Raw genomic sequence first — 144179 nt, 5'->3', positions numbered from 1 at the left:
TCTTATTAAAAAAACAACAACACATTTTGAGTGCAGTCATAAGAAGCCATAGATTTTCAGAATGAATCCCCTGATCCTTTTCATTCCAAGACTGGAAGAATAGCTAAGGTAGCAGCCTATATTGTCGGCTACCAGCCAGCCAACTTGCAGACTGCAACTTGATTGCAGAAAATATGACTTCTGCAACAGAGTTGTTAATGCTTGGAACTCATTATCTGACTCCATAGTCTCTACTCAAAATCCCAAAATCTTCAACCAAAAACTGTCTACTATTGACCTCACCCCATTCCTAAGAGGACTATAAGGGGCGTGCATAAGAGCACAAAAGTGCCTACCGTTCCTGTCCTATTGTTCTCTTTATTGTATCAAATTAATATAGCTAATGCATATTCTTTACTTATATATATATATATATTCTTCATGATATGTTTTTTTTACTTATGACAATGTTTATGTATACTGTTATGACAAAATTAAATTTAAAAAAAAAGAATAACTAACAAAAGCATATTGTTGAATTATTTGAAAATACCTGTGATATAAACTATGGAGCAATTGTTTCCTATATAATCACTGATATGCCTTTGTCCTAAAGCAGGGGTGTCAAACACAAGGCCCGTAGGCCGCATCTGGCCCGCGATGTGGTCAGATCCGGCCTGTGGGGCCATCCTGGAAAATGTAAGGAGCCAGCCCGGTCTACCCAATACAGTGTCGGCCCAGTCTACCCAATGTAGTTTCGGCCCAGTCTACCCAATGTGAAGAGGAAACATTGGGCCAGTATGGCTTCGGCCTGGTCTACCCAGTGCGAAGAGAAAACATGCCAGTAGTCTGGCCACGCCCACTGAGTTGGCCACACCCACCCAGCCCCCCAAGGTCTACCACAGCCCTGATGAGTTTTTCAATGAAATTGAGTTTGACACCCCTGCCCTAAAGTATATGAATTGAAGTAATATGAAAATTAAAAAATTAGGGTGATCTCCACATTCTTTTCAGTTTTCTCTAGAAAAGCTATGGCAAGCTTACTTAGCTATTTAATCCCAAGCATTTAAATGGCTGCCTAACTCACCCAACTAGTCAGCGTACAATGAAAAGGAGGGTTGAAAAAAAGAACAGCCATGTATATGAAAAGATAACCCAGGTGTGTAAAATGGTGAAGTGAACCAATTAAATGGAAAGACTGCTTGAAATTCAAACAAAGTAAAGATGAATCCATTTATACACTCCAGAAAGCTTGAATTATGGTGAATGGAGATTTGACAAAACCATGTGAAATCCAGAAAGGAACAAAACAGGGCTGTTCTTTGTTCCTTTTGTTATTTATCTTGGTATTGGAACTGCTAGATAGGGACATTAGACAAGAAAACAGAGTAAAAGCAAATTTAAAAACTTCAGTATAAACTTCATGCTTTTGTTGATGGCTTGGGTTTGATTTTGCAAAGCCCACTAGAGAATATTGAATATGCTATGAGGAAGATTAAAATATTTGGAGAAATTGTGGGTTTGAAAATAAATAAACAAAAGACGGCAATACTGACCAAGAATATGAATGTGGATAAGCAGAGGAAATTGGAATGTAAAACTGGATTTAAAGTTATGGGGGGGGGGAACCCATCCTTCCAGCTTCTTTCGACTTGCTCAATATATAACAGAGCAGTGTTTCTCAACTTTGGCAACTTGAAGAGGTGTGGACTTCAATTCCAAGAATTTCCCACCCAAGGACAAGTCCTGTGCTTAGGTGTATTCTATTCTTATCTCCGCCACTTTCTCAACCAAGTTTCCACTGAGGGATCACCACTGTAAATTATTGCCCCTTTCACCCTTATGTTACCTAGGCTGAGAGCATCAATGTTTGCACAGTAGCCAAAGGCTCTAACATGTTCATGGTGTCACCTTAGTATGACTGTCCGCACTTAAGAGGCTTATTAAAGAGAACAACTGAACTACAGAAGTTGAATTAGCCTTAGCCTCCCTTTCTAGCTCTTGAGGCGTCACAGGGTCTTGGCCTATCAAACTTTGCCACCTGCTGCTCACGTGTTGCTTAAATAATGGGCTCATGGAGTTTTACTGGACAGAAATATTCTGAAGGATTAAATATTTTTCCCCTTTAAGCATTCATTTTATTAATCTTGTTTATAAATGAAATTAAATTCATGTGAATTTAGTGTGATGAATACAGTAACATATAAATGAACTAAAAACACACAACCATGCTTAAAATTTAACTATGGGTGTAAACTTTGCCTGAGGGGCCAGGCAACCACTTAATTATCCGGTTCCATAAGAAGCAGAAGTACCAGCAGTGAGTCCAATCCAGGACAGTTCCCTCAAAGCTGGTCTTTATTTTGAGGCCTCTTACCAATATTACATAAATCCAAAATGGTTCCCTCACTTTTTCTGCTGATCAATGATCTGGTGCTTTACACCAGAAATCCACCCTATAGTGTATAATCCAACAGCAGTGTCAGGGTCATGACCAGTTTGCACTGCTGGACTAACCCAAGCAAAAGAAATCCAAAATAAATAAATAAATAACATTCTACTTGTTAAGAGGCAAGACAACACTTGGCTCTCATTATTCAGAACGCTCCTACATAGCCCCACTTAGAGTGGTTGTATTTTGTTTTGTAACTGAAACAAAGCAGCATGTTTTGTTTTGCGTTCAGAACAAGAGCTGAAACATGCACACGTTCTTAGTATTAGACATTTGAAATGTTTTGAGCTTGAAAAGGGAAAAGGGAACGCTATTTATTTTTCTCATTATAGCAGTGAGGCAAGGTCGTGGTCGCTGGAGAAGAAAGGGACGGTACAGTTTCTTTCCTACAATTTTGAAGTATAGAATACAGTGGGATAAGACAGGGTCAGCCATATGTGAGCAAGAGATAAAATTGGGGTTGCCATGCCATTCTGATTATGTTGTATATCAGTCTTTCCCAACCATGACAAGATATAGGGTCTTAAATTCTCCACATGGCTGGGGAATTCTGCGAGTTGACATCCTCACAATTTAAAGTTGACAAGATTGGGAAACATTGCTGTATATCACTGGACAGACTAGACTTCTAATTTGGACATTTTGCAGTAATTAAAGCTCTCAGTGGTTTATTAAGAATACTTCACATCAAGTACCAGCCTTAGCTGAAATGAACTCATTCCACTCCAATAATATAACATGATAAGTTGGGATAAACTTGAAATAATCATGCTTCATCCCACTCAAATAATTATGGTCATTCCAATACCTATGTTTTGGATCTTAAATAACATGTAGAATTCAACGTGATGCTTAAGATTTCTATTTCCTCAGTAAACCAATTGGTTTGGGCTGATAAGCGCACCTGGAATGTTGAGATGGTGTCATGAACACTCATGCAAAATGTTTAATATTTACCTTTGGCTTTTTTTCTCAAAAGGTAAGCAGACTTCTATGTTTAACAAAAAAAAAGGACTTCAACCAATCATCATTTAATTTCTAAGCATCATTGGATGTCTGGCAGGGTTCCAAGTAACACCCCCAATGAAAGAAAATTTGGAGGCTTGAGTTTCATTTTATTAGAGATGTCATATTGGTACATCTGGGAAAATCCAAATCTGAAAGCTTCCAGGTTTTCCCCACCCAAATGAAAGTTCAAGTTCCTGCCAAACACCCAGTGATGGGCTTCTACCGGTTTGCCCCGCTCTGCCCACCTGCCCAGACGTCATCATGGATGCTCTGCACATGCACAGAGATTCTCCAAATGTGCAGAAGCACTGTGTGCGAGCGAAGCAAGCACGCACGCACACACTCACCAAACCGGTAGCAAAGGTAAGTGAAAACCACTACTGCCAACACCCATATGTCGATCACATGGTCCAATCAAAGCACCATCCCAACTAGAGATGCCTCCCAGCTCCAGCCGTCCAGGTGCAGGGCAAGATGTCCTTGACTCTCTGAGAAAGGAATGTTATTATGACTATATATCACCCTAGCTCCATATAATCCCCCCTCCCTGTTTCCCACAGTAGTAAATGTGGCAGGCCTGAAGATCCAGCAAAAAAGATGGCTTCCAGACCTGACAATGTTTACCTAAGAAGAATATACTTAGAAACAAATATGATACTTGAAGCTGGGATTTGTTGTAGTCCGCCAGCAGCCTGCAGAGCTGGCAGCGGAGTCGGACAGTGAGGAGGCTGGGGAGGACAATGGGCCAGTCCTGTAGTCAGGGGAAGACCCGGATGAGGGCTCTGCATCAGAGGCAGAGATGGGGCCAGGACCATCTGGGAGTGATGCACAGACTCCGGAGCCTCCAGAGGCGGACAGCAGAGAGCAAGAGGAACAGGAGGAACCTGTTCCTAGTGCACACATGCGAAGAGCTGCCAGAAGGCAAGAGAAACTGAAGAAAAAAGGACAACTCGGGAGTAAGGCCACTCCCATAAGGCTTAAAAGAGCAGCAACGAGCCATTGGGTTCCTTGTAGGAAAGCAACATTGATTTCCGTGCTTCTTGTAAGCATCTCTTGAACTTTGTGGGGTTTTTGCCAAGAAAAGCCTTTGGCAGGTTGCCAAAGACATCAAAGGTTGGTGATAAGGCTGACGGAATGGTTATTAAGAATTTTGTTTTGGACAAAGCTGAGAGTGAATTAATTCTCGCAGTTTTAATAAAATAAGTTTGTTGAGGACTGAATTGTGTTTAGTAATCACTACTTCGGCCTTGGTCACAACAGGATTTGACTTTATTGCACACTAGTTTCCCATTTGATTTTTTTAAATTAAAAGAATCTCTGTGAAATAACATTAGGGACATGGAGCCTATTAAAGGAAGACAATCCCACAAAACTACATTGCCTATATTGAGGCATTAGGGCAACACAACCTTTTGCTTCGTCTCCCCTCTGTAGACCACTTTCTATGTGCTTTCAAAGTCCACTCCAGGAGGTTACGAGATCATCTGGAACACAGTTTAAAGCTGCCTAGGAAGGTGAAGGGAAAGGAGAATAGCTACTTCCAATTCCATAGTGGGAACCACTTTCACTACATCCACCATTGCATGTAATATTATAATTATAAATTGGTACCATATTTTTTTAAATGTGTACCTTATGTGAGAGCAGCCATTTGTGCACATGTAATTGATAGATTAATAGATACTCATTTAAATAATCAGTTTCCATTTATTTAAGAGGTTGCTTTTCCTGCATTTGTAATAATATATAATTAAGTTGCTTTTTTCCATGTAATTATTAAAATTTGAAAAATCAAAGGAGCATTCCCCCAGCACACAAAGACCAAAATCAGGCTCAGCTCTCTGCATTTGCATTCCTTTTTAAAATTATGTATTTATCAGAGAGGATCTTAAGCAGGAATTAGCAACTTAACTATACCCATAATATTACATTGCCTTTAGTTTTATTAAGGAAAATGAAAAAGCCACAATGGCTCCAAGCTTCATAATATCAAAGATACATGAGAGAGCATCTACCATTATGACAGAATCATAAATCACCACACTGAAATCCTGACATATTTTCTCTGTGATGGGACTGTTTTCAAGATGAAACAATTGACAAATTGCTTAGATGGGAATATTATTTCTTGCAAAATATTGTCTTTAGGCATGACAGACTCTCCAAATTTTATTCATCTGCTTCAGAGTGATCTATATGAATATTGTCATTGAGAACTGAGAACTAAATAGGTTTTTTTATATAAGAAAAAGCAGGTGTCTCTTCAATTTTTTATAGCAACAGCGATAGCATTTAGTCTTATATATTGCCCCATAGTGCTTTACAGTGCTCTCTGGGCGATTTACAATGTAAGCATTATTTGCATATTGCCCCCAACAATCTGGGTCCTCATTTTACCAACCTTGAAGGATGGAAGACTGAGTCAACCTTGAGCCTCATCAAGATCGAACTCCAGGCTGTGGGCAAAGTTTGCCTGCAGTACAGTATTCTAACCACTGTGCCACCAGGACTCCCCTCAAACTCGAGTCATCTCTTAATATCGGGCCTCAATTGGCTACTTCATCCACTCCAAACTGGTTTATTTCCAACAACTTTTTAACTTCTGATACAGAGATTGGTTCATTTAGGAGTCATGATTCTTATCAGTATCAGTCTGTATTCCAAGAACTGTGATGGAAAACATAGTTAGACCATGATCAACTCCCAATGATATCTACCTTCCCAAAAATCCTGTTTACAACTTCCCAATCTTCAGTTTTATCTGGCTTGCAGAAATGATGAGTTTCAGTTCTCCACCCTGCACTATGACAGTCAGGCACACTTACTTACGCCATAAGAGGGAGGATCAAAGAGAAGGGAGGCAGATAATTTTGTTTTCTAATAGAGCTTAATGCCTTACAAAGCCACTTTGATGTAGTAGTTAAGGCATCAGGCTAAAATGGGAGACTGAAAGTTCTAGTTCCGGCTGAGGCTGAAGCACAAAACCAGTTGAGCAACCTTGAGCCAGTCACTTTCTCTCAGGCCTAGAAAAGAAGCAATGGCAAATCACATCTGAAAAAAATTGCCAAGAAAACTGCAGGGACTTGTCCAGGCAGTCTCTAAGAAATGGATGCAATTGAATGGAAGAAATAATAATATCCTACATGCACAGGGTACACAATTCCCTTTGGCTTTTCCATTAACAGTAGCATACAAAACCCAGTTTCCATCCATACCTGAGGCAACCTGATGTCTGTGGTACGGCATACCACAATAGACCTTTCTCTTTACAGCAGGGATATCAAACTCCATTTCATTGAGGGGCGCATCAGTGTTGTGTTCTGGGATCATGTGATCCCTTTTTGAGATTTTCTGACAACCAAAGTCAATGCAGAAGCCAGTTTCACTTAACAAGTGTGTTGCTAATTTAAGAACTGCAGTGGTTCATTTAACAAATTTGGCAAGAAAGGTCATAAAATGAGACAGAATTCACTTAACAAATGTAATATAATATAACAACAGAGTTGGAAGGGACCTTGGAGGCCTTCTAGTCCAACCCCCTGCCCAGGCAGGAAACCCTACACCATCTCAGTCAGATGGTTATCCAACATTTCTTAAAAATGTTTCTTAAAAATGTCTTAGCAACTTTTTTTTTTGCTGAATTCTGATCTTAAATTTAAGTATACCAAATAGCTTAATTGAGGTAATTCAACTACACAAACACTTTTATTCATAATCTCTAAGATATTTCTAATGTATCTCATGCAAGGAAGGATCCTCAGGAAAAAAACAGTATGTCATCTAAATATAATACTATATAACTATTTAAAATATCTGAAAATATACAACTGTGGCAAAAAAAGGTTGTAAAATAGGGCAAAATTCACTTAACAACTGTCTCACTTAGCAACAGAAATTTTGGGCTGAATTGTTATCATAAATCGAGGACTATCTATATATATATTGTTTTATTTGACATTACTGCATGAAGGGAAAGCTAGGAGCTCTGCTTTCTCTGCATTGGTTAATTTTCTACTTATTCTTCTTCATCTTCCCCAGATTAATAGATTTCTTTCAATGATTTGCTCTAAACATTTTGCTTTTTCCCATCCCTCTCAACTTGCTTTATGTAGTGTATAAAGGCTTCAAGATGGCAGCTAATCTTATTTCAGACTTGACAAGATTATTCCATCTGGGGATAACAGGGTATATTATTAGGGAGGGTGGAGAAAGTCATGTGATATAAGGTGCCATCCATTCCACATCCCTCACTTTTTCACAGCTGCAACCATCTTTGTCTAATGGTGGGATTGATCCTGCTTCCTTCAGTCTTATACTAATGAGAATAGATCTTTCAGCCCTCTCTGAAATTGTTCTATGGAAGCAGTCAAATGAATAATAAAAAAGCTGAGGGGATTTTGTTCCCTCTAATTAACTGCAGTTATGAAATTGTATGAGATTTGTGAGCTAGTTTTGCCATTGTAGAATTTTGCAAACCTGTCCATGTCATACAAAATCAGGTGTGATTAAGTGATAGCTATGCACACATGAAGATATACACCAAGGGGATTAGGGAATTCTAGATTTGATTTCATGCTGCTGTGCCCATTTTTCATTTTGAGGAATTGAAAAGAGAATATAATGGATAAACAAACACTTAATATTCAGCCCCATAATGTATTTCCTCATTAATAAGGAATGAATATCATGCATCCAGGGTATTAAGTGATACTCTAAGTTTTTAATCCATCATGCAATGATGAAGAGAGGCAATTATTTCTAGTTGAATCAGAAACTGTGTGGTAATACTTCACTTCTGTGATATCAGGACATGGTTTTGAAGACAGACGATAAATCTTGGTGAAGCTAAACAATCTGATCGAATCTGAATTGGAGATTGTTTGGGAACTTCCATGATTAATTTATGGAATTTGAATCAGTCTTTTCCACTAGATGAAACTGATGCCTTGACTTCCTTAATGGAAGACAGGAGGAATGGAAACATTACAAATACGGTGTTATTTCTGGGTTGCTGAATCAATCATTGTAGCTTACGTCAATGCTATTTCTCTAACTGACCATACCTGACCTAGTTAATCGTCCATTAGTTTTTCTGGCAATCTGGCATTCTGTGTCAAGTCTTTTAGCGTATTGTACCCAATCATGTTCAGCCATGAATAACTGAGTGTCCAGTACGCCTCTTCCCAACTCTACCAAATATTATCAATATTATACATGCTCTACCTTTCTCCTACCACATCCCGCACACACAAATATTAATATTTTTTCCTAAAAATAATGGACATAAATGAATCTAGAAGAAAAATGAATTTGAGCAAGTTCTAAATTTGTCCTCTGGTGAATTTCTTTCTCCTCCTAATCAGTTTGCCTGTAGAGGCAGCAATCCAACTGGTAGACCCATATGACAACAGAGTGCTGGATTAGATGGGCCAGGATCTAAACCAGCAGGGCGTTGCTTATGTTCTTGTGGTGATAATGCCATTGATTCTGGCCACCCTTTTAATTTTTCACACTGTTCCAGCAATGTTAGGCTGGAAGGCTCTTATTCCCTTTTTGCCAAGATTTTGCCTGTCAGTGACTTTTGTCCACAAACTGATTATATCTGCTTACTTTGGCTTCCTTGCACCCACTCCCCCTCCGCCCCAGTTGGGTTACAATTCATCTTTATCCTTAGGAATATACTCATTCTAAAATCACAAGAAAGGTATTATATCTGTGGATTATGCCCACAATGGGCACTAAATTTTTAGACATAGATTTTTGTGGCAAGCAAAAAAGGAACAAGGGGGGAAAGGGGGCACCCTACAGTAAATTCACAGAATTCAGTTCTAGATTTAGCTTCCCAGCGTGTTTGAAGTACTGGAACAAAGGAAAACATGAGTTAAGGATACCACACAGACAATAGTTGAACAGTTGAAAGAGAGAAACAGGAATAAACAGTTGAACAGAATCCTGCAGTTGTAAAGAATGTCAGTTGTCAGTTTTGTTGAAAATTTTAGGTAAGTAATGAAGCAACTACTAGCTGCCAATCCGAATGTTCGTATTCATTTATTGTATTTTTAACTTGACCTTTAACATTATAAGAATGAACCCAGATCAGCACTATATGTTTAGGATATCTTCATGTGGGCAGCGGCTAGCAGTATCAATCAAAATAGATGATACAACTATTTTCAAATATTTTTCTTACTGAGAAAAGAAAGAAGAACTAAAAACAATGAGAGGGTTATGAATACAAAAAAAGTTTGTTTAACTTATAAACAGAGAGCGAGAGATGGAAAAAACTAAAATTCCACCACTGAGAAAGAATGATCTTTTTTAACAGAAAATTTATGAAAGATTGCAACTAAAAAATAAAAGAATAAAAATAAAAATAGAAGGTGCAGAAAAGAAAAAAATAGAAAAATAAATAGGAAAGAAAGAAAAATAAGAATATAATAAAGAAAAGGAAAATAAATACATACAGAAATGACTTCCCCTTTCATCACAGTTTTAATAATTTATCACTCTTTTAAAATGCAACAAATGACCTCTTTTCCCCATATCAGATCTCGTGTCTACAAACAAATCCATAAACCTCATCATTTCAGTCCTGACAGTAGCAGAAGTCCATTAAAAGTTATCAGAGACCTTTATTTATTTTAAGCTTGATCAAATAAATCAACTTTATATTCCATCCTGTTATTTCTAATAATCTTGATCATGATTAATTTTGATTTAGTTATTCTGTTAATCAGACCAATTCTGGCTTTTTCAACAAAATATATACAAACATATCTACCATACTACAGTATTCAATTTCTGTATGGGTAACATTATGCAAAATGAAGAACAAAAGTAAAAATAAGTAAGCTAAGACTATTAAGGAATGGGACAATAAAAAAGAAAAATATAGGTAAATCTAATTGCATTAATATAATTCACTATAGCTTCCCCATGCCATTTTATTTTCATAAATTATCTTTGTTTTTACCACATGCATAGGCCAATTCATGTTTTCATTTCTCTTTTTTGAGAATCTCAATTCTGTTCACTTGTGACATTTTATCCTTTTCTTCCTCTCAATACTTTAATCCTTCTTCCTTTTTTGTTTTATAATATAATCCAGATTCATAATTGTCCAGATGACCAAGCTATCTAAATATGCTTCTTTCACTTTAGTCACTGCCTTTTATATTTAGCCCATATTCAGTCAACACCCATTCAATCCTCACTTTCTCTCTCTCTTTTAAATCACGAACATTTATTAAATAATCCATTCCCACCACATATAACGATGTTAATACTGACATGCATAACTCTCATTTCCATATAACAAATGGAGCAGAAACACATTCTGATACATAACATTTTGTTTCTTTTCGCAAATATTTATTCCTTGCAACAGATTGCATGCTATTACTTTTCTTTCTACATTTGATAACTTTAAATGTCTTTATTCATTTTCTCATCTCTACAGGAATTTAAAAGCATAAAAATGCCTTTTTATTCTAAATGTTTATTATTTATACGTAACCTGCAAATCTTAACTCCATTTTCCAATCAGACAACCATGGTTTTTGATATATTAATTTTCAGATATATGCACTTTTCTTGCATTAAACAATTTTTCTAGCATTTTTCTGAAATTCATCAGTATTCTCTGTGAATAACGTATTACCTGCATCTTACAATCTTCTAACAAGCAAAATCAATGGGGAAGCCAGATTCACTGAACAACTGTGTTATTAACAACTGCAGTGATTCACTTAAGAACTGTGACAAGAAAGGTCATAAAATGAGGCAAAATTCACTTAACAGCTATCTTGCTTAGCAACAGAAGTTTTGGGCTTAGTTGTGGTTGTAAGCCAAGGATTATTTGTAGTTCAGTTATATTCAGTTCATTATTGTATTTAATAATCATTCAAGTCTGTCTTTGTGTAAAACCTTCCAGAGTTTGTATTTATTCAATATAGAATAGAATAGAAGGGGAGGGGAGGGGAGGGGAGGGGTGGAATGGAATGGAATGGAATGGAATAGAGTAGAGTAGAATAGAATAGAATAGAATAGAATAGAATAGAATAGAATAGAATAGAATAGAATAGAATAGAATGTACACTTTTCCATTGATTAATTGTTCTCATTGTCAGGAAATTTCTCCTTAGTTCCAGGTTGGATACCGTATTTTTCGGAGTATAAGATGCACCTTTTTCCCCAAAAAAGGAGGGTGAAAATCTGGGTGCGTCTTATACTCAGAATATAGCCCTGCCCAGCTTCTCAAATGGAGGCTTCAGAGGCTGAAAAAAGCATCAGAAACGGAGCTTAGAAAAAAGCCCAAACGGAGCTTCAGAAAAAAAGCCCCCAAATAGAGCTTCAGAAAAGAAGCTCCCAAAGAGAGCTTTTTTTCTGAAGTTCTGTTTTGGAGGCCTCACAATGCAGTATAAAGCAGTACTATCACTTCTTCTGATCTTGATGCTATCCTTTTGTTGATGCAGCCAACCATACATAATTACGATACAATATAATTGATACCATGTGTATCAATTTATCATTTCTCTAAATTGATGTATAGATATACAATAATAAACTGTTTTCTCGAATATATGTTTCTCAATTATCTGCTGGAAAACATAAATGTTCTCTGCACTCTGTACCTCCCAGATGGTTCTCCTCATTGCCACCTCTCATACCCTTTCATCAGAATTCTACTGAACATTTTCCTAGGCACAGTTAACAAACTAACCCCCTTATAATTTTTGCATATATTGGTGCTACAACTTCCTTGCAACCTTCACAACTTCCCTTGTATCATATTTTGTTAAGATATGCAGAGGAAAGATTGCCTGGGAAAGTAAAGGAAGGAAGTGTTGATATAAATAGCTGAGGAATGTTTATTGGCAACTAATCTTCTAAATGTGAAGAAACCTAAGAAGAAAAGTTTCGAAAATCCCATTTTAATGAATTCGGCATGAATGACGGTTAGAAATTTCTCTTATGATTTCCAATAGTCTGTATTTCCCTCAAGATTTACCCTAGAATTACAGATAGCCTTTGGAAGGGTGTATAGTCTCAGCTCTGTGCAGACTGACAATAGCATTATTTCCATTCTAGTCTTCAACATAACACTGTCACTGCCATATAAATCTCTAAATATTCATATAATATTTAATATTTATAAATCTCTAAATATAAATAAAATGCCATCATTCCCCCACTTTAGTTTCATTCCAAGACATTACATTATTAGTAATCCAGTCGTTTCGCTGAAGGTTCTTTGTTTAATCCTCTTTACCTATTTCCAGTGTAATGATTTTCCATCAGAATTGTTCTCCATATTCTCTGCCTCTTCTAATATCAATTGTTCCCTGCTTTAGTCTTCTCAACTACCTTTATTTTTCCATATATATTATATAATATCTTTATCTCAGCTTCTTTTTCTTTTGCAGCAATCACTTTTTTGCATGCATTGTTCCCTCAGCCACAGCTTCTCCCTTTATCATTTCACCAATCTTCTTTTTTTATATTTCCCATTAGGATAAATCCATAAATTCCCACTGATGCTCTGCAATATAATTCTTTTCACTCTGAAGCAGCTTCCACATTCACTTTCCATTTATTCTGTTGGGAAATTAACCCATATTTTAATAATTTTTCATACATGACTCGCATCTTCTCTTCCTGCAGTCATTTGTATTGTTGTTTCTCTTCTTCCAGATCTTGTTTGCTCCAGATCTGTTCTTATTGTTCTAATACAAAACAAGAGTCTGTTCTACATGCACAATCCTTCCTAAAGGTGGTGGGATTCAAAAATTTTTACTACCGGTTCTGGGAGCGTGGTTTGGTGGGCGTAGTGTGGCTTGGTGGGCGTGGTTTGCTGGGCATGGCAGGGGAAGGATACTGTAAAATCTCCATTCCCTCTCCACTCCAGGGGAAGGATACTGTAAAATCACCATTCCCTCTCCACTCCTGGGGGGAAGGATATTGTAAAATCCCCATTCCTTCTGTAGAAAGTTAGCACCCACCCCCCTCCTAGAAGAATGAAATATTTTAGGAAATAGTAAAAAGGGCAGAATATTATATTTCCCTGGATGAGAAATTGAGAAACATGTTTTAAGGACAAAGCAGCTTCCTGCAGCTTCCTGCCTCTCCCCACCTTCAAAAATTCATTCTCCCCACCTTTGTCAATGAATCATCATCTGCAGCACAATAGGACCCATCTAGCAACAGAAACTCACCACATGGCACCTGGGAAGATTACATCAGCCAGCAAGGCTAGCTAAGACCCCACCCTCTGGGTGTCTGACAACCAATCAGAATACTCTTCCTGTGCCCCAGGAAGTTCAAAGCTCAGAGAGGGCATAAAACCAAGGCGCGCTCAGCATCTCAGCCCTTTTCTGTTCAGGAACTCAAACCATGTGATCCTGTCCACCATTAAACTATCTTTCCAAGCAGTCTCCAGTGTTTCCAGTGTTTTTTTCCCCACTTGGAACTGAATCCAGATGGACATTTCTTCCAACACTTCCCCACCCCACTAACCTACTTTCCAGCTCCTTTCTCCTGTGCAGGGCAACAAAAGAAGACCCAGCAGATCGGGAGGCAGTGAATAGATGGGGACAGGGTCAGTCAGAGGTGGTATTTGCGGTTCTCCAAACAACTCAAAATTCCCACCATTGGTTCTCCAGAACTGGTCAGAACCTGCTGAACATCACCTCTGCTTTGCATCCTTCACTAATTCTCTCAGTTTTCATCATAAATAATCAGATTGTTCATTTTTATTTATCAATGTCTATTAAGTTATCAAATTTAGAAACTGCCCATCTCCCTGACAGAGAGACTCTGGGCACTGTACAAGTATGACATAATAGCTATATTTGTAAGTATTATATTAAGAAATAATTAAAACCAGAGTAATGATTGTGCATTTTGATTAATTCATTTTCCATGTAACATGTGAATAAACCTATGTTGTTAGGTTGTTGGCATTCTCTAGCCTGGTTTTTTTAAAAAACAAATGTTCATTAGCAGGGTAGGTAACATAAGTAGATATGAGGGAGTATGGAGTTTGCTGGCTGTTTATATGCCATATCTTGCCTTCCCAGTCTTGAGTGAGATGTAATTTCTTCCCTGATTGCTCCTTGATTAGGACATTATTTTTCCCCAGTGGTTCATCTGGGCTGTTTCCTTATTTTCAGGGTATTGGCTGCTTGGGAGAATGACCTCAGGAAAATTTCTTTCTTTCCTTACTTACTTTTTTGTTTGAACTTTTAGCCATATAGATATCTTCTAAATATTCCAACAAAATAATTTGATTGACCTCTGTAGCTTATCATAGCTTTAATCAGTCAAGATTTTTACATAATCTTTTTTACCAAGATAAAGCTGCAGTAAACTAGCTATATTTATTTATTTTATTTTATTTATTTGCATTTATATCCCGCCCTTCTCCGAAGACTCAGGGCGGCTTACACTATGTTAGCAATAGCTATAGTTGTATCTGTGCTATAAACACCATATATTACAGACGGAGGCAGGCCAAAGTATTATGGTGGTGATGAGGAGATATGGTAGAAGACAGGGAACAGGTTGTTTTCAGGGAGCATGGGACATTGTGTTTCCTGCATGAGCATGGGGTTGGATAGAACAGAGCCCCCCAATCTTTTGGGCCCCAGGGATCAATTCCGTGGGAAGAGGTTTTTTCCATGGACTGGAGGGGACGTGGTTTCGCATGCTGCCTGCATCCCACGGATGGGACTTCGCTTGTTTGTGCAGCTTGGTTTCTGGTATGCTGCGGCCCAGTCCCAGTCCAGTGCCAGTGGGTACTCCTGGGATAGAAGACTTCCACTCCAAATATCAGGCTTGGGGGTTGTAAGGGATTGGGGAGATCTTGCACTGTTTTCTTACCGTAGCTAACACCATCCTCTTTTGTTTCACATGCATTTTTATAGTTTTTAATAATGACACTACCTAGTCGGTCTCTTGTGAGATGTGAGCTGCATATGATAAATAAAAATCAATCAATCTATCATAATATCAGGGATGGCCAGGCTTCGGCTCAGAATAGCCATATCTGATTCCAGGCTTGGACTCTCTATTCCCCAAAGAAATTTCCCTGTGATCAACTCTTTTGGGAATTGTGCCTTGGACATTGCTGACCTGACTGTGCCTGGCCAATTCAACTTTTTTTTCCAGAAGAGAATTTGAAGAAACTATTCTCTGAAACAGACATTGTTAATATAAATCTCATTTCAGAAATCTGAATATATGCACTGAGGAACTGATCAAATATTTGTAAATGAACATAGTCTTCCATATACACATATTTATTTCTTTAATAAGAATTAAAATAAACTAACAGCAATCAAATACAGATGAAATATTTATGCGTTTGCATTCAGAGATTGAGCCTTATCTGTAAAATAATTTAATGTTCCCAGTGAAAAAACAATACAAAACCTGGGAAAATGTATTTTCTTGCTGATTAGAACAGTGGGAATTAATAGCTCCACTTATGAACAAGTGGTAGCTTATTCTATAGATTTCTAGTCAAACATCTAAAATTTATTTGACAAGTGATTTGTTAGAAAGGGAAATAAAAAGAGGAAATAACTGTTTAAGATACGACATAAAAATTACATTTTATGATCTGTATTCATGTCAAAAGTGAAATATTTGTTGAAAAATAAACATATAATTATATTCCCAACTACTCTACCATTTATTTTCCAGTTCTTGTTCATAAAGAGTCATGCCTTTTCTTCTATTACTTTAATGGTTTTAATGACCATGGTACGTTATAACTAATAACAACCAAAGGAATCGCACAACTATATCATAGAATTGCATTATGTCACAAAATTATGGAATTGCAAGAAACCGTAAGGATCATCTAGTCCAGTGGTCTCCAACCTTTATGGCTTGATGGCCTGGCTGGGGAGTGGGGAGGGAAACTGGCCCATGCAAGCGGCAGGTCGAGTTGCGCTCATGCGCATGTGCACCAGCCGACCCATCACACAAGTTGAGCTGTGCACGCACGTGTGTGCACTGGCCAGCCACCTGCAGAGCCCAGTTTCAAACAGGCCATGGCCCGGGGTAGAGGACCCTAGTCTAGTCCAACTTTCTGCAAGATACAGAAATACCAGTGAAAAATATTTGAAGGTATTGTAGAAAGTTAGCACCCACCCTTCTCCTAGAAGAATGAAATATTCTAGGAAATATTAAAAAGGCAGAATATTATACCTCCCTGGATAAGAAAAGGAGAAACATGCTCTTGGAAAGCAGTCCCCACCTTTATTAATAGTCCCAGAAAGACTGGTGCCAACCTCTCTACAAGACAAAAGACTGGGCCAGTCCATCTACAAAACAAAGGACCTTCACCCTCAGGACATGATAGGATTAGCCCTCACTCAAGATTCAAACTAGGACAAAGCCATTAAGACATAATAGGAATTTCCCAAAACCCCTTCATTACATCACCCAGCAAGATTCAACCAAGTCTGGGACACAAGACAACCTACAAAGTTACCCCTGCATGGCCCCATGGGAGTCTGACAACCAATCAGAACACATTTCTTTCACAGGAACAGGAAGCAAGTTCAAAGCCCAAAAGAGTGTATAAAACTCACTCTCTCTCTCTCTCTCTCTCATCCATGTGCTCAGTTGCCCAGGTCAAGACCTCAAATCATGTCGTCCTGTCCACCATTAAACCATCTTTCCAAACAGCTTCCATGTTTCCAGTTTCTTTCTCCCCACCTGGAACTGAACCCAGATGGACATTTCTTCCAACAGTGGCCATTTACTATTTTCTTAAAAACCTTGTAGGCCACACAACATGGACTTTGTAGTACAAATAACATGGACTTTGTAGTATTGTTGTACTTGCCAACTAATATAGTTATTTGGTATTTTAATTTGGGTTATTTTTCTCTTTTTTTAAAAATGATGTTTAATGGCTTATCAAACCACTGCAGATTGGAATGTAGAATGGATTCATTGATAGCTTCTAACACTCCTAAACTGAAAAGATAAAAACTGTTTCTGTTCTGCAGGTCAGGATAGGATGGGACCATATTTGTTTTAATAGGATGTCTGGAGTTTGTCTTCTGAAAAGAGAAAGCTTGCTAGCGCTAATTGGTACCTGGTTTGTCTCTCCTGAACTCCAAACAACCTTATGACTTTTTTTCCTCATTAACATCTTAATTTTTATGCCCCTGCTTTCTTCAGACCTCAATTAAATGGACACACATGTAACATGTTTGACTACATGTAACTGATTTCTTACGCAAAGCAGAGGTTACTTTTGTCCTGTCCAATCAACGTTTCTCTTGTAATTTTCTTTGATGTCTTAACTCTAAAAGGAAATGTAAGATGGACCTTGGGGTTCCCTCTTTGAATGAGGAATCCTTTTTAATCAGAACATTCTGAATACAGCAATGGCCAAAATTGTGGAAACCTTTTGGGGAAAGTTTTGAGGTTTGATGGCTAATAACGCCACTTTTTTTTTTTTTGCATTTCAAGATAATTATATTCCACTGCTGGAATGGCCTGGGAATAGTCCAGACCTTAACTCAAAGGTTATGGGCTTTAGTCGGCTATGGAGCTGACTAAAGAAACTTGTTCATCAGAAGCGACCAAGCAATAAAACCTAGTTAATAAAAACAATCATTCAATCTTGGTTTCACATTATAACAGCTGCAGAACTAAAAGACTTGGTTCACTCCATGGGAAGACGTTGTAAGGCTGTAATTCATGCTAAAGGTTACCCAACTAAGTATTAACTGACGTGATAATTTTTGTATATCTTGTATTTTCTATGGTGATAATTTCTGTATATCTCATTTTTTCTACGTGTTTCACTTTTCTTCTTTATACTGTAACTGCCATTCTTATAGCAAATCCTTCATAAAAGTTATTGCATTACATTCTTGATTAAATTATCTTTTCATTGATATAATTTTATGGTACTACTCCCCCCCCCCCGCAAAATGGTCTTATTAGCTAGTTTTAGAAAATACACTTTTCCCAAAAGGTTTCCACAATTTTGGCCACAACTGTAAATTGTAATAAAATTATCTTTCTGTTTTGGTCTGTTCATTGCAAAATATGCATGAGCCTAGAAGCCATATTTTGGCTCTCACTTCCAGAAGTGGAGAGCCTTTTGAACGTGTAGACCAGGGGTAGTCAACCTTTTTATACCTACCATCCATTTTTGTATCTCTGTTAGTAGTAAAATTTTCTAACCGCCCACCGGTTCCACAGTAATGTGCCGTGTATCGTTGTCTGTGCATGCCTCTCGCACATCGTGGATTGGGTATGGGGGGGGACGCCGGCTACCAGCTCTGCTTGTCTGTTACAGCTGGCTGGTGTGGGGGGAGATGCGCGAGCTATTCTGGGATGAAGCTCTTTTGTTTGCGGTCACACTAGAGCGCCATTTAGTTTCACTTACATAACATGAACTAAACTTATGTGCGGGCGATACAAATAGTATGTTTTCAGAAATTTAAATTGTCACAGGGAATTTTATGAAAACCTAATGAAAATGTTTTTAAATAATGCTATGAAAATTTTTTAAAAAGTCAATTAAATTAAAAAAAAGGAAAGTGCTTCAGTATCGGACAAAACCCCTACCGCCCACCATGAAAGCTGGAACGCCCACTAGTGGGCAGTAGGGACGTTGAATACCACTGGTGTAGACAGTCGATTCTACTATTGCACGGATACTATTGTCAGGATTAAAATTTAGTTAACTGCAATTTATTCTCATTATTTCTGATTCTAATGTCAAGTTGCAGTGGAGACCATCTTTCTCCTTAAATAAGAGTAGTGGATATAAATATTATCAAACCAATTCTAATATCATTCCAAAGTTGATAAAAATCAAACAAAAAATCTATTTCAGTTTTCTTCTAAAATCAATCTAAATTGGGTCAGTGTGAAACAAGTGGCTGATATGTAATCTAGAGCAAAATACATACATTCCTGCAAGCCTGAGCAAAGGCCTGTATACTTCTTTCCTACAAAAAGATCTTTCTTTCAGAAAGATCTTTTTGTCTAAATTCATTTCAGCTCGGCTAATCTTTCGCTTGTTTTTATGAACAGTGTTTTTTTTCTAGGCAGCCTCATATCTTGGATGTGCCCACCTCTGAACAGTGCCATCAATCTTTAATTTTTAGCATGAAAGATGGTAAAATGCATTAAACATTTAGTGAATAATTCTATTAATCATTTAATTCATTTCAACTGAATTTATAATTCAAGGCTTGGTAGATAGTATGAGAAGGCTTGGTATGATAGTATGATGTTTAATAAATAAAAATAAATGTAAATTAAAATGAAATTAAATTTAGCCTTTCTCCCAGCCCCATAAACTTGGGGTTGAACAGCCTCCAGCTTGCTATTCAGAAGTCAAATGTTCCTACTTTGGAATAAAAAGCAATGCTGATACATCTCATCATTTCAAATGCTGAATTATATTTTGGAAGGGGTCTCTTCATGTTTGAAGCCCTGGGGAGTTGCCTTTATTGCTAGGGAATTTATTTCCCTACAGAAAAATCTCTTCCCCCTTGGCTGAAAAGAAATTTAAATTCAGTAAAGCCTCGGTGAATTAATTCAAGGTGTCTTTTGTTATGTGCTTTAGAATGTACTTTCTTGGCCTTATACAATTGTGTTGTGGGAGAGTAGCCAGATAAAGATCTATTGCTGTGGAGGATGAAAATCATCTGCCACGCTAGGAAAGATACAGTCCATTTGTATCTCACAGGACACATTGCCTGATTAGGTTTACCAACCAAGCTATACAAAGGTACAATACTTTGTTTCAAAGATAATTTCTGTTAGAATAATATCCTGCAGTGGATAGGCAGCAGCATGCAAATCCTTTAAAGTCCCATGAAAGATAAACACAAAGCCATTTTAAAGAAGAAACATAGGAACAACGGTCAATGCCTGCACAGATCAAAAGAGAAATGTTAATTTTTACCATGATATTATGTAATATGTAACTTACATCATATCAGTATTGAATGCACAGAGGAAGATTGCACAATGTTATAATACACACGGATCGATTAGGTAGAACTAATAAGAATTTGTGTTTTAGGGCATATTCCTTTACTCAAATTATAACAGCAGCAGCAGATTTTTTATTTAAAATTACGCCAGCAAGTGAACGTTCAAAATTATGCCAGCAAGTGAACTCAAAGTCAGCATAACATTAGAATAAACTAGCCTAATAGTTCCTTGCTGTATATTTCACTACCACCAACACAATCTTGCCAGTGAAGAGACTTAAATTCAGTAAGGCAGGTGAGAGCAATGGTCTTTGGAAAGAGATAGATTTAATCTGAAATGTTCTTCCTTGGATTGTAGTTTTCACTGAGAGGCTGTATGTGAAGTGGCATAATGGTGTTTTTGTGTAGCTGAAACATCTGTATAATTAGTTAATGATCAATTAAGCTACAAATGGATGACTCTCTGGATTAATGTGAAAATGTTCTATTACTCTTTCATATGCCCCAGGTTCATGCTTAATTTGTAAATACCTCTGTTCCAGAGAGGAAATGGAAAGGATAACTGACTCCACCTTTCTCCCTTTGCCATTGTTGTTCTTTTGTCCTGGGTTTTCTCTGTATTGATTTGTGTTTTCCAAATGTTTTAACAACTGTAAAGCACTCAGAGTTGCTGGGGATCAGGCAGCATATAAATTTAATAAATTATTATTACTTCTGAGAGCCAGTTTTGTCTAGTGGTTAAGGAACCAAGCTAGAAAACAGGAGACTGAGTCCTAGTCTTGCTTTAGACATGAAAGCCAGTTGGGTGACTTTGGGCCAGTCATTTTCTCTCAGCCCATGACATCAAGCTTGGTTAACATGCTGGTTGATCAATTCCTATCACAATGAATGGATCAACATTTAGTTGATTCAAAAATATAGTGACCAGATGTCCCGCTTTTGGCGGGACAATCCCGCTTTTTAATAATTTGTCCCGCGTCCCACGGCAATTCCAAAAAGTCCCAATTTTTTTTTGTTTCACTCCCATTCTGAAAATGGGAGGCAGCAACGCAAGAGGAGGAGGCGGAGAAGGGGGAATGGCGGAGAAGGGGGCGTGAGCAGGAGGAGAGACGCCGCTTGACTTCACCCGAGAGGAAGAGAAGAGCGGAGAGGAGAGCCAAGGAGAGCCGAGCCTGCCTGGAAGAGCCGAGAGGAGAGCCGAGCCTGCCTGGAAGAGTGGAGAAGCAGCAGCCGCTCCTCCTCCTTCAGGCAGGTGGCAAGACTCAGTGCGCATGCGCAGCACCCCCCCCCGCCCCCCGTCAATGGTGTCCCGCTTTGCCATCGCTGAAATCTGGTCACTTTATTCAAAAAAGAAAAGCAGATCTTTTCCTGCATTGGCAGGAAAAATGCTAGGGAGAATAATTATTAGCACTACTACTATTATTATTTGTTGCCCAGTCAGCCAGTTGTTCAGACTGGGTTTGGAGTTTTATCCACTTACCGAGGCCTTCCCAAGAACCTGGGATAAGCAGATATGGATGATTGCTGGTGTTTAAACATATTGCCTCAGGATGTAAGCTGTTCTGAGTAAAGTTGCCTTTTGCAATTGACTGATAGTGATTTTGTCAATGCCAATATTGTTGCTGTTGTTGTTGTTTGGTTCATCACATAGTCAGCCAGATGTTTAAATTGGATTTGACATTTTTATCAGTTTAAACCTATTGTCACAGGATGTAAGCTGTTCTAAGTGAAACTGCATTTTGCAATTGACTGATGGTGATATTGTTATTATTATTTGTGACATATGTAACAAGCTTCTTTGATCCATGTTCCTGAGTCTATCCAAAGTCTACAACACTACAAAAGTTGGTGCATTCAGATCATAAGACAAAGTTCCTTAGTATATAAATATATCTAAAGCAACATCATTGCTGGAAAGTCATCCAAATGACTAGGTTTTTAGTCAGCAAGTGTAGTGGCTCTGAAATATCCAGATAATTAGTATTGTATTTCATGTCATGAAATAGCAAAAAAAGAATGTAGCATATCCAGATATTCAGAAATTGGGGTTTGCATAATTTCAATTTTCTTTAGATCACATTTCATTCCTTCAGAGGAGGCATATCCTAATATATCAATCTTCTGAAGCCCAAAGTGGTATTTACTTTTGTTTCGTTTTCAATATTCTTTCATGAAACCTTAAAAACTGTCATTAGTCTATCAGAAAGGTTTTCAACAGTTGCGTCACAAGTGATATTAACCATATACCACACATTAGCAGGAAACCCCCACAGGATTGTCTAATACCTTTTTGTAAGGGAGCTCTCAAATTCCAAATGGAACATTGTAGAGCCTAGAAACATAATGTGTTTTTTAAGATTGTAAATAGCGGGATCCTGATACAATTTTACTTCCAAAAATCTTTTGTGGCATCTTCATTAGCAAAAAGACATGCATCTTGCACAATTTGCATGAAAAAAATGTGATTATTTCTGGTAAAGGATGGTTTTTCCATACTAAAAGCCTTGTTTGCCATCGTCAGTGCAAATAAAGATATCCTTAGTTTCTTTCTTTCGCTCAGTCAATAAGTTGAGTATCCAATGTGTATTTTCATGTATAACTTCCACCGAAGCACATATATAGCAGATATCTCAGCACTGTGCTGTAGGCACATTGGCTTCATCCATTGCAACTTTCTAAGAATGTTAATTAATTTGTCCAAACACGTTAAAAAAGAAGCTGTCCTGTTTACCAGTTTTTTCAGCCCACATTGAGAATATGCAACAGCATTCGTAACAAGATTCACAGACTCTCCTTTCTAAAGAATATAAAGAGCAAATGTAATTTTCACAGCCAAGAAATGGCTCCCCACCCTCTTAATTAACATATAAAAAATTAAACACATTTTTGTGCTATGGAAATTGTGCTGAAAAATAACCCAAATATGCAATTGGGTATGGTGACCATAAGGAAATTGCTTGCAAATACTACCTAAATTTATTACAAATATACTAAAATCCTATGACGTTCCATCACTTATAATTATTTCTAATTGTTTAGTACTCACAGCTATTTCTTTCTCCAGAAGCCACAAAATATGTCACTTACCATTGTCCTACTATCCTTTACATACGGGCACTTTTCATTTGGTTGTATCAGGTCCTGGTTATGAGATGCATTCCTGATTTTCTTGTATGAGACAAAAATAATTTTAAGTTTTGTTATAGGATGAATAGATAGCAATAGTACTTAGACTTATATACCACTTCACAGTGCTTCACAGCCCTCACTAAGTGATTCACAGAGTCAGCATATTGTCCGCAACCCACCTGGGTCCTCATTTTACCAACCTTGAGAGGATGGAAGGCTGAGTCAACCTTGAACTGGTAAGAATTGAAATGTTGAACTGCTGGCAGCTGGCAGTCAGCAGAAGTAGTCTGCAGTACTGCATTCTAACCACTGCACCACCAGGGCTCTTACATACTACTCAATACATTACCTTGTTTTGTGGAATGATGTCACAAAGCAACAGCAAGGGATTTCTATTCTGGAACAAGGAATCTTATAGTACCTTGTTCACATTTTGCTGATACTTTTCATCACATTTTGCTGTGAGACATAATAAATGGAGTGCCTATGGAGATGCAACTCATTGCTGTCATTAGACAACTTTCTCTCTGAGCACTTTCAAATGCTCTGGCTGTGATAATTCTTTATCCAATGTCAGATTTTTCTGCTGTAAACATTTATTTTGTATTCATTTGAATTGTCAATCAAAGACCAAAATATGTATATCATATTTTAAGAAAAGAGTAATAATAGTTATAAATATTTGTTATATATACATAGTATCGAGATTCTGATAGAGGAAAATATTTGTAGCTCATGGTTGAAATGAAGGATCCTTGGTGCTCTCTGAGCTTGGTTGTTTTCTTGCAAATGTTTCATTACCCAAACTAACATTAAATGGCACAAACAAAGAACCTTCAAGACAACTCCCACCAACACTGACAGGGTAAGCCACTAGAATATAAAAGGAGAGCAAACCCCACTTCCTACTAATACTGATGATGTTACCTGTTTGGATAATGAAATGTCTGCAAGACAACAGCCAAGCTTAGAGAGCACCAAGGACCCTTCAGTATTGAGATTCCCAGAATTACAACTGAGCATCTAATAGTGATACTTTGGTAATTACAAAATATTTGTAATTTCTTGAAATTTTGGAGACTTCTCAACTTAGAGAAGTTGCTTTTCTCCTATGACAGCAGGTTAGGAAAAGTTATTGGGATCAGTCATCAAGGGCAATAGCACTTAGACTTATATACTGCTTCACAGTGCTTTACAGCCCTCTTTAAGCCGTTTACAGAGTCAGCATATTGCCCCCAACAATCTGGGTTCTCATTTTGCCAACCTTAGAAGGATGAAAGGCTGAGTCAACCTTGAGCCTGGTGAGACTTGAACTGCCAAATTGCAGACAGACAGCAGTCAGCAGAAGTAACCTGAAGTACTGCATTCTAACCATTGTGCCACTTCGGCTCCAAGCTATGTAGAAGTACACTACAAACACACATGAACATCTGGCTTGTCATGCAATGTTTCTGAATATACTTTCAAGCTACTTCATCTCAAGTCTCATCTGCTTCAAACTTTATATATTAAAATGATTTAATTAAATCCCTGCATGCATTAACATACAGTATGCATCTATAGATTCACTGAGTTTGGATTCAAAGTCCAAATCTGAACCATTCCATAACAGCATTTCTCTATAGTGAAATATTTATCCAAATTAACTTTAGCTTCTTAAAAGGTACTCTTTTCTCTTAGTAATTTTTTTAAATCCACTGGACTGGAACTTTCTTTGCAAAGGACCTTCTTCCTTGTCCAGCTTGACATCAACTCATAGTTATATATGCACAGTTTTATATAGGTCAGCTGAATTTAGAATAGAACAGAATAGAATTCTTTATTGACCAAGAGTGATTGGCATATGCTCTCGGAGTACATAAAAGAAAAGATACATTCGTTAAGAATCATGAGGTACAACATTTAATGATAGTCATAGGGAAACAGTTAATATAAATCTTAAGGATACCAGCAACAAGGTCACAGTCATACAGTCATAAGTGGGAGGAGATGGGTGATAGGAACGATGAGAAGATTAATATAATGCAGACTTAGTAACTAGTTTGACAGTGTTGAGGGAATTATTTGTTTAGCAGAGTGATGGCGTTCAGAAAAAAACTGTTCTTGTGTCTAGTTGTTCTGTGTGCAGTGCTCTATAGTGTCGTTATAAGGGTAGGAGTTGAAACAGTTTATGTTTATATTCAGAGTTGGGTGGCAACAAGAGTCTTACAAATAGAGTCTTGGGACCATCACCCTTTATTGTCTTTTGTTGTGTTTTAGCATATACTTAATGAAGATTGCATTAAGGGGGACGCGGTGGCTCAGGGGCTAGGATGTTGAGCTTGTCGATCGAAAGGTCGGCAGCTCAGCGGTTCGAATCCCTAGTGCTGCCGTGTAACGGGGTGAGCTCCCGTTACTTGTCCCAGCTTCTGCCAACCTAGCAGTTTCAAAAGCACCTAAAATGCAAGTAGAAAAAATAGGGACCACCATGGTGGGAAGGTAACAGCGTTCCGTGCGCCTTTGGCGTTGAGTCATGCCGGCTACATGACCACAGAGACGTCTTCGGACAGCGCTGGCTCTTCAGCTTTGAAACGGAGATGAGCACCGTCCCCTAGAGTCGGCAACGACTAGCACGTATGTGTGAGGGGAACCTTTACCTTTATCTTTAATGAAGATTTCAGAGGAAATTGTGGTTTAAGAGAGTAAGAAGTTGTAAACATATCAGCTGCGTAGTTTCCTCTTTTGCTTACTTTCTGCTCCTCTCTTAACTCTTTCCTATTCCAATCTGACTGTAATGCCTGCTGCAATTTCTGCCACTGCACTAAAGTGAAGATACGGTTGGGTGGAAGATTGACGTGGTCTCTAATATGAATAGTGGCCATTTGTCTCCGTGACTCCTCAGGCTGCAGAATATGCATTAATCAGTCCTGAGATAATACATTCACTAGAACTGCAAAGTCATCAGTCCAGGAGAAAAGAAGGCCCAAAGTTAGCAAAGAAAAGAATTATGGAACCTGCAGCATGGACTTGGAAAGGACAAAAAATGTAATTTGGGCACATGTTACTAGGATCCCATCTTTACAGCATAGGTTTATCCACTCTGTATCCCAGATTTTTACAGCTTGTCTTCTACTTTCACTTCACAAGGTCTCCAATATGAATTTGGCTAAACCTCCTTGGGTCTATTTTTATAGACTACCTCTATTTCTACTACCTTGATAATAACGTTGGCTTTAGCTCCTGTAAAAATCCATTGCATAATTTTTTTGCACTGGTTTTCCTTGTGATTTTGTTGTGCAAGTATAAAAATTATTTCTCTTTGAGTGTGGTTAAACTCAGATATTGTGGCCATGCTTCTTATCTGTGCCACCCAGCTATAGAAAAAAGAGAAGTGGTTTGTGGGCAAGCTCCCTCTATATTTAAATTACAGTTAAGACAGGAAATTGAATACTTTAAGATTTCTCAGTTGTCTTACCAAACGCTGTCATGTCATTAAATATCATGCAGTGGACCAGTGATGTTCCATGTTGGCATGCCATCCACGTATTTCAGACATGTGAACCCTGGAAAAAGAATCAGGTGAAAGATGCTTCCTAGTGCCAAATTATGCTTTTAAGCATCACACTAATAATAAATAAGCCAATTCATAACCTTACTATGGTAGTAGTCTATGATTGAAAGTTGCTCTGTTGAAAGTACCTGACTGGGAAAATGTATCTAACAGTTCTAAAACCACTATCTTGAAATAATACCATGTCTTTTCTTCCTCAAAAATATTAATACATAATTAATGGAGAGAAGTGGGTTAATGGAACACCTTCCTCTAAGATAGACAAAGGGGGCGCAGTGGCTCAGTGGTTAAAGATGCTGAGCTTTTCAGCTGGAAAGCTGATAGCATGAGTTCGAGATTGGAGTGCCGCAAGACGGGCTGAGTTCCCATTACTTGTCCTAGCTCCTGCCCTCCTATCAGTTTGAAAGCATGTAAATGCAAGTAGATAAATAAGTACCACTTCAGTGGACAATTAACAGCATTCTGTGTGCCTCGGCATTTGGTCATGCTAGCCATATGACCATGGAAATTGGAAACAACTGGATAGGAGAAACCTTTACCTGTACAGCTCAGAGATAATATCATAGAGGCTGTAATACATACAGTTTGTCCACAACCTATGACCACAACTGAGTCCAAAATTTCTGTGCTAAGTAAGTGCTAAGTAAGTTTTTAAATGAATTTTGCCCAGGGGTGAAATGTAAAATTTGTTACTACTGGTTCTGTGGGCGTGGCTTGGGGGCAGTGGTGGGATTCAAGTAATTTAACAACCGGTTCTCTGCCCTAATGATTTCTTCCAACAACCAGTTCACCAAACTGTTCAGAAAGTTAACAACCGATTCTCCCGAAGTGGTGCGAACTGGCTGAATCCCACCACTGCTTGGGGGGTAATGTGACTGAAGAGCTGAAGAGGTTGTAGAAAAAAATGTTTTTAAATGGTTCTGACAATCCCAGCTGAGTTGCCTGATCACCAGAACCCTTTAAAAGCATTTTTACAGCCTCTTTGGCCAAAGAGGTTGTAGAAAAAATGTTTTTAAATGGTTTTGACGATCCCAGCTGAGTTGCCTGATCACCAGATCCCTTTAAAAGCCTTTTTTTAACATCTTCTTCAACCAAAGAGGTTGTAGAAAAAATGCTTTGAAAGGGTTCTGACGATCCCAGCTGAGTTGCCTGATTGCCAGAACCCTTTAAAAGCATTTTTTTAAGCCTCTTCGGCCAAAAAGGTTGTAGAAAAAATGCTTTGAAAAGGTTCTGACAATCCCAGCTGAGCTGCACGATCATCAGAGGCTTTTTTTTTTAACTTTTAAAAGCATTTTTTCGGTGAAAGAAAAAATGCTTTTAAAAGTAAAAAAAAAAAGCCTCTGATGAGCACACTGCTCAGCTGGGCATGTGAGGGGAAGGGGGGGCAGGGATTTTTGCTACGGGTTCTCCGAACCACCCGCCGCCATCGCTACCGGATTGGGTGATCCGGTCTGAACCGAGAGCATTTCACCCCGATTTTGCCCCATTTTACAACCTTTCCTGTCGTGGTTGTTAAGTGAGTCATTGCAGTTGCTACGTTAGCAACACAGTTGTTAAGTGAATCTGGTGTCCCCGTTAACTTTGCTTGCAAAAGGTGATCACATGATCATGGGACACTACATCCATCATAAATACATGCCAGTTGCCAAGTGTCCAAACTCTGATCCCATGTCCATGGGGTGTGGCAACAGTAGTAAATGTGAAAAACAGTAATAAGTCAGTTTTTCCAGTGCCATTGCAACTTTGAATGGTCACTAAACAAATGGCTATAAATCAAGGACCACCTGTAACAGTATTTTAATGCTGATGTTGATAAAGGGTCCTCACCTTGGAATGGGAAAATATGGCATCAGAATTTACCTCTCAATCCCTGCCAGAGCCCAAGAGCTGACTGTGTCTCTTATTCTAAAAAACAAATTCCTAGCTTTTCCTTGCCTACTCAGTGAATCTTTAATACTAGAATAACAGATTAGGGTTGTTTAAAGATTTGGATTAATTAAAGAGGTGCTTTAGAAACTGCAGTGATGTGAATGCAATTCCTGCTTGTGACTCATTATATTGTCAGGATCATGCTGCTGCAGTGAAAAAAGACATGGTTGTTTTAATGTACCACAGATAGATATTATGTTGCTTTTCTTTGCCTATTCTAAACCATCTTTTCCAGATCATTCTGAAACCTTGCACAGTCGTATTATTATGAGTAGAATAAGGGAAAAAACTATTGATTTCAGGCTTGCATAGAGCTGTTCCCATGAGGTTTAGCACTGTAGAAAGAAAGGTTTGTTGGAAATGATTCCGCATAAAAAACTTGGATCGGTAAAAAAAGTTTATCCAAAATACAATAAAAAAAGAGTTTGCAAAGTGCGGTGGGTCTTGGTGGGAAACTTCAACAGGAAGTTCTAAGCCAAAAGACACACCCCTGAATTCAAAAGCAAGACATTTTATACACCCTAACGCAGTGATGGCTAACCTTTTTGCCATTGTGTGCTGGGGTGTGTGTGCACGCACATATGCCCACACCCATAATTCTATGTGCCCCGCCCCCGCACATGCACATGCGACCTCCCGCCTGCTCCTGGCATGCGATGGCTCGGTAGGGCTGTTTTTCTCTCTCACCTGGCTCCAGAGCCTCTCTAGGAGTCTGGGGAGGGTGAAAACGGCCTTCCCCAGCCCCACACCGGAGGCCCTCTGGAGGCCAGAAACGGCCCATTTGCCAACTTCCAGTAGGACCAGAAGGCCCGTTTTTTGCTGTCCCCAGCCTTCAGAGCCTCTCTAGGAGTCTGAGGAGGGCAAAAACAGCCTTCCCCAACCCCCCCAACGCCCTCCAGAGGCCAGAAATGGCCTGTTTGCCAACTTCTGGGGTCGAAGCTGAGCTCACGTGCCCACTGATAGGTTCACCATCATGGCCCTAACACAATGCCCCATTCCCTCCACTTTGGTCCCATTGGATAGGTCCTCCAGGATTACAACTAATCCGAGGCACCTATTAAGAATACATTAACCCCCTTCCCACCCTTCAATTACAGCCTGCTCAGCTTTCCCTCTTATATACAGAAGGTCCCACACTCTGATGGGCCTCCCTTGCTTTCCCTGTTCTATTGGTCACAGCTCGGAGGAGCTAGCAACAGGCAGGGGGTGTGACTAGAGGCCAAATAGAGAAATTATATCCAGCTGATATCCACACATGCACACACACTCTTCCTCCTTCCCTAACAAAAGGTCTTGTGCTCTTGCAAAAACCCCATGCTCCCCAGACTTGTTAGTCTTTCTCAGTGGTGAAATCTAAACCGGTTTACTACTGGTTCACTGGCTGCACATGTGTTCTGTGCACCCACATGCACAGTACACACCAGACACCAAATGCGAGGTGCGCGCACGCCGTGTACGCCAAAAGAAGGCATTGGGTAAGTAGAATAGCGTGTGCAGAGGGGGGGTGATCACCTGTGGCGCACGTTTTTTGTTACTTTTAAAAGCAGTTTTTTACAACCTGACGATCGTGCGGCTCAGCTGTGATCATTAGAGCAATTTTTTTACTTTTTAAAAGCAGTTTTTACGACTTATTAGGACGAATAGGTTGTAAAAATGCTTTTAAAAGTAAAAAAAGGCTCTGACGATTGCGCAGCTCAGCTGTGATCGTCAGAGCCTTTTTTAACCTTTTAAAAGCATTTTTTAAAAGAAGTGGCAAGCAGGGAAGTGGGCGACTGGGCGATTGGGTGGGCATGGGTGGGGGTGAGCAGGGATTTTTGGTACTTGTTCTCCGAACCACCCGCCGCCATTGCTACCGGATTGGCTGAACTGGTCCAAACAAGGAGCATTTCATCCCTGGTCTTTCTGCGGTTAGGAAATGCACAGAGGAAGCAGGATCCAGCTGTGATTGGGAGAATGGTCCTCTCACTCACACACATGTAGGCATACACATATTTCCCACAGACAAATTTACCCACAGACTCAATGGGTATGCTGCTAGCAAGGAAGGTTTAGTTGGGCAAGGTCCATTGTTTAGGTTAGCTTGGAGTCCCATCTCTGGGGTGCCAAATTGTTGGAAGAAATATCCTTCTGGGTTCAGTTCCAAGTGGGGAAAAAGAAATTAGAAACATGGAGACTGCTTGGAAAAATGGTTTAATAGTAGACAGGATCACATGGCTTGAGTTCCTGAGCAGGATCACATGGCTTGAGTTCCTGAGTAGAAAAAGGGACAAGTGGCTGGGAGAGCCTTGGTTTTATGGTCTCCATTGGGCCCCACCTCAGTGTTTCTGGTTCCTGAGTACGAAATGCATCCTGATTGGTTGTCAAACTCCCAGGGGGCAGGGGACTTAGCTAACTTTGTAGGTTGTCTCCCAGGCTTGCTTGAGTCTTGCAATGTGGTGAGTTTCTGTTGCTAGATGGGTCCTATTATGTATTTTGGGTTGCAGATGATGGCTCATTGACAAAGGTGGGGGGGACAGGGAGCTGCTTTGTCTTTAAAACATATTTCTCCATTTCTCATCCAGGGAAATATAATATTCTGCCTTTTTAATTTTTCCTAAAGTATTTCATTTTCTAGGAGAGGGGTGGGTTTATTTCCTATAGGTTCAAGATGCAAACATTTGTTCCTAATGTTTTAGGTAATAATACATACAAACTGTAAACCTATAAGTGATGAATACATGTAAATCTTATTTTTATGCCCCCTGATTTTGAGGACATATCAGCTTATCCCAGGCCCTTAGTTGTGGATATGAGCACAGCATGATCTCAGAACTTTCAAAAAGTTAGCCTGGTGTAGGGACTTAAACTGGCCTGATAGTTTATATATATATAAACTATACCTTTATATATATGCTGGAATGCCAGCAGCATATATATCAGCACTTGGGAATACATTTCCTCAAAGTAACAGAAATTATTTGTTAAAATGAATGTGTGTGTCTGTGTTGTTTAAATTGCTCCTAAGAAACCAGACACAGTTTAGACCTATCCAGGAAAGGTGCTATATGTTGTGACCCACCAGCCGCCAGCAGACTGGCAGCAAACTCAGACAATGAGGAGGTTGGGGAAGAACTTGGGCCTTTCAGATGCTGAAATAAAATGGAGGCAGGCTGCAGGAAAGAAGGTCTCCATTTATTTGGTAGCCAGAAACTTCATTGACAGCAGCATGTTTCTGGAGTGGCTGACAAAATAGGATTGAGAGTAGATGGGTTTTTATACATTCTTTGGGGCTTTGTGATAGAGATGCCTGTTCTTGCGCAAGAATATGTCCTTTAATATTTTAAAGTCTGTTGCCAGATTCCTATGGGGTCATGTAGGGTCATGGCTGGCTCTGCAGGCAAAAGAGGAAATGCAAATCCTAGGTGTTTTGTCTGCTTAATCTTGTCAGTTTTGGCTCCTTGCCTATTGTGTTGCTTATTTGAAGTTTCTGGTTGCTCTTTGCTTATGAATCAAGTGGGCCAGTCTTTCTGAATGGATATAAAACCTCTATTTCTAAATACAAGTTTCTTCATGCTTCTGCTTGACGCTATTTTCCTATAGCAGGAAGACTGGGGCTGCTTTCTGCCTTTAAGAAGATGTCTCTCATATTCTCCTTTGGGGGAAATATTCTATTTTGCCTCTTTTTAATATTAAGAATAAATAATATTTTATTCTGGGATGTGGGGGGGGGGCTTTCCTACAATAGTGACTGAACTAATCTGGAGGTCATCTGTAGGTGTGGACTTTGATGAGGAGGAGGTCCTTCTGGCTATTAAAGTGATGTGAGATTTTGTCATGTATGTCATATCGCAAGATCTCAAATGGACAGCTAACATCAAAAACATCATTAAAAAAGGACAACAAAGAATGTTCTTTCTGCGCCAACTCAGTAAGCTCAAACTGCCCAAGGAGCTGCTGATCCAATTCTACAGAGGAATTATTGAGTCTGTCATTTGCACCTCTATAACTGTCTGGTTCGGTTCTGCAACCCAACAAGAAAAACACAAACTTCAGAGGATAATTAGAACTGCAGAAAAAACAATTGCTACCAACCTGTCTTCCATTGAGGACCTATATACTGCACGAATCAAGAAGAGGGCCGTGAAAATATTTGCAGATCCCTCGCATTCTGGACATAAACTGTTTCAACTCCTACCCTCAAAACGACGCTATAGAGCACTGCACACCAGAACAACTAGACACAAGAACAGTTTTTTCCCGAAGGCCATCACTCTGCTAAACAAATAATTCCCTCAACACTGTCAGACTATTTACTGCAGACCTGGGCAAATTAAGGCCCGCGGGCCACATCCGGCCCTTTGTACGTCCCTGTCCGGCCCGCGTGAGGCCAATCATAAACACCATAAATTAAACTTTTTTTTTAACTTTTATTTTGAAAAATAAATTGCACTGGTTCAATAATTGTTTTTCTTAGATATTAACAATTTGGAGTGGAATCAGTAATATTACATGAACTTTCATGGACACTACTAGCCAACTCAGTTTAATATTTGCACTTTTGCCGAGAGCTTAACTATCTCCTGTTGTGTACACTCCATTCAGATAAAGCTTCATTAAATGTAATTGATTTCAAAAAAAAAAAAAAAAAAAAATAATAATTGTTTTTCTTATTTAACCAATAGACCACAGTTTCACATAACCTAATATACATATTTACAGAGTGCTTTATTCTTCTGATTATCAGTACCAGCTATTCAAAATATTTAATTTAAGTATTTTACAATGAAAGAAAGTTGGTGGCCCTCTGACACAATTCAGGCTTCTCATGCGGCCCCTGATAAAAATTAATTGCCCACCCCTGATTTACTGAATCTGCACTACTATTAATCGTTTCATAGTTCCCATCACCGATCTCTTTCCACTTATGACTGTATGACTATAACTTGTTGCTGGCAATCCTTATGATTTATATTGATATATTGATCATCAATTGTGTTGTAAATGTTGTACCTTGATGAACGTATCTTTTCTTTTATGTACACTGAGAGCATATGCACCAAGACAAATTCCTTGTGTGTCCAATCACACTTGGCCAATAAAAATTCTATTCTATTCTATTCTATGTATTTACACTCCTGTACTGAAGGTTACCGGTCTTTGTTTTATTTCCTTGGCTACAGTTATGTATGTTTAGATCAGTGGTTCCCAACCGGTGTGCCGCGGCACTAAGGGGTGCCGTGAGATCTTTTGAGGGTGCCGCCAAAATTTCGGGGAAATTTCTCGTTCTCGGTCCCCTCCTTTTCACAAAAGGGTGGCTCCACCTGTTGAAAAGCCTCGAAAGCCCTCCCGGGATTGCTGATTTGCTGATCCGCGGAGCAAACAAAACAACCCAGCCTCTCTCGGAAGCTCTCTCGCTCGCCGCTTTTCCATTCCCGAGGACGCCTTCAGTCGCCGGCCTGCGCTCGTCTACTTCGCTGGGAGGAGCTTCGGAGCTTCGGGACCGCTGGGAGGCAGGCAGGAAGGGTAAAGAGGACTCGGTTCCCCGCCACCACCCACCCCGGTGTGTTTCACTAAAGCGATCGCCGCTCCTTTTTCCCCCCTCCTGCTTTTCTTGAAAGAATAAGCGGTCGTCCTTCCATGTTTGAACAGCAGATGGTTTCCATTAAGGGCAAAGTCCTGGCTTTCACCGCCGAACTCTGTGGCTGGCCGTGCTGTGTGTGATTCAGCTCGTTAGGAAGCATCAGGTTTAGTTACCATGTGAAACTTTCTCAAGGTCTGCAGTGTGGACGCGATTTCCCCCTTTCGCGGTTGCCCCCGTTAAATCCTTGGGAGGGAGGAGGGGGCGGGGGTTGGAGGGATTATTGGGGGATCGGGGATGGCAAGAAGTTTTTTTCGGTTCCTTTTCAGAACTGTGGAAGAAAGGGTGTTTTTTTCCCCTTTCCTAGAGTTTGTGTCTGTGATTACTTTCGGAATACCAAGCTGATTTTATCATGCCTTTGCGATCCGCCCGAGTTATAGAATTAAAACAAACCCTTTCACTCGGCTCCCATTCATTCCTGCTGGTGGGGAGTCATTGGTTTGAGCAGCATTCAGCCCACTTGGACTTGAGATCTCTGTTTTGACGCACTCTTGAGATTGAAGGCAGATTGGGGGGGGTTGCGTTGGGGGGGGGCGGGGGAAAGAAAGGCAAAAGGTTTAAAACTAATGAGTTTATGCTGTAATGTGAAAGCATCTACGATAGACTCTATTTCCTTATAAGGGTGCCGGGAACTTTTGAAAGGCTTTCCAAGGGTGCCTCAAACAAGAAAAGGTTGGGAACCACTGGTTTAGATGATGTTTTCCAGTTCAAGTTATTGTGTTGCTCTGCTTTGCTTAATAAACACTTCTGTTTTTAACCTCACTTGTGTGTTTTATTGCTTTCAAAGTTGTCTGCTCACATTTTGGTACGGTAGACAGGAGGAGAGGTTGCCAAGCTAGGCCTAAAAATGAAGAGGTGGAATCTAGTCAGATGTATCCCATATCTGCTCTGGTGCTAGTGCTAAATAGATGTTTTCCTCATAGTTGATGACATACTAGTGGGATACTACAACAAAGCTGTAGCAGAAACCCAATAATTATACTTGTAACAACTGGTACACTCACAAATCCAAACAATACCATGAATATCTGCAGGTCCTATATGTAGGTTAGGGATTAGACTTTTCTTGGCAGACTTTGTTTTGTGATGATTCCTAATTAACTAAGGAAGAGAATAGATTCCATAACACGCAAAGTTTGCCTGATTTTATGATTTCTATGTACCTGGAAATGGGTTACAAATTATTATCCCTTATGTTTGTTGGAAGAAATGTCCATCTGGGTGCAGTTCCAAGTGGGGAGAAAGACACTGGAAACGTGGAGACTGCTTAGAAGGATGGTCCGAGGAGTTTTTCTGAGATAAATCTGGTTGAACTGTGGGGCAATATAATGTCCCCAGATGATTTTGCAATGCAGTGAGCCCTGCTGTAGAGGGCTAATCCTATCATGTCCTGAGGGCCATGTCTTAATGCTATCATCTCTAGAGCTGGGGGGGGGGAGGGAGCTTCAGGGAGCTGTTTTGTCTTTAAAATCATGTTTCACCTTTTCTCATCCAGGGAAATACAATATTTTGTGTTAAGTTCGGGCAATGAAGAGGCAGGAGATGATACAAGTAACAACAGCTCTTTGGTTTATTGTGGTCCCAGCAAAAGCCAACAGGCAAAAACCCCTCTTTAAATAGTATTTTGGCTGAGGCATCAGCCAATCAGCAACGTGCATTTTCCCGCCCAAATTTCCCTCTTAAAATTCAAATACATTACATTTTGTTTTTTTAATATTTCCTAAAATATTTAATTCTTCTAGAAAGGGGTAGATGCTAACTTTCTTCATGTCTTAAAATATATATTTTTACTTTTCCCTTAAATTACCTCTTCTTTTTGGTTTTTCAAATTGCAGTTATAATAGTGATAACTTTAAAAAAAAGGATAGAAAAACAAATGATTTAAGGGATTAGAATCAGGCTATGAATCTTTTGAATTCATTTGAAATCTAAGGATTTATTACTCATTAGTCATGATTCATGTTTTATATTAATTTAAATGAAATCTAATTATAATTAACAATATATTGTGATATTTGGTTGTATTAAATGGATTTCCTCTTAAGTAAGAACAGGGTTTGAACAGAATTCAATTTCAAATGTCTTGAAATCCCACTGTTATGGCCGCCCAAGAGCAAAAAAATAAACATAAAGTACAAGCTATTTCTAGACCAATTCTTTCTGGAGTATCAGCGAAAATAATTTGGCAAAACAGAAAGATAATCATGGTTTGTTTGAATGCAATCAAGTTATGTCTACTCTTAGAGATTACATAGGTAGATTTCCACACACACACCCCGGGCAATTAGCTCCTGATATGATGTTCCAGATCTTCAAATAAAGAAGTTATTGCCACCATTCACTTCTACTTTTTAATCAACATTAGTAAACCAGATAAATCATGGTTTATTTCCTAGCATATTATGGACTTAGAGGGCCTGGGTCATAAACTGGGTCATAAACTAACCACATGGACTGGATTGCCACAAAAAGTTATGCTAAAATGGGGCTAGTTTAGTTTGTGTGCACTGTTTCGGCAAGTGATTTATGTTATTTTATCTGATAATGCAGATGATTTTACCGTAATAGTTTTATTTAGTTTAAATATTATCGCCAGTGATACCAACATATCCTTTTTCAGCAATAACGGAAAAAATCACTAAATCCTGGAGCTTAGTACAAGGTAGTGCCTCAGAAAATTGGCAGTTGGTTGACCATTTTCATTACATTTTATACTAAGTGTATATAAAAAAAACAATTTATGGGACGAAGAGAAAAACTCGAGGGCGGGACAAATGAAAAAGGCGGCACCCAAGCCGACCAAACAGGAAACTAGGAACTATTGAGGGGGCAGGTAATAACTAGGAAAACACGAAAGGGGGCGTGGCTGAGCGGAACGAAATGGAAGAATTTCGCTCTCCTGAAAACGCGCCTAAAAACGCAAAACGCTCAGGGGAACTGGAACCCGGAGGATAAAAGGGGAGGAGTTTGCCTTGGATGATAAGCAGGGAAGGGGCGTGGCGCTGAAGAGCGGGTTGCGCCTCTGACACTGGAAAGGCTCGCCGAGGGGGCGGGGCCCGGGAGGCCGTTGGCGGCGTTGCTGCGAGCGCGAGCGCTCTCTTCGGAAGTTCCTTCGAGAGCGGTTGGAGGTGGCAACGGCGGGCGCTCGGAGGGACCGTTGAGGGGGCGGGGCTCCCCGGAACGCCCCGGTGGGGAGAGCGGCAGTTGCCCCGAGGGGCGCTTAAGCGCCTGGTGTGGTTGCCACCGACATCTCTTCCTTCTCCTCCAAACAATGGACGAGTCCCCTGTGGTAGCCGGGCCCTGCCTGCCTGGTCCGGTCGCCATGGGTGGGGAGAACGAAGCTGAAAGCCGGCAAGGCCCTGCGGACCGAACCAACGGAGAGTCGCGCCTCAACCTCTTGGACACTTGTGGGGTGTGCGGCCAACACATTCAGAGTCGGCGGCCTAAGCTGCTTCCTTGCCTTCACTCACTCTGTCAGCGTTGCCTACCTTCGCCTCATCGCTACCTCATGCTGCCACCTCCCGCAGCCCCTTCGCCGGGCGGCGGCGGCAGCGGCGGCCCCAAAGATCCGCAGCTGCCGCCGCCGCTTCAGCCGTCCTCGGCGCCTTCTTCGCCGGTCTCCACGCCGCCTTCGCTATTGCACTGTAACCCGGGTAAGAGAGAAAACCGCGCGCCTCGGCGGTCCCTGAATGGGGACGGAGAGTGTTTTGCGGGCTTGATTCTGGTCGGTGGTTGCCACCCAAAGGAATAAATAGTAATTCGGTGCCGGGAGGGAGGGGAATTAATTGGCTAAAAGAGCAATATTCCTTCCGCGTAAATTCCTTCCCTCCTGTCCCCGAGGCGTGAGTTGAGCCGCCAGTCTTAACATCTTGTTATGCGGAGAAGTTCCGGGATGGGAGAGAAATCTTTGAGCTCAGCCAGATCACAACTTGGATCCTGGTTTCGTAGAAGCCCAGTATTAATGTCCACAAGCGTGTAGGAGTTAGGCATCTGCTTTGTCCAAGTAAACCGAGTATGCAGTGAGGCAGAATTGGCTTATTCTGTTTGCAGCCGACAGGCAAAGGTTTGCATCCCGTGAGTAGGGTTAGTGGGAAAAGCAAACAATAGTCCTGGGGATTTGGGGCCATTTCAAGGCTGCGGAGGCAAATCCTTTATCGAAGGTAGAAGCTTTCCGTTCCTCAGCACGATTGTGCTGTTGGACTGAAAACTTAATGGGATTTGAGAGATGAGATGCTGAGATCCAATTTAAAACTCCGCCTTTTGGAAGAGAAACCATGATTGATGGCAACTTCCCATTGTTTATGCGCCGCATCCTGTGTTTAATATAGGTGTGAGCCAGGAAATCCCAAGATGGCTTATTTTATGTTGAAGTCAAGTACTTAAGTTTAATGGCATATTTGAAAAACTATTTATGCTGTTAATTTCTTCTAATGGTAGTACTGTTAGAAATCTCTACTGATAAAGATTTAGTAGTATACTAGAATAGACCATATTCACTGTTTCATGGATTGAGGGTGAATGCCCTATTACTTGAAAGACACCTCCAGTTGTGGGGGATTTTTGATAGTTTTATTTGTGTTACATGTAGGCTTCTGTTTCTTTTCTCTTACTTTCATTGGCTTTGGCTCTTTTTGGGTTGCCAAAAGAAAAATGTGATTTTCTGAGACACATGTACAAGATAGATTTTGTATGTGTAACCTTATTACTAGATGACTGGAATGTACATAGTCTTTTTTTCTTATATATTTGGCTTATAATAGAAACAAGTGGGAGTTGTGGAGACAAGACTTGGGTCCTGTGATGAAGTAGAATATTGATTCTTATTTGTATTATGAGTTTATTAAGTTATTACATCATATTGTAATTTATTTCTGTTATTTTTCATAGGCTAAGTATTTTTTGGTATATCACATGATTTATCTGGCTTTAGATACTGAAAATTCTATATATACCTTTTATGCTTAATATTAGTAAATATGATTAACTTTGCATCTAACAGTATCTACATTTTCAGTTCAAATATCTACAAATTTAAAAGTTATTGATTCTTCTATCATGTTTTGTAGATTGTATATGTCTTTGCATGGATTTGTCATATTCAATCTTAATATATTTGAATTACTGCTACAATATTTAGTTTTTCCAAATATTCATATTTTAAATTTATTGCTGAGCCAATGCATGTGGAATTGTGAAGGCATTTTTTAACAGACAGATCTCTAAATAGCTTAGAGTCTAAAATCTTCAGAATGTAGAAGATAATGTAAGTAAGTACAGTTAGAAGACCTGCATGGTATCAAGTTAAACACCTGTTAATAAAATAAACCCTGTTTATGCAGATACAGAATCCCTGGAAATTAAGCAAATGCTCTTAAGTCATGCTAATTAAATACTGTATAATTAAGTATTAAACTCATATCTATACAAACATTAAAATATAATGTTTGTAAGCTTATTTCTTTGTGGTGTAGCAAACATGTATTGGCAAATACAAGCTTTTAATGCATTTAACCCTCAACCTTCATAAAATTGCCTGAAATCTTGTGAGATTTGGCCAATTTTGCATAGAGCAATTTTTAATAATTTTATGTGATCAGTTTCATATTACTAATCTTACTTTAGGGATATTTTCTGATCCTGTTGTTAAAGGATATCTCAGTATTAAATAGGACATAACATTTAATAAACATTGTCCACTGTAAGCTTTAGAAATATCCAAATCCTTTTCAAAATGTGAAAACATTATGCTCGTTATATAATATCTATGAGATACTGAAATATATCCTATTCCCTATCCATTAGAAGGTCAAATTCTATTGGATGTGATAGAGAAATTGGAGACTTATATCTGGCCAGATCTAACCCTATTCCATATAAAGTCCCTAGATTATTTTTGCTTCCTTTTTTGATTTTTAAATATATGAGGGCTTCTGACCTGTGGTCTTTATAAAGCACCCAGTCCTAGAAACCTTTACAAAATTTATAGTGAAATTCAGCAGCAAAACCAAGTTATTCTTTTATTAATTTTTAAAGAAAGTATTATCAAATTAATTTGATTTTTTTAAAAAAAAATACACGATACATAAAAATAATATGACATTGACACTTAACCAGCAAAAGAAAGAAAAAAAGAAAAGGCTACAAAATATTCAAAAAATTTAAACCCTTATTGAACAGCCTGTGAGATGTCCAGTATATATGAAATAGCAATTTTGTTTTAGTCTTGTGTTAACAGCAAAATAATTTTACCTTAAGTATTTCAGAAAAATATCCAACTTAATTTTACTATTCCAAAATTCACTTGGTAATTAATATGACATTCATAAACATTCAGATTACATTTTTGCAAAATTAAATTGCTGGTTTGGGAGATTTTTCATATATTACAAAAAAAAGGTATGATGCAATTGCATTAACTTTAATTATGCCCAGCATACCCCTTTTAATTCCTTACAGCACTCAAAAAATGCTTGTTTTGGAACTTAAAGGGTAGGGAAAAATTGTAGCCCTGGGCACAAAAACACCATCATACTCTTAAAAGAATCAGCACAACAAAGTCATTGCCATTGGATAAACTATTTTGAAAACAAAATATATATTTAAAGCAACTGAGTTTGTATTAGTAATTTTATTAAGAGCAATATTCAATAAACTATTATCAGCTTTTAACTACCAACCAAATGGTATACCTCATAATTACAGATAGTCCTCACTTAATCTTAATTGGGACTGGGAACTCTGTTACTAAATTTCTTGGTTGATAAGGAAAACATCATCTGACCACACTAATTTATTACATCAGTTCTAGCTGTAGTTGTTAAGCACCTTGTTAAGTGTGACATCATGTGACTGTGGCTAGTAATTTCCTACCAGCTTCCCCATTGATTTGGCTTATTGGAAGCAGGCAGTGAAAAGTGCAAATACCAATCATATGACTGGGATGCTGCAGCTGTCATAAATGTGTGCCAGTTGCCAAATGCCTGAATCGTGATTATGTTACAGTGGGGACTTTGCAATGGCCACAACTTTAAGGACCGGTTGCAAGTCTTCTTTTTCAGCATTGTCCAAACAGCTGGTTGGTAAGTGAGGACTAGTTTTACAAATATAAATTAGCCAGCATGCATTGCACCACTAAAGGAATACATTTATACAGGTAATCCTCAACAGTTCAAGTAACTATTTGAAGATATGAGACCATTGAACAAAGGTACTTAGAACTTATCTTTGAAGTTCCATGTCCCCATGTATTCTTGGCAGGTAGCTTGCAGTCACAACCAGTTGCAGTATCCTGCAATGATCTTATTGCCAACCTTCTCTGCCAGCTTCCTACAAGCAATCAATGGGGAAGCCAGCACGGAAGATCATAAGTTGCTTGGATAAATTGGATCTTCCCCAATAGCACCCTCCTTCCCCAGCCTTCCTGTGTCGCATGTGTATACCGTGTACTTTTCCCCCTGGCTTTCCTGAGCTCATGTTGCACAGCAATGTCCCTCCCCAACTCACACACAGCATACACCAGATCTTTCCTTCACCCTGTGTCATCCTAGCACTCCTTACCTAGAACTCCCTTGGTGTCCCATTTAATGTGTTGGAATTATAACAACAACATGGATTGCCATTGGTAAGCAATGCGGTTATGAGACATCACACTTTATGACCGCATCACTTAGCGATGGCAGTCCCAGTTCCAATTTTAGTTGTAACTCGAGGAGTGAGTGTGTGTGTGTGTGTGTGTGTGCGTGCGTGCATGCATGCAAGCCATGGACACCCAGTTCAAAGTGAAAGGTGGACTTTTAAGATGCAGGATAGGAGGAGTATGATACTTTTGAACTTTGGTGTGGAAGGAGATTCCTGAGAATATTGTGGACAGCCAAGAAGAAATGATGAATCTTCATAAACAAATCAGCGTAGAGATTTTGCCCAGGGCACAAATGACTATTCTCAGATGGTCTTATTTTGGATACATATGAAGACCCAGCTCTCTGGAAAAGCTCTAATGCTGGGAAAGATAGAAGGAAAGAAGAACAGGATTACCAAAAAAAGATGGATGGACATACCAGTAGTTACAGTACCATTAAGAGATTTGAAAGAAAAGGTTAGGGCAGATCATCTTGGGAAAAATCTGTGTGGTCTGTAAGAGTTAAAAATGACTTCTTGACACAATGACACAAAATTAGCAAAAAAAAAAAAAAAAAGATAATGCAAGCAAATAGTATAATGTAATCCAAGAAACTAAAGTGATAAATTCATTTATTGTTAATATATGTGACACATGTTTAAAAAATACTGGAATTGAAGTTTTGCTTCAGTTCCAGTATTTTTATTATAGGTTGTTTTGCAACCTTGGGGCAATAACAGTGATTATGCTACTCCTAACTGGAGCTATTTTTACTACCCTGGCTATTACCACCTGCCTTCTGCATCCCTGAAAAGAGAGGAGAAGGTACTAGAATCTTCTTTTCTGCTCCTCTGTACTGTCCTATGAAAATGATCCCAGAATGTTTTATGGCCATTGTTTATTTATTACTATTTGTTTCTTTTGTTTCTAAGTTGTGCTATGAGAACTTGTTATCCTGAAAAAAAAATCTAAATAAATGAATATAATTAACTAAAGAAATTATAATAAATGACATAAAAATTGCTGGAACTTACCTAAAACATCTGTGCAACCCCCTTCAATGAGTCATTTTCAGGTCTTATTGGGATTAAAGCTGGATAAAAACAAGCAGCAGAAAGACAATAGAGATTACATGAAATCAGGCCAGAACATTATACTGATTAGTGCTTACAAGATTTGCTGGGTTTTAGATGTGAGCACAGTCATAGAATAGTGCATATCTGACTGATTCTCACTTACCCAGCCTGGCTACTGTCATTTTTAAAAGTGTTCGCCTACATATCTTTTTTTAAAAGTTCCGTTTTTAAAACAATTTTTTTACTTTCTTCTATTGTCAACATAGAGAAAGTATAAATTACAAAACAGGAGGGATACAAACAGAGCCACTTGGTCTAGTGGTTATGTCCTGTCCTAGTCCACGCAACCATACCTCTAGGGGTTTTAATTACTTTATTGAGGTACTGCAAGTCTCTAAAGTAATTACCCAGGTTTCACTCACTAGTCCCAATAAGTCCAAGTTTGTACAACCAAGGCATGAAATTAAAGGCATATACCAATGGCAAGGCACAATTTCAGAAAGCACACAATTTATGAAGTCCAGGCAAAGTCCGAAGTCCAAGCATGATAATCAAAGCCAAGCTGCAAGTTCAGAATCCAAGTGCAAAATCCAAGGTCCAACCATGAGGTCAACAAAGAACACGTAGGTTCGGAATCATGAAAGTAGGAGTCACAAAGTCAGACCGCACGCTCTACAGAAAACAGACTGGTTGTCTCCAACATTGCTTTGCTCCATGCGCTGGGCTAAGTAGCCACCAGCTGGTGCATCTCATTAGGAGGGTTAAGGCTATCTCCTTGTGAGTAGCTTGCTGACCTTGGTTGCACCTCCCTCCTGCCCTGTGCACTATGGAATCCAGCAGAGAAGGCAGTTCCTCATCACCGCTAACTGACTGTGCAGTGCCTCTTCTCTACACTGTGCTTCTGGTTGGTCAGGCAAGCTTCCCATTTGCAGCTGTATCTTATCTGTCTCTTCTGCCAGGCATTTATCTGGTCGCTCCAACAACGCTCCAAGGTTCCTGGCCTCCCCTTCTCTTGCCCATCCATTCCTGGTCTTCCTGGTGTTCCTCCGTGCACCCCTCCAAAGTCCTTGTAACTGGCTCTTCCTCATCGTACAAGCCGACATTCAGGGAAGCAATTAAAGGTTAAGGTACCAATCTAGAAAGTAAGAGACCATGAGCTCTAGTCCCATCTTAAACATAAAAATCAGCTGGGTGAACTTGGGCCAGTCATTCTCTTTCAGCCCAACTCATCTCTCAGGGTTATTGTGAGGAAATAGGATGAGGAAAATGTGTTGTATATTTTAGCCGCTTTTGAGTTATTTGTAAAATAATAAAGGCTGGATATAAATAAATAAATACCAATAGAAAGGATTAACACTGCAGAATATATCTCAAAATTGGCATGGGGAAAAACCGAAGCATTGCTTGTTAGAGAAGGATAGATAAGGAATTGTATCCAATGGCGTACAATCCAGAGCTTTCTGATACTAGATTCATGAGGAAGGTAATGTTTGTTGATATCCCGCTCTCTTACCATATTCTACATTAATTTTTGTGTAGTACAATATCTAATCTTCTTGAAACCTTTGGAAGAGAGAATGTTAATTGATTAAAATTGCTTCTTTGTTGTTCTGCTAGACATCTTCCGTGGAGCAAATAGCTTTTTCATCACCACAGAGAAAAGATAAACTAAATAAATAAAGCTAAAATACTGAAATATATTGAATTTTTAAAGCTATATATGACAAAATATTGACTCATTGCCTACCCTAAAAATAGACTTAAGTGTATTTCCTTTATACCACTGCTAGTTTAATATATTTGTCAGTTTAAATGTTCATCTTGACAAGAAAATTTAAAAAGAAAGAAGAGGTGAGTATAAATGAAGAAAATGATATATTACAAATATTGCACTAGGCAAATTTTAATGAAATCCAGTGACTTTTGGCAGCAATAGCTATCTGCAAAATGTAGCCATTTTCCTGGAAAATGCACTGAATGTATCACTACTAAAATATACAGTTGTCTATAGATGCCAATACAAATATTTTGCAGTTAGTAAGATTATCAGTTCTACTCTCCATGAATGATAGATTAGCATGACGAAGTATAGGAGTGACCATCTCAATTTCAGTATCTGGCCAGAAACATAAAATAATTAGTCTTGAAAAAGAATATTATTATACTTCTGGGTCAACACTATCAAGATAAATGCATCTAAGTGTGCACTGGGGAATGCCACTCTCTGTGATGGTGCAGAAATATAAGAATACAGAAATGTATTATTTAGGAGTAGTGCAATATCAACCTGTCAGATCTGGGTACTAAGGAGGTTGTGCTTTGAACTGTTTGTTTCCTTTCCTGACTTTTGATTGTATCTTTAAATTATTTGTAGATGGGACTTGTCATTCAGTGTGTTCTGATGGTTGATTTGTCAGAATTTCAAGATGTCAGGAATTCCTAAACATTTTTTGAGATTTCACTTGGTCTATAATGCCAACAGTTTCCCAGTGGTTGAACTAAGGGATTTTCTGAATACTAATTGATAGTTGTGTTCTGTTCTAATCTTCTATGTTTCTATTCTACAAAGTTCAAACCTAAAGACATATAGTCTTTACTAAATTTTGATTGTATTGTTACTGTTATTCAGTTAGATTGCTGGAAAATTTACATATTGTTGGTTTAAATAATAAATAAAATAGAATTTATAAATAGCATTTGTCGGAAGTTAGAGTTCACCTAAAAAAAGGATGTCAAGAAAAAGGGCGAAAACATCACAGACATTAAACTCTTTATATTGTCAGCTTAGAGAAAGAGGATGTAGGGGGATGCTGCAACTGCTTGTAAGAGTAAGATGTCTGTCAAACACTTGAATTTTGTTCATGTGACCAGGTGAAGTGTCTTCTAGGACCAATTATAAGTTCAAATGTTTGTTGAACAAAATGATTGTAACTCGAATATTACCTGTAAGAAATTTCAGAACTGGAGAATAGAATGAAACAGGACTGCTAGGTGAAAACACATAAAATAAAGAGTAATTACAGTAAGACACAAGCCACCACACCAATATGCTAAAAATAATGTGACATATATAAGCTTATTAATCATAATTGTGTCAGGGCATAGTATAGCAGAAATTTCAGTAATTTATTCTGCTTAAGAAATTAATTATGCTCATTTTTTTACTAGTTTACTTTCCCACTAATAGCTTCAGTTTAAGTAAATTTTGTCTTGTGAATTATTGGGGAAAATTGTAATGAAAGTTTCCTCTACTGTTAGGATTATTTTAACATGGTAAGATTTATATATTGGTTATCAACTAATTTTCTTTTAGTATTACAGTATGGTATGTAAGTTGGTATCAAATTTGGTGCATAAAGAAGATTGTGCACTGTTTGATATAAAGTTTGCATTAGATTCCAATATTTTTCCCCAGCTAATGATTTTGATATGGGCAAATATCTTTTCTTATTATATCATATGCACTTACCCAGGAATATTGTGAGTTGTAATTCTGTTAAATCTAAAGATGATGATACAAATTACATATAGTATGTCAGTAATTATCTGTAAAGTATCTTGGAATATAATTATGGAAGTGTTAATAGCACCTAATATTATAAATATCCTGTTTGGTAATTGAAATTTGTGAATACTGAGGTAGATCAATAACAGCCCAGAAGTCTACAGATAAATCAGAAAATAAATCAAAATAGTATTTCTAGGCAGAGTTGTCAAATGCATATTTCCAAATGGTTCAAAGGGACAGATTTTGACAAATCCATGGTAGAAGATAGACTTTTAGTGAGCAGCAACAAAATAATTTGACCAAATCAGATATTATCCCAATTTTGGTTGTTGCCATCGTAGCAGTGTATGTCTTACTTCGGCCATTTATTATTTAAAAATTTGTTCTATGAAACAAACATTTTTCAGGGATTTTTTAAAATTCTACAAACTGTAAGGTGGTAACCCAAACTTCCTTGTAATGAAGAATTCATTTTTAAAAAAGAAACATAATTACAGTATAAATAATTAAGGTATTCGTGGAACTGTGGTGAAAGCACTGACTAAAGGAGAGGGAACCCCACCAGGGGACATAAATAGATATTCCAGCTAGAGTCCATTCAGGGGAGGAAATATTTGAGATCAAGCCTTTAGGTCTATATCTTACGTTTCCCAAGGGAAGGCAAACAGTTTGGCCAGATTCTTTTAATATACTCTAGGTGATCAACCATAAAATATCTGTTTGGACTTACCTATGAGTGTCTCTAGTTGCTTGTGCCTAAAATTAATTTCACCAAATTACACACCTGAGGAGAAAGATATAAAGGTGGCAGCAGTCCTGCACACAACTGTTTTATCTGTTCAAGAAATGGTGTAACCTACTTCAACACTGACAGGAAATGGAAAAACAGATCATGCCAAACCAATCTTATTTTATTCTTTGACAAAGTGACTAAATTAATAGATCAGCAAAATGCTGTGAACATAGTATACTTAGATATCAGCAAGGCATTCGACAGAGTACAAGCTATTTCTTGGCAAACTAGAAAAATGTGGCACAGACAGCATCACCACAAGATTATTATTATTATTATTATTATTATTATTTATTCGATTTTTATACCGCCCTTCTCCCGAAGGACTCAGGGCGGTGTACAGCCAAGGTAAAACAAACGGTACAATATACAATTAAAATACAGATTAAAAAACTTATTATATAGTTGGCCTAAAAAACTTTAAAATATATAAAACTAAAAAACCCCTTAAAATTAATAATAGAAATTTAAAACCAATAAAATTTAAGCCAGCCCCGCGCGAATAAATAGATGTGTTTTCAATTTGCGGCGGAAGGTCCGAAGGTCAGGTATTTGGCGTAAACCCAGGGGAAGTTCGTTCCAGAGGGTGGGAGCCCCCACAGAGAAGGCTCTTCCCCTGGGGGCCGCCAGCCGACATTGCTTGGTGGACGGCACCCTGAGAAGTCCCTCTCTGTGAGAGCGTGCGGGTCGGTGGGAGGCATGAGGTAACAGCAGGCGGTCCCGTAAGTACCCAGGCCCTAAAATGGATTTGTAACTGGCTGACAAACCATACTCAACAAGTAGTCCTTAATGGTACTACATCTATATGGGGGAAATAAGCAGTGGGGTACATAAAGTTCCATCTTGGGCCCAATACTTTTCAATACCTTCATAAATGACTTAGATGAAGGAATAGATGGAGAACTCATCAAATTTGCATTTGACACTAAACTGGCAGGAATAGCCAACACCCCAGAAGACAAGCTCAAGATTTAGAAAGATCTTGGCAGACTTGAACAATGGACCCTATACCACAAAATGAAATTTAATGTGGGGAAAAAAGCAACATTTTATACTTAGGCAGGAAAAACGAAGGTACAAGTACAGATTAGATGAAACCTGGCTCAAAAACAATAATTTTGAGAGAGACTTTGGAGTCCTAGTGGACAATCACTTAAATATGAGCCAGCAGTTTGCAGCAGCAGCCAAAAAAGCTAATACAATCCTTGGTTGTTGTCTAGATTATCATTTCATTGAAAGTGTACCATGCTAAACGCTGAATGGTTGGCATCAACTACAGCCTTTTGCAGTCTGACTTGCTGCAGCTGGAACAATGCATGACACGGGCTTTCAATCCAGGAATGTTTTACTTTGATGTTGAACCAGCAAGAGTAGTACACACCAACTGTTGTGTCTTCGGCTCCCAAGCCTGGCCTCTTGGCAAAGAGTGACTCAGAGAGTGAGGGGGAAGAGGCGAAAAGGGCTTCTTTCTGCAGGACCTTCCTCTCTGGCTCCACTCCAGGTCAGGTGGAGGAGATGACGAGGCCTCTTTCTCCCGCACCTTTCCCCTTCTAGGCAACGCCTCAAGACCCAGCTGCTGACAATGAGTCCTGGTTAAATCCCAGGCATCGCAGAAAGAAGAGGCAGGAACAACAAAAGAAGGGGTGGGGCAGGCCTAGAGAGTGCTGAGTCACGGAGCCACACTCCACAGGGTATTAAAGGAGGAGGAGCTGCTCTATAGCTTCTTGTGATGGACAAAAACTGACTCTTGGAAACTTTGGCTGCAATATTTCGAGACTAAGAATTTGGCTTCTGGATTTCTGTTTATTTCTGAACTCTTGGTTGCTCCAGCAACGAACTGCAGTGACACTAGCTTCTGAGGAGATAAGAGAACTTGGCAGGCAATGCAGGTTCGTTGCCAGAACTGATATCTGTCGTAGGAATAAATTGCTGACAAATATAGACAGCTCGCGTGTCTTCTTGCTTGTGGTTGGGGGGGGACAGAACACCAACGATGTATTTCACTATCATTCTTAAGTGTTAGAGAGTTGCTTTTAAAGCCATGTTTTGAAACTCATAATCAACAAAGCCTATTTGCAGTTGTCAACCAACATGAATGGCTTAAGGGACCAATTTTTAGAAGAGCCAGATCTGTGGGAAGTTCTCCTGTCCTTATTGTCTGTGTGATCCTATATCCATATAGTTGCTCAGTAGAAAGATCCTTTACAACACTGTCGCTCAGTGAAATGAGAGGCTGACCAGTTGAAACTCTAGTGAATGATGTTGCCAATTTTACCTGTCCATTTGTTAGACAAAGTCTTCCCATTCAGTTTTGTCATTAAGTGTCGTACACCAGCCGGATCAAGCTTAACCTCTACCTAGTGCATGGCACCACCTTCATAGCCAGCATTAACATTTGTAGAATATCCTCCAGTGGCCTTCAGGCCTTCAAGAAGGAATGCCTTTCTTCTTCATGAAATGCACCAGATTATCTGCTTGAGCAGGTTTTCCTGTTTTTGAGCCTTTCTCTGCATTTCAGTGATAAAGGTATCTTCCACCCAGCTCACTGTCTATAGAATAATGTTGTTCTTTGTTGGTACTGGGGAATTGCTGGTCTGAATTGTTTGCTTTCAGCATAATTTTAGTTGCATCTATATGAGCATTGAAGAAGATGCATTCTATTTCGCCCTTCTTACAGAGCTCATTTTGATCTAGGGACTTCATAATTTTTTCCTGGGCTCTCTTGACTTTATTGCTCAAATCTCTTGTCTTCTTTGGTGATCAAGCCACGATCTATGAAGGCTGTGGTAATGACAGCAGTGGCATGTAGACCAACATTGTATCTTATGCTCTGCATAGTGACATATGTTATTTCTAATCTGTTGTATTCTGTCTTTTTTTTTTTAAGTAGAGGGCATGTGAGTTTGATCTAAGGCCTCTTCATAACTTCCATCACATTCCTCTTCATCTGTCCTTCATTTTCTTTATACTTCATTTGTCAGTATCAAAATGTCTGGAATACTTCTCAGCTTATATAGCAAGCCTTTGTCTCTCATCATCTTGCTGCTTTTAACTAGTCATTTCTGCTTGGGTACATCTGGCAAACCAATCTGGTGTGATCCAAAAGAACCATTTTTTTCTCTCTGACCTTTAAAGAAAGAAGTTTCTTCAGTAGTATCTTCATCTCCCTAGGGCAGGTACAGTTAATGAGAACTACTTTTTTGCAGCCAACAGGGCAGCCAAATTCGGCACACAGAACAATTTGATACTTGCAGTTGAGGATGTCAAACAGTTTGTCAAGTTTCACAGTGAAAGTCTCTTTGACATCTAGCTTTCCTCTACCAAGAGATATGTTTTTGGCTTGATCCCAGTTCTCTTGGATCTTGTTCAAGATTGTCACTCATGAATTTATAACAGGGATCATAAAAGAACTGTTGACTTGTTCCCACTTTTCAAGCACTTTTGGATATATATTTCTTGCAAGACTGGTTGCTGGTAGTTTCTAGCATCATCACTACTTTGTTCTCTTAACAGTAGGCCATATCTGAGAATGTCTTGCAATGTTGGGAGTTCAGACAGCAACACATCTCTGCCAACCCGAATTAGGTTGCTCATATGAGTGAATGTTCCCAGTCTGGTTCTTTTCTTACAAGCCATTACAGATCAGTTATCACACTCACAGAAAACGAGGCCAGCAGGACTATAGAAGGTCGTGGTAGCTCAGGCTGGTAAGAAGCCTGTTATTAGAACACAGCAGCCTGCAATTACTGCAGGTTCAAGCCCGGCCCAAGGTTGACTCAGCCTTCCATCCTTTATAAGGTAGGTAAAATGAGGACCCAGATTATTGGGGGGACAATAAGTTGACTTTTTAAATATACAAATAGAATGAGACTATTGCCTTATACATTGTAAGCCGCCCTGAGTCTTCGGAGAAGGGCGGGATATAAATGTAAATTAAAAATATATATATATATAATATATATATATGCCTCAATAATTGCAGAAAGACCAAAAAGGTTCTTAAATCAATTCATACAATCAGATCAAAATAGATTCCTACGTAAGAGACAAATATGATAATTATTTTAAATACACTGGAGTACTATGAAGCACATCCAGGGAAGCAAATGGTGTTGATTTTTATAGATGCACAGAAAGCATTTGACAATGTGAACTGGCAGTTTATGCTAGCACAATTAAAAGAAGGATTTTGGGGAGAGATTTATTAACATGATTAAGGTGATATATTATAAACAAACAGCAAAGGTGATGGTAAATGGAGATATGACAGAGAAGGTTAACATTAAAAAAGGTACAAGACAAAGCTGCCCCTTGTCTCCTCTATTATTCATATTAACACTGGAAGTATTAAACAGAAATACTAGACAAGACGCAGAGATAAAAGGTATGGAAATAAAAAAGGGATTTTTTACAGGCATTTGCAGATGATTTAGTTTTATTTGGAAGATCCACAAAAAACAGGGCCTAAATTAATAAAAAAATAGAGGAATATGGTGAAGTGGCAGGATTGAAAATAAGTAAAGAGAAAACTAAGCTATTAGTTAAAAATCTTACAGACATGCAGAAAAAAGAGTTAATGAAGAGAACAGATATTCAGATTACTAAGAGTGAAATATTTAAAGATTCATCTGAAAGCAAGATATGTAACTATTAAGGAAGATAACTACTACAAACTGATACAACAAATTAAAGCAGATTTGGAGAAATGGAAAAATCTACAATTATTAATAGGAAGAATAGCTGCAATAAAAATAAATATATTACTGAGATTATGATATCTATTTCAAACAATTCCGATAAAATTGGAAAAAAAATACTTTGAGGAACTCTAAGTAATATTAAGATATATTTGGCAAGGGAAAAAAGCAAGAATAAGTTTTAAAATGCTGCAGGATTCAAGGCGCATTGCAGCTTCTGAATTGGGAATTGTATTATCAGGTTGCGGTACTTATATGGGTGAAAGAATTGATTTGTATTGAGGCATACAAAACTATTGACTTTGGAGGGGCACGTTTTGCAATTGGGCTGGCATGCCTTCTTGTGGTATGGGAAAAATAATATACATGGTTACTTTCAAAGACATTATATTAGGAATGCATTATTGTTAGTGTGGGAAAAAATTAGAGAACAACGTTATTTGAGGATACCAGTTTGGCTTTCAACAATGGAAGCACTGATTCACCCAAATGTTATTAACATGGACAATATTGTTAGGTACAATGGTATTTGGAATGAAAAGGGGGAACTCAAAACTAAACAAGCATTGAGTGGTCAAGGGATTGATATGGCATGGTATTCACAAGTGCAGATACATTCTAAATATGAGAAAACGTATGTTAAACTATATGGATTTTATAAAGAACTAACAGAATTAGACAGGATATTAACAGGGACAGAAGAAAAATTGATAAAGAAAATTTACAGCTATTTATTGGGTATTAAATTGGAAGATGAACAAGTGAAGGAGACAATGATAGTATGGGCAAAAAACTTTGGCTATACAATAGAGTTAGACAAATGGCAAAAACTGTGGGACAGGAACTATAAATTAACAATATCAGCTGTATATAAAGAAAATTTGTACAAGATGTTTTATAGATGGCATTTTGCACCAGTGAGGTTGACAAAGATGTTTAAAAATAGGTTGGCTAAATGCTGGAAGTGCACCAGATACCTGGGACATATTATCATATGTGGTGCACATGTTCAAAAGCAAAAAAAAATTGGACAAAAATACATACGTGGCTGGAAAAAAATGATAAAGCACCATATTGATTTAAAGCCAGAAATATTCTTCTTGGGGATTTCACCCAAAAAATATAGTAAGGGGAATGCATATCTAATCATTCATAAACTAACTGTAGCTAGAATCATATTTGCACAAAATTGGAAAAGTTGAAGAGATTCCCACAGATGAGAATGTGATCAGAAAAATATTAGAATGTGCAACAATGAACAGATTAACACTAGCAATTAAGGAAAAAGAACAAACTGAATATTATATGACATGGGGCTTATTTTATCAGTGGTTAGATAAAAACGGAAGTTAGAAACAGGGAAACAAAAGAAAAAGTTTAGTGAAATAAAGAAGATACGTTAAGAGAGAGAAGCAAATGTTATGATTATAATGTTTAATATTATCATTTTAATATTACAGAATCAATGTTAATGTAATGAATATTGTTGTAAATTTTGATTATTATTTTACAAAGATATTTGTACCCAAATGACACACTGTTTAATTGAAGATGGAATTGTTATATTAAAAAATAAAAAATTCAGAGAAAACGAGGCCAGCAGTACTAACATTCACAGACCAAATAATGGTTAACAAAAAGAAAGACAGCTGAAACTCTGAAATTAAACAAAAAAAATGTTGAAAAGTTACGATATTTATGTAGTTACTTACCAGGTACATCTAAATTATATTAAAGTAACCAAAATATATTTAAAATCCCCAAGGCATGTCACAACTTTTGAGAGCCCCTAATGTTTGGAAAATGAAAGTTGAAAAATTTGACATGTCCTACGTGAAGTTTTGTCTCTATGCAACACATAATCTCCAAGAACTGGTCAACATGACTAAAGCTACATAACCCAGCAGTAGATTGGGCATTGGCTTACCTGATACGCCCCTTTTTGGAGAGGGGGAAATGGCAGTCAGGTCTGGGAAATCCTCTTGTCTGATGTAGGAACGAGTCTGCTGATTTTGCTTGAAAGCCCCACCTCCAGCTGTCACTCTCCAGCTTTTCGGTGAGGACATTGACGCAGACTGACATGTCATACTGTAATGAGAAAGAATTAGTGCTCTCCCACCCCGATGTCCCCAGGTCGGCCGCCTGGAAGGGTGGGGGTGACTGCCGTTTCCCCCTCTCCAAGAAGGGGCGTATCAGTAAGACAACGCCCATTCACTATGTTGGGGGAAACGGCAGTCAGGTCTGGGACATACCAAACCTTGATGTCCTATTGGGAGGGAGAAGGCCGACATAACTCCATCGATTCCTGATGGACTGCCTGCAGCACCGTCCATCCGAATGCAGCGTCGGCTGACGCATAAGAGTCTAGCTTATAGTGCCGTATGAACGCCGTCAGGGTAGACCAGGCAGCTGCCTGACAGAGGCCTGGGTAGCCCAAGCCGCCGATGTGGTGCACTTCTAGTGGAGTGGGCCGTAATATGGGAGGGCACTGGAAGTGTCTGCTGCTCGTATGCCGTGACTATGGTAGCCCAAATCCATCGTGCCAAGACCGTCTTGGAAACTCTGGCCCCAATAGAGGCAGGTTGGAAAGAAATGAATAGAGCTTCGGTCTTTCAGATTGATGCAGTGTGACTGATATATATCTTTAGAGCACGACAAATGTCTAGAGTGTGCCAAACAAATTCCCGATGATACTGGGGATCAGGGCAGAAGTTTGGGAGAACTAGCTTCTGTGTTCGATGAAACATCATGTTAACCTTAGTGAAAAATTTTGGGTCAAGGCATAGGACCACCCTGTCCCGATGAAACACGCACAGGTCCTGACGTATTGATAGTGCTGACAGTTCAGAGACCCTGCGGGCCGAGGTGGTGGCAATCAGAAAGGAGACTTTGAATGAAAGGCATCAAAGCGAAGCTTCCGTTAGAAGTTCGAAGGGCACCTTGGTCAGGGCAGACAGAATCTTATTCAGCTTCCAGGAGGGGAAGCAGTGTTGTGTCTTGCCCGCTCTCACAGCAGCCGGGGTCTGCTTATCTGCTCCCGAACACGGAGGAATGTATGCCTCCCGGCCCCAGTCCTGGCTCCATGCCCAGACAAGCTGAAGAGGAGGGGGCACCCCCCGGCCCCAGCCCTGGCTCCATGCCCAGGCAAACGGAGCAGCTAGACCCCTCCCCCTCCTCCACAGCATGTGAGCCTGAGGAAAGTTTATTTCCAATGGCTGCTGATTGGAGTGACCCTCGCATCAGAAGACTGGATAGGCGGAGGCAACAGAAGGAAGGGAGGGGCAGGCCTTAATGAGTGCTGAGTCATGGAGCCACACCCCATGGCCTATATAAAGGATCTGCTTTCTGGCAGTCTCTGAGTCAGGCAAAGTCAAACTTATCTTGCTGAAGTCACTTTCTGGTCTCCTGCCTGCTCTGAGGACTTTGCTAGGACTTTGGGCAGAGCTGCAGAGGCAAGCCTGATTCGGATTTCCCTGACCCGGCCGTCAGCGGAGGAGTGGGACACGACATCCAGTGTATCACAGGCGGTCTGAGATTGGAAGCCCCACGGAGAAAGTCGTGGATTAGAGGGTCCCTGGACAGGGACTCTGACAAGCCACAGGTTAGGATCAAAGAGATAGCCGCCAGCTGTTGGAGCAATGCCCGAATCAAAGCCGTCCTGGAGAAACTCCAAGAGGTGCATCGTGGAAGCAGAAGTCACCACTCTGTCGTGGGCTGTGCACCAGGAGACAAAGGCCCGCCAGGTTGCTTCATATACACGGGTGGTAGAGCCTCTGCGGGCTGCTTAAATTGTGGAGATAACCCTGGAGGGAGCATTGGACTGTGTCAAGAGGAGCTGCTCAACCTCCAAACGGTTAGGCGAAGCCACTGGGGGTCCGGGTGCCGTAGAGGCCCCTGATACAGGGCCACCTTGTCTTCCGGGATCCTCCACAGGTCCGCCACCGAGAGGGTCAGGAGGTCCGCAAACCAAGGCCTGGGCCAGTATGGTGCCACTAGGAGCAATTCTGCTTGTTCCTCCAGGAGCTTTTGAATAACTCTGGGTATTAGGAGCATGGGAGGAAAAGCGTAAAGGAGACCCCAAGGCCAACTGCTGCAGAGGGCATCCACCGCTTCCGCCCCGTGCGAAGGGAAGCAGGTGAAGAATCTCGGCACCTGGTGATTGGAAGCCGAGAAGAGTTCTACCAGATGCCTGCCGAAGCGGGAGGAAAGGTCGGCGAATAGGTGCGGAGCAAGGGACCATTCCGCCTGGTTGATTGTGATGTGGCTCAGAGAGTCCGCTCTGACGTTGGTGACACCCAAAATGTGAGCCGCCTTTAAGATGTGATTCCGCCCAGTGGCCGATGCGGAAGGCCTTCTGAAGGAGGGCTCGAGAGGGTGTGCTACCCATATGATTCACGTGGGCTTTCGCGGTGATGTTCGTGAGGACTAACATGTCCTGACCGGATACCTGGGGGGTAAATGCCTGTAGGGCCAAGAAGAAGTTCCAGAAAATTGATGTTGTGGCGAGAGTCGCGACTGACCACTGGCCCTGAGTCAGATGGGGTCCGAGGTGTGCCCCCCCCAACCGAAGAGACTGGCATCCATGGTGAGGGTTATTCAGGAAGGCTCCCTGTAGAAGGTCCCTTTGGAGATGACATTGGAAGTCCACCAATTCAGTGAAACTCGAATGTCCAGAGGGAGAGTGACTCGAGCAAGGGAGGAGCTAATGCATTTCCTCTGATGAGGGAGCAGGAACCACTGAAAGGGCCTGCTGTGGAGACGAGACCAGGGAACAATATCGTAGGTAGAGACCATTTTCCCTAAAATTTGGGACAACTGCAATAAGGAGATAGGTCCCACCTGCTGACAATGAGCTGCCAGGGCTGAAAGGCTAGTTTGTAGTTCCTGTGAAAGGAAAACTATAGACTGACCCGTGTCGACCTCCGCCCCCAGGTGGACAATGAGGGTTGAGAGAACCATGTGGCTTTTGGCCCAATTGACTGAAAAACTGTGATCCTGTAGGATCTGAATAGTGGTGGAGACATCCCTGTTGGCCAATTCTACTGAAGATGACAGAATTAAGATGTCATCTAAATAGGCCTGAAGCCTAATGGGATCTGTGAACATGGACAAGCAGTACTGACAGGATCTTGGTAAAGACCTGAGGGGCTGAGGACAGCCCAAAGGGCAAGGCCCTATACTGATAGTGCTTGCTACTGTAACAAAAGCAGAGGAACTTACAGTGGGCCAGGAGGATGGGGATATGAAGAAAAGCCTCCGTCAAGTCAATAAGACGAGAGGAGGTCCCCTGGGCGAATGCAGTCCAGGATAGTACGGAGGTAATGCGTCTTGAACCAGTGATAGGTGATGTGCCAGTTCAAAGCCTTCAGATCCAGGATCCCCGACGATTTGTGTACTACAAAGAGACAAGAATAAACCCCTACCCCTGCTGATCAGGAGGAACATGCTGAACGGCCCATATGGAAACAAGATGTTGAATGCCCAAAGCCACCAGTGATCTGCTTGCGGGATCACATGAAACCGGGCAATGTATGAAAACCGTCAGGTTGGAGAGGAATTCAAGGGAAAGACCATAATGGATGGTATTTCTAACCCAGAGATCTGAGGTAGGATGACTCCCACAGGGCGTAGAAGTAAGTTAGACGTGCCCCAATGGGAGACTCTGGCCGGGCATTACTTGGAGCATCTGAACACTCTGCCCCTTCCTCCCCAAAAGGGTTTGCGATTGGGGAAGCTGGAGCCTGATCTGACCTGTCTGTCACGCGATTGTCCCGCTCTGGCAGGAAAATAGCGCTGGGTACGCGATGGGAACCCTCCAGAATCTGTGCTCTGAAATGGCTGCGGGCAAAAACAAGGGTGGTGGCGAAGTTCTCCCCGACTGGAGAGGGATGGAAGCACTTTCCTCTAGTCTCGACGACAATGGGGTCCAGGGAAGCCCAAAGAGATTGGCCCCCGAGAAGGGGGACGATGCCAGGTGCCATTTGCTCCTGTTGTCCGCTTGCCAGTGGCACAACCAGAGGAATCTTCTGGGCGACACTGCAGAACCGATGGCTTTTGCAGAGAATTTGGCCTCATTGAGGGTGGTGTCGGCCAAGAACTCCAATGCGGCCACAATTTTATTCAAGTCTTGATGTGACCTGACATTTGACGGAATTCTGCCTTGGAGCTGTTTCAGCCACAGCAATGACTCTCGGTTGAAAAATGAGGCCGCCGTGGAAGCTCGGACCAACCAAGCAGCCGCCTGGTGGCATTTGACAAGGGTACGTTCTGCTCACTTGTCTGCTGGGCGGAAAGACTTATGTGCAGGTCTGGTGAGGTGAGATGATGCTGTGAGGGCGACAATGGGGGAGGCAACTGATGGGACCTGTAGCAGCTGGTCCAGTTCAGGGGCGACATTATAGAACCGTTTGTCCGGAGCGTTTGGGTTGGAGCCAGATCCTGGAAACTGCCACTGCCGTAGCACCACATCTAGAAAAAGCTTAGGAGCCGGAATGACTTCTGACACCACTACGGGCTCAGCAAATAAGGTGCCAGTGGGGTTCTGGTTGGCTTGGATGGAAGCCTGATTTAACTGGACCACGCCCAGTCTGGTGGAAGTCCGGGCTTTGAACAGGAGCGACCTGAAGAGATGCAGCTTAAAAAGGCCAACAAAAGAAGGTTGGTCTGGTACCAGTCCCTCATCATCAGAGTGTGCTGCATCTCTCAAGAAATTGTCATCTGAGATGGAATCCTCAGAATCTGGGGAATGATCCCTATACTTATCCAATCTGGCCCCTTGGCAATCAGCCATCTTTGGCTCAGGAAAACGGCCCCTGGAGTGTGATGAGTTAGAGCCGTCCATAGAAGGCCGTTGTTGAAGGCATTGCGCCACCCCTTGCTAAATTGCCTCTGATATCATTAGGCCAAAGGACTCAGGTAGCTGAAAGATAGGCTGTTGTGGTGGGTTAGGTAAGGGGAGTGACCGTAACCAGCAGATGGGCTGTAGGGAGCGAAGGAGAGGCCTCCGACTGGACCTGAAAATCTGACTCAAGACAAGGCCCTGAACAAGGGTGCCGCCTCTGGCAAAACCACTGGGCGATCTGGAGACCAGGAACCTGAGTCTGGAGCTGGGGTTGGCTGGTGTTCTGGGCTCTTGTCTGGAACGGGATGAGCCATGGCCCTCTTGTGAGCCTTTAGCAAGGCCTTTTCAAGGACCTTGTGGTGATGTTCTTCCGCCTTTGAGCCCCTAGCTTTCTTGGACTGGGGAGGGTTAGACCACTCCCTGGAGGCCCGGTGTGAGGGAGCCCGCGAGGGGCTTTCTCCTGGGTCACAAAGATGGCAGCCATCCTCCCTGGGGGCAGAGTCCTGAACCGATTGAGAATGACTGGCGTCCGCCCTATTATTCTCTCTCTTTCTCCCACCAAAAACTCAATTCGAGCGGCAAGGGGAAAATGCAATTTAAGCGGTGAAAACCACTACTTACAGAGATGTTGGTGGAACAGTGCTCTCCGGTGGTCCATTCTGAACCCTCGATGGTCAGGGAAGGACCGAATCACTGGCCAAAAGGCATCACAGCAATTCCAGGGAAGCCGGAGAAAAACCAGGCATGCCGATAAGACCGCTAGCCGAATGGCTTCAGTCACAGTCAAGGGGGCTAAAACTGGAACCATAAAGTTGGAACAGTCCCGGCTCTGAAGTGAAATGAGCCCCGGTGGTCGCTAGCCCGAAGGCTTCAAACGCAACTTGAGGAGAAGCCGAAACGGCTTAGCGCCAATAAAAGTGGCTGCTGAGGCTATTGTAATGCAGCAGCCATTTGCCCGTTGCGATGTCCGGCAACGGGCCCTCTGGGAGCGTGTCAGGGCATGCCCATGGTTGCTTCCCAGGGCTATTGTCGGTTGGCAATTAGTGCCCAAAGACCGGCCCTTGGCAGGCTCAGGTTAAAAACCCTTCACGCCGGTAGATAGAAGCCAACAAATCCAAATCCTTGAGGAAAAGGAGAAGAGCGCTGAATGACACATCCGATTCTGGCAGGACCAAGTCGAAAAGCTGGAGAGTGACAGCTGGAGGCGGGGCTTTCAAGCAAAATCAGCAAACTGTCCTACAGCAGACAAAGGATTTCCCAGACCTGACTGCCGTTTCCCCCGACAGAAAATAGGAAAGGAGTGCTCTTTCATTTTGTTCTCCTGCTTGCCAGCAGCACCAGACTGCTGAATAGCAATAGCATTTAGACTTATGTACCACTTCACAGTGCTTTACAGCCTTCTCTAAGTGGTTTACAGAGTCAGTTTCTTGGCCCCCCAAAAATCTGGCTCCTCATTTTACCAACCTTGGAAGGATGGAAGGCTGAGTCAAACTTGAGCCAGTGAGAATTGAACTGCCAAACTGCTGGCAGTTGTCAATTAGCAGAATTAGCCTGCAATTCACAGATAATTCAGTGACTACTAATCTTGATGATAAGGTGCTGCTCCCAGACATGGAGGATGTCTCCCTTTACGTGTTTATGGGAACAACAATAGGAAAAGAGAACTGCCTTGATCTTTTATTTGTGGGCTTTCTGGTTGCATTTGAGTTCATTAGAGACTCATTATATTGTTTCTTAGAAGGACGCCATTAAGTGTTTGACCTTTATAGTAGTAGTCTAGGTTCTTCATTAGACTTGGTCTTTCTCCTTCATCTTATTCTTTGTTTCAAATTAGTTCAGTATCTAGGTAATTGCCAAAGTATACTCTTAGAAGCTGAGCACCACTCTGCTTGAAGAAGCGTTGTATCTCAGACTACTTTATCAGAGTAATAGCCAGTGTCGGATGAAGTTAGTTGAATGCTTTTAGATGTCCGAACATTTGCGTATTTTATAAAATCATGAATAATTCTCTGAATAACATAATAAAGCAAGTTTCCTTTACTTATAAAACTACATCTTTTCCGCTGATGTTCTTTATACAATATTTTGTACCCTTACAATGCTGTAAATTCAAATAAATTTAGATTATTTTTATATACTCACGTATCTGAATGTTAACATTTTAAAAGTACTAATCAATTCATAAAAATGCAGATTCATAAAAATGCATATAATCTGACTTGTATGTAATATGATGTGAGATGCATATGATATGACCTGAGTCTAAATTATAAATACATTCCACATGGCTTAATATATGGTCTAAGTTCCTTGAACACCAAAAATAGGGCTATACTTTTGGTTTAAAGAATTTCTCAATTTAAAATAAAGTTTTATTGCATTGATGTGTGGTTTAGAGAAGAAGCAATAAGATAAGCTGAGGAGAATGTATTATTTGCTGCTAAGCAATGGGACACTGTTGAATAGGAGGAAAAAAATCCTGAAAAAATGAGTGGGTAATGTCTGATTTGTAAATTTATAATTTACCTCATTCTTTTTTCCCCACTAGTTGGTGTTGTTCGCTGTCCAATTTGTGGCCAGGAATGTGTAGAAAGACACATTATTGACAACATCTTTGTGAAGGATACTACTGAGGTTCCCAGTAGTACGGTGGAGAAGTCAAATCAGGTGTGTGTGTCTAGGTGTTTTGGGGATTCTTAAAACTATCAAATATGTGATATTCCATTGACAAATATAAACTAATGCTTGGTGAAAATTTTTTTAGTCATATATTATTTTATAGTTGTGTAGAAAATGAGAATGGGTTGCTAAGACTGTTTTGAAACTTAGAAATTACTAGGCTATACAATTTGCAAAACAAAAATAAAACAGAAGGAAAGAAATATTATAATTTGTAAATATCTTGAGTCGACTAGATTGAAATATAAAAATGATTGTGAAGTATTTTTCAAGTTTGATAAACCACTTCAATTGCATGTTTTGTGTAAAGACAAAACAGAAAAAGCAAAACTAGACAGGTAAGAGCACTCCTGCATTTCATCCTCAGAAAATGTAAGTTGAGATACTGACATTGTATATGTTTTACTGAATGAAATGTTGCCAGATGAAAAATAGACCAGGTTTTAATAAGAAATTAGTTTCTTTGTTTTTTTATATTGGTGATTTGCCTCCTAATAAAGAAACATGAAACTTGGTTGCAGAGGTCAAAGGTCACAGCATTTATCTAAGAAATAGGAGAAGCAACTAGTTGTATCCGTAAGAAATTGAAAATTTGTCAGATGATATTTCTAGTAGGTTATCTGCGGAAATAGCTTTTTAAGAAATAATACAGAATGATAACAATTTGATCATTAGTATCCTTTTGTAATAGGATGTCCCTTTTTAGTTGAATGAAAAGGCTGGTATTAGTGATCAATGTATCTTGAACAATGTATCAAATAGCTTTTTCAGGTTTAAATTAACTTTAAAAAGGACCAGATGGGAAGAGAAAATATAAGCCATTCTTATATAGTTGGTGTAATGATTTAATAAAGCTAAATAGCAATAGTATTTAGACTTACATAGCACTCCATAGTGCTTTATGGCATTCTCTGAGCAGTTTCCAGTGTCTGCATATTGTCCCCAACAATATCTATTCTCATTTCACCAACCTCAGAAGATGGAAGGCTGAGTCAACCTTGAGCCCATCAAGTTTGACCTCCAGGGCAGACTCTGGGGGCAGAGTCAGACCGAAATACTACATTCTGACCACTGCGCCAAACATTTATATGCTATAAAATATTTAAAATGTTACAGATATTTTAGTACTTAATGAATAAGCTGAAATTGATAAAAGTGACTTTTTTAAAACAGTAAAAGCAATAAATTTCTCAATAGAAATACCTTGGTATTAATATAGAAAGAACTTTACCAATTTTTAAAATCTTCTTACAATGCTTATCCACCATTGGAAATTCTGGTTGTAAAATATGCCACCGACACACAAAGACACACATAGAGTCATATGATGTCATTTTGGACATTTGGCAACCAACTCACTTTAATCTGTTGCAGTGCTTCATGGTCATGTGAGTGCGAATTGCAATGTTTCCAGTAAAAAATAACTCATTCAGAAGAATAAGTTTGCACTTAAGACCACAGCATTTGTTTAACTAAGGGTGATTACATCAAATATTGATTTTATTTGGATTTCTCTTCTGTTCATTTATTTTCCATTTTGTTAATTGATAAAAAAAAATATTAACACTTTTATTTCTGAAGCATTCTTAATTTACAGCATTATTGCACAACTGCCTAACACTTTTGCTCAGTACTGTACATTAGTTAACAGCATACATTCCAGTCCTGATTGCTCAAAAAGTGCCTAAATTTTGATTTCTCATAATAGTCTCAATGTCACTAAAAGTCATTTGTTTCAAAATATATTTTGTTTCTAATTTTTCAGGTTTGTACGAGCTGTGAAGATAATGCAGAAGCCAATGGCTTTTGTGTGGAGTGTGTAGAATGGTTGTGCAAGACGTGTATACGGGCTCATCAAAGAGTGAAATTCACAAAAGACCATACAGTTAGACAGAAAGAAGAGGTTTCTCCAGGTAAAGAGATCAGTTCTCTTGTCTCCATTTATCTATTCAGATATTTGTTCCTGTACGCATGCTTTGGTTTTATTTTATTAAGTTATCTTGCCAGCTCAGGATTAGTTTGAAGATTAGCTTGCTTTGAAGAACTAGTTTTTGTTTTGTTTGTTTACATTCTGCCTTTATTATTTTTACAAATAACTTAAGGCAGTGAGTATATCCAACACAATTTCCTCCAATTCTCCCCGCAACAAAGACCCTGTGAGGTGGATTGCTCTGAGAGAGATTGACTGTCTCAAGGTCAGTCAGCTGACATTCATGGCTAAGGCAAGAATTGAATTTGACCATCTTCTGCTTTCTAACCTGGTGCCTCTTAACTCACGAAGCTTTCCTGATCCGCTCCCAAGTTGCCATAGACGGGGATGGGAAATCACAGCTGCACTGAGGAATTTGTACTTCAGTCAAAACAAAATACATCCTAGCAACCCAAAGGCAAGCCCATCTCCACAGACCCTAATGGTCAGATCAAGTGACTTCTACGACCTGCGAAATTGCTTCGTTGGGGAGAGGAGGAAACAGGGCCAGGTGCAAACTGGGTGAAGTCAGAGCTGGCTTCACTTGGTTCGTGCCGACATGGCACTTGTAATAAACAACTGAATTTTTCTTGAAAAATGACTTGAGGCTCCTGCATTTATTAGGGCATTGGTCGGAACCCTGACAGCACCTTAATCACTAGGCCAAACTGATTTTAGTTTTAGCTTATTTATTTTCAAAGAAAGGAGAAGGATACATTTCAGTTAAGAATAGATCAGTGTCTGGACACGTACGATGAGATTGAACCTACTAGTTTGAATTCAAAATGAGTTTTTTCAGGCACAGAATTTGAGATGTTTGAAATTCACATTAATGCACCTTTAGTTAATTTGTAGTGTTTTTGCCTGACCTTACTCTTTTATGGAATTGGCTTTTGGCATTTCTCTAATTGTAGCTGATACCTTCATATATTTAGTGGGGACCAGGAAAATTCCAGGATTAGTTTGAGTAGGTCTTGGTAAACTGCCTGATAATGTGGGGAAAGTGGCACTATACAAGTTATTTATTTTTACTTTTTTTCCTAGCAACTTTTCTTAGATTCTTTATTCTTTTATTGCTTTTAAAATGACAGCAACAGAAAAAGTCCACAGAGATAGAAGTACGTGCATTGTCAATGAAAAGAGAAAAACAGTTTTTAAAAAAAGGTGGAAAAAATTACAACAAAGAGAAAAAGAAAAAAAATATCATTTTAGCTGAAAATAGTTACACTTATATGTATAGTTATCTAATGCAATTATTAGTCATGTACCCATATTTCTAATACAATTATATAATTATTCTATTTCATGATAGTTACTTTGTATTGTCTATAAATGAATTCCATATCCCATGACATTTGTCCATAGAAGATTAGGAGTATATGCAATTTGCTCTAGGTGGCTTGTACAATCAGGTCTTCAATCCATTGGGTGAAAAGAGCCATACGTTTATCTTTCCAATAACTCTTCTTAGATTCTTAATTTTAAATTCTAGAACCTAAACTCATATTGTAATATTTTTATGCAACTTGTTTGTGTGTTTCCAAGGTACATCTATCTGCTGAACCAATTTGAAAAGGAAGTTCAATTAGGTGGCCAGGCATGATACAACAAGCTTTTCTTACAGTTTTGAAACATTTTTGCAAAAGTGCATAGCATAACTACTCTTTCCATGAGTAGGTTTTACCACCAAGGAGTATATCTAGATCTAGTAGCATGGTTATATTCTTTGAAATACTTCTATCTTGTTAACAGAGTTTCATTTTATCAAACAGAACAAGACAGTAGTACATTTGATTGGTGGGTCATTCCATGTCAAGTGGTCTGGGGCCCCCAGGTCGACCATCACGGATTTTGATGAAATTTACATGCACATATGTAGATGTATTTAATTCAGTGAATGTTCTGTCGCAAAAGTTGAACAGATCTATCGGCATCAGTATTTAGTCAGTTGATGGTCGCTGGAGGCTGGCTTGAGCAATCAAATGTTTATTCGTGCCACCAACTCCATCGCATAGTGATTTGGTGAAACAAAAACACGGACTTATATCTTCAGTCCAAAAGAAGAAATTGAAGAAAGCAGGATACTGCAAGAAGAAAGATGGAAAGTTAGCAGCACGGGGGAGACTTCCTGTGGCAACGCAGGCTTCGTGGACGTCCCTTTGGGATCGTCTGCCCTGGATTTTGTCAAACTGTTTCTGACAGCGTAAATCGGCTGTCAGACGGTTTGAAAATTCTTCCCCCGGGAGAAGGGGGAGGGAAGAGTGGTCAGATTTGGGTAGAGCTCCCCAGGAGCCCCTGCAATTAAACCAGGGGCACGCAGGGTGAGAGCCCCCCTCCGGCCTGACGAAGCTCCGTACCCAGGGTGCTTCTGTTTATACAGAACAAGAAGCCGCGACCATTTCTGTGCCGAGGATTATTTTTAAAGAGAACTCAACGCAGACAGAACGAAGCAGGAGGATAAGCAAGAGGATTTGCAAGTAATAAACCTTAACTTCGGCTTTTAAATAGCTTTCCTTTGAACTAATTGTGGACTAACTTTCAATATGGGCGGACCTAAAATGGCACTCGCAATACACAAAGGAAAGTAAAAGTTAAAGAGCTGCTTGTTAAAGCCATCAGTGTTTTTAGCGATGTTTAAAGCCGCTGTTTCTATTTGATAAAAGACAGTTGGAATTAATTGGAAGAACTATAATTAGTTAATATTTCTGCCAGAGACTGTTGGAGATTTTTAAATATAACTACAAAAGGATAAAGGAAGAGATTTTAAGACTCTGGTTGCAGAGAAATTTAAAAAGACTTTTTACTAATTTTAAGAAATAAAGCTTAAAAGAAGATGGCAGCTAAGCAATTAAAAAAAACTGCTTCTAAAAGTGTTGGAGTATCCCCAGCAGCATCCCCAGCTCATACAGCAGATACTAAAGCATTAAATTTGGAAGCATTACAGGAAAACCTGAAAGATTTTGTGAAAGAATCTCTGAATGATGCTATAAATTTGCAAACTTCTCTTATTGAAGAGAAATTTAAACAAATGGCAGATGAGATGATTGAAGTGAAAAATCAGATGTTGGAGATGAAAAATCAGATGTTAGAAATTCAAGTAGGAAATAAAGAAATTAAGGAAGGATTTGTCTCAGCAGTTCAAAGTTTGGCATCAAATATGATTTTGTTGGAAGAAGAGGTAGAGGAAATTAAGCAAGTTAATTTAAAGTTGGAAAATAAAATGGAGGAGATTCAGATCAAAGTGGAAAAAGCAGATGATGAAATTGTTTTGGTACAATATAGGGCAATGGAATTTGCTTTAAGAATTAGGGGGTTAAAGGAAGATAAACAGTAGAACTTGAGGGAAATATTTTCTGAAGCATTTGCAGAGGTATTAGCAGTCCGACCAGCAGAGGTGGCTTTTCAAATTGATAAAATTTACGGTGTGAATTCTTGGATTGCCAGGCAGAGAAAGTTGCTGAGAGACGTAGTTATTTATTTTACAACAAGAAAAGTGAGAAATGAAATTTTACAAGCTTCCTATAAGGGGGAGAAAATACAAGCTGCTGGTGAAGAAATTTTAATATTAAAAGAAATCCCTCCTAAAATGTTGAGAAGTAGAAAAGAATATGCATTTCTGGTGAATGAACTTTAAAAGCAACAGATAAGAGTACAGATGGGATATTCCGGCTGGAATAATAATAATAATAATTATGCAGGCAAAGCACATCGTCTTAATATTATTTGGAAAGCAAGAGATTATTATGTTAATGTACTTAAAGCTGGAAGTTCACCTTCACCAGAAGGTAGGAGGAAAGAGGATGAAGCAAAGAGGTGAAAAGAACTGAAATTACAAGAACAAGCTGGAGTTATAGTTATGGAAGAAGACTTGTTGCAAGTGGTGGATATATTTAAAGTGGGATTAGAAGGCGTAAAAGAACAAAGGTTGACAAGGGCAGCTACTAAACATAAGGAACAAGAAGTAAAGGCCCAACAAGCTCAACTGGCAACTACCACAACTGAAACAGTGGGAGGAGCAAGGCCCAAAACAAAATATGATTTGCGGCTGGTGCTTCAAAAGTTTCAGCCTACCGATAATGGCAATTAGACTTTTATCTTGGAATGTTAATGGTTTAAATTCACCACAGAAGAGAAGGAAGATATTTCATTATTTGAAACAATTTAAAAATGATATAGTTTGTCTACAAGAAACCTATATTAGAACTTTAGATCAAAAATATTTGATAAATTCAAGACTGGGTACACATTTTGCTGCTTCGGCTCCAGAGAAAAAGAATGGAATTGTCATATATTTAAAGAAAGGCTTAATAGCAAAATTAATTGAGGTGGACAATCAAGGAAGATATATTGCAATTGAACTCTTATTGGAGGTGAAAAAGATACTTTTAATTGGAGTTTATGCACCTAATCAACAACAGGAAAAATTTTTTTTAATTTCTACATAATAGAATAGTACATTGGGATTATAGATCACATATACTAATGGATGATTGGAATGGAATGATGGATACCCGAAAAAGCAAAAAAGGATTACAAAATATTTCAAGTTGTGCGAAACTGCCAAAAGTCTTTTTTGATATGATGGAAGATTTAGAATTAAGATACTTGGCGAGAACGCAATATGTAAGAGAAAGATTTTACTTTTTTTTCTGATAGATATCAATCATTTTCTAGGATTGACTTCTTTTTAATTACTAATGATTTGCTTTCTAGGGTGAAGAAGTCCAAGATATGTCCAAGAATTTTATCTGATCATTGTCCAGTTTGGATAGAATTGGATCAGGAAAAGGGAGTTAGAAGATCATGGAGGTTGAATGAAAATTTGTTTAAATATGAGCAAAATGTAAAAGAATGTAAAAAACAAATGAAAGAATTTTTTGTTATGAATATGCAGAAAGGTACATCTATAGAGATGGTTTGGGACGCTAGTAAGGCCTATATGAGGGAAGTTTTAATACATATGAACATTAAATATAGAAATAAATTGCAGAAGAAGAGAATGGAGCTAGAGGAGGAAATTAAAAGAAAAGAGCAGTTACTCGCAAATAATCCAGGAGATAAAAAAATAAAAGAATCTATAAATATATTATGAGGGCAGTTTAATATGATGATGGCAGACCAAGTCGCAACTAACTTACAATATGTTAAGCATAATACCTTTAATAATGCTAATAAGCCTGGAAGGTGGTTTGCCTATTTAATAAGAAAGAAACAGAAACTACATACTATTGGTAAGATAGAATATAGAGGCAAAAATGTATATCAACAAAATTTGATTAAAAAAGCCTTTTTAGAATTTTATACAAAGTTATACGTTAGAGATTGTATCAAAGATATAGATATAGAAAGATACTTACAGGAGCAAGGTATTCAAGAAATTACAGCAGAGCAACGGGAGGAATTGAATCAACTTATAACTTCAGAAGAAATAATTTTAGCAATTAAACAGCTTAAAATGAGTAAAGCACCAGGAACAGATAGTTTAACAGCTGTTTATTATAAAAATTTACAAAATGAGATGGTGGAACCGCTTAAGGAATTGTTTAACAGAATTCAATTTGGAAGAGAAGTACCTCCTTCGTGAAGGACAGCTTTTATTTCGCTAATACCGAAGGAAGATCAAGACCAGAAAATTATAGGCCAATATCGCTTTTAAATACTGATTATAAGATTTTTGCTAAGATATTAGCAAATATATTAATGCCAGTTATGAGTCAAATAATTCACAATAATCAATCAGGATTTATTAGGGGGAGACAATTGAGAAATAATATGAGACAAATTGTAAATTTATTGGAATATTTAGAAAGAAACAGCCAGGTTCCAGCAGTGCTCTTTTTTCCGTTATTGTGGAGACAGCAGTCAGTGTGGGTATAACTCCTCTGTTCCGATTGGACAACTGAGTCTGTTGAAGCTGTAAAGTCCTGCCCCTTGCTGCCAAGAAGCCCAGCATTTGACTCAGTTGTTCAACTTGGACGGATGTGTTGTGAGATTCTCCTTTCCTGACTGGAAAGTGCTTTAAATTGTGAGTGTTTTGTTTGTTTCCCAAGGAAATCCCTTTTTCTTTAAAACTAACTCTGAGGCACTTGTTTATATTGGAGTGCCCTCTGCTGTCTGCAGATGGATTTTTTTTTTTATCTGCTTCAATCCCGTTGAAAGGCAGGCGTTCCGGGATTCTTTTGGTGGGGTCTAGCGCCCCCGAAGACAGCAGAGTTTTGATGGGTGGAGTTTTATTTATTTATTTATTTATTTCAGTTTTTATACCGCCCTTCTCCCGAAGGACTCAGGGCGGTGTACAGCCTAGTAAAAATACAATGTATAAACATTAAAAAGAACTTAAAAAGAAATATTATAACGTGGCCAAAATTTTTAAAACCATTTAAAATCATAAGACATAAATACCCCAATAAAATATCAATCCAGTCCCGCTTGAATAAATAGGTGCGTTTTCAGCTCACGGCGAAAGGTCCGAAGATCAGGCACTTGACGTAAACCAGGGGGAAGTTCATTCCAGAGCGTAGGAGCTCCAACAGAGAAGGCCCTTCCCCTGGGGGCCGCCAGCCGGCATTGCTTGGCGGACGGCACCCTGAGAAGGCCCTCTCTGTGTGAGCGTACGGGTCGGTGGGAGGCAAAAGGTAACAGCAGGCGGTCCCGTAAGTACCCGGGTCCTAAGCCATGGAGCGCTTTAAAGGTGGTAACCAAAATCTTGAAGCGCACCCGAAAGACCACAGGAAGCCAGTGCAAGCTGCGCAGGATTGGTGTTACATGGGAGCAACAAGTCGCTCCCACTATTACCCGCGCAGCTGCATTCTGAACTAGCTGCAGCCTCCGGGTGCACTTCAAGGGCAGCCCCATGTAGAGAGCATTGCAATAGTCCAAGCGGGAAGTGACAAGGGCATGAGTGACCGTGCATAAGGCATCCCGGTCAAGAAAGGGGCGCAACTGGCGCACCAAGCGTACTTGGTGGAAGGCCCTCCTGGAGACGGCCGCCAAATGATCGTCAAACGACAGCCGCCCATCCAAGAGGACACCCAAGTTGCGCACCCTCTCTGTTGGGGCCAATAACTCGCCCCCCACAGCCAGCTGCGGCTGCAGCTGACTGTACCGGGGTGCCGGCATCCACAGCCACTCCGTCTTGGAGGGATTGAGCTTGAGTCTGTTTCTCCCCATCCAGACCTGTACGGCTTTACTCTCCCGATATCTCAAGAGCAGCTTACAGCGCTGCTGAGGGCTTGCCGAGCGGTTTTTTTAGTTAGAATTTTTTGCCATTCGGCTCTTATCTTAGTTTTATCGCTCCCATGTGGGTAGCCTGCTTTATACCCAGCCCTCTGTCTCCTCAGTGTGTGCGATCCGCTTTTTTGCCGCCAAAACTTTTTTTCAAACAAAATTCAAAAGGCAGCAGGAGACTTGGAGAGCTTCTAGCTCGCCCTGCCCCCCTGCTTATTCACGTGGTGGCAGCCATTTTAGAGGCATTGTGTGCAAACTTTCAGTTCGAGTTGGAGCTCAGGAATTTTTCTCTGGGAGCGTAAAGTGCTGAAGTGGGGCGTTGGAACTTTGTGCTCATTATTGATTAACACCTGCCTTTCTGCAGAGAATCCCTGCTGAGCAGCCAGCTTTAAATAGCATAACAGGTTTTTTTCGACCGTTTGCGTTTCCTCCTCCCTGCTGGCGGCCACCATTTTGGGGGCGCAGTTTATCTGAGATTTCTATTGGCATTGTTGTACTTCTGGACCTTACCATCATATATAAACATGCCAAAGGCCTTGGCCAAATCTATCAAATGCCGGGGAGCAGACTCCCCTCAGAGAGATGATTCAGGCCCATCTGGAGATCCTTCCTCTGGGGCTCCTACTTCTAAGAGCAGTCGCTCTTCCAAGCAGTCCCCAAGGCCCATTCTTATTCTAGCCATAGTAAGGCTTCCAAAGCTTCTCTACGGGATGAGCAAAGGAGAGATCAAGCCATTAAAAAGATTTCTAGCAAGGCAATTCCAACTTTATCCTCCTCTGCAGTAATTAGCCCAGGGCCTGTTGTTCCAGCTGGGGTTCTTACTCAAGAAGGCTTAACTGCCACTTCTCCAGACCAATCTTCTTTATAATGCTGCCCAGTTGATATTCCCACAGAGGCATTGTGGGGTGGATCCCTTCCCCCAGTCATTCAATCAGTGGATGTGCCCACGGTTTTGGCTTCTGAGGATGTTCCTCATCCAGCTTCTTCTATTGTACATCAGCCTGTGGGTCGGGAGGCAGAGCAAGAGTTACCGGTTTCTCCTCACATTCAGGCTATCATCGAGCAAACGATTCAAAAGACTCTCATTTTGGGCCTTCAGTTATCAGGGCGTGCTCCTTCAGCTCGTTCCATGGCTTCAGTGATGGGAGATGATCCTGAAAGGGAAGAATTACAGTCACAGCTGGATTCAATTTCTCCTGCTCAATCAATTGTCAGTCAACATTCCTTTTTGGAGGAGTTGGAACGTGCAGATCCCGACCTGTCTGAGGATGAAGGGTTACTTCCTGAACAACCAGCTTTTACCAGCCTTTTTCCACCTAATCTTTTTAAGTCATTGCTGTTTAAGGCAAAAAATGTGGCACAATTGGGTTCTTCCTCTGCTCAATCAGTAGCATCATCCTCCAAGGATGCGTCAGACCTTGTATTTTCCGAACCAGCCCATGTTGTTGATACTATACCTGCACCTGGTCTGTTTATAGAAGTAGTCAAACGCCAGTGGTCTGCTCCCAGTTCTTCAACGATTCCAACTTCAGCAGATAAACGCTTCTTTAATGTAGATCCTGATTTGTCTTCAGTTCTCCAAACTCCTACTGTGGATGTTCCGGTAGCGGCTTTGTCTGCTTCTTCATCCATTTCAGGCCAACCAGAAGAAGGTTTACGGCCGGAGGACAGACGGACGGAGCAGGTGCTCCAGAGAGCACATCAGGGGTCTGCCTGGGCCATCCGCTCAGCTTCTTCAGCTTTCTTTAATAGACCTACTTTGCTGTGGCTTCGACAATTACAGGAAAAGCTTCCCGCGGGGGATACCCGTATCCATCAGGATTTGAACAAGATCATTGCAGCTGTTCAATTTTCGGCGGATGCCACTTTACATTCCATGTGTTTTGCATCTAAGTCCATGGCTTCAGCCCTGACAGCGCGACGACTGCTCTGGCTTCGTCAAAGGCAGGCCAATGTCCGCCATAAATGGAGATTAGCGTCTGCTCCCTTCGCCGGAGAATTCCTTTTTGGTGCTGCATTAGAACCGTTATTAATTGAGACCAAAGATAAAAGAAAAGTTTTGCCTATAGTACATCGCAGAGGGGACAGTCGTTTCCACCCTTTTTCTCTTCATCCTTCCTTTCGAAGTTCTGATTGGGAGGGCCAGTACTTCCAAGTTTCAGGGCTCTTGGCACCCTAGACAGAGAGGAGGTCAGGATAGATCCTCCCGTGGCAGGCCTTTTTCATCTAAGCGGCCCTTTCGGGGTGGAGGAAGCCGCCCCTTCAGGCATCATCGTTAAGTGCATTACTGATTCTCCCGTTGGTGGCAGATTGGCCCTTTTTGCAGACCAATGGGAGTATACTACTTCAGATCTCTGGGTCAACAACACGATTAGATACGGTTTATCTCTGGAGTTTGTTTCTACTCCACCAAATTTTCACATCCGCTGTACTCTTTCTAGGGACAGGGATAAGCAGGCTCTAATGTCTTCAGCGGTCAAACATTTGCTGGACATTAGGGTGATTCATTCAGTTCCGGTACATCAACAGGGACAGGGGTTTTATTCCCTTTTATTTTTAGTACCTAAGTCTTCTGGCGGGTGGAGACCCATATTAGACCTTAAGAGATTGAACCGTTTCATCGTGTATCGTAAGTTTAAAATGCACTCTCTTCGTTCGATTTTAGATGGCATTAGGAAGGGCGACTTCCTTACCTCCATTGACCTCACTGAGGCTTACCTGCACATCCCCATTCTTCCTGATCACCGGAAGTTTCTCCGGTTTTGTTATAAAGGGGTCCATTATCAGTGTAGGGCCTTGCCGTTTGGGTTGTCCTCTGCTCCGAGAGTCTTCACCAAGATATTAGCTGCCCTAGCGGCTCATCTTAGGGCCATTCCGATACGACTCTACTGCTACTTAGATGATATTTTAATTTTGTCATCTTCAGAGACAAAAGCTAGAGAGGATAGAGAGGATCCTCTCTAGGATAGAGAGAAAGAGAGGAAAGAGGATAGAGGAAAGCTAGAGAGGATAGAGAGGGCTAGAGAGGATCTCCGGGTCGTTGTTCATGTTGTGTCTTGCCCGCCCTCAGAGCAGCCGGGGCCTTCTTACCTGCTCCCGCACACTGAGGAATGTATGCCTCCCGGTCCCAGTCCTGGCTCCATGCCCACACAAACTGCAGAAGGAGAATCTCCCTGCCCCAGCCCTGACTCCATGCCCAGGCAAACGGAGCAGCTAGATCCCTCCCCCTCCTCCACAGCAGGTGAGCCTGAGGAGGGTTTACTCCCAAGAACAGCTGATTGGTGTGACCCTCGCATCAGAAGATTGGAGAGGCGGAGGCTACAGAGGGAAGGGAGGGGCAGGCCTTAATGAGTGCTGAGTCATGGTGCCACACCCCATGGCCTATATAAAGGAGCTACTTTCTGGCAGTCTCTGAGTCAGGCAAAAAGTCAAACTTATCTTGCTGAAGTCACTTACTGGTCTCCTGCCTGCTCTGAGGACTTTGCTAGGACTTTGGGCAGAGCTGCAGAGGCACGCCTGATTCGGATTTCCCGGACCCAGCCGTCAGCGGAGGAGTGGGACACGACAGTTCAGGCTCTCTCATTGCATCGTTTCTCTATTAACATAGAGAAGAGTCATTTGACTCCTTCAACCTGTTTACTACACTTAGGAGCGATTATTGATTCAGTAGCAGATAGCGTTTCCTTGTCACAGGAAAGACAGGTTAGTCTCAGGTCTTTAGCGTGTTCTATTTTAAGGGAACGTAAAGTTTCCTTACTGCCATTATCCCAACTCCTGGGTAAGATGATATCGGCCATTTCTATCACTCCATGGGCGAGATTCCATTCTAGAGACCTCCAATGGTTCCTTTTGCCTTTCCAGAGGGCGGGCACAGGCAACTTCCCTTCCAAGGTTCTGGTGCCCAAAGCAGTTTGCAGGTCTCTCATCTGGTGGCTGTCGCCGGCGATCTCCAAGGGTTCCCCTCTACACGAGCCTCATCGTTTGGTGGTGACAACAGATGGCAGTCTCCTCGGTTGGGGAGCACACTTCCAATCGCTGGTGGCTCAGGGGAGATAGTCCACCCGAGAAAGGCGTTTCCCTATCAACTGGCTAGAATTGCGAGCAATTTACCTAGCTCTTCGTTTTTTCCAGAGCCATCTATCAGGCAAGCATGTGCTAGTGCTCACGGACAATATCACAGCCAAGGCACATATCAACCGACAAGGGGGCACCAGGTCCAAGTCTCTGATGGAGGAAGCAAGGCGACTACTCCTGTGGGCGGAACGGAACCTTCAATCCTTGGCAGCAGAACACATCTCCGGAGTTTCCAATGTTCAGGCAGACTGGCTCAGTCGTCAAGTCATCGACCAGGCGGAGTGGCGTCTGCATCCATATCTATTCAAGGACCTCTCACGTCGATTTGGCACTCCGGTGGTGGACATGTTCGCAACACGGCAGAACACGCAGCTTCCTCGTTTCTTTTCCAGATTTCCAGATCCTCTAGCAGAGGGAGTCGATGCTCTTCGCAGTCAGAGAGGTTACTCTATGCGTTTCCTCCACTTCCAATCATCCCGAGAGAGGTGTGGCGGATACTAGAGGAGCAGGCAGAGGTCATCCTAGTTGCTCCACACTGGCCTCGGAGCTCTTGGTTCGCAGACCTCAAGTCACTGTTGGTGACTCCTCCCTGGACGATTCCTCCCAGCAGCGTGTCAGTCAGAGGGCTCTGGTTCATCCAGACCCTCAATGGCTCCAATTGACCGCTTGGCGATTGAGCGGTGCGCCATGAGAAGAGACAATATGTCTGCCAGACTTATTCGAACTATGCTAGCATCACGGAGGCCTTCTACTGAACGCATTTATTCAGCCTCTTGGGCATTTTGCTCCTGGTGTAAGAGGGTGGGGGCGTCCCCTCTCAGGGTCTCTATACTGCAGATTTTGGAGTTTTTACAGGAGGGTTTAGACAAGGGGTTAGCTCCCAACACCCTTCGTAGGCAAGTAGCAGCTATTTCCACTGTCCTATCCTGTGAGCCCTTGACTTCCTTGTCCTAACATCCTTCCATCAGGAGATTTTTCAAAGGGGCCAAGAACTTGTGTCCTCCGGTAGTCCATAGATATCCCACTTGGGATCTCTCGTTGGTCCTAAATTCCCTTACAGGGGCCCCTTATGAACCCTTGAGGACTACCACTCTTAGACTGTTAACTTGTAAAGTTGCCTTTTTGGTGGCTATCACCTCAGCCAGGAGGATTTCAGAATTAGCCGCTCTTTCGATATGCAGTGACCTATGTGTTTTCCATCCAGACCGGGTGGTTCTTCATTTGGACCCTTCCTTTATTCCTAAAGTTAATTCAGTTTTTCATCGCATGCAGGAACTTAATTTGCCCAATTTTTGTCCTCAACCAGTTCATGGGTTGGAACGCCGTTGGCATACACTAGATGTTAGAAGGGCCTGACGAATATATATTAAGAGAACGGCAGAGATAAGAAGGACAGAATCCTTGTTTGTGTCATTCCTTCCTGTTTCCTTAGGGCGCAAGGTGACTTCGTCAACTATTGGCAGATGGATTAGACAGAGGATAGCTAAAGCTTATGAGATGAGATCTCTACCAAGGCCCGCTCGTTTAACAGCGCATTCTACTCACAGCGCAGCTACCTTGGCTGCCTGGTCTACTCAGGCATCCTTACCAGAAATATGCAGGGCAGCTACTTGGACGTCGCCCTCTTCGTTTATTAGACACTATAGAGTGGACAAATATGCTTCGGCTGAAGCAGCCTTTGGCCGTAGAGTGCTGCAGCAGGTGTTTGTCTCTGAGGTTGAATCAGTCCAGACCGATCCCTCCCGTAGTTAGGGACACTAGGCTTTGGTATGTCCCACACTGACTGCTGTCTCCACAATAACGGAGAACGGGCATTAGTACTTACCTGAGACGCACCTTCTAGTTCAGTGGAGACAGCAGTCAGCCTGTCGTGTCCCACTCCTCCGCTGACGGCCGGGTCAGGGAAATCCGAATCAGGCTTGCCTCTGCAGCTCTGCCCAAAGTCCTAGCAAAGTCCTCAGAGCAGGCAGGAGACCAGTAAGTGACTTCAGCAAGATAAGTTCGACTTTTGCCTGACTCAGAGACTGCCAGAAAGCAGATCCTTTATATAGGCCATGGGGTGTGGCTCCATGACTCAGCACTCATTAAGGCCTGCCCCTCCCTTCCTTCTGTTGCCTCCGCCTATCCAGTCTTCTGATGTGAGGGTCACTCCAATCAGCAGCTGTTGGAAATAAACTTTCCTCAGGCTCACATGCTGTGGAGGAGGGGGAGGGGTCTAGCTGCTCCGTTTGCCTGGGCATGGAGCCAGGGCTGGGGCCAGGGGGCATACATTCCTCAGTGTTCGGGAGCAGATAAGAAGGCCCCGGCTGCTGTGAGAGCGGGCAAGACACAACAGATACATTCATCAAGGTACAACATTTACAACACAATTGATGGTCAATATATCAATATAAATCATAAGGATTGTCAGCAACAAATTATAGTCATACAGTCAAAAGGATTGATGGAAGCCGAGATCCACCATTTGTTGCAGATCAGGGCCATGGAACTGGTGCCCAAAGACCAAGAATGGACCAGTTTTTATTCAATTCTATTTCCGATGTCCAAGAGTTCCGGGGACTCAAAGGGGATCTTGAATCTCAAGCAACTCAACAATTTCATTCTGTACAGGCAATTCAAAATGCAATCCCTCAAAGATATCTTGGGATGCATATGGAAGGGCGATCTCTTGACATTGGTGGACCTCAAGGAGGCCTACCTACACGTCCCAGTCCATCCAGCACATCGAAAGTACCTACGCTTCATGTATGCCAGTCACCATTTTAGATATCTGGCCATGCCATTTGGCCTGTGATCGACCTCAAGGGCGTTTACCAAACTGTTAGTGGCGGTAGCTCGGGGACAATGGTTCCAGCGGAGCGAAAAAACAGCATAAATTGGCTGGAGCTGAGGGCAGTCCACCTGGCCCTCCGCCACTTTTGGACCACTGTGAGAGGTCAACGTGTTGATTTTAACAGACAATGTGGCCACGAAAATGCATATAAATCGAGAAGGGGGCACTCAGTCCCTGTCTCTCATGGCCGAGGCAGAGAGGTTGATGAGTTGGGAAAGAGAGATACATGCTCTCCCTCAAAGCAGAACATATCTCAGGCTCATCCAACGTTCAGGCAAATTGGTTGAGCAGAACACAACTGGACCCTTCAGAATGGCATCTTCATCCACTGCAATTTGAAGAGTTGTCATGGAGGTTTGGACACCTGATACTTGATCTGTTTGCCTGTCCAGAGAACGTGCAACTTCCATGGTTTCCCCCCCCCCCCCCGATTTCCAAGTCCAGGGACGGAAGGATGCAACACCCTCCACCATGCATTGCCACGGGCTCCTCTACGCATTCCCTCCCATTCCACTCAAGGGTAATTCGGAAGCTGTTGACCGAAGGAGCAGAAATCCTTCTCGTCGCTCCCCATTGGCCAAGGTGGACCTGGTAAACGGACCTGGTGAGCCTCTATGTCCCAACTCTGGAGGGTTTCCCAGGACAAGATCTCTCAGCCTCAGTGGCTCCAGCTGATCATCTGGCATTTGAGAGGATCCTCCTGAGGAAAGACAATCTTTCAGGGAAGGTGATCCAAACTATACAGGCTTCCAGGCGTGCCTCGACGAATCGGGTTTACAATGCTAGCTGGTGGTCCTTCTATCTGTGGTGTGCCAATGCACACATCAATCCAATTTCGGCATCAGTACCTGAGGTTTCCTGCAAGGCACTGGAGAAGGGGTTGGCCCCAACACCCTATGCCGGCAAATAGCGGTCCTATCTATGGTGCTTACCTATGACACTCATCATAACCTCACTCAATATCCGAGGGTACGCAGTTTCCTCCACGGAGCCACTAATTTATGTTCTCCTGTGGTGCATTGGTACCCCATGTAGGACATTCCCTTAGTCCTTCAGGCTCTCACGTCTTCCCCATTCGAACCATTGAGTTCTATCAGTCTCCGGTTCCTTACCCTTCAGGTCGTTTTTGTCGTGGCAATTACATCTGCCAGGAGGATATCTGAACTGGTGCTCCTTGGTATGAGGGGATCTCTGTATCTTCCATTCGAATAGAGTTGTGCTGCAGATGGATTCCTCCTTTCTGCCCAAGGTGAACTCCTGGTTTCACCGTCCCCAGGAGCTCATTTTGCCGGATTTCTGTCCAGCCCCCAACCATTCACTGGAAGAAAGATGGCACACCTTGGACGTCAGGAGGGCCCTCCGCAGATACATTAAACGAACGGCTTCATTTAGACAGACTGAAGCTCTTTTGTCTCGTTTCACCCCTCATCAATGGGCAGGAAGGTCTCCTCATCTACAGTGGGCTGTTGGTTGAAGGCATGTATTGCGAAAGCATATGCGCTCAAGGCCAAGCCTATGCCTGGATGGATTGTCGCCCATTCAACTCAGAGTGCTGCCACGACAGCGGCATGGGCTACACAGGCGTCCGTCAGTGACATTTGCAGAGCGGCCACTTGGTCTTCATTGTCACTATTTATATGACATTATAAATTAATTATGCCTCGGCTGAGGCGTCCTTTGGATGGCAAGTGTTGCAGTGTGTGCACTCTACCCAGGGCTCGGGGATCAGTCAGCCTGCCGCCCAGTGATCTTGAGCTTGGAAATATCCCACGCTTGGATTTTCCAAACAGCGCACTGGAAAACGGACGTTGGCTTACCTGAACATCCTTTTTTAGTGTGCTGCGGGAGAATCCAACCAGCCCTTTAGGCTTCCTGAATTGGGTCCCACTTCTTCTGCTTCCTTTGGACACACTGGATGACTGTGCCTTCTTGAAAAAACTGAAGCTCAGATGAGCAGTGGAGGCATGGTCAGCAAAAAAAATAAAAAAATCTACACTCAAGTTTCTAGCAAATAGATGAGAAACGTCCCAACGCACGCTTGGATTCTCCCACAGTGCACCAAATAGGGACGTTTAGGTAAGCAGCATCCATTCTCTTGGGTAATTTCTTCTTGAGGCTACAACCAACATTAGAAGTGGCCAGAATGGAGATCGTCAGATTGAGAATTGCATTAGGTGGTAGTGATCTTGCAGTGTCAGCATCGATTACATGGTGGGAATGGATTAGTCCAATAATCCGGGGTGGGGGGAATGATCATTTTGTATTTCTTTTTGGCCTGTTTAAAAATTACTAGATAGCAATGTTAATGTAATGGGTTAAGAGACAATGAGAAAATAATGTTTATATATACTTTTTTCCTGTTTTGAGAAATTAGAATTTCTAAAGTGTTTTCAGATTTTATGATCTGAAAAATGTGTATGAAATAAATATTTTTTTTATCCTTTTGTAAAATTGCCCAACTCAGTGGGATTCCAGGTGGTGCACAAAGAAACTAAACAATGAAAAAAACATAACATTTTAAAAGAAAATATATATTTATACAATATTAAATATTTATAAGTTCAGAAGATAGAAATATTTTGTAGGCATTGTTTCTATGGAGATATACTTTTGCATCTTTTCAGGAATGTTTAAAGTTAGTTTCAGAGATTCCATTAAGTAATTTTTTCAAATATTTTGAAACAGTAAAGCAAGTATGATTGTATATGATACGTATATGTATATGATATTGTATATGATTTGTATGAGCGAGAATATTGAGAACAAAAGAAAAGAAACTTTGTCTTGCTTTTAGACTTTAAAAGGAGCAAAATTGCACTAGTTAACTTTCAGTTTTGGTCCAGGTCTATAACAGTTCATTCCTATCCATCAGAATTTTTCCCCTTTTTTCTTTTTTAACAGAAGCTGTAGGTGTAACCAATCAAAGACCTGTGTTCTGCCCTTACCACAAAAAGGAACAGTTGAAACTCTATTGTGAAACTTGTGACAAATTGACATGTCGGGATTGTCAGTTGCTGGAGCACAAAGAACACAGGTATTAAAATGAATATATTTGACAAAAAAAAAACCCACAAAGTTAGATAAAGAAGTAATAAGAGTCTTATTAGAGAAGTAAGCATTGCAAGATACAGGCTAGCTAGATTTTTTTTTAATTTAGTTTGCTTTGGAGTTAATGTATAATTTGACATGATTTATAGATATTATCGTGATTATATTTATATCTTTTTCTTTTTTTTTTCTTTTTTCTTCTCTATTCAGTTTTGGTCTATGTATTTTTAAAAGACTATATATAAAATACACCTAATGTAAACATGCTGCATATTTCTTCTTTCTTTCCTTTCTTTCCTTCCTTCTTCCTTTCTTTCTTTTGCAGATACCAGTTTATAGAAGAAGCCTTTCAGAATCAAAAAGTAATAATTGACACTCTTATTACAAAATTGATGGAAAAAAGCAAGTATATAAAATATACAGGGGAGCAGATTCAAAATAGGTATTGAGTTTTATTTTGTAGTATTAAATATTATTTTAATATCTCAATTAGCTTCTTTTTCATGTTTGAAATGAAGTTATATTCCTAGTAATTGGATTCATTTAGTTTTTACCTCTCTAAATTTGACATGTAGAATAATGAGTTTAATATATGCACATGAAAATGCATAAAAGAGAATCAGAGTAAGATAATTTTGAACTTGGAAGACTTTGAATGTAATTATTCCTAAGTGTGTTTTAATAATATAAAAATGGCAGTTAATCAGAACAAAGCATAAATCTTTGCCTACAGTGGCCAAGTAAATATCTGCAGATTATTTATAAGCAAGATGAATGCAATGGACACAGCGAAAGAAAAACAGAATTCCTACCCTAAATCATGCTACCTAAAATGTAATAATTTTTGGCAGAAGGGAACTTGACAATTGCATGGTGTGATAAATATCATAATCAGGAAGAGAGTATGGAGGAGAGGAGCTGTTGTGTAACTATAAGCATGCCCAGATATTTTTAAAGGAAAAAAGAAAACTGAGGGTTGAATGAAAAGTAATGCCTTTGCCTTCATAATTTTAGTTTAATAGTGGTATTCTAATAAATTAAACAGGAAAATACTCCAGGAAATGGGCTCTTTGCTATATTTACTTCTTCACGCAACCTCCACCATTCACTACACACTTCTCCCAACAATGGACAAACTTCTTAAAGCTATCATGAAAGAACTCCACACTTTGTCTCTTCAACCAGGTCCTGACAGTCCTTTCCAAATCTTCATTTGAGTCAAATAGATGCCCACAAACTATTTTTGGGAAAAGGTAGAAGTCAGATGGCACCAAGTCTGGAGTGTATGGCAGATGGGGTAAGACAATCTGATCCAAGTTCGCAATTGCCTCTTGGGTGGCTTGTGATGTGTGAAGCCTATTGTGGTCATGTTACAGAAAAAATACATTCTTGTGCTTCTGAATTCTGCTTAATCATTGTTTCAAAGTTTTGAGTATCAATTATAGTGCTCCGAGTTCGTAGTGATGTCTGGTTCCAGGTAGTCAATGTTGATAACACCATCTGCATCCCAAAAAACTGTAATCATGAGTTTTCCTGTCAAAGCCTAGTTTTGAATTTTTCTTCCACAGGTAATGATGTTTGTGGACTGATGCTTCATTTCTGGGCCATAATGATCAGCCTACTCTATGAAGAAATCCCTCAGTTTCATTCTTATAGTATGGCAACAATTGCCAACAAATTTCAATTCTTGAAGGTTTCATTTCTGCTATAAACGTATGAGGAGCATCTTGCACAATCTTTCTGATACTGAAGAGAAGAACATAAATAATGTTCCTATGAAATGCCAAGCTTGGCAGCAAGTTCCTTTCAAGTGATCTACCAATTGTCCTTAATCAGTTCATCAACATTTCTTGTGTGAAGCTCAGCCGTTGCTGTCACAAGTCATCTACTTTATTGTTCATGGCACAAATCGCCTCTTCCTGATTTACCATCTTTACCAACATTGTTTGGCCAGTGCTCCCATCAACGGTCATCACCATAAACAACCTGGGTTTGGTGGTGAATTTCAAATGGAAAGACTCCTTCGACAATCAAAAATTCAGTCATGATGTGTTGTTTAAAGTACCCTGATGAATACTCACTGCAGACTTCCATTTCATAAACATAGTAACATCACCTTTTCTAGTAGCAACTTCATGCCAATTAAAGTGAATGAAGCTAAATAATGCATCAGAGCTTCTAGCATGTCAATACTGTTGGTGACTTATACCACTGGAGGCATTGCTTTTCATTCTACCCTTGTAAACCCATCAGTGGTAAAATTTACTCTCCTATTCCCCTTTTGTTTATTTTGAAACATTTCCCTGAATATTAAGAGATACCTTCCATTTTTCCTTCTAGTTATAATAGTCACCTAACCATGCAGAACTCTTAGGTAAAATTATTTTAATCATCCATGGTGGTGCTGGGGGCCTACTATGTCACAGTAAATGGGTGCAGTAGCTTTTGCACATAATAATTTAATATGGTACTACACACATTCTCCTAAGCAAAACAATAATTGTATGAGTCCATATTTTCTGTGAACCTGTTGCAGTACCTAGCTAGTATTTAAAAAAGAATCAGAATAATGAAAGAGCTAAGATGCCAGGGCTGCGTACACTAGATTTTGACAGTTATTAGTTGCTTTAATATAAAATTTCTCCAGAGTCTTTCAATGTTTTCTTGAAGTTTAAAGAAATTGACTGACATTAGAATGCTTTTTAGCAATTTTAAAATCTGTTTGGTTTGTATTTTTATATACTCACACACACATCGCTTGTATATTTTGGTGTGCATATACATACATCCTACAAATAGAGAGATACTGCTATTTAAATACCTATGTTGAACAAACCACACTGCCATGACATCCCAGATACGTACAGTATGTACATATTGCACTTGGTGCAATTTCCTGACACCAAGAAAAATGACAAAAACTATTAACATTGTGCTGCATAACTTTTTTTGTGTTTTGTTTTGAAATGTGCAAATTGTGTTTAGGGAGGTAGCATTTGAGCAACCTTGGTTGATTTTGAAAGGTAAGCAGGATTCAAACTGGTTAATAACTTGATGGGAAACTTAAAAGATAGACCTCATTGGAAATTTGAAAAAGACATTTTAAAGGAGTCAGTGGCAAAGTACTTCCATATTGTTGTCAAGGAAATTAAATATATGCAGAAGTCATCAGGAGTTAAGCTTGAAGATTTATTCTTAATTATGTGCTGCTGTGATATTTTGCACAATATCAAGATCTGAACATCAGCAACATCACAAATTGTGATCACTGTACTGTTATAAATATACTAAATAGTCTTTCTACGTTTTATAGAATCCATGAAGTGAATCGGAATCAAAAACTGGTGGAACAAGATGTTAAAGTTGCTATTTTCACATTGATGGTAGAAATAAACAAAAAGGGAAAAGCTCTGCTGCATCAGCTTGAGGTAGATTTTATTTTCCCAAGGGACACTATTAAAGTGGTCTTTAGTGCAAAGTACATGATGCTTATATTATGTATGACTAAAAAAATCTTGGTATATCATTTTATTAAAATATTTAAAGAATGAACAGTAACAAAATAATGCATTTTTGGAAAATTTCAGAATCGGTAGATGAGACTTAACACTAGTGATTTGCAATCTTCCCTGCTAGTCTCTTCCCCATTGACTTTCTGGGAAAGCCAGTAGAGAAGGTTATAAGCGTTGATCCTCTGGTCGTGTGGTGGTGTAGTCAGTGATAAATGTGAGCCAGTAGCCAAGAATCCACATCATGGTCATGAGATCACAGAGGTGCTAAGACACCTGGAATTTTGAGCATGGTCATGACCATCATTCGTTCTGTGCCATTATAATTTTAAATGGTCTTTGAATAAATGATCATAAATCGAGGACTACATGTAATATCATTTTTCCTCTGATAAATGGAATGTTATCTATAAAAACGTAAAATAAAATTGGATAGTCTTTATGTTATCCCAGTATTTTTTGTTCAAACAAGTTTTTCTTTGTTTTAATACAAAGCAAAATAGAAATAGTCTTTGAATCAAAGATTGCCTAAATATTAATATAGTAAAGTATTTCAATATTAATGATAAAATATTCAAGGCTGACTCTGGTCTACTCTCTTGAAGAGATGGAATATGATATATACAGAAATAGTGTAATGACTTAGTGCTTTAATCTGCAGAAATGATGATGACCTTGTCTTTCTTCATTGCAGTGTCTAGCTAAGGAACACAGGGCAAAGCTTTTACAGCAGCAGCGAGAAGTGTCAGGACTTTCTAAACAACTGGAACACGTTATGAACTTTTCTAAATGGGCTGTCTCCAGTGGGAGCAGCACAGCCTTATTGTACAGCAAACGCTTGGTATGGATAAATCGTTAGATCAAATTTGCAATCCTTACACGGTTTTTCAGCTTTTTCCAGCTCTTCTTTTTCAGAGATAAAGTATGGACAAGATAATTTATAATGGAAGCTCATATTTTTAAGATTCTAAATTCTGCCTTAAATATAACTTACATTAGAAGCATTGAAGTTTGAAGAAAATGCTGTTCTGGAGAAATGTATAGAAAAACTATTGAGATCTCAACTTAGTTGACTTTGTGAAATTGTTCTCATCACAAAAAGTGTTCATATTACTATCATTGTGTTGAGGAGGATCATTTTCTTTTTGATATCCTCAGATGAAATCGGGCATCGTTTGGATTTCCTGTTTTTTTAATAACTTAGCTATCTTTTGAGGCAGTGGAAAAGAATAATGAAAATCTAAAAATCTGAAGAGGACAAGATTATTACAGTAGTTGTGTCAAGCAAGGAGCAGGTGTGACTTGGTGCGAACAAAGAGGCAGAGACCAGGTGCTCTCTAAGTCACATTTATACAGTGCTGTATAAAGATGGGTTCTCCCATAAGGCTGGAAGAACCCTGAATGCTATTTCAAGCAAGCATAGATAGGCTTCTTAGTTATATAACTGGAACCCTGCTTACAAGAAATAAGGTACAGAAGTTACAAAAGTACTTATGCACACATCTTGTGGTTATGATCATATGTTGGGCTGTAAGTTTGTGATTACTTGATTGAGGTCTCAACAACTCTGAAGGCCCTGCTAAGACCTGAATTTTATTTCTTTCAACATTAGAATCTTTTTAGACCAATCATCAGAGTTATCAGAATCATGATCAACAGGATGGATTCAGTTTATATCAGGATTAGCAGAGTCTAAATTACACAATATAATTAAAAATAGTTTTTGAACAATTTTATAGAAGTTAGAACCCATCATTTTACTTTTTTATTTACTGCCCTCATAAATTGTATTGTAATTTTTTCTTCTTATGTAAGTGCATAACAAATACCATTACTACTTTTTAAGACAAAGTGTGCACAATTATGTATGTTTCTGTTTGAGAGGTATACTGATGTTCTTCGTACAAATGCCCCCTTTGCTCATGTGAAGCAAAGTTAAATTTTCTGCTCATTTCCACTCTTAATTTCTGGTCCATTAAAAAAAAGGAACCTTTCTAAAATTTTTGCTATTAGTTGTTTATGTAACATCACAATTATGTTCATTAGAAAACTTGCAGCTTTGGTTTACTGCAGTTTTCTGTGTAGCAAAATGCCACTGTAGATAACTGTATATGCATACATAGGAAAACAGCTAGGGAAAGCTGAGAGATATTCCTATTGTGCCAGTCTCTCCTCTCAAATGTTTATATAACTGATATACAGATAGTCCTCGGTTTACATCCATTGTTCAATAATCATTCAAAATTGGGGCAGTGCTGAAAAAATGGATGGACAACTGATCCCTGAAGTTTCAGCCATCACAGAAACTTTTGATCACGTAATTATCCAGGCATTTGGGAGAGCCATAGTCACTACCTTCCTTGCTGGCTTCTCAAAAATAATGTCAATAGGAAAGCCAACAAGAAAGATTACAAGTTGTTCCCCAACTTAGCAACTCTCTGCCAGAGGGTGGAGCAGCAGATGTCGGTATCAGCAGGGAGTGGGACAGAGGGCGGGGCATCAGCAGCGGCAGCCTTCTAACACAATCCCAGTTTCTCATGTGGCCCCTTGGGAGAATTAATTGTCCACCTCTGATCTTGACAGACTTGAGCATTGAGCCCTATCCAATAAGATGGAGTTCAGTAGTGAGAAAAGTACGGTCTTGAACTTAGGAAAGAAAAACCAAATGCATAGGTATAAAATAGAGGGTACCTGGCTCAATCTTAGTAACCGTGAGAGGGATCTAGGTGTGCTGGTGGATCGCTGTTTAAGTATGAGTCACCAATATGCTGCGGCTGCCAAAAAAACTCAGTGCAGTTCTAGGCTGCATCAACAGAGGGATAGCATCAATATCATGGGAACTGCCGCTTTATACTGCACTGGTGAGACTTACTTGGAATACTGTGACCAGTTCTGATCACCATGGTTCAAAAAAGATGCTGAGCCCTAGAGAGAGTACTGAGAAAAGCAACAAAGATAAGGGGTCTCAAGACTAAATCATACAATGATAGGCTAATGAAACTAGGTATGTTTAGTATAATGAAGAAAACGGGAGATATTGATAGCAGTTTTCCCCTTCATCACAAATATAAATGTGTTAGTAACTTGTCGCTATCTTAAAATATAAGAGATGATCTCTTCAATCTGTATCTCATCTCTTACCTATAAGCCAATCCTTAAAGCCCTAGTCAACAAAAATCTATTAAGGCTTACCAGAGATAACAACATACTTACTTTAACCTTGATGAAATAATCCAATTTTATCTTCCTTCCTTTAACTTTTAATAATCTTGATTTTTAATCCCTTCAAATAATGTCCTTTTCATTTTTTTCTTTGTGCTTACTTGAGAATTCTGGGTGCTGAGGTCCATGCATCTTAAAGTTGCCAAGTTTGAACAAACTGTTCTATATTATCTCTCCTTAAAACCTCTTTCTTTCATTCTGCTAGGAGATTATACTATCTTCTAATTATTTTCCAACATGATTCCTACTTTTTCTTCCTACAGTTGTTCTGCTTTCACTCCAGTTTCCTCATTACTTTTGTTTCACTCCAATCTTCTATTATATCCATTGATCCTCAACATCTTCTCTTGACACTCTGGCATATGGGCCTATCCCTATCCCACACTCAGAGCTTTTAGTTCACTATATGATCATAAATAATCAATTTAGGAGCACTTTTAAATCCATTTAGTGTTGTCATGTCTGTACTTGTTTTAATTTATTTGGGTTTGTACATTGCTCCAATCCAATAGAGCTTTGAGCATCATGACCTATGCTTAAATGACATTTTTAAAGCAAACAGGTCTATTTCAGAGCAATTATTCACCCAAACAACCACCATTGTCATTAATTCTTGATTCTCCAAATTAGACTTCTATACTTCCCTTCTCACTCATCCATTTGTGTCTTTTAACAGAATGATTTTTCCTGCATCACATTCGTTTAGAATGTTGCGTACTTTTTCCCCCAAAACACATTCCTGATAACTTTCATGATCACAATTCACTGGAACATAATATTCACTATAACCATCATGAAACAGTCCAAATATGTAATCTGATTATTCTGGTGCACATGAAAATAGGAACCAATGGATTCCAGAATAATCTAAGTGACTCAGCTTTTTTCTCTATTAATCATTCATAATTTTAAACCTAAACTTTGATTTCCCTCTTTGTATTCTTCAGCTGCGCTGCATAAAAGTAGATCATTTATTCAGATTTGTTACAATCTTTCTCTTAGTTTCAAAAATGCCGAGTAGAATTGTTGGAAATCAGAGTATCTACAAATTTAACAAATAAATATATATTTTTTCATTCATTAATTCAGGCTCTTTACCTTATATTCCTGTTAACATTCCTAATTGTAGTCTTCCATATTCCTTGATTGTCAATAGATGGTCCCATGAAAATTACTAGGACATTTAATGTAAAGTGACCAATGGGCTATTGCCCATGTCACCAGTTATGAGTCATGTCTAATGTTCTGTCACACTGAGATAGTTTAATATTAATATAATCTTATTCTTTTTCTAGATTACATACCGATTACGATACCTCCTTAGGGCAAGGTGTGATGCCTTACCAGTATCTAATACTACCATTCAATTTCACTGTGATCCTAGTTTCTGGGCCCAAAATATTTTCAACTTAGGTATGATAAACTCCATTTGGTTTTGTTAATAGAAACTTTATATTATTTAATATGTTTATCACATTAAATAATTGTATTTGATTTATTTTAAGTAGTTTTTGAAATAAGTAGAATACACATTTTATTGAACTCAAGATACCATCTCTTGAGTAACGATATACACTTTTCATTTTGGTTTGCCCTCCATTCTATCTCTATCATGGGAAATCCTATATGAAGATAAAATTGTATGTGGCAGTGTGCATTCTTCGTGTGTGTACACTCATCTTGTTTTGCTCTTGTTTTGCTCTATTTGTACATAATGCAATGTCTCAGTTGGTTATAGGTTTTCCAGCTATGCATCATTATAATTTAGTGCAGGGCTGTCAAACTCCCGCCCCATGGGCCAGATGCATCACGCATTGGCCACGCCCACGCCTGGTTTAGTGAAGGGGGAAAAAGTCCCGATACGTCACATGACGCATCGTGACGCCGTGAGTTTGACACTCCTGGTTTAGTGCATCAGTCACAACAGTTGCTTAATCTTTTTGACTTTGCAGACTGGCAGGGGGAGGGGATGATTCCCTGTGTGTGGTGGGCAAGCACACATGCATGTACACCACCATTAGTGCAAATGGGGATGCACATGTTTGCCCGCCACTTCTGTGGCCTGGTTCCGAAAGGTTCAAAGCCTGGTAGTGGGCCACAGCCTGGGGGTTGGGGACCCCTGACTTACAACTATATATCCCAAAATGTACAACTTTGTCAATTGAAGTGATGTTATATAGGAAAATTGATAATTTAATAGAGTGTCATATTAATTGGATGTTTGCCAAATATATACAGGTAGTCTTCAACTTATGGCTACAATGGAGCTCAGAATTTCTGTTCTTAAGTGGGACAGTTGTTAAATGAATTTTACCGATATTTTACAACTTTCTTGCCACAGTTGTTAAGTGAAATTCTGCAGTTATCAGTAACCTGGTCATTAAGAGATCTGGCTTCCCCATCGACTTTTACTTGTCAGAAAGTCACAAAAGGTGATCACATGACCTCAGGACACTGCAACCATCATATATATGAGTCATATATATCATATATATCAATCTGAATTTTGATCAGTGACCATGGGGATGCTGCAATGGTTGTAAGTGTGAAAAGCAGACATAATCACTTATTTCAGTGCTGTTATAATTTCAAATGGTGACTGAATGAACTGCTGTAAGTCGAGGACTACCTGTACCTGGCAGTTTGCATTTATATTGTTTCAAGCAATTAAATCATGTCTAACAAAGTAGTTATAGATTAACAATGATTAACACACAGGGCTGTCAATGATGCCAGAAAGGCTATTATTGTGATAGTCTATATTGCTATTATTGTGATAGAGTTATCTGTAGTAAAATTGTAACTTAGAAAGATAATTATCTTTATTCAGGTTCTTTGGTAATTGAAGATAGTGAACTCCCACTTCATATGCCTAAAAGCCCCGTGACGGAACCAAACATACAGCCACAGAGTGGCTTACCTTCAAATCAACTATCCAAGTTCCCAACGCAGATCAGTTTAGCTCAACTTCGACTTCAGCACATGCAGCAGCAAGTGCTTGCTCAGAGGCAGCAGGCACAGCGGACGGCAGGTCCCGTGGGGCTCCCAGAACCTAGAATTGTAGGGTCCGTGCATCAGACTCCTCCACCACCACCACCACTACCACCTCCTCTGCCTCCTCAGGTAAGTTAGGTCAAGTCCAGAGTAGAAAACATTTAGCTATTTTGACATTATTCAGAGGAAAAGGTAAAGTTAGCAAGGAGGCATCAAAAACATTATTACACAGATTAACATTTTATGCATTTGACTACACTATATAGGTATATAATTTTTCTCATCCTAGGAGCTCAGGGGCCACTCTAGAGTTCCTAAAATATTAATAGATTTAAGCCACTCCCTTTTCAGGCTTCTATGTAACTTTTCCCCTTTAAACAGATTGTGAAACTCTTATTTTTTCAGGCTGCACTGCTTTATATTGGAAATGAATACCACCCCCAAAATGATTTATCTTTTATAATTTCTTTCCCCAACATTTAGGAAAATATTTGTTATACTAATGACCTGTTAGCTAAGAACGTTGCTTTTGTCTTTCCAGCAGCCACCTCCACGTTTGGTAAACTTTCAGAATCACAATTTCAAATCCATAGGACCAGTTCCTCTGGCTCAGCCAGTGAGGTTTCCTCAAAATCAAAGCATATCACATGCATCTGTAAAGCCATCTCCACTACAAATGGCAATTTTGGCACAGCAAGCCATTAAACAGGTACATTCTCCATGTGATGTATATTATATCATACTATCCAAAAAAGAACTTAAAATATGTTATCAAATCTATTTTGCTATCTAGAAGAAAGATAAATCAGTCAGCTCAATAGTTATATTATTAGAAAGGAGGCACATTTTTGTTTGTTGGTTTGCTTATGTATTTCTTATTTGGAATAATTTTTACACTTTCATTTCAAAGCTACTTTTATCAACTTTAAGATTAATAATTAAGCAGAGTGCTATTAATCCTTATCCACAACGTTCCATGCAGCTTTGATATCTCCTGTACATGGATTAGGAAATAAATTATTTTCCTCCTCTCCCTTTTTCTAGTGGCAGATCCACAGTGGTCAAGTTTTGGCTACTTCGTCGAGTGCTAGCAGTACAACTTCAACTTCCTCCAGTCCCACTATCAATAGTGCTGCAGGAAATGATGGGAAGAATTTTGCTCCATCTATGATTGATCTTAATTCAACAATGAGTGGTTCCTGTATCTTGCCTTCTTTACCAGATGTGAGATAATGCTATATTTTTTGTCTTTTTTAAAAGGTTTATTATTCCAGCATGCTGTATTCTAATACAAAACTTGGTGGAATTATGCCATACAGTTTGGGATTAAAGTATAGCTAGTGCATAAAGTAGTGACTTTTTTTAGAGCACATTCTACAAGTGTCTTTTTAATATTCTAATCCTTTTCAGACAAGTTCCAATGTGTTTTATATTCTTAATGACTTTTCCAGCCAATTAAAGCTTGCATCTGTATAGCCTTTAAATTTCCTGTAAGTCTTCTGTTCCAAACAACCATAACTTTCAATACAAGACTGTCCGCTTTGTTATTAAAGGAAATTGTAATTGCTTTTTGTTGAAAAGTAGTGAGTTAATGTTTTCCTATCTAGAATCCTTACTGTCTCTCATTATATTAAGATTGACTGTTCAGGAAGTGTTACATTGGAAAGTATTGGGAAGAGAGAGGCATTTGCAGAGCACACCCAAACCAAACAATCTTCACGCAAAACTGTGCAGTCTCCTAACTCTTCAGTTCCATCTCCAGGACTTTCTGGTATGACAGCTATTTTCATTTTTAAAACTCTTATTATTACACTGTTAGGCACAAACAAGATCTAAATCATTGGGAAGGAGCAGGGGTGAAATACTACCAGTCTGGGCTGGTTCACCCGGTAGTAAAAAATGTAAAAATATAGATAATCAGCTTCGTTGGAAGTTGTTGTGTTTTTTTTTTACTTTTTAAAGCATTTTTAACTACCAGTTCCAGAGAACTGGTAGTAAAAAAAATGCTTTAAAGTAAAAAAAAAAGAGCTCGGACAATTGCACGGCACAGCTGTGATCTTCTGAGCCTTTTTTAAAAACTTTTTTAAAGCATTTTTTTACTACCTATTCGCCCGAACTTGTAGTAAAAAATGCTTTTAAAAGGTAAAGAAAAGGTTCCCAAGATCACAGCTGTGCCGTGCGATTGTTGGAACCTTTTCTTTACTTTTTAAAATCATTTTTAATACCTATTCACCCGAACTGGTAGTAAAAAATGCTTTAAAAAAGTTTTTAAAAAGGTTCCCAAGATAGCACGCCACAGCTGATTTTTCCCCCTCCCCCCACTGTTCTACTTACCTTCCCAAGCCTCCTTTTGATGCGAACTGCACATGGAAATAATATAACTAGTGCAGAAATAATGCTTTGCTGGTTGCCAAATAACTATGGTGAAAGGGAAGTTATAGAAAGATTTGTAGAGCTTTTACAAAAAGACAATATAGGAATAATAGAAGATAAAGAATTTTAACCGTATATAAAATTAAATTAATATAAAAAGTAGAGATTCTTCGCTTAAGTAGTAAACCAGAACTAAAATGGGGAGGATTATGGCAATCATGAAGGCGATGCTGTTTATAATTAAAAAAATATATATCAGCAGCTAGAGCACAACAAAAAATGAAAGTCTTTGAAAAAAATAAAACAATCCTTCATCTTGGCCACTGAAAGTTATTGTTTTTTGAAACTATGAAGAATGGATGTTTGTTTTTGTTTCTCAGTTTTAAGTAAAAAATAAAGAATAGATAATTTGCTGATATTTAAAGTGCAGTTTAATATGTATTTCAAATATTAATAGGTATTATGCAAAGATTTCTTTCTAACCTGATGATTTTTCCCCTGATGATTTAGGGTCGGTTACTGTCTCTGGTGTCCATCCTCCAATGCGTTCACCCAGTGCCTCTAGCGTAGGAAGTCGAGGCAGGTAAGCAGATTACCGTATATACTCGAGTATAAGCCGAGTTTTTCAGCACGTTTTTTGTGCTGAAAAACGTCCCCTCGGCTTATACTCGGGTCTATACGGCTTATACTCGAGTGTTGTTGTTTTTTAAGCCCCTCGGCTTATACTCGAGTATATACGGCTTATACTCGAGTTTTGTTTTTTTGTTTTTTTCACATTTTACCGGACGGCGCGGGGAAGCCCTGCCGGTGCAGTGAGAGGGCGGGGCGGGGGAGCCGCCAGCCTTCTCAGCTGAGGGAGGGAGGGTTTCCCCAACCGGTAGGTGCCTCATTTCCCACCCTCGGCTTATACTCGAGTCCCCAGTTTACCCCAGTTTTTGGGGTAAAATTGGGGACCTCGGCTTATACTCGGATCGGCTTATATTCGAGTATATACGGTATGTTAGTAAATACAGATTCTGATAAAAAAAGTTAGGTAGATTAGCACAATCTTCCCTAAATTTTACACTTTGGGGATGTGGGGCTATATTTTCAAGAATTTCCGAACCAATATGGCCATGAAACAGGAACATCCATCAATAGCCAGCAAGGTATATTAAGCTGGTAGGGATAAGTATACAAGGTAAAAAACACAAACCATAATTTATGCAAAGAAGATATATGATATGAAGATAAATTTTATATCAATTCTACAAAAAACAAGAGAAATGTAAGTATTGTTAATTAAAAAGAGCTTAGATGATAGTCTGAAAAGGTTAGATTTTAAATATTTAAAAATTGGCTTAAAAAAAGCAGACAATATTTTACCTAAATGAAGCAAAAATACATATAGACAATTAAGGAAATTATTATTCTTTTTATCATTTTGTATGATAATACACCCATTTTAATTTTGTAGTTGAAATGTATTCAGCATAGCTGAAATGTATGCAAAAATGTTTAATGTTTTTGAAAATACATAATTTCAGTCAGACTACTACATTAATTAGGCTTTGGGTTACCAAGATTGAACTCTGAACTTTATAGAAAAATTATGGCACAAATCGATTTTTCCCACCTTATACAAGCAATAATTTCTGAAAGCAGTGTTGTTGTACTCTAATTCAAAAAGCGCAAAACCTATTTTAATAATCTATTTGAACTTTTCTTCTTTTTTTCTTACTTCATTTATAGCTCTACTTCTTCTGGCAAACCATCAGGTGCAGATTCAACCCAGAGAGTCCCTGTGGTCATGTTAGAGCCTATCAGGATAAAACAAGAGTCTGGTGTACCAAGTGAGAACTATGATTTCCCAGTTGTCATAGTGAAGCAGGAAACAGATGAAGAATCCCGTAATCAAAATGTAATCACAATTATGAAAAATAGTCTTAAATACAAAAGGGCACTAAATTCATAAATTAGTTGAGCTATACAATATTTCTGCTAAAAAAATCTTAGAAACAAATGTCGTTTGTTTGGAGAGTGCAGTATTAATCAATGTTAATTTTATTTATGGCCAAAAGGCCCCAAAGCCACCAGAGGCAAATATGGTGACCCTTTCCCTGTAAGGCTTTTATATAGGAAAACCTTGCCTTTGTTCCTCAAAAATACACAAAAGCATGCCCTCTAGAAATTCCAAGAAAGCGCATTTAGCCAGTATCTGAGAAATAGTGCTTTGTAGACAACCACCCTGTTCAGTTGTGATTTTATCATTTGTTCATCAAAATCTCTTTATGGAAAGCAGCTTTTTCCTTATTTTAGCAAAAAGTTTTCAGGTTTAGATCAGATAGGACAGAATATTCATCCAATTACATTCATGTTTCCCATTGCATTTTCAATTTGTTTAGAATCTACTCTAGTTTGTGATTTTAAAACTTTTGTCCTAATTGAGACAGGAAGACTGTGTGGTAGGAGGAGACGATTTTCTTTCCACAGAAGCATTTTGTATAAGGCTATGATGAAAAATATTTAATGAAGTCTTGATGGCTTTTTTAAAAATCTGAGATATATATATGTTCAAATCTTTCATATAATATACTTTTGATAAGGGCATATCTAACTGAAATTTGTCAAAGAGGCATGATTCTCTGTGTATATATTAACGTCTGCAAAAAAGATACTTCATTATGATGAAATTAGATATTTTCTGTCTACAGTCTAGGTTCCCAAGAACCATTCTTCCCTCAGTGTTACTGAATAGCAGCCTCTCCTCTGAAGCATCAGTGTTGAGAACAGAAGCACCAGACAGTACTGGTGACCAACCATCCAATGGCAAGGCAACATGGATAGGATCTCCACATGGTGAAGATGGCAGAAAAGATGATGATCCAAACGAGGATTGGTGTGCAGTATGTCAGAATGGAGGAGAACTTTTGTGTTGTGATAAATGCCCCAAAGTGTTCCACCTTTCATGTCATGTTCCTACACTCAGGAATTTTCCAAGGTAAATCTAAAGCCATGCTTATCTATGGCATGAACTCAAACATTATTTAAATGATTGCACCTGGTTTTAAAGCTAAACTGGAATCAGCAGTATGAGGTTTAGTCTGTGGATGTATAAAACAAGCTACCACTGTGGAATGTGTAATTGCAGAAAGTTTTCCAATCTTTAGCTCCTGCCCATATTTATGTAGGCTAAGAAATGCACCTGGATGCAACAGCTGTATTTGTTCCAATTTTAATGTATAACAAATAAATCTAGAATAGTGCCTTTTTTTGTTACAGAATGCTGCTTAAAAATCAACTGTCTCAATATTTTTCCAACTTCAGTTATTATACAACTAAATAATAGACTTTAAGTATGTATATTATATAAGGAGAACACCTCTTTTGAGTTGGTTATATTTCTGTGGGATCTCTGCTTTCCATTTAATGCTATTAATCATTAAGAGCTGTAAATCAGTCTCCCTATTAAATCCCAAAGATATCCATGGTATTGTTTCTGGTGCTTTCTTTCAATAGATGTGGGCAGGGAAGTGTGTTGGATGGTGTAGAAATGTGATAAGTAAGGGCAGCAATTGTAATACTCATAACCAATACTTTGTTTTCTTATTGTCTAAGGATTACTAAGAAAATATTTTTGTCAAAGCTAGTTGGGAATGGCCCTTACCAGCTTTTTCTACCATCTAGATAGCTCTCTTTCTCCTGTTTTGAGAATAGAAAACTATTCACACAGGCCTATTGCAGCAAAGATATGGATTATTGTGATCTTGGGAGGAGGAGGTAGAGGTGGCAAGTAGAGAGTGGCATATTAAGAACATTCTAGTCTTCTGTCTTATTCTTTCCCATAAAACCATGAAGTAATCATTTAGGAAACAGGTCAGTCTGACCTTTTGTATCCTTCAGTTTCATTTGAGAAGAATTTTAATGTTTGAACAATTTGATTCCACTCAGAAGTAATTGTATCTTTTTTAAGGATAACTATTTTAATAGCTACCATCTCAGTGATTGGGGATTCTCTATCTGATTGACAGAAAATCTCAAAATCAAACAATGCAATTTCTCCATCGTTGTAACTTCATTGTACATTCATTGTAACTACTGTATTAACTTTTAACATTCATTGTAAAAGATAAGTGAAAGAATTAGCTTGCAAGCATTCAGAATGCAAAAATGGGAAGCTTATGTCAATCTTCTTTTTTCTTCTTTTTTCCCCAGTGGTGAATGGATTTGCACATTCTGCCGTGATTTGTCTAAACCCGAAGTAGAATATGATTGTGGTGTCTCAAGCCTTGTTTCTGAAGAAAAAAGAAAACTGGAAGGCGGTCCGGGCTTGGCACCAATAGATCAGAGGGTAATTTCATTGTATTGTGTTAATTCTACAAACTAGTTTTGAAAAAAAAAGTGCAAGATAATAAAAATAATAAATTAATTGAGAATCTGAGACAAAAATACATAATAACAATAGCAATTAGACTTTTATACCACTTCACAATACTTTACAAGCCTCTAAACCAGGGGTAGTCAACCTTTTTATACCTACCGCCCACTTTTGTATCTCTCTTAGTAGTAAAATTTTCTAACCGCCCACCGGTTCCACAGTAATGCGCTGTGTATTGTTGTCTGCGCATGCCTCTCGTGCATCGTGGATTGGGTTTTTGTGGGGGGGCGCCGGCTACCAGCTCTGCTTGTCTGTTACAGCTGGGTGGTGATGGGGGGAGATGCGCGAGCTATTCTGGGACGAGGCTCTTTTGTTTGCGGTTGCACTATAGTGCCATTTGGTTTCACTTATGAACTAAACTTATGCACGGGCGATACAAATAGTATATTTTCAAAAATTTTAATTGTCACGGGGAATTTTATGAAAACCTAATGAAAATGTTTTTAAATAATGCTATGAAACTTTTTTAAAAAGTCAATTAAATTAAAAAAAAAAGGAAAGTGCTTCGGTATCGGACAAAACCCCTACTGCCCACCATGAAAGCTGGAACGCCCACTAGTGGGCGGTAGGGACCAGGTTGACTACCACTGATCTAAACTATTTACAGTCAGTACATTGCCCCCAAAAATTTGGGTACACATTTTACCAACCTTGGGAGGGCTGAGACAACCTTGAGATGGTCAAGATCAATCCAGACTATGAACAGAGTTAGCCTGCAATATGCATTCTAGCCTGCAATACTGCGCCACAGGTTCAATGCTTCTGATTTTCTATTAGCCATGCACATGTACATTTCAAGCGTTTGAACTTTTCTTTATTAACTATTGTAGAGTGCTGTTGTGATGATTTTAATGCTATCTATTTCAGCACTTTTAACAGTGATATCTGGATAGATTGCATATCTACCAATTTAGACTACTCAACACTTAGAATTAGAGCAGTGTGTGCCTCTTGAATATTATGCTAATTTAAACTTGAGTTTCTTTTGCTTCAGAAATATACCATCAATAAATATACCATATTTACATAAATACCATCAAATAACAAATGGGTACTTGATATGGAATATTGAACTTGCTACCGTATTTCCCCGAAAATAAGACCCTGACTTATACTTTTTTGAATCCTGAAATAAGCACTTGGCCTTATTGCCGTGCGCTCAAAAGCTCGATTGGGCTTATTATCAGGATATGTCTTATTTTGGGGAAAACAGGGTATAGCTAATCCTTCATAGTTTTATAAAATAATGCCTTTATCAGTGAAATATCTGTTGTCTCAGAAGTTCAAATGAAATATTTCACATTTGTGAATATTAAACAAAAATATTGGTAGGAAAAAATCCATCAAGGGATGAGAAAAATAGTCAAGGTTTTGAGCAAATTCATTATTATGTTAGAGACTGCATGTTTATATAGTTTACAATGTTGTTGTAAACTTTCAAGCTGATGTCCCAAATAATTTTAGTTATTTCTGTCTCAATATATAGAAATGTGAAAGATTACTTCTGTACCTTTACTGCCATGAAATGAGCCTTGCTTTTCAAGATCCAGTTCCTCCCACGGTAGGTTATTAACTTTACTACTAATCACTGATATTTGTTTGTACCCATTATTGGTTAAACAGGAAGATTTCTGTATTGTGCTTAAAAATACAGACTCCATTCTATAATATTGTGTCTTCTCCTTTAATTATAATCTTTAGTTCTTTCCAGTTGCTTCTAGTAGTCAGCCTTCAAGGTCTCTTTTACCATGTTTTTCTCTAATCCATGACATTTTGCCAGGGAAAGAATGTTTTACTCCTAAATTCAGAGTATTCATTTATTTTAAGAGGATTTTAAACAAAACACATATTATTTTATAACCTTATTTCCAGTGAATCTGGCCCCTTAGTCCATTTAAGAACTCTCCAAAACTAATGTCCCACTCAACCCTTTTGCAGTTTATTTCCAAACATAGAATAGAATAGAATAGAATAGAATAGAATAGAATAGAATAGAATAGAATAGAATAGAATAGAATAGAATAGAATAGAATAACAGAGTTGGAAGGGACCTTGAAGGTCTTCTAGTCCAACCCCCTGCTCAGGCAGGAAACCCTATACGATTTCAGACAAATGGTTGTCCAATTTCTTAAAGAAATCTCAACCAAGTTCTTAAACTTACATGAAACTGCTTTTCCTGAGGATTGAAGGAAAATCACCCAGTAATAAAACTTGCCCTTCTGTAGGTTCTTAATATCCAAAAGGTTTTTTATATATATATTAAAGTTTTTGCAGGTTAAGATTGAATGATGACACTTTATTATTTGTTAATAGATAAAAATCTAAAAGAACAGACGTATCAGCTTTAAGTCCCATTTTTTAAAAAAACCAGCTGATTTTGAAACTCTTTTACTTCTTCCTGATAGTTAACAGAAAATGTAACAGGAACCACATTCTTTAAACTGCAGCTGTGCAATTTTAGCAAAATCGTATGCTTTGGAAAAGTTTCTTCTCTTGTGTGTAGTCTCCTTAGTAAAATCAGGATAATAGGTACTATATTCTTTCTACAAACCCACTATATGTAGGATTTTTCTGATTTTTGTCTAATTCTGTGTAGAATGTCATCTTTTATATGTACAATTACAAACAAATTGAACAGTAGCAATATGTAAACTGGTTCTCCAGTCCCGGACTTTTTTGTATGGGTATTTTATACAGATGTTCATTTTCAATTTAAAAAATCAACAGGCAGAAAAAGAAGATCTCCATAAATTCTATACTGCAGGTTGTTTAGGAATATTCTCTGTGTCAATCATACACAGATTTTTTTCTACATAATTGAAACTGCAGGAAAGTAATATAATTATTTAAAAGATTGTAAGTAGCACATTTTGTCATCGTCTGGTTTTTAATTTGACGCCTTAGTTAGAGACTTCCTCAATCTGTTTAAATTTTTGTTAGGCTCTGTGGTAACTGTTCAAGAAAAACAGTTCTTTTGGCTTCATAAGTCAGCAGGATGTCTTCTGCTGCTGCTTTTGATAGAGATGAGTGGGTTGATACAGCTGTAGTTCACTGAGCTTTCTTGGTTCTAGTTGACGGATTTAGAATAAAAGAATCAGCTATAGCTGGTTGTACATTACAACCAGGGATTCGACGGGTAGGGGAGAGAACCCGTCGGGGAGGGGGGGTGGGAGGGTTAGGGTGGGTATTGGGAGTAGCCCGCCGGGTGGGGAGCCAGTCCTTGCGCGCGCTCGTGGCGGTTTAGTAATGGGTTCGGAGGTTATAGGGGGGGATTACGTTCCTTTTGGTGAGGGTGGTTCCATTTGCACGGTAAGTGGGAGGGGCAGATATGGCGGAAGGGGGACCGCATCGTTTTGGGGGCGCTCGATGTCTGCAGGCGATCGCGCGCCCCGATCCCCCCCCCTTCTCCCGTCCCCCGGATGGTCAAGACCCTCAGAGCCTGGGCCTTCGTCTGATGTTATGCAACGCACGGTCCGTGGCCAATAAGGCCCCCCTAATACATGATCAGATTCAGGGGTGCCGCGGATATTATAGGCGTTACGGAGACCTGGTTGGGCAATGAAGGCGTGCCCTGGTCGAGATGTGCCCACCGGGTTTCCGTGCATTCCATCAGCCGAGGCCCAGGGTAGGGGTGGTGGGGTGGCGGTTGTTATTAAGAGAGTCTAGAGCCGAGGAGACCACTGTACCTCAGATTGCGGGTGTGAATCCTCTTGTGAGGTGGGGTCATAGGTGTCAGATGGGCTTGCTGGTCACGCACCTGGCTCCTTGCTGCGTGACAGCCGCCTGCCCGAGCTCCTGGAGGTGCTGGCTGGGGTGGCAGTTGAGACCCCCAGACTTTTAGTCATGGGGGACTTTAACTTGCCATCTTCCGGCTCGTCATCGACGGCAGCTCGGGAGTTCATGGCTTCCATGTCGGCCTTGGACCTGACCCAAGTAGTTGATGGCCCTACTCCCATTGGGGTGGCACTCTGGACCTGATTTTGTCTCTGGTCAGTGGTTGAGAGATCTGGACTTAAAGGAAATAGTCATTGAACCTTTGTCATGGTCAGATCACTCTCTTCTTCGCCTGGACTTTCTGACCGCCATCCACCACCGCAGGGAGGCGGAGCCGATTCGTTGGTTCCGTCCCAGGCGCCTGATGGACCCGGATGGGTTCGGACGGAGCTTGGGCCATTTCCTGAGGTCTGGCTCACGGCTCGGCTGAGGAACTTGTTGCGGCCTGGGAGCGGGCGCGGCGGGGCCTTAGACCGTGTCGTGCCTTTGCGACCTCTGACCCGGCGCGGGTCCCAACCGGCTCCTTGGTTCTCCGAGGAGCTGAGAGGATGAAGCGCGGAGAAGGCGCCTAGAGAGCTCCTGGAGGTCTAGCCGTTCAGAAGCTGATCGGACACTAGTGAAGTCCTATACTAGGACTTACCTAGTGGCATTGAGGAAGCGAGGCGTAGCTACGCCTCCTCCTCATTGCATCGGCAGATAACCGCCCAGCCGCCCTGTTTGGGTGACCCGCTCCCTCCTACACCAGGGGAGCGGGATGACCCGATGCAGGACGTGCTGAGGAGTTTAACGGTTATCTATACGATAAAATCGTTCAACCGGGATGGTTTGGACCAAGATTGCGGTGATACGGGTGAGACGGCTGAGGGTGGTCTTGGTGACATTTTATGGGATGAGTTTGACCCTGTTGCTCCGAGGACATGGACAGGTTGTTGGGGAGGCTGAATGCCACCACATGTTTACTGGACCCGTGCCCCTCCTGGTTGGTGCTGGCCACACAGGAGGTGACCGAGGCTGGCTCCAGGCGATTACGAGCGCTTCTTTGGTGGAGGGTGTCTTCCGCCGCCTTGAAAGAGGCGGTGGTGAGGCCCTCCTCAAGAAGCCTTCCTGGACCCGGCTGTTTTAGGTAATTATCGTCCGGTCTCCAACCCGCTCGCGAAGGTTGTTGAGAGTATGGTGGCATATCAGTTTCCTTACACCTGGATGAAACTGTCTATCTAGACCCGTTCAGTCCAGTTTCCGCCCGGTTACAGCACGGAGACGGCTTTGGTCGCGTTGGTGGATGATCTCTGGAGGGCCAGGGATAGGGGTTGTTCCTCTGCCCTGGTCCTATTAGACCTCTCAGCGGCTTCGATACCATCGACCATGGTATCCTGCTGCGCCCGGTTGGAGGATTGGGAGTGGAGGCACCGCTTATCGGTGGTTCTCCTCCTATCTCTCCGACCGTCGCAGTCGGTGTTGACAGGGGGCAGAGGTCGGCCCGAGGCCCCTCACTTGTGGGGTGCCGAGGGATCGATCCTCTCGCCTTCTGTTCAACATCTACATGAAGCCGCTGGGTGAGATCATCAGTGGGTTCGGTGTGAGGTACCAGCTGTGCGGATGACACCCAGCTGTACTTTTCCACACCGGACCACCCCAACGGTTATCAAGTGCTGTCCCGGTGCCTGGAGGCCGACGGGTCTGGATGGGGAGAAACAGGCTCAAGCTCAATCCTCCAAGACAGAGTGGCTGTGGATGCCGGCATCCCGGTACAGTCAGCTAAATCCGCGGCTGACCATCGGTGGCGAGTCATTGGCCCCGATGGAGGGTGCGCAACAGGCGTCCTCCTGGATGAACGGCTGTCTCTAGAAGATCACTTGACGGCCGCTCCAGGAGAGCGTTCGACCAGGATCGCCTGGTGCGCCAGTAGCGCGCCTTTCTGGACCGGGAGGCCCTTTGCACGGTCACTCACGCCCTTGTGACGTCTCGCCTGGATTACTGCAACGCCTCTACATGGGGCTTCCTTGAAGGGCATCCGAGGCTGCAGTTAGTTCAGAATGCGGCTGCGCGGTGATAGAGGGAGCCTCGTGGCTCCGCATAACACCCATCCTGCGCAGGCTGCACTGGCTACCTGTGGCCTTCCGGGTGCCCTTCAAGCTTTTGGTGACCACCTTTAAAGCGCTCCATGGCATAGGGCCGGGTTATCTACGGGTCCGCCTACTGCGACCAGATACCTCTCACCGACCGTGCGCTCTCACAGAGAGGGACTCCTCAGGTGCCGTCAGCTAGGCAGTGTCGGTTGGCGGCGCCCAGGAAGGGCCTTCTCTGTGGGGCTCCCACCTCTGGAACGAACTCCCCAGGACTCCGTCAACTTCCTGACCTTCGAACCTTCCGTCGCGAGCTCAAGACACATTTATTCATCTGTGCAGGACTGGCTTAGATTTTTAAATTTAGAGGGGTTTTAAATTGATTTTAATATTTATATTTGATATTTATATCTTTATTTTTAATTATTCGGGCGCTAGAATAAGTTTTTTAAGGATTATTTTAATTTGTATATTGATATTGATGTTTTATATGCCTGTAAACCGCCCTGAGTCCCTTGGGAGATAGGGCGGTATATAAATTCGAATAATAAATAAATAAATAAATAAATAAAATAAATAAATAAATAAATAAATATTCTTAATTTACCAGTTTGATGAAATACTGCTATGTAGCATAGGATTTCATGCTACTTAAAGAAAAAAAGAATCAAGGGACAAGAAGAGAGATCAGCTAACATTATCAGCCCAACCAGAAATCCATGGTGCCATCAGCCTTGAAGGTGGCGGTGGCAACACACTCCCAGCTATTGCGTGACCTGGCAATTTTAAATAACTAATAGCCAGTCTCTAATCTTCCTTTTGGGGGGATAGTTGTTTAGAGGTGGTGTAGCTGCCATGGCAAAGACTTGGAAGAAATAGATTATCAAGACTTGGACTAGGTGTAGAAGTATGGAATTGAATTTGTATTTATTGCTCTTGTGGATTTATTTATTTTATTTTTATTTATTTAAATTTTTATACCGCCCTTCTCCCGAAGGACTCAGGGCGGTTCACAGCCTGATAAAAAATACAAAATAATACAATATAAATACGATTAAAATATAATTAAAAAACTTATTAAATTGGCCATAATTAAAATTTAGAATAAAACCCATTAAAAACCCATAAGTTTAAAAACTAACCCAGTCCAGCGCAAATGAATAGGTGAGTTTTAAGCTCGCGACGAAAGGTTCGGAGGTCCGGAAGTTGACGGAGTCCTGGGGGGAGTTCGTTCCAGAGGGCGGGAGCCCCCACAGAGAAGGCCCTTCCTGGGCGTCGCCAGGCGACACTGTCGCGCCGACGGCACCCTGAGAGTCCCTCTCTGTGAGAGCGCACGGGTCGGTGAGAGGTATTCGGTAGCAGCAGGCGGTCCCGTAGATAGCCCGGCCCTATGCCATGGGCGCTTTGAAGACGTTCACCAACACCTTGAGCGCACCGGAAGGCCACAGGTAGCCAGTGCAGCCTCGCAGGATAGGTGTCACGTGGGAGCCACGAGGGCTCCCTCTATCACCAGCAGCTGCATTCTGGACTAACTGAAGCCTCCGGATGCCCCTCAAGGGAGCCCCATGTGAGAGCATTGCAGTAATCCAGGCGAGGCGTCACAAGGCGTGAGTGACTGTGCATAAGGCATCCCGGTCTAGAAAGGCGCAGCTGGCGCACCAGGCGAACCTGGTGGAAAGCTCTCCTGGAGGCGGCCGTCAGGTGGTCTTCAAAGACAGCCGTTCATCCAGGAGAACGCCCAAGTTGCGCACCCTCTCCATCGGGGCCAATGACTCGCTCCCAACAGTCAGCCGTGGACTCAGCTGACTGTGCGGGATGCCGGCATCCACAACCACTCCGTCTTGGAGGGATTGAGCTTGAGCCTGTTTCTCCACATCCAGACCCGTACGGCTTCCAGACACCGGGACAGCACTTCGATAGCTTCATTGGGGTGGCCCGGTGTGGAAAAGTACAGCTGGGTGTCATCAGCGTACAGCTGGTACCTCACACCGAAGCCACTGATGATCTCACCCAGCGGCTTCATGTAGATGTTGAACAGAAGGGGCGAGAGAATCGACCCCTGCGGCACCCCACAAGTGAGGCGCCGCGGGGCCGACCTCTGCCCCCCCGCCAACACCGTCTGCGGCCGGTCGGGGAGGTAGGGGGGGGACCACCCATAAACGGTGCCTCTCACTCCCAATCCCTCCAGCCGGCGCAGCAGGATACCATGGTCGATGGTATCGAAAGCCGCTGAGAGGTCTAATAGGACCAGGGCAGAGGAACAACCCCTATCCCTGGCCCTCCAGAGATCATCCACCAACGCGACCAAAGCCGTCTCAGTGCTGTAACCGGGCCGGAAGCCGGACTGGAACGGGTCTAGATAGACAGTTTCCTCCAGGTGCAGGGGAAACTGATATGCCACCATACTCTCTACAACCTTCGCGCGGCGGGTTGGAGACCGACGATAATTACCTAAAACAGCGGGTCCAGGAAGGCTTCTTGAGGAGGGCCTCACCACCGCCTCTTTCAAAGCGGCCGGAAAGACTCCCTCCAACAAGGAAGCGCTCGTAATCCCTGGAGCCAGCCTCGTGTCACATCCTGAGTGGCCAGCACCAGCCAGGGGGGGCACGGGTCCAGTAAACATGTGGTGGCATTCAATCTACCCAGCAACCTGTCCATGTCCTCGGAGCCACAGGGTCAAACTCATCCCAAACAATATCACCAAGACCGCCCTCAGACGCCCCGTCCGAATCGCCACAATTTTGGTCCAGACCGTCCCGAAGCTGAACGATTTTATCGTATAGATAACCGTTAAACTCCTCAGCACGTCCCTGCAACGGGTCATCCCGCTCCCCCTGGTGAAGGAGGGAGCGGGCCACCCGAAACAGGGCAGCTGGGCGGTTATCTGCCGACGCAATGAGGGAGGAGGTGTAGCAACGCCTCGCTTCCCTCAGTGCCACTAGGTAGGTCCTAGTATAGGATCTAACTAGTGTCCGATCAGCCTCTGAACGGCTGGACCTCCAAGAACTCTCTAGGCGTCTTCTCCGGCGTTTCATCCCCCTCAGCTCCTCGGAGAACCAAGGAGCCGGTTGGGATCTGCGCCGGGTCAGAGGCCGCAGAGGCACGACACGGTCTAAAGCCCCAGCCGCAGCCCGTTCCCAGGCTGCGGCCAGTTCCTCTGCCGTGCCGTGAGCCAGACCCTCAGGGAATGGCCCAAGCTCCGTCCGGAACCTCTCTGGGTCCATCAGGCGCCTGGGACGGTACCAACGTAATGGTTCCGTCTCCCTGCGGTGTTGGGTAGCGGTCAGAAAGTCCAGGCGAAGGAGAGAGTGATCTGACCATGACAAAGGCTCTGTGACTATATCTCCCAAGTCCAGATCCTTCAACCACTGACCAGAGATAAAAATCAGGTCCAGTGTGCCTCCCCCGATGTGAGTAGGGCCATCCACTACTTGAGTCAGGTCCAGGGCCGTCATGGAGGCCATGAACTCCCGAGCTACTGTCGATGACGAGCCAGCAGATGGCAAGTTAAAGTCCCCCATGACTAAAAGTCTGGGGGTCTCCACTGCCACCCCGGCAAGCACCTCCAGGAGCTCGGGCAGGGCCGCTGTCACGCAGCAAGGAGCCAGGTACGCGACCAGCAAGCCCATCTGACATCTATGACCCCACCTCACAAGAGGATTCACACCCGGCAATCTGAGGTACAGTGGTCTCCCTCGGCTCTAGACTCTCTTTAATAACAACCGCCACCACCCCACCCCTACCCTGGGCCCTCCGCTGATGGAATGCACGGGAACCCCGGGGGGGCATCTCAACCCCGGGCACGCCTTCAGTGCCCAACCAGGTCTCCGTGCGCCTATAATATCCGCGGCACCCCCCTGAATCAGATCAAGTATTAGGGGGGCCTTATTGGCCACGGACCGTGCGTTGCATAACATCAGACGAAGGCCCAGGCTCTGAGGGTCTTGACCATCCGGGGAACGGGAGAAGTCAGGGGGATCGGGGCACGCAATCGCCTGTATACATCGAACGCGTGACCCCCTAAACCGATGCGATCCCCCCCTTCCGCCATATCTGCCCCTCCCACTTACCGTGCAGATGGACTCACCCTCACACAAAGGAACACACTCCCCCCCCATAACCTCCGAACCGATTTGATAGTCGCCACGAGCATGCGCTGGAACTGGTTTCCCTCCCAACGGGCTACCCCCATCACCCACCCTAACCCTCCCACCCACCCCCAACCCAAACCCGTCGGTTTCCCTCCCCTTAAAATTTCCATTAAAACTCCCACCGGGTTTCCCCAACACCGCCCTACCCTCCCACCCTTAAGAATCCCTCACCCTTAAAATCCCATTAAAACTCCCTTAAAAATCTATTAAAACAATTAGTTAAAAATCCCCTAAGTCTCCTGGATTTAGCATGCCAGCTCTCGGGGTTCCAAAACCCGTCCTCAAGGTGGGCCCTCGGTAGTGTGGAGGGCCAAACCTGCGAGAGAGGGGAATCTCGCAGGGCAAAAAGGTCCGCAGTTGAAAATCTTCGCATATCAAAAAAGTACGGTAAGCAGCCCATCGAAGCCGGTCAAGATGTCAACCACAGCAAAACGGGCTCTCAGGCTGGCAGGACGGACCGCGGACATCTAGGGCTCCATGGGGCCGCTACTCCATCTCCAAACCCAGCGGCCACCACTCGTCCTAGGTCCAGATGACACCCAATCGAATCAGCCACTCTCCTCTGAGCCAGTCTAGCCAACCAATGATGTTTAGAAGACGATATATGGTCTTAATCACAGTCTTAATCTTGGTCTTAGTCTTAGTCTTAGTGAGGGACACAATCCAGGACAAGCCCATCAGATGATAAGGCCATCGCGTCGGCGACAGCCAGGATTCCCAGCTGACGCCGACGCCGCCACCATGGGCCATCCTAGTCCAAACTGCTGAGGGTCCAAATGAGGGCCAACCTCACCTCCAGCTCCAACTCCCTTTCAAGGGATTGGGCCCTCCAGATGACTCTTCGGGCCCTCTGCCTCTCATAAGTCCGACCCTCTGCCTCTCCAGCGTTGATGGAAAAATTCTGTCCCATGAGGAGGTCGCTGCCGCAGCCGCCGCCACCGCAACCCAAAAGCTACACCGCGACCGCCGCGGCCAGCGCCCCAGCACAAGGGCCCAAAGAAAACGCTGATACCTGCCACTCATCTCATCTCAGGCCTCACCAGCCTCACCAGCAAAGATGGCAAGAAGCGCTGGTGGTCAAAAGGCTCCAGCGCCGAAGCTCAAAGGCTCTCCAATAACAGAGAGCGATGACAAAGAAGCTCCCAGTCCCCTGAGGAAGCCGCTGCCGCCGCCACCGCCGCCGCCGAAAACCCGGAAGTTCGGAGGCCCAGCTGCAGCCGCCGCAGCAGCCGCCCCAGCAGGAGCCTGGAGAACGCCAGCCGGCCCGATCGTCCCCAGGCCACTAGCTCGTCCAGCCTCACCCCGTTCGCCGCTCCTGATGTTCCCCCGGCCGGGGCTGGGACCGGAAGGTAAAAATAACCATCTCCCGGTCCCAGGCCCCCGAAAAAGGCCGCTCCCCCGTTCCTACGAAGAGTTTTCACTGCGCCATCTTGGGCATGCGCAGAAGATGATCTATGGCAGGATTGGGATAGGGAAAATATAATCCTCCTGGTCCAACTTAACATAACATAACATCAGAGTTGGAAGGGACCTTGGAGGCCTTCTAGTCCAACCCCCTGCCCAGGCAGGAAACCCTACACCATCTCAGTCAGATGGTTATCCAACATTTTCTTAAAAATTTCCAGTGTTGGAGCATTCACAACTTCTGAAGGCAAGTCGTTCCACTTATTAATTGTTCTAACTGTCAGGAAATTTCTCCTTATTTCTAAGTTGCTTCTTTCTTTGATCAGTTTCCACCCATTGCTTCTTGTTCTACCCTCAGGTGCTTTGGAGAACAGCCTGACTCCCTCTTCTTTGTGGCAGCCCCTGAGATATTGGAACACTGCTATCATGTCTCCCCTAGTCCTTCTTTTCATTAAACTAGACATACCCAGTTCCTGCAATCGTTCTTCATATGTTTTATCCTCCAGTCCCCTAATCATCTTTGTTGCTCTTCTCTGCACTCTTTCTAGAGTCTCAACATCTTTTTTACGTCGTGGCGACCAAAACTGGATGCAATATTTCAAGTGTGGCCTTACCAAGGCATTATAAAGTGGTACTAACACTTCACGTGATCTTGATTCTATCCCTCTGTTTATGCAGCCCAGAACTGTGTTGGCTTTTTTAACAGCTGCTGCACACTGCTGGCTCATATCTAAATGGTTATTGATTTTGATACCATCAGTCAAGTATCTTCCTGGAGCACTGGCAAGGAATGGCTTTTAAGCCTAATAAAATAAACAAATTCATCTGCGATACAGATGCTATTTGTTTTAGAATTACTACAGCTGAAAATATATTCTTTCATATATTTTCATTGATGACATAGGAATACATTTCTGTACACCTAATGGCCATCTGGCTAAATATCTGCAATGTAACTTTTTTTAATTCCAAACAACAGAAAAACAAACCCAAACTGAACTTCTGAAAATACTTACCTATTTCTTTTTAGGTGCCTGACTACTACAAAATAATTAAGAAGCCAATGGATTTGTCAACAATAAAGAAGAGATTGCAAGCACATCACATAATATATACAAAGCCAGAAGATGTTATAGCTGATTTCAGGCTAATATTTCAAAATTGTGCTGAATTTAATGAGGTGAAAAAAGAGTATAATATATTCTTATATATATGTTACTAACAAACCATAATTGTTAACTGGTATTGTGAAAGACTCAGCCCTGGGTGTGAGTGAGGGTGGATGACAGGTGAGCCACATCTTGGAAAATAGTGATGGCAGCAACAATCTACTAAAATCGCGACCCCACATTTGTGGCCAGAATGTGAATGCCAATCTTCCAACCTACAGTTCGGCTATGATTTCTGCTCTACCCAGGAGTCTAATTTTGGTGCCATGATAAATTACAGAGCCATGTAATTATAAATTATCATACACCAGTTCTCTTAACAAGAAATAATAGAATATATCTAATTACAAATTATAAAATTTGTTTGCCATTTCAGTACAAGTAGTTCTCAACTTAAAAACATTTGTTTAGTGACCATTTGAAGCTGCAAAGACACTAAAAAAAGTAATTATGACTATTTTTCACACTTATAATTGCTGCAGCATCCCCATCGTTATGTAATCAAAATTCAGATACTTGGCTACTGGGTTCATATTTATGACAGTTGCAATATACTGGGGTCATTTTGACAAGCAAAGTCAATTGGGAAGCCAGATTCATTTAACAGCTATGTTACTAATTTAATAACTGCAGTGAGTCACTTAACAACTGTGGCATGAAAGGTCATAAAATGGGGCAAAACTCAGTTAACAACTGTCTCACTTACCACAGAAATTTTGGGCTTAGTTGTAGCCGTAAGTGGAAGACTACCTGTACTATAAATACTATAATAAAATATATGAAAGTTACAGCATACCTGAAATCCTAAAGAAGTGTTGCCAAAGTCCTTGAGATTTATTTGTCTGTTTGCAAAACAAGAATTCACAAACATTTCTAGCAATATTTTATGTAGCTCATTTAGAAATATATTATCCTAACACTATTAATATGTTTAATTTCTCCAACAGCCTGATTCTGAAGTAGCTGATGCTGGAATGAAACTAAGTTCTTATTTTGAGGAACTTTTGGAGAAACTTTTTTCAGATAGAAAGTTCTCTGTTCAGCCTTATTGCCATTCTGATAAAACTAGTCCAGTCCTAACAGATGACTCAGATGATGAATTGGTGCAACCCCGGAAAAAACGCCTCAAATGGGAAGAGCACCATTTTTTTAAGTAAGCTGCTTATATGTACTCTTAAGCATTTTTTACTTAAATATTTATCAATTTTTCATTTTCTAAAAATAATTTTTGACATCACTGATTTCTACACAGAAGGGACATTTAACTGGAAGTAATGCCTTCCCCTGTTGGTATATATCTATCATGCTTGTTTGGAAATGAATTACACTCTCAGTCCAGGGAAAACTAGAATGTTTTGGGAGGAAAAAATTAAAAATAACTAGTTAAATTAGAATTGGAAATTGTTATTTTAAGACAATGGAGTCTTAGAGAAAAATTTCAGTTACCAAAGGATGTGGCTGGCCAAAATTATAATTCTTTATAAGTTTACTATACTTAAACTTTACTCATTGGAGGGTAGAAAAGCACATGGTTTGCTATTGTCCTAAGTTTCTGAGAAGTACAATGAAACTGTAGTTTCCCCAGATAATGACTTGTGCCCTAACTTGTGGGGAAATGAATTAAAGTTCTTTGAAAACCTATGCTTTTGTGTCTTTGTGTGATCATATGAAGAGAAATCTTAATGTAACATTGGTTGGAAAAGTTAATCCATGGTAATGGATGCATGGGTAGATTGGTAGGAGATGGGGAGGGAAAGGAACCTAGTGCATATTATTATTGTTGCGTTCCAGCCCCTATGCTTTGCCCAGAGCCTGGTCTCTGGAGCCTCCAATGCCCTGGACTCTGACTGTTGCTGCTGAATCCCCCAGCCAGCCTGTAATGAAGCCTGTCTCATATATAATTGGATTGTGAATGCGGGGGCTGACCAGGTAGGTATTGCCAAAACATACCATGCAGATATCACCAAAATGTTTGGTGCAGGAGTGATTTCATCTCAGAAATGTGCCATCATGGGTTTGAAAGGAAAGGAAAGGATAAGGGTGGGGTGGTTATCACTCATTAGGCTGTAGTGACTTTTTACTTCCCCAGCTGGATGTAATACATTTTGTGAAATTGAAGCCCAGTTCCCAGCAGATGTTACACATGAATCTGTTTTTGTCTCAGGGCAATGGCAAAGTGATCTGAGGTTGTGGGATAATACTGGATCAGTCCTTGACCCTAGAGTTTTCGGTAACTGTTTCCCAATGCAGAAAGGTTAGGCGTGTTTGCATGGCCTGTCCAAAATAATTGGATTGATTGGATCGTGCCTTTGTTAACTCTCTGTGATTATGGCTGCCTGGTTTACAGAGAATTTTTGGGAGATAAGCAAAGGAAGTGATATATAGCTCACCATAAAAGACAAAGGACAAAGCTGACCAAGTAAAGTTAAGAGCAAAGAAGCATGCTTTATCACTCTTACTATATCTGAAGATGGTGGCCCTGTTTTGGATAACAAATCCCTTCTGAATAAGGAAGAGACCAAAGATGAGCACTTCAGGGCCCCTTGGAGGACAAAGTCTGTCAAATTGGCAAGTTGAAGTTGCTTGTTTTTTTGGCTCCTTGAAGTGGGATGAGTTGTCATTGTTGATAGGGGAACACTTTCTCAGACTTGCTATTTTATCAAGAGGTGCTCCTGGACTCTCGGTTGCTGCTGGAACAGGGTAAGCCATGACTAGGAGGTCTTTGCACAGATTAATTTTTTGTGTCAATTGCACCCATTTCTGGAGCAGGAACCTGTTCCTAAGCTAAAGCAGAAAGCAATTTATCCATCTCAAACCATAGGATAATTAGGATCTAGGAAGGGAAATGAAGCATTATCTTCCTATCTTAACTAATTTTTCTCATTTGAATTTATTTCTTTTCCTCTTGGAACTCAAATCTCATTCTTCACATTCTTATTTTCACTTCAGATAACGGCAGAAGTAAGTGTAAACTTCTCTATGTTACTTGTTTAAAATAGTCTTAGATTATCACTTTTCTAGAAGAACATCAATCCTGAGCATCCAAATTCCACTGGCAGAGATTCATCAGAAAGTTTCAGTATATATAGCTTAATAGATTATCCTGAGGTTCTTACTTCTGCTATTTTCTACAATCATATAGAAATAATCTAAAAAATATGAAAGAAACAACTAAGAAGCCATTACACAGCTAATTCAAATACTGAAATATAGATATCTTAAGCAGTTAGTAAATCTCAAGATTTAATTAGCTACCTCTCAAGGAATGAATTTTATATTTATCCATCAGTAGAATAGAATAGAATAGAATAGAATAGAATTTTATTGGCCAAGTGTGATTGGACACACAAGGAATTTGTCTTGGTGCATATGCTCTCAGTGTACATAAAAGAAAAGATACGTTCATCAAGGTACAACATTTACAACACAATTGATGATAATATATCAATATAAATCATAAGGATTGCCAGCAACAAGTTATAGTCATACAGTCATAAGTGGAAAGAGATTGGTGATGGGAACTATGAAACGATTAATTAAATTAATTAAATTAAATTAATTACTGCAGATTCAGTAAATAGTCTGACAGTGTTGAGGGAATTATTTGTTTAGCAGAGTGATGGCCTTCGGGAAAAAACTGTTCTTGTGTCTAGTTGTTCTGGTGTGCAGTGCTCTATAGCGTCGTTTTGAGGGTAGGAGTTGAAACAGTTTATGTCCAGGATGCGAGGGATCTGCAAATATTTTCACGGCCCTCTTCTTGATTCGTGCAGTATACAGGTCCTCAATGGAAGGCAAGTTGGTAGCAATTATTTTTTCTGCAGTTCTAATTATCCTCTGAAGTCTGTGTTTTTCTTGTTGGGTTGCAGAACCGAACCAGACAGTTATAGAGGTGCAAATGACAGACTCAATAATTCCTCTGTAGAATTGGATCAGCAGCTCCTTGGGCAGTTTGAGCTTACTGAGTTGGCGCAGAAAGAACATTCTTTGTTGTCCTTTTTTAATGATGTTTTTGATGTTAGCTGTCCATTTGAGATCTTGCGATATGATAGATAGTGTAGTGGAGTAAGGAAAGATGCAATACTTGACAATAAAAATGACTTTATGCTAGGCATGTGTTTAAAAATATATGTAAGGTTCACTTTATTTAGCTGGTCAATACAGAAATTTGCATTAGTTTCAGATAATGGAAATGAAGTTAATAAAACTGTAAAACAGTAGGATAGTTTTTATAACAAATTGAAAAAAATGTGATCATTGCAAAAAGAAACTTGTAAGCAAAAAAAAAAAAATCCAAGAGGCTGATCCAAGAAATATTTTAAGTAGTGGGTTATTTAATACAACGCAAGTTTCTGCTCTGTCAGCTCAATATGCACTAAATTCCAGAGATGGGAAGATTTGTAAGAGTAACATATATATACCCCAGGAAGGGGAAGGAAAGGGAAAAAAAGAAAAGAATTGTCACAGGTATGCAGATTAATGTAGAAAACTCCCATTTCATGAAGATGTGAACAAAATATGCACATGTTAGCTAAAGCTGTCACTGTGGTTTCCTGTTTTTGTTATTTGGCCCTGACTATGTGATGAACTTGAAACTATGGTGACAGCGTTTAAACTTGATTTAAACATAGAGATATTTTAATGATTATACTGATTGTGTATTGGAGAGAACTGTTTAATCTTGAAAACCGCATTTTCAGAATTATTACAGGCCACACAAGTTTCAAGCAACCAATGTCGTCCTCTTCCAGAATTAATGATCACTTTCTTTGCTGAAGTTTAAAAAAAAATAACAGATTTTAGTTATTTTTCATGAGTCATTTGTTGCAATGAAACTTTACAATGTTAACTAATATTTTAACCCTAAAGTTAAAAAGGTGACACTTTTAAATTATCCTGATGGTCAACTGTTCTGAAGCAATAATTCATGAAAACTTGCATCAGAATATTCTTCCTTCCCTTTCATTTTTTTACTGCAATGCTATAAAAAAATTTCATTCTTCATAAACCACTTTACACCATGATACCTTCTCATGGTTGTATCTGAAGCATGATTCAGCTCAATTATGATAGCAATAGCACTTAGATTTATATACTCCTCCATAATATCCCCAACAATCTGGATCCCCATTTTACTGATCTTGGAAGAACAGAAGCTGAGTCCTTCCAGAGGATCATTGGTTGCCCCTTCCTCTCTGGAAGAGCTTTATAGCTCCCGCTGCCTTAAGAAACTTCAAAACATTTTTAAAGATCCACCTCATCCTGGGCACCCTTTTTTTTTAACTATTACCATCTGGCAGATGGTACAGGACAATAAAAACAAGGACAAATAGGCTGAAAAACAGCTTCTATCCCAGGGCAGTAACCATATTTAATTCTACTGTATAGTACAATATTAGTGCAATATAGGGGTTTTCAGTTCAATTCTATAGAATGTGAAGGATGTGTGTTTGTGTTTTATTTTTATACTTATAATGTACACTGAAGATGGCATTTAATTTTGTTGTACAAGGTGCAATGACAATAAAGTAAACTAAACTAAACTTGAGCTGATCAGGATCGAACTCCTGGCTGTGGGCAGAGTTATAGCCTGCAATATTGCATTCTAATCATTGTGCCACCATGGCTCCTGGGATATGATTGATGTACCTCAGTTGCTAGTCCTCTGATGAATGTTCCATATTGGGACAATCAGATGAATTAGAGCTTCATTAAAGTTTGTTTAAGAGAATTTAACCTCAAATTAGAAATCTCGCCTATGTTTTGGCATTAGAGCCTTTTACAGAATATTAGAGATGGGGTCATGAAAGTATTTTTTTTTTCTGTCCTGAAACTCCCTTACTCTATTAGAGCTATATGCAGTATTATGGTCCATAGATGCAATGCAATTTTTCATTGCAGTCCACTTAATTTAAAAATAATATTTATTTTTATATAAGAATATAAATAAGAATTTATATAATACTTATATAATGTACTATTTTATTAATACAAATCCCACTCTCTACAAGTAATATTCTGCAGGTACTCCTTGAGTTAAAACAGTCACGGAGCCTGCCCATTACTGTCAAAAGTTGGGATAAACATTAATTGAACCACATCATTAATTCCCCCCCCCCACATCTCTACTCTCCCCAATGCATTTATTAAATAAATGTGTGGGTCGTTAAATAGTGACTCGGATGGAGACTTCTAGTGCAGACACAGGCTACCTGCATTGGACCTCCCAAGGTTTCTCACCTTCTGAGATATCACATGCTCTGCTTCCTGACCCTTGGACATTCCTATCCCACTGTGTCACAATCTCACACTTATCTTTTGAAAATACTCAGAGCTCAGGAAGTCAATAGTAGAGAAGGCCGTTTCAATGCTGGCCTTCAACATGGGACAACTAATAAGAAATCCTGGGGGTTTTGCTTTCCTGCTATACTTTTCCAGTGCTACAAACACTAGCTTTGTGTCACCATTGGTAACCTTGGTGGATGCAAGAAAGCAAAACTGCCAGTATTTTTTCTTGATTGTGTCACGTGGCCCAGCAATGGAGCGGCCTTCCATACTCTGCCTTCCTGAGGTCTGGATAGCCTCAAAAGGTAAGTGAACGAATGGTGACCAGGGATTGGAAGGAGTGTGAAAACTAATGGGGTGACAAAGTAGGCCAAGTGCCTATGGGGACTCAGCCGCGGGGAAATAGATAGGCAGGTGTGCTGTAGCGTCTCTCCAGTTGGTCGTAAGGATAATTGACAGCAGAGATAATAATAATAACAACGGAGTTGGAAGGAACCTTGGAGGCCTTCTAGTCCAACCCCCTGCCCAGGCAGGAAAGTCTACACCATCTCAGACAGATGATTATCCAACATTTTCTTAAAAATTTCCAGTGTTGGAGCATTCACAACTTCTGCAGGCAAGTCGTTCCACTTATTAATTATTCTAACTGTCAGGAAATTTCTCCTTATTTCTAAGTTGCTTCTTTCCTTGATCAGTTTCCACCCATTGCTTCTTGTTCTACCCTCAGGTGCTTTGGAGAATAGTTTGACTCCCTCTTCTTTGTGGCAACCCCTGGGATATTGGAACACTGCTATCATGTCTCCCCTAGTCCTTCTTTTTATTAAACTAGACATACTGAGTTCCTGCAACCATTCTTCATATGTTTTAGCCTCCAGTCCCCTAATCATCTTTGATGCTCTTCTCTGCACTCTTTCTAGAGTCTCAGCATCTTTTTTACATCACCAAAACTGAATGCAGTATTCCAAGTGTGGCCTTAGCAAGGCATTATAAAGTGGCACAAACACTTCACTTGATCTTGATTCTATCCCTCTGTTTATGCAGCCCAGAACTGTGTTGGCTTTTTTAGCAGGTGCTGCACACTGCTGGCTCATATCTAAATGGTTATCCACTAGGACTCCAAGATCCCTCTCACAGGTACTACTATTGAGCAAGGTACCACCTATCCGGTACCTGTGCATTTTGGGTTTTTTTGCCTAAATGTAGAACCTTACTTTTTTCACTGTTGAAATTCATTTTGTTAGATAGTGCCCAATGTTCAAGTCTGTCAAGATCCTTCTGTATCTTGAGCCTATCTTCTGGAGTGTTGGCTATTCCTGCCAGTTTGGTGTCATCTGCATCTATCTATCTATCCCCTTGATGCTGTGTGTGTTGTAAGTTTGAAATAGGTCTGTATGTAGCTTTTGGGGGTTGTGTAGTAATGTCCATGATAGTAGTCATTAAGTGCTCTATCATACCTTAGGGGTTGCCTGTAAGTCTCTACTAGTACTGGCCTTGGTGCTTAAAAGTGCTTAAAAGTACACCTTTCTATAAATACACAAGGGGATCCAACACTAGCTATGTGAGATCCAAATAGATGTGCCTAGTAGTTACATATAGGAGGATCCCAACTTACGACTACTCGTTTAACACTGATTTGAAGTTACAACAGTGCTGAAAAAAGTGACTTATGACCCACCCTCCCATATATGATTTTTGCAGTGACCTTACAGTCATGTAATCAAAATTTAGGCACTGTCAAACAAGCAAGCATGTATGGGAATCGGGAAACAACTGTGGCAAAAAAAAAAAAGTTGTAAAATTGGGTATGATTCAATAACTGCATCTTTTGAAAATACTCGGAGCTCAGGAAGTCAAGAGTAGAGAAAGCCGCTTCATCGCTGAGCCATGTGGCACAACTAATAAGAAATCATGCATCACTTAGTTCCGGTACCAATTGTGGTCATAAGATGAAAACTGCCTATATCTGCATTTGCTTTTGAATATGGATCTTCATTATCAAGTTATCCATTTGTTTTAGGGGTCATGCCATACTTGACTTCAGATATACAAAAGTTGAAATTCTTTATAAGGGTCTTTTTAAAAAAAACTTTCATTTCCTAAAATAAAGTTGGCAAGGGCTTTATATTTGGTAATGGAACCGAATTGTGGGGATGGAGGGAGTTCTTTTGGGACCCTTCTATTCAGAAGCAAGATGAATTACCCACCTGGAGTGATCTCCCTTTGGTCTCTATTGGTAGAGTGAACGCAGAGATAGCACACACAATGCAAACCAAGGCAAAAAGGCACAGTGCCCCCAAGAAAGAAGCATTCATTAGTACCTACAATTAGATAATGTATTAGTGCCATGGTGTCATGCAATTCTGACAATTCATCTGTAAATCCTTTCTGGTCTATTTGTTTTATGGATTGAACCATCTTTCAATAGAATTATCTTTCCAGACATGAACTGAACCTATGTGGAGGAAGTTAGCATGGAATTGCAATGCCAAACTTTTCTTATACGCACAACAGAAGTGGAACGTTATCTATGCATACAATTAATGAAAGTTTATTCACTGGGGGCAGGTGTAGAGAGAAGAAAACTTGCTATTACAATGTTGCACATACACGTAGGAATAAATTATAGCTTTAAAAAGGGTTCAGTTAGGAAAATACAAGGCTATTGCTTTAATTTAAGTAAAACATTACATGATTCATTTCCTCCACACAAAGCTATGGGACTGCAAAGTCTCCTCTAGCTAAAGAAAGGAAAAGTTTCAGCATCTTTTTCCATTTCTTTGAAATGATACTGTACTTGGTTTTTAATTATGTTGTAAGCCGCTTTAAGCATTGTGCTAGAGTAGAGAAGGAAATCATACATTTTCAGAAAGTAATATTAAATTTATAATGGCCCTTTCATTTATCACAGCACAACCTTTGTGAACTACATCATACTGCATCAGTTGAAATTATTAGAGTAGTTCAATGTCTTATGAATTCATTTATTTCTCTTATTAATTCAACAACCTATAGAAATGCATCACTTTTAGTTCTGTTGATTTCATTGGAAGAGTTTAAAGATTTCATTTTTCTCCACTAAAATAAAGGTGAGCTAGAATCACATTCCTATTAGTCAGTTAATAGCAAGTTTTTTATTAAGAAACTATACTTTATAATAAAACATACAATATTCTTTTTTAATCAGCCAATGTATTTAACCTTTTTCTCCTGACTTCTTGCAGAATTGTTACATTTATTCGTATTGTACCTTCTAAGCTTCAATAAATGAATGGTGCTGTTTTGAGCATTTCTTGTAATTAAGGTTTTAAAGAAACTTGTCCTTTCATTTTTAAATGTTTATCACCCTTTTCCTTTATTTGTACCATAGCCAAAACAGGACTCTGCATTAGTATCAATTTAACTTCCCTGGTGTCCCCTTTCCTCCAAAATCTTACAAATCTGAATCTTTAAACATCAAACAATCTATATAGTATACTAAGCATATTTGCCTGGAATCTGTTCCTATATATGCAGTGAAATTCTTAAACAAAAGATATCTTACTTGTGCTATAAAAGGTGCCACCATAGCACCTATACGACAAAGGGAGCCACTGGTCCCTAATCCCAAGGCTCTCATGGTGGTAGGATAAACCTATAAAACAGTAGTAAAAATGAGCATAATCTCTGACAAAAAAAGTATTGGATGAAGCAGAGGGCAGTAATGGCATTAAGGTGTCTTAAAAAGCAATACCGATGATTCCAAATATGAGATCCAGAGAGAAAAAATATAACTAAACCTTTTACAAGATGTACAGAATTTAGGTTATTTTATGCCTAGAGATAATCCCAGGGTTTTGTTGAAGTCAGTTTCCTGAGGCCAAAATATCAATTCTCTAAATTTGATTCCAATGCAGCACTTGAGTAAAAAAATTAGCCCTCATTTTTAAAAACAGATTCATAAAATTAACAATGTTTAGAAATATAATGTATTTTTTTTAAAAAATTAAACATTTCAATACAGTAAATTTTTTAAAAGTCTTGTTTGAAAACAAGCATAAAGCTTCTACTAAGTTATAGGTGTTAGCGTCCTTCTATTCTGGCTTAGGTTGGAATGCATATTTCATGTGGAATTAAATAATAAACTTGGTGAGATTTCTAAGTAAACTGGCCAAAGAGTACCCTGTTGAGCAGAAAAGTTATATAAAGTTATTCAGAAACATAATTTAGGTAGTTTTTCACTTTGCAATTCAAGAAATCAGGAGGACCTTACCTCTGCTGTGTAAATATAGATAGTATTGAAATTTGCAGCGACAAAAGCACGCAGCATAAAGAGGAAACCAATAAGACCAGTACTAGAAATAAAGAGAAAAGATATGAAGAAAATAATGTAATAATATAATAACAATGCCCAATAGTTTACTAGTGTGCCCCGCTGATGTGATCTTGGAATGTTATTTTGGAATGGCTATTTTACATCAATTACAGATAACCAGTTCTTAGCTATTCTGAATTTCTGTCATTTAGCTTTGTTGTTGATCCCAAAATGTTTTATCCATGAGATAATGCTATATTCTGTTTCTTCTCTAGTCAGGATTGGGATCATGTAGGAAGCACCATGAAAAGTCTCTGTGTTTTCTTGAGCAAGAATTTTTCTTTTGTGGACTCAATTAATTTGACATTTACAATGCTTCTCCACTAATTTGCCTGAAAATAGTCAAGAATGCCAGTAAGGATTCTGATGTTGATGCTATTATACATATTGGCACAAATGATCTGTCCCAAAAGGATGTGCTTTCTGTGCAGAATGATTTCCAGAGCTTGGGGTATGAACTTAATAGCATAGGTTGTAGGCTTAAGTTTTCAGAGGTTTTACCAGTACATAAGGAACAAAAAGGTAAAGGCCAGCGTGTAGTAGAGTTTAATGTGTGGCTAAAGGAGTGGTGTAAAAGGGAAGGCTTTGGTTTTATTAGTCATGATGTCTGCAATTGGTCCAATGAAAAATTGTACAAAAGAGATGGATTGCATCCATCAAAGAAAGGGACTGAGTTACTTAGCAATACATTCACAGATTTTCTGGATAAACATTTAAACTGAACAGTGGGGACAGAGAATTAACTGATATAGAAAATTTCTGTCCCCAGCAATCGAAAACTAAAAGGGTTATCAGTGCATGTAACATAGATGTCTGTATGGGTAAGACTATCAACCATGCTATCAAGCAAAACCAAGCATTTAACAGTGAGTGCCGTACCATGTGCACTAAACCAACAGGTGGCAAGAAAGTAGGGGCAGTCAACACAGGTTATGTAGACAGTAAACACAAGATCAATCCAAATGGACTCAAATGTCTATGCACCAATGCACAGAGTATGAGGAATAAACAGGGTGAATTAAAAATCCAAGTAAATGAGGGTAGATATGATATTGTTGCCATTACGGAAACTTGATGGGATGAAACTGAACATACAGCTAGAGAGAGATAAATTATTTAAAAGAAATAGACCAAATAAAAGAGGAGGTGGAGTTGCACTATATATAAGAAATAACTACATCTCTACAGAAATAGAGCACAACAATGATGAAAATCATCTTGAATGTATTTGGGTCAATATAAAAGGGGTGAAAAACGATATTGCCATAGGTCTATACTATAGGCCACCCAACCAAACAGAGGAAGTAGATGAACTTTTTGCTAGTCAGCTAACTAAGGTATGTAGGAAGCACATCACAGTAGTAATGGGGGATTTTAACTACCCTGACATCAACTGGGAAACAAACTCTGCACCAAGTGGAAGATCCAACAGGTTCCTAACAAACCTAGCAGACAACTTTGTTTCCCAAAAATAGAGAAGGCGACAAGGGATCAGCCATATTGGACTTAATTCTCACTAACAGAGATGAAATGATAGAAGGTGTTGAAGCTACAGGAACCTTGGGGCAAGTGACCACGCAATATTGGAATTCAACATTAAGCAAATACAAGTAGTAGAACAAAGTCAAACTAGAGTCTTGGACTTTAAGAGCTAATTTCAATAAACTTAGAGAGCTTGAGAAGGATTCAATGGATGAGAATCCTCAGGAAAAACAACTCAAGAAGCTTGGGAAATTTTGAAAAGTGAGATTATAAAAGCACAGTCTAACACAATACCAATGAAGAAAATAATAGATCTCAAAAGAAACCAGCATGGATGCATAAAGAACTATCTGACAAATTGAAAGACAAAAAGGACAAATATAAAAAGTGGAAAGAGGGGCAAATAACTAAGGCAGAATATCAGCAAATAGCCGAGCCTGTAAAGATGAAGTGAGGAAAGCTAAGGCTCACAATGAACAAAGGCTAGCGACAAAAGTAAAAATAAAAAAAAGCTTCTTCCAACATGTTAAAAACAAGAAAAAAGTCAAGGAAACAATTGGCCCATTGCTGGGAGAAAGTGGCAAGAAGATGACAAGCAACAGGAGAAAGCAGATCTACTTAACTCATATTTTGCATCTGTCTTTACACAAAAGGAAAAAACAATCCAACCTATCAAAAACAGCACTACAAAAAACAGATTAGAAACACAAGTTAAAATAGGGAAGAAAATGGTAAGTGAACACCTGTCTACCCTAGACGAGTTCAAATCACCAGGACCGGATGGATTACACCCCAAGGTTCTGAAGGAACTGGCAGGCGTGATCTCAGAACCACTGAACTATATCTTTCAAAGATCCTGGAGCACAGGGAGCTGCCAGAGGACTGGAAAAGAGCTGATGTAGTTCCCATCTTCAAAAAGGAAAAAACAGATCCAGGAAACTACAGACCTATCAGTCTGACCTCAATACCGGGAAGATTCTGGAAAAGATAATCAAACGAATCACGAACACCTAGAAGCAAACAAAGTAATAACGAAAAGCCAACATGGGTTTGTCAAAAACAGATCATGCCAGACTAATCTTATCGCATTCTTTGACAAAATGACAAAATTAGTAGACCAGAGGAATGCTGTCGATATAATTTATTTGGACTTCAGTAAAGCATTTGATAAAGTAGACCATAACCTACTACTAGATAAAGTAGAAAAATGTGGGTTAGACAGCACCACCACCAGATAGATTCGTAACTGGCTGACCAACCGCACTCAACGTGTAGTCCTCAACGGAACTACATCCACATGGAGGGAAGTATGCAGTGGAGTACCCCAAGGCTCTGTTTTAGGCCCAGTACTCTTCAACATCTTCATCAATGACTTGGACGAGGGGATAGATGGGGAACTCATCAAATTTACAGATGACACCAAGCTGGCAGGAATAGCCAACACTCCAGAAGATAGGCTCAAGTTACAGAAAGATCTTGACAGACTTGAACATTGGGCGCTATCTAACAAAATGAAATTCAACAGTGAAAAAAGTAAGGTTCTACATTTAGGCAAAAAAAACAAAATGCACCGGTACCGTATATGTGGTACCTTGCTCAATTGTAGTACCTGTGAGAGGGATCTTGGAGTCCTAGTGGATAACCATTTAGATATGAGCCAGTAGTGTGCAGCAGCTTTTAAAAAAGCCAACACAGTTCTGGGCTGCATAAACAGAGGGATAGAATCAAGATCAAGTGAAGTGTTAGTACCACTTTATAATGCCTTGGTAAGGCCACACTTGGAATATTGCATCCAGTTTTGGTTGCCACGATGTAAAAAAGATGTTGAGACTCTAGAAAAGAGTGCAGAGAAGAGCAACAAAGATGATTAGGGGACTGGAGGATAAAACATGAAGAATGGTTGCAGGAACTGGGTATGTCTAGTTTAACAAAAAGAAGGACTAGGGGAGACATGATAGCTGTGTTCCAATATCTCAGGGCTGCCACAAAGAAGAGGGAGTCGGGCTGTTCACCAAAGCACCTGAGGGTAGAACAAGAAGCAATGGGTGGAAACTGATCAAAGAAAGAAGCAACTTAGAACTAAGGAGAAATTTCCTGACAGAACAATTAATAAGTGGAACGACTTGCCTTCAGAAGTTGTGAATGCTCCAACACTGGAAATTTTTAAGAAAATGTTGGATAACCATCTGACTGAGATGGTGTAGGGTTTTCTGCCTGGGCAGGGGGTTGGACTAGAAGGCCTCCAAGGTCCCTTCCAACTCTGTTGTTATGTTATGTTAAAAACAAGGTTTTGGGGTTTTTTTTAGAAAGATCCTGACATCCTTTCTAAAAATTATTCCCTATAGTGACACTATGATTACATTTGCCCAGCATGCTTAATTTGATTGGTGATTGATTAGTATATTTAACCATATCCTAGAAAAATAAGAGGATATTATCTTTCACTTTATGAAGAAGATAGAAAATTGTAAAACTCACTTCTTTAATAAACTTTATTTGCTTTCGAGATCTTAAATATCAAGCTTGAAAGGCTCATAATGATATTGGTTTTACTTAAATATAGATTCTAATGAATTAATTGGAAGATTCCAACCAGAATAACATTAATAAAGGTTTAAAAAATCTCACATTTTGTGCAAATTTTCAATCCTACATCTTTGGCCTGCCTAAATGTGTTGTATGATCACAACCTATTAGCATGTGAAGGCCAACAGAATGGAAGGGGGGAGGGTTGAGTATTATTGTGTGCTCAGTCAAGTTTTTCTTGGGGTTCTTGATCAAGAAGGTTTGCTGATAAGTTTAATATGATGTGAGTCCCTCAGATTTGTTTTTAGAATAAATTGGGATATAATTTTAAAAAGCATATATTACTGCCAAGTAGCCACCTTAACAAAATTCATGCATTCCACACCAAGTTTTCCATCAGAACTGGAAACAGACAGCCTCTATGAAATAATAACTATATATCTAAGGTGTCAGAAGTATAGCCACATGATTAATGGAAGATCTTTCAAGAACAGAGCAGATACAAACAGCTAAAACAAGGCATAGCCTAAATGTGTTGCTATATTTTGAGAGCAGAATAAGAGTAAAAGCAAACCACTATAAAAAATGGGCATTTGTTGCAATCCTGGGAATTTAACAATATCGATGGGATGAATGCCTATAATATCAGTGAGAAATTGTAAATATTTGATAAAGTTAATATTTAATTGGTTATAACCTTTTTGCTCAACCTGTACTTCAAGAAGTGTGAAACACTTGAGGGAGATGGGTAGTTTAGAAACATGAAATATAGCTAAATAAAACCCCATTGTGGTCAACTAGTAGGTAATGAGTAAAGTTATGATATACTCCCACACATCTAGACAGCTGTTGTGCCTCGTCTGCTTTCCCCACAGCCGGGCCCGTCTTATCTGCTTCCGAACGCTGAGGAATGTCCTAGCATGCCTCCCGGCCCCAGCCCTGGCTCCATGCCCAGACAGGCCGAGGAGGAAGAAGTGCCTCCAGCCCCCAGCCCTGGCTCCATGCCCAGGCAAACGGAGCAACTAGACCCCTCCCCCTCCCCCACAGCATGTGAGCCTGAGGAAGGTCAATTACCAACAGCTGCAGACTGGAGTAACCCTCGCTCCAGGAGAATTGATAGGCGGTGGCAACAGAAGGAAGGGAGGGGCAGGCCTGGATAAGTGCTGAGTCATGGAGCCACACCCCATGGCCTATATAAAGGATCTGCTTTCTGGCATTCTCTGAGTCAGGCAGTCTATCTTGCTGAAATCACTTTCTGGTCTCCTGCCTGCCTTGAGAACTTTGCTAGGACTTTGGCAGAGCTGCAGAGGCACGCCTGATTCAGATTTCCCTGACCCGGTCGTCAGCGGAGGAGTGGGACACAACAACAGTACTGGACTTGGGTTATGCTGAGGGGAGCCTCATCTACAAGTGCAGGAAGGGTAAATCTTATTCCGTAACTTGTTGAGATGATGTTAGACAAGACTTGGACATTTTATGGCCCACAGGTCGCATCCAGGTCTGTGGCTGTCTCTGGCTGGTTGGTCAGAGCCAGCCAGAGGGGGTGACAAGGGTGGCTGTCGACAATGGTTCCAGTTTTTCATGTGGCCCCTTGGAAAAATATTTACCCAATCTGCATTATAAATAATAGGAGAAGCCACATGTTGATTGAGGACTGAACTTTCATTCCAGCAGCTGCCAATTCAATAGCATTGGCAAAATTACAGTTTTAACCATACACACGTACCATATTTTCCCCAAAATAAGACCCTGTCTTACATTTTTTTGAACCCTGAAATAAGTGTTTGGCCATGCACTCAAAAGCCCGATTGGGCTTATTATCAGGGGATGTCTTATTTTGGGGAAAACGGTATATTTAAACATGTGTCGAAGCCATTTGCTTCATTGAAACATATTTCTTGTAACATCAGCACATACATTGATGATTTCTATCAGATGCAAAGATCTGACTTTCATCACACAATATGTTAACACATAAAAATTGAAAAATCAATACATTTCAGGCAGGAAATCTGTCAATTTCTTTTTTCTTTTGTTTGCGGAGAGGATCGTTGTAAATTTATACAGTAAGATAGGCATCAGATAGGTTAAAGAAAACCTTGGCAATCAATTACTCTGTCCAGACTGGCATTCAAAAACAATTCCCTTTATTGCTACAGGCTATACTAATGTGAAGGTCAACATAATTATCCATTTACATAATGTCTGTTGTCTGAGGGAAACCCTCATACTAAACCAAACATCTGCTTCTGTCAGTTGCTCTAACTGTTACGGATTGACAATCCAGATTACCAATGTTGGTGAAATCAACCACAACTTTCCAGCAAGTTTGCACCAGAGAGAGAAACAGACCAGCCCTTATTTATTTTAGAGATATACAGCTATGGTCATTACATTTTTGTTACTTCCATGTTCCTTTTCTTCTGTCATCAAACAGTTGAGTATAGGGTATCTGAGTAGAGACCTTGTATTTTGCATTCTATAAAACATTTTTCCCCAAGCAATGCTCTCAAAATACGTTAGATTTCATCTCCCATAATTCTCAAGTCAGTGTACTGGGGAAAGCTACTGTAAGAACCCACACAACGCTGATTATATACTGCTGCAACTATTTTTCACACATTTTTGAAAATGAAGTTAGAAAACACAAGGGGCCCCTGAATCAGATCAAGATCGGTTTTGTCTTGGAGCTCCTGGGAAACTCACAAATAATCCTCTTTCACTGAAACATCTAATATCTTTCCTCTGAACATATCAAGGGGATATCAAGTCATTATGTTTGTGTAGTAGCAAGTTATTGTAAAACAATACATTTCTGTCTTCATCTTTTGGATATTCCCAAATGCATAACTCCTGCCTGCAATAAATGTTCTATTAAACCAAACTATTTTAAATTTTAAGCACTCAATGAATCCCCATGTCCATTTCCCAAAATATGGTTGACCACACCAGAGGCTAAAAGATGTTGCAAGCATTGGAATCCAAGCCATTTCATTATCATTTGCTCCCACCTAAGACACTTACATTGTGGTGCATATATTGAGGAGAAGAAAGAAAACAGCAGTGCATCCCATTGTTATTGTCAAGCTCACTCGTCTTCCCAGGAAATTGATGCCAAGAATATTTAAGGGATTTACTATTTTTAAAAAAAGGAAAAGAAGGAGAAAAAGATGTCACCACTACCACCTTAGGGAAGACTGTTGACAACTATTTTCTTCATAGCTTCCCTACGATTACTTGAAAACTACAAATGGGGACTTTGTAACAGATCTAATTCAATGTTTCTCAACCTTGGCAACTTGAAAATGTATGAACTTCAAGAGCTGAAATTAATGAGATGAAGGGCAGTTCTTACTGTAGGAATTTAGCACCCACCCCCTTCCTAGAAGAATGAAATATTTTAGAAAATATTTAAAAAGGTAGAATATATTTCCCTGGATGAGAAATGGAGAAACATGTTTTAAAGACAAAGCAGCTTCCTGACTCCCCCCACCTTTGTCAATGGGCCATTAAAGCCTCAGCCAAGCTCACTCATTTCCCCCCACCTTTGTCAATGGGTCAGAGGTAGAAACTCATTCTCCCCACTTTTGTCAATGGGCCATCATCATCTGCAACATAATAGGACCCATCTAGCAACAGAAACTCACCACATGGCAAGGCTCAGGCAAGCTTGAGGGACAACCTACAATGTTAACTAAGACCCCTAGACCACCTGGGAGTTTGACAGCCAATCAGGATACTCTTCCTGTGCCCCAGAAAGTTCAAAGCTCAGAAAAAGCATAAAGCCAGGGAGCACACAGGATCTCAGCCCTTTTCTGTTCAGGAACTCAAGCCATGTGATCCTGACCACCATTAAACCATCTTTCCAAGCAGTCTCCATGTTTCCAGTGTCTTTGTCCCCACTTGGAACTGAACCCAGATGGATATTTCTTCCAACATTACATTCCTAAATAAATACATCAATGAACGCAGCTGACAACAGCAAGTCAATTTTTTCATACAGAATTCCTAAAGTTACACAACAGTCTGTATCTGTTTGCCTGAAAATCTCTCTGTGTGTATGTGTACATCTAGTTGTGGAAGGTAACTTTGGAGTCTCTCTCCCATGCTCCATGCTTATTTTAAATAAAGGCAGAAGGTGGGGAGGATTACATGCAATTTCTCCTACTGTGCTGATGAACATGATCTGATAATCAGATGGTGCAAAGGTATGGCAGAGACAAGGGCTCTGAAACTCATCCTGAGTATGGCCCAACTCTGCCTCTACAGCTGATCCTCCTCCTGTTGAACAAATCAGATCCTTCTCCAGTAATTCTGCACTGGCCAGGATGACACCATAATAAGCAAAAGAAATTCCAAGCCTGTCATAGAAAACAAGGGGTTAGCAATGGGAAACGATCATTCTTTAGAATATTCTCTAAAGATAATAAGGTACATCTGCAGGGTACATTTGATAGTCCTAAATAGAATAAGAAAGGGCTTCATGGCAGCATTCAAATTAATTAACAACACATCAAACTGTTAGGGGATTGGTAAATACTATTAATTACCCATACAACTGCCAGTATGCAAGAATGAAGAAAATGTTTGCTACTGAATTAAGCAATTCAAATAATCCTTTCTTACACTTGGACTAAATAGTTCAACTTCTCATAATTTAAATTGATTCAAAATTTTGCACTGATCCTAATTCCAGAGAAGAGCAATAAAGTAACTGCAAATATGCTACCTCTTCTTCTGGAGCTTTTGCCCATTTTAAGGTGTCAAGTGAATTAGGTACAGATCAAATTTTAACTGGCTAAGATCCAAATTACATATCTGCTTATGTTACATAGTCACTTATCTGTATTTCTGCTAATAAGCCTACATTTTAAGATACAGAAGAAAACATCATAGCTAATGCTTGTATATTTTTTACCACTGGGTTTCAATTATTTTTAGTATTTTAGTATTTTTATTGCACAATCTGGAATATATGTTTTTATTGTCAAGACTAAATTGGCATATGAATGTGACACTGTGCAAAGACAGTTTTATTCATTCATTGAATTTTATTCTAATTCCCTCAATTGCTTAAACAATGAAAAAACCCAATATATGACACTAACTCCAAGAACATTAAGCAATTTCATATAAATAATGCAGGGCACAGATCAAGTGAATATGTGCGTTCATCCATATGTTTAAACAGTACATTGCATCAGGTAAATTAAGATGGATTGACTAATCTAAATAGTCATGTAATTTTCTTGCCTATTTTGCTTTTATTTTATTTTCCAAAAAAAAATTGTTCCATTCAATCATGTACAATTATCAGACACTGCCTAGACAAGTCCTTGCTGTTTTCTTGGCAAGTTTTTTAGAATATAATAGATTTTTTTATTGGCCAAGTGTGATTGGACACACAAGGAATTTGTCTTGGTGCATATGTTCTCAGTGTACATAAAAGAAAAGATACGTTCATCAAGGTACGACATTTACAACACAATTGATGGTCAATATATCAATATATATTCCCTCAATTTTTCAGAAGTGGTTTGTCATTGCCTCCTTCCTAAGGTTCAAAGAGAAGACTAGTCCAAGGTCACCTATCTGGGTTTGTGTCTAAGATGAGACTAGGAATTATGGTTTCTATTCTGATGCCTTAACCATTACACAGAACTATAGTAATTGCTTGGTATTCTGATTAGCTTCTGAATAGTAATTTTTATTCTTAAGTTAATCAGAGTTGGGAGCTATAATAAATTTAAAAACAAAAGAAATCTAAATTTTCCCTTTAACATTCATTAAGTTTACTTCGTGCACTGCAGTTTGAAAGAAGAAAAGCATATGAATTTACCATATAATCCATATTTGCAAAGATGTCCGTAAATATTTGGGATCAAATAGGTCTTTGAATCTACCTCGTTTTTCCTAGAAACATGTTAAAGGAAGTCAGAAATGCGCAGGGTATGTGCTGCTCAAATGCTGAAGACACATCCCAAGCTTTGAAACCCTTTGTGAATTATAATCTAACTTTTCAGTTCAGTAACTCCTGGTAGCCCCAGCAAACATAGGCAAAATAAAATTCAGAAACATCTGGAAGGCCAATATTGGACACCTGGGAGTTGACTACAATCTTCACTTTGTTTCACTATGGATTGCACAATACATACTACTATTGTATCATACGTTGTGCCAACAATGGAATATATAAGAAAAGAAGAAGAGTTGTACCAATAATGACTTCTTGTCTTTTTTAACATCTAATAAGTTAAATTCCATTGATGTGAACAGATAGTTAAGCATCATTGTTGTACTTTATGGACTTTAATTACTTTATTTAAGGAGACTTTACCTTTTAGGCAGTGGTGGGATTCAAATTTTTTTACTACTGGTTCTGTGGGTGTGGCATTTCCATTACCGGTTCTCCAGAACTGGTCAGAACCTGCTGAATACCACCTCTGTTTTTAGGTGATCAAGTCTGCCATCATAGTTTAACCCAGTGTTTCTCAGCCATGGCATTTTGAAGACGTGTGGAGTATCCTGGCTAAGGAATTCTGGGAGTTAAAGTCTACACATCTTCAAACTGCCAAGATTGAGAAACAGTGGTTTAATGAATGGCTAGTCAGCAGATGGATAAATTAATAATGGGAGTCAGTCCTGCACCTCATAGTTTCAGGAAGGAGGTTAACAAAAGTATTGAAAAACTTACTTCAACAGTTTCTACCAATTTTCCTTCAGGCATAACAGAACGGTTCATTTTAGCAATCCACTTGAGAGTAGCAAGGGCTGCTTTATCATTTCCACAAGATACATTATATCGAGCAGACTCAGGGATAAACTGCAAAATACAAATGAGTTAGATAAATAAGTACCAGCATTTCCAGTGTACCATCAATCTTATAGTCTTATTGTAAGAAAGACTGGATTCAATGTAGTATCTCTTTTAGCATTATAGCATTCTGATCAATATGGTGAGTCACTGCAGAGCAATTCATGCAATGCTTTCTGTCCACCCAAGCCATTTTCGGAAACTCTATCAGAAAGTAATAGAATGTGCTAATCCACAAATTACAACTATAGCTAGAAACAATTCCAATAAACCCAAAAGATAAATGAATAGTGATGCTTACATATGCAATTACAAGTCTACGCATTTATCTGAATAAAATGGGTGTCCAAATAGAATGGAAGCATAAACATTTTGTATGACTTAGCACAGAGAATAATGTAAACTGGACTGTTTCTTAGCCAGAAATTTACTGGGATACAATTGGCATTCTTGGCTTTGAAGCCACATCTTGGTTCCTTGGTTCCCATTTAACTATAAGGGACCTTTCCCTCACTTGCAGGTTAAGTTGGCATCAGAGCACATTTGCGATATCTGTGAATTCCTGCATCACCCAATAATGGACTTAGCTTTTTTTAAACTCCCAATGTTAAAGTTTTAGGCAAATTCTTCTAATTGCAGAAAATAAACAATTTTCCTGCTTAAATCAAATCATCAGGGTACTTCCTTAGCAATGAAATGTCTCCCAACATGCACACAAACAATCCAGGGGTGAAATCTACTTACCTTCCTTACCGCTTTGGAAGTGCACACATCGCATGCATCACATGTGTGTGTAGACCTTCTGCGCATGCACAAAACCTGCGCATGTGCAGAAGGTAAAAAACACATTACTTCCTAGTTAAAACCAGGAAGTAATGAAACCCAGCCGGGTGAGTGGAGCTTTGTTCCGCCATCACTACCAGATCACTGAACCACTGGCCATGATCACTATCAGATTGCGAGATCCAGTCAGAACTGGGAGCATTTCACCACTGAAACAACCCATTGAAGCATTTATAGGAATGGTGGTGGAATGTGGTCAGGCATATGGGAATGTGTAGTCTGCCTTTTCTCTTAAGGTCCAATACAGCAGAATATACCAGTTATGAAATTGCCTGGACAGCAATTACTTGCCTCAGAATATTGGCCCTCAATCCATTAAGAGGTGATATTTGATTTGCAGTTTGCATACAGGATTGAGTTTACAACTGATTTTGAATCATCCAATTTACAACAGCTAATCTGGTGTAGTGGTTAAGGCACCAGGTTAGAAACTGGGAAATTGAAAGTCCTAGTCCTGCCTTAGGGACAAAGCCAGCTGGGTGATCTTGGGCCAGTCATTTATTCTCAGCCCTAGAAATCAGGCAATGGAAAACCACTGCCAAGAAAATTGCAGAAGCTGGTCCAGGCAATCACCAGGAGTCGAGACTGATTTTAGGATAAAAATAATTTATGGCAACATTTTTTGTTATGACAGTTGTCTTCACAACCTGCAGGAGTTCCACATAAGACAGCTTGGAAACTTTGGAGCATGTCAATGCTTTTGTTTACATAATTTATAATCAGTCTTCTGTCACATCACATCTTGTTCCAGAAACATCTCTGGATTTTGGGAAAGCCCACAGATACGTTTACTGGAAAACAATTATTAGAAATAACTTTATTTCCTTTTTCTTTAGAATACATTTTTCTTTGTTTTGTTTATTTGTTATTTCTGACTGTTGGTAATGCTAGGAATTTAATTTCTTTAACTTTTTATCAGAAACAAAATATTCCTACATTACCTCATCAATTGGTTGGAAAATTACTAAGAAAAAGTAATTTTGCAAGTTTTTTTTTCATATGAAAGGATTGGGGTATAAAATCTGCTTCTGTATCCAAATAACTTTCAGATATGAAGTTACCCCTGCTCTCTGTTTTATGATAGGTTCATCCTCTTTAAGAGTTTCAAGCTAAGCATGAACAACAATGCTCTCTGTATCACAAACTAAATCTATTGAATTTGACAGATGAGTATGGTTGAGCATTTTGCATGGTATAAGCTGATAAAAATGTTGATAATTTGCCAGCATCAATGAATTTATTTATAAACAAGAAACGTCTACACACATACACCCTTCTACCTAACTCTCTCTGTATGCAAAACTAAGTTCGAAGTCTTTCAGACCTTAAATACAAGGAGCAGTAGAATGCCTGGAATAGAAGCAATTCGAATCAGCCACCGCCAGCCAAGAGTTGGGTTAACAACTGATGCCAATCCAATAATTAATAAGGAGCCTGACAACCAAAATACCTGTGAAATGGAAAAACAAAGGCTAGATTAGGAGACAATGAGGTTCTCTACGTCTTTACATTCTTTCAACATTCTCATCTTTGTTCAAACTGAGTTGCTACATAAAACACAATTAAAATATTGAGTTAAGCTTTATTCCCACATCTGATTTTTTTGGATGTCAGTACAGATCTTGATAAAGTAAGCAAAATGGTTATCAGTTTGGTTCTTGAAGCTTGAATGTCAGTTCTCAATCTTTCTCAGAATGTAATGTATGAACACTTCAATACATTTCTGCAGCTGCAGAAATAAGAATAGAATGTAGGCATTTCACAGACTGAAATATAAATTTGTACAGAACTAAAACACATGGATTTTCCCAATTATATTTAACACGTTTATTTAAACATAGTTCTAACTTCATCCCACTTGCTCGTGCTGAATTGAAATCAATAAATCATTGTAAAAAAAATTAATACTGAAAAAGGGAGCAAACATTTCCAATTTCTTTGATTGGGACAGCCAAAAACTGTGTCAGTATAATGGACTTTCAATAGAACCCTGAGCAGTATCAACAGCCACTTTTGAGTGTTCCTACTGTTCAAAAGTAAATGGTCAAAATCCCGTGACATATGGAGATATCTGAGAAAGCTCTCTGAAGTAAATTTTATGTACTTCAGACTATGTCGGCAGCTCAGCGGTTTGAATCCCTAGTGCTGCCATGTAATGGGGTGAGCTCCCGTTACTTGTCCCAGCTTCTGCCAAACTAGCAGTTTCGAAAGCACGTAAAAATGCAAGTAGAAAAAATAGGGACCACCTTTGGTGGGGAAGGTAACAGGGTTCCGTGCGCCTTTGGCATTGAGTCATGCTGGCCACATGACCACAGAGACGTCTTCGGGCAGCACTGGCTCTTCGGCTTTGAAACAGAGATGAGCACCACCCCCTAGAGTCGGCAACGACTAGCACGTATGTGCGAGGGGAGCCTTTACCTTTTTATGTATTCCATACAGGTGGTCTTCACCTTAAAGCCACAACTGAACCCAAAATTTCTGATGCTAAGCAAGGCAGTTGTTAAGTGAGTTTTGCCTAATGTTATGCCCTTTTCTTGCCACATTTGTTAAATGAATCACTGCACTGTTAAATGAACCATGAGATCATTAAGCAAACCTGGCCTCCCACATTGACTTTGCTCGTCAGAAGCTGATTGGGAAGGTCACAAAGGGTGATCACATGATCACAGGTAGTGCAATTGTCATAAATACATGTTAGTTGTAAGACCCCAAATTTTGATTACTTGACCATGGGGATGTTGCAGTGGTGGCAAGTGTGGAAAAGAGTCACAAGTCACTTTTTTTTTATTGAAAAAGTTTTTACAAAAATTTTCACCCCCCGTTCCCCCCTCCCCCTCCCTCCATCCCCTCCCCCCTCCCTCCAAAACCACCCTCCTCCCTCCCTCCCCCCCCAGACTTCCCAGAACAAACACAAGGTATAGTTCAAAAGAAAAAACAATCATTCGCTAACACAAATTATAATCCTCCCCTTCTTCTCAAATCCTAACTTCCCCCATACAAATCAGAGATAAATACATCCTAATCATTCAAAGGCAATCTGATATCTCTTAATCTGATATTTATTTTGCATATATTCAATCCATTTTTTCCATTCAGCTAGATATTTTTCTTGTGTAGTGTCTTTTAAAAAGGCTGAGTCACTTTTTTGAGTGCCATTGTAACTTCAGTCAGTCACTAAACAAATGGTTGTAAGTTGAGGACTACCTATACTTTTCTATCCTGAAAACTTTTAAGGCAGCTTAAGAAACCCGAAACCATTACAGTGACACCTCCCACCAACCCCCCCCCTTAAAAATAACAAGAGCCGAGGTGGTACAGTGGTTAGAGTGCAGTACTGCAGGCTACTTCTGACTCCCTGCTGACAGCAATTTGGCAGTTTGAATCTGACCAGGCTCAAGGTTGACTCAGCCTTCCACCCTTCCGAGGTGGGTAAAATGATTGTTGGGGACAACATTCTGATTCTGTAAACCACATGGAGACGGCTGTGAAGCACTGTGAAGCAATGCTTAAGTCTAAGAGCTATTGCTATTTATTTTGAACTGAGCTTCATCCCATATTTTTTTTCTTGGCAAAAGACTCTCTGTCTCATTCTCTCTTCCCCTCCACTCTCTCCAACTTTAGGGATTTTTGCCTCTTCTACTTTGCTTCCATAAAATGATGTAGACAATATCCACACATCACCGTAAAGTAAAGCAGCATGAGTATCAGATATGGATGACTCTGTTTTATCTTGTCTTAAAGGAGGAGATGATTTACTCCCAATTCAGAGGGGATGATCGGGGGAGGAGGGGGAAGCATGCTTCTTTTGGAGGTGCCATCACTTGACACTCACTCATCAGTTGAGGCCAGTTATAACTTTATCTCCTATAAATTCATATTACTTGGAAAGCTGTTCAAGTTGTTAGCTATCTCTACAACATTTGGCAACAAATGCCGTCATTGTAATTGTCCATTGGATGAAGAGGCACTTTATCTGTTCTGAACCTCTTATTATTCAGTTTCATTGACCATGACAACTTGGATATAAAAAAAATGGGGGGAAAATCCACATATAATTGCACAGATCTTTACCTCTTATTAACCTTTTTTTCCTACTTAAAATCTCTAAATGTTTTAAAATAAAGACAGAAGTATGGTTTGTTGGTATAAATAGTGATATATAGATATTGATACATTTCTCAGCAAATAGATTTCTGGCTTACCTGTGATAATGGCAAAATATAACCACGGTATTTTGTGGGCAAAAATTCTGTTTTTATTATAAGCCTTAAAAAAAAAAGTAAGGAAAGAAGGTAAGAAGATTAAGGAAAGAGAAAGAAATGTATTAATTGGGTTCAAATACTTGCAGGTTGGTTTTAATAAGGGTTTGTTGAAGTAGCCATAATGGCTGGATTCACACAAAGTACTCAATCAATCTAACCTCACCTCACCTCACCTAAACCAACCCAACCCAACCCAACCCAACCCAACCCAACCCTTCATTGGTTTTTTTATTGCAACATCCATCAATTCTAACTGAATTTTTTTATTTTAGGCTTAAACCTAGAACTCGATAGAGTAAGAGATATATCCTAATTTGCCCTTGAAGATTATAGACGTTATATGTAATCTACTGTTTGAACAAATCCCATAGTACTTCTGGACTTCTGATCCTATGGTAAAATATGCATGCATTAAAAACATCAGAAAGTACACAACATCACATGAGAAAGCTGATGTTTGTCCTATTATTATTTGCACTATGACATTACCCTTGTGAATGACCTGATACACCACATCCTACGAGGGCTCGGAGAAAGACAAACCAGATGTACGAAGGAGAAAACGATGTCAGCAAAGAGAAATAGGCTCCCCATGCAAAAGAGATGATTAAAACCTGGGAGACAATTCATAGACAGGAAGACATTGACTTCAAAGCAACATTCAGCACTACAGGATATTTATCTCAAGTTTGCCTTGTACATGAGTTCTGAACATTTCCAGCTAGTAAAAAAAAACTTAATTAACCTTGCAATGAAATACATATTTCTTGAATGTGTGTCACTATATTGCATATAGGTTCCAGATAAAATGCATAAAATATGATGTTCACCTACTTTAGTGAACTTAAGTTTAATTAAAATTAAATTGATAATTGTTTATTATTTTTTATCCTGCCTTTATCATTTATATAAATAACTCAAGATAGTGAACATACCTATGAGAGAGTGTAACTAGCCCAAAGTCACCCAGCCAGCTTTCATATAATAATAATATTTAATAATAATAATAATAATATTTTAATTTGTATACCGCCCTTCTCCCGAAGGACTCAGGGCGGTGAACAGGCAAAAATAAAAACAACAATCAAACACATACAAAATAAAATATAATTTAAAAACTTATTTAAATTAGCCCAATCTAAAAATACTTTTAAAATCCCAAAACCTAATTTAAACATTTAAAACCCTAAAAACAACTAAAATTCTATGCCAGTCCCACACAGATAAATAAATAGGTCTTAAGCTCACGGCGAAAGGTCCAAAGGTCCGGAAGTTGGCGAAGTCCAGGGGGAAGCTCGTTCCATAGGGGAGGAGCCCCCACAGAGAAGGCCCTTCCCCTGGGGGCCGCCAGCCGACATTGCTTGGCTGACGGCACCCTAAGGAGTCCCTCTGTGAGAGCACACGGGTCAGTGGGAGGCAAACGGTGGCAGTAGGCAGTCCCGTAAGTAACCCGGTCCTAAGCCATGGAGCGCTTTAAAGGTGGTAACCAACACCTTGAAGTGCACCCGGAAGACCACAGGCAGCCAGTGCAGTCTGCGCAGGATTGGTGTTATATGGGAGGTCCGACCAGCTCCCTCTATCACCCGCGCAGCTGCATTCTGAACCAGCTGGAGCCTCCGGGTACTCTTCAAGGGGAGCCCTATGTAGAGAGCATTGCAGTAATCCAAGCGAGAGGTAACAAGAGCATGAGTGACCGTGCATAGGGCATCCCGGTCAAGGAAGGGGCGCAACTGGTGAATCAGACGGACCTGATAAAAAGCTCTCCTGGAGATGGTCGTCAAGCGATCTTCAAAAGACAACAGCCCATCCAGGAGAATGCCCAAGTTGCGCACCCACTCCATCGGGGCCAATGACTCGCCCACAACAGTCAGCTGTGGCTGCAGCTGACTGTACCGGGGTGCCGGCATCCACAGCCACTCTGTCTTGGAGGGATTGAGCTTGAGCCTGTTTCTCCCCATCCAGACCTGTACGGCTTCCAGACATCAGGACAGTACTTCGACAGCTTCATTGGGATGGCCTGGGGTGGAAAAGTACAGCTGCGTATCATCAGCGTACAGTTGGTACCTCACCCCAAAACCACTGATGATCTCACCCAGTGGCTTCATATAGATGTATATGAAGACATATTTATTCATCTGTGCAGGACTGGCCTAGATTTTAAATTTATAGGGGTTTTAAATTGGTTTTAATATTTATATTTATATTTTTAATTATTTGGCATTAGAATAAGTTTTTTAATGGTTATCTTAATTTGTACATAAATGTTTTATTTGCCTGTGAACCGCCCTGAGTCCTTCGGGAGATAGGGCGGTATACAAATATGAATAAATAAATAAATAAATAAATAATAAATGTTGAACAGGAGAGGCGAGAGAATCGACCCCTGTGGCACCCCACACATGAGGCGCTTTGCGGTCGATCTCTGCCCCCCTGCCAACACCGTCTGCGACTGGTCAGAGAGATAGGAGGAGAACCACCGATAAACGGTGCCTCCCACTCCCAAACTCCCCAGCCGGTGCAGCAGGATACCATGATCGATGGTATCGAAAGCTGCTAAGAGGTCTAATAGGACCAGGCCCTCCAGAGATCATCAACCAACGTGACCAAAGCCGTCTCCATACTGTATCCGGGCCGAAAGCCGGACTGGAACAGGTCTAGATAGACAGTTTCATCCAGGTATTGGGGTAATTGACGTGCCACCACACTCTCTACAACCTTCGCCACAAAGCGAAGATTGGAGACCGGACGATAATTTCCTAAAACATGGCAAAGAAATGAATATAAATCTAAAAGATACAGTACTATCAACTTGGAGTTTGTGGGGAGGATTAGACATGGAAGAAAACAAAACAAAGAAACAAGAATAAAAGTACAACTTCTGGAAGAGAAGGTGGGAGGGAGGGGAAGAGAAAGGAAATAAATAAATATTCCAACAGAATAAATGAAAAGAACACCATGAAAAATAATATGGAAACTTTAAGGAACAAAGTGAAATGAGTTCAGTTACAAAATGCCCCAGAAGTCTATGTAGTTTTGCTGACAGGAAGTATAAAAACGATATTTAGTGGAACAATGAAGTTGTAGATAAGAAAAATATGCATATAAAAGAGTGCTTGCTCCAAAAAAATAAGAGAAAAATGTTGAATGATGTATTTATAAAGAAATATTTGTGAATATTTCAAAAGTAGTGAAATAGAGCAAGGAGAGAGAGGGGGGGAGGGGGGGAGGGGGAGAGAGAGAGCGAGAGAGAGCAGAAAGCTCCAAAGGAAAATAAATAGGTTTGAAGAGCTTTTTCTTGTGGATCATTGAAGCTTTTGTCCTTCACTTCAGTAAGTGAACCTTTAAAGCATAAGATGGCATCATCATTAAATTCAAAGCGTTTTCAGCAGGCAAGAACGTCCACAGCTTCAGATGTTGATATGTTGTATATGTACAATATATGCGCAAATAAATGTTTGTGTGTGTACATATAGATGAGTGTAGCAAAAAATGTATGCATTTGAATATGGTGAGGGGAACTAAGAACTGAATGAATGCCTCAGCATGTACAGCATGTAGAATAGAATAGAACAGAATAGAATTTTATTGGCTAAGTGTAATTGGATACACAAGGAATTTTTCTTGGTGCATATGCTCTCAGTGTACATAAAAGAAACAATACCTTCATCAAAAAATATTCTTGCTTATGCTTTTTTTAGCACACAGGAAGCCATTGTAAGGGGAGGAACCCATCATATATAGTATGTATGGATAAGGTTAAGAAAATAGAGAAGTGAAAAGCTATAAAATTGAGCAAAATTGCTAGAGCATATACTTTTACATTATTGGCCTATGATAAAAAGGACATACTATTTTGTAGCCAAAATTTGTAGCCAAATTTGAAAAAAAAAACCTTTATATTGACTTATTTGATATATGAGAAAGTATAAAAAGTGAAATAATCTGAGTTTAGCATGCTTCCCTGTGGAGTTCATCCAACAGCTGTTGATTTTCTATATCAAGAAAAGATACCTTCTTCCTTAAAAGGTTAATACTGATACCAGATAAGTAGAACAATATGAGAACTTTCAGTGAGAACATGATGAGTTGGACGTCCTTGAAGGATGCACTATGGCAGAGATCAATGACCAGAAGGCAAGTTCTGACCCATGAAATCTTTCTGGAGAAAGGAGAGATTGTGATATTACCCACATGCACTCTGGACAGCTCCTACTCCTAAATAAACTGCAGAACTGAGGTTTGTGCAGTTGGCTCATGAATGGAGAGGATGGAAGTCAAAGGATTCCATTTAAGTTCACAGTCATAATATAGCCTATATCAGTGATGGCTAACCTTTTCTGAACCGAGTGCCCAAAGAGTGTGCATGTGTGTTCAAATGCACATGCATGTGTCTGAACCCCCAAAATGCAATGTGTGCATGGCCACTGCGCACATGCCCTGCCCCCATGCATTCATGGCAGAGACCCAATGACGAGCTGGGTGGTGGGAGATGCATGCGCATGCGTGGCAGAGCTGAACTCGGGTGACAGCTCGCATGTCCACAGAGTGGGCGCTGCGTGCCACCTGTTGCACGCGTGGCATAGGTTCAACATCACAGGCCTATATGGACTAAAAGCTGAACTAAAAAGTGATTTTTTAAAATCACTTTAGGAATTGCATTTTAATTGTTTTTTAACTGTTAAGAATCTTTGAATCAACAAGTTTTGTAACATTCATCAGGTGAATTTTGTCCACTCTTTGGAGAAAAATGACTTTTTTAAAGAAAAATGAGGTAGAGGGAATAAACAGCAAAAGCATGATTAGAATCTTGATTTTATAAAGTTATAGATGGGTTAAGAGTCCAGATGGAATTATTTTTTGTATCCCCTCTTTATTATTTTTTACAGATCAATCAAGGTGACAAACATAACCAACACAGTTTCCTCAAGTAATTTTGAAATTAATTATAAGAAACCTTCTGCTGCAAAAGTGCTGTTGTTTAGAAAGAATTTATAAGATAAAAATTGGACATTAGAGAGAATCAGAAAAAAATAAAGATTATAAGAAAAAAAGAACAATTAATTTTGACTCACTAATACAGAATGGAGCAAAATATTTTAACCTTTGAAGAATATTTCTGAACAGTGAAGTTAATCTTAAAAGTGTCTGATATCATTAAACAAGGATATAGAAGAGGAACAGCTTGTACTGGATAAGACTTAGATTGAACTATACTATAGTCAACTAAAAGATGAATTGATTAAAATATTTGGATGTATATCAGATTGACAAAATGTAAGAATAGATAAACTAATGATATGTACATGTTGAAGTTGAACAAAAGATTTGTAATCAACCTACCGACACACTGTATTGGATTGAAGATGTTTTTATGTTTGTATTAAAAAATAAAAAAATTTCAAAAAAAGATACAAATAATAAATCAATAAACTGGCTTGCATAACTTTCTTATTTGGGTGTTTACAAAAGCAACTTGCTGAAGTAATAAAGAATAATTTGAACAGAGACAAAAGAAAAAAAATGAACAAAAAGCAAGTTCCAGGTATTTAAAACAATTAAAGAGCAAGTTTGTTAAAATCAAAGGAAAGGTTTATTTGAACAAGTTTAAAATATATATGCTGTTGTTTCTGATCATCTTTAATGAACTTTTGTTGACCATGACCAAATGAAGAGGCTTTAAGAGTTTGTTTATAGATAAGAGATGAGATGTGGGAAGAAGATATATTTTATTGTACTTTTCAAAGAAAGTAGTAAGTTACTGAATTTGTACTTGCTATGTTGAAGGCAAAAATGATGTCTTCATACAGGTAGTCCTCAACTTATGGCCACAATTGACCTTAAAATTTCTGTTGCTAAGCAAGATAATTGTTAAGTGAGTATTTTACAAAATTTTTTGCCACAGTTGTTAAGTTAGCAACACAACTGTTAAATGGATTTGGCTTCCCTATTGACTTTGCTTGGCCAAAAACTGATCACATGACTCTGGGACACTGCAACCATCATAAGTATGATCCAGTTGCCAACACCCCAAATTTTGATCACATGACCATGGGGATGGTTATAAGTGTGTATAAAAGGTCCTAAAACACTCTTTTCAGTGCCATTGTAACTTTGAACAGTCACTAAATGAATGGTTATAAGTGGAGGACTACCTGTATAATTTTTTTGTGCTATATCTTTTTTTCTGGATTTTCATTTTTTAATACTTTTTCAGTTTGTATTAGTTTTTTTAATGTTTGTAACTGAACACTATAATAAAATTATTATAAAAAGTAAGCAGTAAAAGAAAAGCACTTACCTTACAACGGCCAAATTTATCTGCTAGCATCCCAAACGTTACACTAGCCACCATGTAGCCAAAAAATACCATCTGAAAGAAAGTCATCATGTATAGTTCCAAGCAAGATCAAACAGTGATTTGATACACAAATGAATGAGAAACTAACATTAAAGCACATTTAGCTCTGACTTCTATCTGAATCTCTACCTCTAGCACCCCAAATTTTTATTTGGCCAACTATTAATGCTCTTAAAATAACATGGAAATTGGTATGGGAGTGACCAGAATTCTACAGTTGGTGTCACTAAGACAAAGGAAATGATAGCTTCCAAATAGACATGTAAAAGAAGGAACAGGATATAGCGCAGGGTCTTCTTAAATGTCAAGAGACCATCTTCAGACCCCCTTATCCAATTACTGATCCCTCAGTTCTCCCCTGAAACTGAAATTTTCAGTTTCAATAGCTGAAGGTCAGTTAAAGGCTCTCTTTACAGTTTAGCATATTCACTAATGAAAATTATTATAGCCATACAGTAATTTGAAAAGCAAATCTAGGTGGGTATTTTAGAATATTAAAAAAAAGGAAAGGAGTGGAAAGAATCATCACAAATGTTCTTAGCTGAGCAGATGAATACACACACACACACGCATATATATGTAGGTTTTCACGGGTATGTAGGTCTTGGCATATTCGAGTCTTTTCCCGTGTAAGGTTGAGAGTAATTTGGTGACATTTCGATGAGGTCTCACTCATCATCTTCAGGCTGGTGCTTTCGGCTTCATACTTCTGTGAGCAAAGCGTGGTCGAAGTTGCCGTCTCTCTATAAATATTGGTGGGGAGGTGGGGACTGTTGCTGTGAACAGGTTGGTTGGCTGTGTGGTTTCATCTTGATTGGTAGATGGAGTGGGTGCTTGCAGATTGGTCGAGGTGGGGAGTGTTGCTGTGAGCAGGTTGGTTGGCTGTGTGGTTGCATCTTGATTGGTAGATGAAGTGGGTGTTTGCAGATTGGTCGGCTGTTTCGTAGCATCCTGTGTGGGTGTGGTCCTAGTCTTTTGTTCCTGAGCTTTGGTGTTGTGGCCTCTGGAGTTCTGTGATGTGATGTCTTGAGCAGATGCTGCATCTGCTCAAGACATCACATCACAGAACTCCAGAACATGATGAACACATCACAGAACTCCAGAACACAGAACATGATATACATCGTGAGCCTAAATGGACTCTGGAGGATGGTAGAGGACAGGAAGGCTATA

The 144179-nt window shown here is 40.1% G+C and overlaps 3 protein-coding genes across 4 annotated transcripts; 2 read left to right on the top strand and 1 right to left on the bottom strand.

Moving 5' to 3' along the window:
* Positions 1–37624: 37624 nt before the first annotated feature.
* Positions 37625–111727, top strand: TRIM24 (tripartite motif containing 24). 2 transcript variants are annotated; one of them, XM_058189922.1, is made up of 19 exons: positions 37625–38302; positions 61731–61849; positions 63627–63774; positions 80866–80998; positions 81338–81454; positions 84326–84440; positions 85216–85362; positions 89039–89156; positions 90574–90866; positions 91282–91446; positions 91782–91961; positions 92373–92508; positions 93621–93693; positions 94842–95010; positions 95804–96090; positions 97305–97440; positions 99014–99088; positions 109950–110099; positions 111036–111727. In XM_058189922.1, exons 1-19 carry the CDS (start codon positions 37921–37923, stop codon positions 111243–111245), a joined length of 3153 nt encoding a protein of 1050 aa, XP_058045905.1. In that variant the 5' UTR covers positions 37625–37920; the 3' UTR covers positions 111246–111727. The 2 variants fall into 2 exon arrangements, with proteins under 2 accessions (XP_058045905.1, XP_058045904.1); XM_058189921.1 differs by having other exon boundaries at positions 37629–38302; positions 91279–91446.
* LOC131201755 (lamina-associated polypeptide 2-like) lies at positions 63796–74182 on the top strand. Its single transcript, XM_058189932.1, has 2 exons — positions 63796–68453; positions 68544–74182. The coding sequence occupies exon 2, from the start codon at positions 72187–72189 to the stop codon at positions 73234–73236; it is 1050 nt and encodes a 349-aa protein (XP_058045915.1). The 5' UTR covers positions 63796–68453; positions 68544–72186; the 3' UTR covers positions 73237–74182.
* Positions 111728–118131: 6404 nt separating the features above from the next.
* SVOPL (SVOP like) lies at positions 118132–143018 on the bottom strand. The gene is made up of 11 exons (XM_058189930.1): positions 142947–143018; positions 137138–137262; positions 136589–136652; positions 133711–133836; positions 131424–131552; positions 130569–130642; positions 128882–129090; positions 127754–127865; positions 120620–120701; positions 119912–120001; positions 118132–118688 (listed from the first exon to the last, which is right to left on the bottom strand). The coding sequence occupies exons 1-11, from the start codon at positions 143016–143018 to the stop codon at positions 118551–118553; spliced, it is 1221 nt and encodes a 406-aa protein (XP_058045913.1). The 3' UTR covers positions 118132–118550.
* Between the last annotated feature and the right edge of the window lie 1161 nt (positions 143019–144179).

This window comes from Ahaetulla prasina, chromosome 7 (genome assembly GCF_028640845.1).
Source record: "Ahaetulla prasina isolate Xishuangbanna chromosome 7, ASM2864084v1, whole genome shotgun sequence".
NCBI lineage: Eukaryota > Metazoa > Chordata > Lepidosauria > Squamata > Colubridae > Ahaetulla > Ahaetulla prasina.
The sequence above is the reverse complement of the archived record's forward strand: the minus strand, read 5'-3'. Positions and strand labels throughout refer to the sequence as shown.

Bases quoted from the DNA above. Each gene is read 5' to 3' on its own strand.
- TRIM24 (XM_058189921.1), top strand. From the start codon at position 37,921: ATGGACGAGTCCCCTGTGGTAGCCGGGCCCTGCCTGCCTGGTCCGGTC. The intron at 38,303-61,730 runs GTAAGAGAGAAA...TTTCCCCACTAG, and splicing joins GCTATTGCACTGTAACCCGG to TTGGTGTTGTTCGCTGTCCA. The intron at 97,441-99,013 runs GTAATTTCATTG...CTCAATATATAG, and splicing joins TGGCACCAATAGATCAGAGG to AAATGTGAAAGATTACTTCT.
- LOC131201755 (XM_058189932.1), top strand. From the start codon at position 72,187: ATGGCTTCAGTGATGGGAGATGATCCTGAAAGGGAAGAATTACAGTCA.
- SVOPL (XM_058189930.1), bottom strand. From the start codon at position 143,018: ATGGTATTTTTTGGCTACATGGTGGCTAGTGTAACGTTTGGGATGCTA. The intron at 131,553-133,710 runs GTCTGAAAGACT...TGTATTTTGCAG, and splicing joins TACTGCTCCTTGTATTTAAG to TTTATCCCTGAGTCTGCTCG. The intron at 127,866-128,881 runs GTAATCCTCCCC...TTTTAAAAATAG, and splicing joins CACAGTAGGAGAAATTGCAT to TAAATCCCTTAAATATTCTT.